The sequence below is a fragment of the Pecten maximus genome, chromosome 6 (genome assembly GCF_902652985.1).
Source record: "Pecten maximus chromosome 6, xPecMax1.1, whole genome shotgun sequence".
NCBI lineage: Eukaryota > Metazoa > Mollusca > Bivalvia > Pectinida > Pectinidae > Pecten > Pecten maximus.
The window spans coordinates 26,232,314-26,344,194 of record NC_047020.1 but is presented as its reverse complement, the minus strand read 5'-3'; the positions used below and the strand labels follow the sequence as shown (position 1 = coordinate 26,344,194).

General features: G+C 35.6%; 5 protein-coding genes and 1 long non-coding RNA gene across 6 annotated transcripts in view; 3 read left to right on the top strand and 3 right to left on the bottom strand.

Moving 5' to 3' along the window:
- The first annotated feature begins 13,047 nt into the window (after positions 1–13,047).
- Positions 13,048–65,693, top strand: LOC117330119 (gamma-aminobutyric acid receptor alpha-like). The gene is made up of 9 exons (XM_033888337.1): positions 13,048–13,274; positions 43,687–43,802; positions 44,116–44,183; positions 46,593–46,813; positions 49,117–49,199; positions 61,818–61,958; positions 62,237–62,389; positions 62,594–62,805; positions 64,965–65,693. Exons 1-9 carry the CDS (start codon positions 13,048–13,050, stop codon positions 65,226–65,228), a joined length of 1,485 nt encoding a protein of 494 aa, XP_033744228.1. The 3' UTR covers positions 65,229–65,693.
- Positions 65,694–74,245: 8,552 nt separating this feature from the next.
- On the top strand, positions 74,246–77,408 carry LOC117329385. Its single transcript, XM_033887313.1, has 3 exons — positions 74,246–74,450; positions 75,927–75,983; positions 76,917–77,408. Exons 1-3 carry the CDS (start codon positions 74,288–74,290, stop codon positions 76,964–76,966), a joined length of 270 nt encoding a protein of 89 aa, XP_033743204.1. The 5' UTR covers positions 74,246–74,287; the 3' UTR covers positions 76,967–77,408.
- A 464-nt stretch (positions 77,409–77,872) lies between these two features.
- Positions 77,873–78,780, top strand: LOC117329386. The gene is made up of 2 exons (XR_004533158.1): positions 77,873–78,076; positions 78,108–78,780. It is a non-coding gene; the product is annotated as an uncharacterized LOC117329386 (long non-coding RNA).
- A 434-nt stretch (positions 78,781–79,214) lies between these two features.
- Positions 79,215–83,398, bottom strand: LOC117329384. Its single transcript, XM_033887312.1, has 5 exons — positions 83,226–83,398; positions 83,099–83,132; positions 82,277–82,360; positions 79,709–79,917; positions 79,215–79,515 (listed from the first exon to the last, which is right to left on the bottom strand). Exons 1-5 carry the CDS (start codon positions 83,229–83,231, stop codon positions 79,438–79,440), a joined length of 411 nt encoding a protein of 136 aa, XP_033743203.1. The 5' UTR covers positions 83,232–83,398; the 3' UTR covers positions 79,215–79,437.
- A 2,154-nt stretch (positions 83,399–85,552) lies between these two features.
- LOC117329383 (laccase-1-like) lies at positions 85,553–95,226 on the bottom strand. The gene is made up of 10 exons (XM_033887311.1): positions 95,068–95,226; positions 92,315–92,401; positions 90,081–90,298; positions 89,606–89,769; positions 88,926–89,176; positions 88,050–88,465; positions 87,288–87,575; positions 86,710–86,898; positions 86,251–86,398; positions 85,553–85,825 (listed from the first exon to the last, which is right to left on the bottom strand). Exons 2-10 carry the CDS (start codon positions 92,388–92,390, stop codon positions 85,677–85,679), a joined length of 1,899 nt encoding a protein of 632 aa, XP_033743202.1. The 5' UTR covers positions 92,391–92,401; positions 95,068–95,226; the 3' UTR covers positions 85,553–85,676.
- Positions 95,227–100,240: 5,014 nt separating this feature from the next.
- Positions 100,241–111,881, bottom strand: part of LOC117329382 (laccase-2-like) — a 13,555-nt gene continuing 1,914 nt past the window's right edge. The window contains exons 2-10 of the mRNA XM_033887310.1: positions 111,621–111,703; positions 109,776–109,993; positions 108,862–109,025; positions 107,306–107,556; positions 105,717–106,132; positions 105,210–105,497; positions 104,447–104,635; positions 103,106–103,253; positions 100,241–101,798 (exon numbers count right to left, since the gene is read on the bottom strand). Coding sequence (XP_033743201.1) covers positions 101,569–101,798; positions 103,106–103,253; positions 104,447–104,635; positions 105,210–105,497; positions 105,717–106,132; positions 107,306–107,556; positions 108,862–109,025; positions 109,776–109,993; positions 111,621–111,699 — 1,983 coding nt within the window. The 5' untranslated portion in view covers positions 111,700–111,703 and the 3' untranslated portion in view covers positions 100,241–101,568. The remainder of the gene's footprint in view (positions 101,799–103,105; positions 103,254–104,446; positions 104,636–105,209; positions 105,498–105,716; positions 106,133–107,305; positions 107,557–108,861; positions 109,026–109,775; positions 109,994–111,620; positions 111,704–111,881) is intronic.

The window sequence follows — 111,881 nt, the reverse complement described above, 5'->3', positions numbered from 1 at the left end:
TTAATAGGACGTTAAACAGAAACAAACATGTATGTATATGAACAAGTATTATTTAAAACAAATAATGGTGACATCATAACAAAACAAAATCTAAACTCAAAATCGACAAACAGAAGGCAAGTAAAAATAAATCAAAAAAATAATAGTGTAAAGATAATTGGAGAAGACGAGTATGGATTTCCAGGCATGCCGCATTGTGTTTTATATTTGTGTATTACTTGTCATATCAGTGGATTATTTTCATTTGGACCATTGTCTATTTTATGGTCTTGACTTTGACCACAGGAAGAATCAATGTACATGCATATCCTAGTGTTGAAGTAGAAATGTGATGTTTATGCTGCCTGGAACCGCTACGTAATTCAAACATTTACCAAACCATGCCTTGTGCTTTTCGCTTCCCAGTGGGCACACAACGTCTGGAGAACGTTGCAGTTACGTCAGGATGCAACGTTGCATTTAGGTTGTAGTAAGGTTGCAAATGAAAGTTTGGGGAACGTTTTCATACAACGTTCCCACAACGTCACTGAGTTACGATGTGGCAACGTTTTATTTACGTTGTATAGACGTTGTCACAACGTTGTATTATTTTATTTTCTACTATTGTTACCTATTATGTACAACAAAAACTCAAGTTTTTTTAAACATTATTTTAATGTCTTTATTTCCATGTGTCCATGTGCTTGCACTCCTCCCATCACTCCTATCTGATGTCTCTGATTACCTCGGTGCATCCAGTTATCACCATTTAATCTGTAAATAGAAAAACAATCAAAACAATTATTATTGATATACCGTAAACTTTTCGGCAATATATCATAACGTGCTCGGTTAACAAATATGCGTGAAACTAAACTTATGCCCGGTGATACCAAAAATGTACATCCGTTGTACGTACGTACATGAAGATAAATCATAACATGCCCGATCTGTTTGTAAATAAACACAAGTCAAAATCAAACGCAGTGTAATAAACAAAATACGAATCATATAGAACTTACCTTGAATTACTGATCTGTATTCGGGAAGAAAGCTGATTCCTTATGTTATTTTGAAAGCAAATACATAATCCAGTATAGCAAGTCAACAGTCCGATTGAAATGTGTGTGTGTACGGCCCACGTGTGTTTGCAGAACAAAGAACCGGAAGTTAAAATTACCGCGCAAATATCAATACTCTTTTTTCTTCTCTCTATCTATTTCTTTTCCCGAAAAAAATTGCAACGATTTCAACCAAAACATGATATTTTCATGCAGTTAAAACTGAAATTAAAGTCGTTTAAAAAAAATGTTTTTGAAATGAATGTGAATGTTTGTATTGCCCCCTGGCGGATATATATTGCAACATAAAGGGAGGTAACACCGAGTTGTTATCGTAACCTTGTAAGTTCGTTTGATCACATTTATTTGGAGGTCTTACAGCAAAATTGGATCAGGAAAGGATCAATGATCGATATTATATCATTAGGGCACATTATAGGCGACGTAGGTTGCTTTTAAACCAATTTAAACATATTCATTATTGACAAATAAAATTTCGAGCAAATTAGATAATTAAATTTATCTTTATCACGAAATTTGATGTTTTCGTTCCGTATGTCTTTGGCATTTGTGTAAACTTGCAAGCCGTTTAAAATTAACAACAAATACACAAAGTTTGCATTAAAACCTTGTGACAACGTTGTTACAACGTCAAAAGCTAACGTTGTACTAACGTTTGACATGAAACGTTCTCACAACGTTGTAGGAAAGTCCCGGACTTTGTGACCTGAATAGGACGTTTTCCGAACGTTCTCCGAACGTTTTGTGTCCACTGGGTTGGGAAATTTGTTTCATATGTAAATGTTAACGACACCCAGATTCATATCAGTTTTGCTAAAAGGAAGTCTTTATTTGCATCAAGTTTCAACTTTTATAGCTTTAGCAGATGTTAGGTTAATCTCTGTGATAATGTGCATTGTACTTATTCCATTGAGATTATTTTTGAGTCTCAATAACATATAATCATGAGATTATAGGAACACCTTTGTGATATCCCTTTCACGCCGTGCTCCGGTTTGCTGATATACAGTTTCCAGTACTCGTTGTTGTAACTCGTGTTAAAAAGCTAATGTACATTGTTCATGTGTTAATGTGTCAAGACACCCCTTAATGCTGTCATGTAATGGTGGATTTACTTTACCGCATACGGATATATTATACCAGCAATTGACATGAAATTAGAACAAATTGGACAAAACACGTTGAACAAAGCATATTCTGACTATATTTTTTTTCGAACGCGTTACCATATATCAGATTAATCAATTAAGAAATTTTGGAATTTGGACTCTCACGTTTGTCAGCGAACACAGAATAATATATATTGTAAGAGTTTCAACAGAACTTAGCGTTGATAGATTTTTACAGTAGAGATTTTGTCTTCACGCCAAACAGGTTCCTAGTAAATGTGGCCTCAGTGTTTGTTTGATACTCGTACAATTATGTTGTCCATTAGTATGACGACATCCTGGATCATTTGCACTCTTTCAGGTTCTGAGTCATCCGATATTGTATAGCCTTATAGTCGGTGACAACCTCCTGAGATTAGTATATACTAGACGCCGTTGTTATAACTTATATAGCTTACCGAGAAGGCAGATGACAACAATAGCAGGTGTGGTGTGTTAAGAACGACCATGCTATTTATTCAAGAGTTCCGACCTCCTGGAGGGTTGTTCGTCACTGTATTATATATCCGATCCAGCTTTGGTTAAGGATTTTAAATGTTTGTGATGGATCGAGTATCACTTATTGTTTAGTTCATTCACATAATCCAAGTTTGCCTTTCGATAAGAACTGTCAAATGTAACCCTTGAGTTGAGTTATATTATACATATAATTTGACATAATGGATACATTAAAGATTGTTTTTACAAATTTTAACATATTATCACTATTGTGTATGCAAGTCATGTTAATATGTAGGGAAGAAGTAAATACTGTTTCTCATTTCCTTTCAAACGCAAGCGAAATGCGAAACGATCATATACGATTAAAAACACCACTACATTCAAATAGATCGACAATTAAGGCAAAACAGAAGGGTGGCGAATACTATTCGAGGGCTTCATTCTCACAGCTCATATTATAATGAGGTCTGCACCAAGGTCTTAGGTCGTATGAAAACATTATTGAAATATTGCCTTTTGTAGGTTAATACGAAGACTTGTCAACCTGAGGAAGGGATAATCATAATTTAGAATTGCGACAAATAGTCGTACATTTTGTATTTACATGCATGGTGTGTATTGAAAAGTCTTTGAACATATATGTAGTATAATGAATAATAAAACAACAATTCACGTCTGGAAATATGAAATTGAACAGACTATTATTGAAACAAACGAGACACTTTGGATGTTAACCTTATCACTTTCTCAGTTATTACCCTAATTACCCAATACGATAACGTGTTCACCTGGCGAAGTGTACAGCAGACTCGACGGGGATCGGGAGGGAGATGATGAGGCTAATGGGTCATTATATCAATACCGGGTCTTTATTATGTCACTCTCGGCCGAGAGAGGTTGGTGATAACAGCTAACTGCCAATGGTCCATTAGGTCGCCAGTAATCATTACGACGGAAGTGTGAGGTTATTTTTACAAATGCCTGTTTATGTCTACTTATGGGTCATTATTTCGTCTGGCTTTCATGATCTTTCTTATGAAAACGGGTCATTATGACGACAATTAACACATACAATACGTTTAACATATATACATCATTGTTCAAGAGAATTGAAAAGTCAAATAGTAGAACTACACAGCATATGTATATCCTAACAAATAAAAAAAAATGTCTTCCTTGGCAAATGGTAATGCAGCACCGGCTTATGATTATCAAATATCAACAAAATTGAACCAAGTCTGTTGAAGTATGGATCACAAGCGAACTGTCTGTACCGTGTAGGTTTTATCCTGGCTTTACCACTGCAAGCACTAGTTTCGATACTCCAGCATAGAAGTGTGAAGTAAAAACGTAATGGCATAAACTAACGTATTTTAGATATAAAATGCATCACGTAGTGTACAACTGAAGAGTTAAACAAATGAAAGTAGGCTTATTTATTTAACAGCATAATGTACAAAACGTTAAACCATTCAATATCGTTAAAGACGTATATCCAGCAGTACACTTTATAGGAGAGCACATCTGGCTTGTTGCACCATCTCTATACCAACTGTTTCCTCTTAGACATTTCCGATCGTTCGTTCTCTAATCAAGCCTAAAGCCGGATAGGATAGCCAGGCAATTTACCCCCCACTCTCTCTGTGCTCCCCTTGTCGACTGGACTTTTTGTCCTTGCCCCATTATGCTCGGCCCAGTGATATTCAGCTTTTCGTTAATCAGGTACGTAACATTTAATTTTAATTTTCCCACGGAGAGTGTTCTATGCTTTAATACATTGGCGCGCGAGCCCGCCACCGATAGTCTGGTATATATCATGGAGCGATCTACGGCTATGTCGTCAGTAACACCGCTTTATGTGTGGACACAGACAAATCTGTAGGATAATGAAATTATTCCATCTTCATATCATTTCTGTTTTAAGGTAAGTGACACTTGATTTTCCTCCTTTTAAAAGTTTATCAGCTTAGTCTGTGGAATGATCTTATCAAATGCATGTTCAGTTATTTTAAAGTTGCATTTTCGGAGTTATAGACAAAATTGGATTTTATTATTATGGTTTGCTACTCAGGTCACCAGATAGGGGTCGAATAAAATCAGTGTATATATATGAGGCTATGCTAGATTAACAATTTGTTGATATTCTAAACAATGTCTGTGTTGTCATATATAAGAATAAAAGGGTTTTTTTCTGTGGTGTTTTGCCGTCCTGTTATATCACATGAAGGACTGGAATGTTTTGATGTCTATATTTTTCAAACTTCAGATGTCATCAATGTGGGATTTCTTTGGACAAATACAAGGGAATGAGTATTTCATATATAAAGCGATAAACTGATAATCACCTCTATAAGCATGTAGATAATAATAGTTTTCGATACCATACCGGCGTGTATATAGAAGCATGCTCTCTTTATTCTGAAAAAGGGGAAAACTAAATCTAATTCGTTATCGCAAAACTGGGCTAATAGTGAGTTGAATAGATTAAGTACATAGTTTATACATAAGAACACTTAACATGATTAATATAGAGTGAAGGAGAAGCATACTGTAACACACATGCAATCTCCATCACGCAAATCCTAAATGTAAACAATACGGAGACACAGATTTAACAATTTCATGTTAAGCAGTAATTGATAATTCACTGCTGATTATGATGATAAAACAGTAACAATAATGATATCTGAATCCTTCAATTTATATATATATACATTTATTAACTAATCAGGTGACATAATGCTATAGCTTGACGATCTCTGAACGCCAAGGTCGGTATATAGATAACAAATAAAGTGATTTTTAATTGTGAACTATCCCTGAATGCTTCAGTCTAAGAGAGAACTGGTCAGATGACATAATCTTACAGCTTGATGATCTCTGAATATCTCGATTCATCGACTACTAGAAAGTTGAAATGATATAACCGCTTGACGATCTCAACTATTCAAGTGACATATTCACGATCCCTGAACTAGGGGTGAATCGACAACAAGTCAGGTGACTTGTATCTGAGCAATCGCTGAATGTCACGGTTCATAGCAACTAATCAGATGGGAGACATCTATTCGATTGGCACGGATCAATTTAAAAAAAAACATATCGTAGCTTGTCCTCAAATGATAAGCATATGGACAACAGATGATCGGTATGACACTACAATTAAGTAAAGGGGGAATTGAACAAGTATTAAGGCATGGATAAGGAATGGAATGGTGGACTGTATGATGGGGATGTTTAATAATTAGTTTTGAACCATTTAAAGTCTTAATTAGTAAAGAGACAACAAATAAGTAATGAAGGAATCGAATAAGTTATGCAAGAATTAAATATGTAATAACGTATGGATAAGGAACAGAATGTTCGAATAGGTAATGGGGACGTTAAAATATAAGTTTTGAACCATTTGAAGTGCTTATTAGTAAACGGGGAACGGATATGTAATGATGAAATCGAATAAGTAATGGAATAAGGAATAAGTAATCAACTTCACTGAGGTCAAATAAGAGTATATCTATGCCAATGACGAATGCAGTCGATACACAATATCTTCGTTGATTGCAAACATACACAAAATGTAAACAGGTGTTGATTTAGAAGCGTGATTTTTTTTTATTTTTATTTTTTTTCGATTTATTTTTTATTTCGTTCAAGAGATAATGACCAAACGTGAATCATAACAGCAACAAATTAAGTACATATATATTAATAGGAACATGTTTAGTGGAGGTGATGACCACAAAGCCTTAATACACGTTTTTGTTACAAAATATTTGTAAACAATACGAAACCATATACGATAAATTTTACTGCTGATGATTGTAAAACAATCTAGCTGATAACTCTCATCAACATGATTAAGAAATAACTAGTCAGGTGGTATACACATAAACGATCTCTGAATGTTAACGTTCGTAGACAACTAGTCAGGTGGCATACACATAAACGATCTCTGAATGTTAACATTCTTCATAGACAACTAGTCAGGTGCCATACACATAAACGATCTCTGAATGTTAACGTTCGTAGACAACTAGTCAGGTTCCATACACATAAACGATCTCTGAATGTTAACGTTCTTCATAGACAACTAGTCAGGTGCCATACACATACACGATCTCTGAATGTTAACGTTCTTCATAGACAACTGGTCAGGTGACATATACATAAACGATCTCTGAATGTTAACGTTCGTAGACAACTAGTCAGGTGCCATACACATAAACGATCTCTGAATGTTAACGTTCGTAGACAACTAGTCAGGTGCCATACACATAAACGATCTCTGAATGTTAACGTTCCTCATAGACAACTAGTCCGGTGCCATACACATACACGATCTCTGAATGTTAACGTTCGTAGACAACTAGTCAGGTGACATACACATAAACGATATCTGAATGTTAACGTTCGTAGACAACTAGTCAGGTGGCATACACATAAACGACTCTGAATGTTAACGTTCGTAGACAACTAGTCAGGTGCCATACACATAAACGATCTATGAATGTTAACGTTCTTCATATACAACTAGTCAGGTGCCATACACATAAACGATCTCTGAATGTTAACGTTCGTAGACAACTAGTCAGGTGGCATACACATAAACGATCTCTGAATGTTAACGTTCTTCATAGACAACTAGTCAGGTGCCATACACATAAACGATCTCTGAATGTTAACGTTCTTCATAGACAACTAGTCAGGTGCCATACACATACACGATATCTGAATGTTAACGTTCGTAGACAACTAGTCATGTGCCATACACATAAACGATCTCTGAATGTTAACGTTCTTCATAGACAACTAGTCAGGTGCCATACACATACACGATATCTGAATGTTAACGTTCGTAGACAACTAGTCATGTGCCATACACATAAACGATCTCTGAATGTTAACGTTCTTCATAGACAACTAGTCAGGTGACATACACATACACGATCTCTGAATGTTAACATTCTTCATAGACAACTAGTCAGGTGCCATACACATAAACGATCTCTGAATGTTAACGTTCGTAGACAACTAGTCAGGTGCCATACACATAAACGATCTCTGAATGTTAACGTTCTTCATAGACAACTAGTCAGGTGCCATACACATACACGATCTCTGAATGTTAACGTTCTTCATAGACAACTAGTCAGGTGCCATACACATAAACGATCTCTGAATGTTAACGTTCGTAGACAACTAGTCAGGTGCCATACACATAAACGATCTCTGAATGTTAACGTTCTTCATAGACAACTAGTCAGGTGACATATACATAAACGATCTCTGAATGTTAACGTCCGTAGACAACTAGTCATGTGGCATACACATAAACGATCTCTGAATGTTAACGTTCGTAGACAACTAGTCAGGTGACATATACATAAAGGATATCTGAATGTTAACGTTCGTAGACAACTAGTCAGGTGACATATACATAAACGATATCTGAATGTTAACGTTCTTCATAGACAACTAGTCAGGTGACATACACATAAACGATCTCTGAATGTTAACGTTCATAGACAACTAGTCAAGTGGCATACATGTAGAATTGCATCTCAGTGATCTCTGAAGTAATGATGAACATACAACTAGTCATGCGATTTTATATTATAATTTGAATATCTCTAAATGTCATAGATCACAGTCAACTAGTCAGGTGATTTTATATCATAACTTGACGATGACTATATATGTTATAACTTGACAATCTCTGAATGTCATAGATCACAGTCAACTAGTCAGGTGATTTATATCATAACTTGAAGATGACTATATATTATAACTTAACTATCTCTGAATGTTAAGGATGACAGTGTACTAGTAAGCTGATTTCATGTCATAATTTGACGATCTCTGAATACCATGGTTCATTGCGAACTAGTCAGGGTATCTTATATTATAACTTGACGATGACTATATAATTTAACATGACGACCTCTGAATGCAATGGATCACAGTGAACAAGTCAGGTGATTTTATATTATAACTTGACGATGATAATATATCATAATTTGGCGATCTCTGAATGTCATGGATAACAGTGAATTAGTCAGGGTATTTTATATTATAACTTATAACGATGACTACATACATTTATATATTATAACTTGATGATCTTTGAATGGCATGCATCACAGTGAACTAGTTAAATGATAATAACTCATAACTTCATTATCTCTGAATGCCATGGATCACAATGTACTACACAGATGATTTTATATAATAACTTGCCGTTGATAATTTATTATAACTTAACGGTCTCTTAATATCATGGTTCATAGTGAACTTGCCAGCTGAAATTATGTCATAACTTGACGATGTCTGAATGTCATGGTTAATAGTGAACTCGCATGGTGATTGTATATTATAACTTGATAATCTCTGGTTATCATGGTTCAACGTGAGCTAGTCAGATGATATTGTATCATATCTTGACGATCTCTCAATGTCACAATTGATATTGAACTAGTCAGGTGACATATTAGTTTAACTTTACTATCTATAAATTAAAGGTTAATAGACAACTAATCAAATTAAATGATAGTATTTCTTGACGACCTCTGGATGTCGCAGTTCATAGCAACTAGTCTATCGATTGGCACGGATTGATATAAAGCAAATGTCCTATTTCGAAATGAAACTAACCAAAGACAACATGTGATATGTATGACATTACTATCAATGAAGTGGTTGTCCATCGATTTTAATCATAGGAATTTAAATGTTGCAGGTAAATGTTTTGTTGTTTTGAAACTATATTGAATAATAAAACCTAGTGTATTGATCTTTTGTTTTAATTTTAAAATATATCATGGCTCATGCTATACATAATCATTTTTCTGATTAAAATAACCATTTGGTATGTAAAATACGGCGACATGCGAGACGAATATATGAATATATATTTAGTTTTTTTGTTTAGTATAAGGTGTAATTCTGATTAAGGAAAGATCTAAAAAGAAGAATATCAATACAAAAATCAGTTTGTTTTCAACTAGGTCTATTGCACATCTTCCATACAATCTATAGATAATCTGTTATTAGAACTGACTTCAAAGGATTCAGCGATTAAATATCATCCAGTTTCACCAATCGGAAGTAGACTCTTAGACAAACTGATCAATATATTCATGTCCTTCGAAGGTTAATGTTTCTTGCTTTTGCGTCTATTGCTAAATACTTTTCATTTGTGAAGTAGTTTTATTTACTGTCGATCAATTAGATTTCGCGAATACTTTATTTTGCGATCTCACCTCTTCAGACATATTCGTGAAAACGTGAATCATGGCTCCCAGAACCTTCTTCAATGGTATACGTATGCATTGCAAGGACTTGCAGGATTTATGAAGTGCAAACGCTTGCTAACAGAACATCAAATACAGGCTAGTGAGTCCTGGTTTGTAAATATAAATGTTATGTCTTACAGACTTGCTTTATGTAAATCAGCAAGTTTTCCATTTCCTTTTTTATTCCACGATTTGTAATGCATTTACGGAGGTCAAGCGTCAATGTTCTGAAGCGGACAACTATCTCGTCACACACTTGTTTACTATTGGCCACATTATTTTTATTATTCTGCCCGACGCTTAATATTCCCAGCGCTAAATGCGCTAAGCATTATGATTACGCATGGAAGGAAAATATTATTTGAATATTGCCGACTGTTTCCCTGGGTTCTGATGGACATATCGTGTTTATATATGTCTTGTTATAGTTTCACCACACCATAAACGTCTAAACGTTATTCAATATTGATTGGAGACTTACGTTATCTTCTTTTGATAACTTTCTTTTTAAGGAAATCTATACTGTGATTCTTACATACAAATGTATACTGCAGTGCTCTATATAGGATTATGTTTTTTAGGAAAGCTTGACAATGATCGTAAGTAGGTGTACCGGGGATGGCAAATGTCTTTGTTGAGTTTGTTCAATACAACAAACTAAGTCCCTTTTTAGACCGATATCAAGAAATGACAGCTCTGATAACTGTGTCGAGCTTTTATACCTCACGACTTTTACAAAATCTACCCAATTATCAAGAGACTTAGGTTGATGACGAGGACGTTTCCACAGAAAAGTCTCTGTATAAAATGATTTTTCCTTGTGTTGTAATGAAGTTAGACGTCATGTCGGTTCGTTGATAGTTTTGTTGTTTCCGTTGTCACTACCACAGTTATCATATTTAGATCATAAGATAACTTTGATTTCTATAGCGAATGTCATCCATGCACAACCTTTCGGAACACCTGGTCTTGGACTAGTGGTTCTGCTAAACCATCGATACTGTCTATTATAAACTATGGTTGTTAGATCGTAGAAATATACGACTTATTCATTTTCGCTTCTGGTCAATTAATTCTATAATAGTTTGTATGAATCTCTATTTATCATTAATCGCCGTTATAATCTGTTAAATTAAACATTTTCTATGGGATATCATTTTGTATAAGAACATATACAGATAGCTGAATACGATAATCGCCGTTTGTGGTACATCATTACGTAACGAATTGCGTATCTGACTGGGCTATGGTACGTTGATGCGAATATATCTTTTTACCTAACACTTTAATTCAATATATTTCAAGGCACATCAGTTCCCTTATTTGCATGGCATACGGCTTGTGTATTTGACATTGTTTTTCAAATTACGTAGTGAATTCGTTTAACGAGTGTGATCCTGTAGGCACTGGGTACATAAGCTATCAGTTCTATATTTGATTTAAAACGATATTTGAGTTTATTTACGTCGTTTATGGCAGTACAATAGTTTATACGACACTAGATTGTAGGCTTGTGAAACCTTCTCTGCTCGACTTGAGAGTGTCTCGCGGTAATTTCACCCTCTATGTAACAGTGACGTGAATTGATAATGGCGGCATGAGCATCCAAAGTACCCTGAACATTAATATTGCCAATCCAATTAAGCGGCATTTAATCAATGATTATGAATGTCATTAGGATGTGTAATCTAATTTACCTTGGAAATGATAGCACTGGATAATACAACATAGCACCAGGACTCTGTATTTTTGCAAACACTGGTTTCACTTTATTTGGCGAGAGAAAAGGTTTTTGTCCCTAGATGAAATGCTCTCAAGTGACGAAGCCTTTCTAATCATCAACTTCAAAAGGAATGTTGATACTGAAGAACGTAAGCGTTCGCTGCTGGAATTCAATGAATTCCATTATTGATTGTAAAGTATTATGAAGTATCGCCGTTAAAATTTGATAAGAGATGATTGTACGTCGTAGGATGAAGTGAAGCGTTGTGATTATATGTTCTCCTTGGACATTTCTTTGGTGGGTGCGTCATGATTATTCCGTGTCTGTAAGTTGTTTACTGGTATTGCTTAGGCGTTTAAGGAAAAATCAAAACGGGAAATAAAGTGTCTCGACATTTCTGACGAAATAAAGGAGATGTACATGTATGTCAATAACAATTAAATATCGAACAAAACAAACAAAAAATAAAATAAAATAAAAAAAGATAGCATCGTATCTCAACACAGATACAGTATAGTCAAACAAGAACTGGACAGAGCGACTGAGGAAATTAAAACTGGATCAAAAAAAAAATAGGTGAAAGATTAAAAACATTTCATGATTTTACACATTTCATAATTTAACACATTTCATAATTAAACACATTTTAAAATTTAACATATTTGATAATTCAATACATTTCATTACTTGATACATTTCAAAATTTAAAACATTTCATATTTTTCAATATTCTATTTCAGAAGAACGCCCACTACATGTGTATGTTCTGAACCATGTCAATATTCAAATTAATGTATAGTTTTATTCGGGCAATATGTTATGTAATCTCTATAATCACAGCTGATATTTTTTAGTCTGTCAAACATTTGACACAGAAGTGAAAAATACATTTCGATAGATGCAGCAGTTTAGTTCTTCTAGGAGAAGTTTCTGATACTACGAGCCTAAAATGTGTGGAAATCTAGACTCAATTTTTTATTTTGAAATTCTGGATATTTGAGATAACTAGCGGAAAAAGAAACGCAAGTAATGTTTTTATAATGTAACACGTCGTCTAAATTCAGTTAAATTTCAAACTGAGCTAACTCCGTGCGCTGTGAAAATGTCCTTAAGTTAGAATTTAGCCGTTCGATGCTTCTTGCATTCAGCTGATTTTTCAAGAAAGCGTGCATCCTGGGTACGCTTGCACCACATGTGCTTGTAAAACATTACAACTCGAACATTGGAATAGTTGAAAGCAGTTACACATTTCTTTTCGAGGTGTTTTCACAGCCAAGGGCCGCGTTTGAGTAAAGTCGATAGGAGTAGGGGTTTTGCTCTGATAATGCAGAGGCATTCACAACGTCAAGTAGCCCAGAAATATGGTGTACATGAGACAACAATATCCCGTTCAGCTGGGCGTCTCAGAACCACAGGGAGATCGGGTGACCGTTCCAGGAGCCGACGCCAGCACATTACGTAGCGACGTCATGATAGAGGCACACGTCTCTCGCAGCTCCGTAACATATTTAAGACGGCGACGGAGACGGCACGTCAAGTTATCGGCACTCATGGTCGGCCAGTGTGCCCAGGGTTATAAATCGGTTGAGTGAGTTACAATTAATGCTACGACGTCCCTATGTTGGTCTGCCACTTCCGCAGAGGCGAGGCCAACGTCGAATGCAGTGGCTGCTTGCACATGTACCTAATCGCTTTCGTTTGGCCCATGTAAGACGCGTGTTGTTCACTGACCAGTCTCGCTTTACAGGTGATATGGACTACAACGTGTCTATCGACGTCGGTTGGAGCGGTATTTTTACACTTGAGTAACGGAAGGCGACAGATTCAGAGGATGATCTTTGATGGTATGGGCAGGGAGATATCAAGGCGTAAAACACCTCTCGTGGTTATTGATGCCAATCTTGCAACAGTAAGATATCGGGATCAGGTCTTGAGCTCATAAGTGCTTCCTCTTATCCATCAACTAAACCTTACGTTGTAACAGGATAACACGAGTCCCCATGTTGCTAGGGTTTGTCGTGACTTTCTGGCTCAAACAACATTCCGTTTTTTGATTGGCCACAATACAATACAGATATATCCTCAATTGAGCATTTGTGGTACGAGCAAGACAGGAGAGTTAGGAAGCGCGTCAACGTCCCATATAACGTCGCTCAACTCACGCAGGGGCAATAAACACCTTGATGGGATCAATGTCACGACGAGTAAGAGCAGCTACGGATGCAAGGGGTGGGCACACACGATACTGATTTGGATCAAGAAACGGCGTATGGTTACCATTGTTTTAACGGTATTCACGCAAACATCGTTTGTGACAGGACAACAAAAATCATCAAAATGAATTAAGTAATGATGGAATAATCGAGAAACCCTTAACATGAACACATCTTCAAAGAATCATGTAAAATAACAACTATCGAAATAAGAATGCGTTTCTTTTTCCGCTAGTATATATAGTTTACTCTAGCCTAGGAAAGAAAATCGCACTGAAAAATAAAATTTACAAAAAAGCGACCCAAAAGTTAACAGGAGTACAATAATTATTGCAAAGCTACATGTATAGCAACTGCATGTACTCCTTTCTAACAGATATAGAACTGTGGTGATAATGTCACAACGACTATCACTTATACTGATAACAGAAGTTCTAAAATATCCGAGATTTATTGACCTCTCTTTGACATAATTATAGCTTTGTGTATAATAAAGATGTCAGGGTGTACCTGGTTCAGTGTACACCCACACATGTATTTAGAGCGGCACAATGGGTTCTCGTGAGTTACAAATGTATTTAACTTCTACTTTTGTTTACTAAAGCTGTACATCATTCACGTTATGGTGACGTATGACCGTAATTATTCAATAAACTGTGTTGCATTTTGGTAGTTTCTGTTTTAAGAAATACCTATATAAATGTTTCAGGGCTTTACATTTTGTATGTCAATCTTAGTGCGCATATACATTCTGTACTCATGTCCTCTCTACCATCATGGTACGCAATGTCAGGGTGAAGACTGCCCATTATGGTGAGTACATGATAGGCTATCATTAAACCCAAGGCCATAATAAAGACAGTCTGACATGTTCAGACAAAGTTTATACCTAGTATAGGGACATCATTACAAAGGTATAAACATTGCTTTCGAAATCCCCTCCAAAATTCTGAAAAATAAAACACACAAAAAAAATGCATATTTCAACACTACAATACCCCATTTTTCTATGGACCTCGATGGTTGGCAACTTGTTGGACGAGAAAACCAAAGTAAAAATCGATAAATCAAAGACAAATGATGAGCACGGAAACCATTGACATGACTTCTGAAAGGTAAGGATTTGTTATTTTGTTTAACGTCATACCACAACAGTAATACAATTTAGGAAGGTTTCCCTTGTGTGCGAGGTGCTTGCTTGTGGTGAGTGTGTGATTTAGGAAGACTGGTTTGTGGTTGGCAATAATTGTTGGTCGTTTTGAAAGCATCACTATCCTTGGGTATGAAAATATCCCCAGAACGTTGTTTTTTTATATCCAGAATCTCATCCCTCCTGTTGAGATTTTGTGTTGATACCCTAAAGATAACAGGAAATATTGTAAAAAAAAAAAAAACCGTATGCATAATTGTTTGACACCTTATAAACTACAATGGAATTAAACCTGTTTGGCCTTTATGGCTTATCAACGGATAGAGCACCTGAAAATAATATTTTGTTCCAGAAAAAGAATATCTTATGAATTAATATTTGCTTATGTTATAGGATTTCTTCTTTACATGAATGGATTAAAATTAACATATCATTTGGTAAAGCGATACAATATCGAATGCTATAACAATTACACTGAATCATCTGATTGATAAAGCTTTTGGTATAATGTTGAAACTAAATAAAATAACGATAAAATTTCATACAAATTTAGTAAAATAAAATGTCGATGAAACTTAATTATTTGACGACAACAGTGTATAATAAAATGAGGTAACATTATCACATAACGATAGCAACTAGTTGAACTACACAATATAACAATAAAATAGAATCATATAATGATAAAATTGAATCATATGATAATGAAAGTATACAATATAATTGGAGAAACAAACAATGGAAACCAAATAATATAATGCTGATTTCAAATGATATACATTATCTATTGTCGAAATGAAATAGAATGATGGTTACATCATATGATACAATGGTAAAATCATATAATGTACTTATATAAATATAGAATCAATAATGATAAGTGTGACAGTTATCGTGCTCCGTATTAATGTATATTTGTCTGGCATATTAATAGCTATTGAAAAAGTGTGAATTATTCTTTGCTGTAATCAAATTCATTCTTGTGGTAGTCTTGTCTGGTATCTGGAATTTTTTTTAATAAAAAAATTTTGAGACGACCTTGCATAGTTTAGTCACATCATAATATTTTTATTGAACTTGCTATTATACCGAGCAGTTTTAATTGTACTATATTTACATGTGTGGTTATACCTTACTGGAGAGCCTTATCCTGTTTCAATCCGGAAAGTTGCGTTTCTGGCTTAAGTGTAAAACTCTATTCGTAGTTGACGTTAAAAGATCAACAAAACCAATAACCATAGCAACGTTAGGAATTGGTCGATCGGAAGACAGCCAACAAGTGGTTTACTGACAAACTCACTTTGACAAATAGGAAAAAATCCATTTAATTGAAAGTTCTCCGGAATTTTAGCCTTGAAATTTATAAGACTTTAGATACATTTATCAAATTAAAAATATCAATGTATAATGCATCTTCCGTAACATCATCGACATAACTTCAAATACAGCTAAGAAAGCTTCTGTTTCTTTTAAACGCCTTAAGTCTGACTGATAGCGAGTTGTTCATAAACAACACATCACTTCCGGCCGATGGACGCTTCCGGTCTGGCTCTTTATGAAGTGCCTACAATTCCGTAGTCATCTGCAGTCGCATGTCGAAGCACATCTGGGGAAAAAATGTATATCGCCAACATAATTAAAGAAGGTTTCCCAAGTTCTGTCCATTTGATCATGCATCCCTGATCCGCAAGCAATCGCCCTACGTCTGATTGGCAAGTTTTTTCTTCACTTCCGAGATATACGTTGACATTGTCGCCTCCTCCTGTCATTGTACGAGGTGGTTAATCATGATTCTATACTGATATTCAGGATATCTGTATACAGGCCATTAGGGCACAATGTATATGCGTCTGACTCGTACGTATCCTGCCACCTACAGTCACCTGATAACACTAAATTTCATACATTGTGTACAACGTGGTAGGTATGTATGTATGACGGTATTCAATATTGTTTAATTGAATTTACATTTCTGATCTGTATCACTTCAGTAGAGAAAAGATTTTCTTTTCATAATCCCTTATTCTTAACTTAAGTCTTCATAATTGTTTCAACGCATTACAAAGTACACCCAACTTTGGTAAAATTGTTGTGGCGAATGAGCACTGATATTGTCTTTCATTGAAATACATTTTGTCAAGTGGTAATTTTGTACCATTTTATGACAAAGTTGATGGGTATTTGTTAATGGGTGGATGATTTTTGAAAAAAACTTAACATCTCAAGTAACCTGCAAACCGTGCAAATTCTTAAATATATAGCTATAAATCTAGATATCGAAATCAGCTGTTTCCATAAAGCCATCGATCAGTGTCAACAAATACCACGGCACAAGTAAGATAGATTGGAATCATATATCAGCAAATATAGTCAAACCAACAAACATGGACTCATCAGTGGTGTCTCTACCCAGACTAATACCACGCCAAATGAAAGTGATACATGGTTTCAACATGTCTATATACTGGAAGATAATGGTGTAGCGTGTCTGCAGGCACTAGTGTTATCGAGTGTCAATTTGTTTTGCCATTGGAATCGCACATGAACTTGTATTCGATTTAATTGGATTGATCATTGTCAACTATTGAGTTCTTATAATAGTAGAATGGTTAAACCATTTTAATTGGTTTTACCGATTCCAGATACATTTCAACGACCTTTTGGGTCATTTTTGAGTTTGTTTATCTCGTGAATGATCTGATATAGACTTTCTCAGTGTTTTAGCCAAATGATTGTGAATAGAGTCTCATTTCTTTAAAGCTTCACCATTGTTAATTTAAATCAGTGTCTTTTACAAATATATTAATTGTTAGCAATGTAGTATAGAAATGTTCATATCATGAGTACAATTGCATAAAGAACCTGATAGAAAATAACAGGAGTATTAACCTGTGTGAAAAATGTCATTGGATACAATACATCTTAGTTTGACAGGCGATTCCAATGACAGGGGTTGTTGACCTCCTGTGGATCGTATTGGCGGGCCAAAGCTAGTTAATCATGTATAACACGTAAGCCTGGAGAATAGTTGTTGACGGTTTTAGAGAAATCTTATTTACGATCAGATGATATGATATAAAACATCGAATACACACATAAAAAACAATCATGTTTAATCCTCAGTTGGCATGTTGATCCATGATTATCTATGTATCATATTTATTGTATTTTCGGTTCAAAAATACTTTAGTGTTCGGAAAGTACACATCTCCATTATATGAATTTATCTCAAACACATTTCTTTACTATTTGCAATCACAGAATAGCTTTGAACGAGTTTTAGCAAAGATAAGTTACGACGCTGATTAAAAAAGCAACAAACAGAGAAGTAACGTTTCAATACATGTCACATTTTGTTTGCGTGATATAACGTTAGGCGTTTGCTGTTCCTAAGACACCACTCGGTATGTATTTAGTTTTGACTGTAATATTACCTAGATTCGACATATATTTGAATTGAGAATATTTTATGAAGCAGAATAGGTTTACCTTTTCGGAACACTTGGTTGTAATCTTCTCGTACTAGTTTGTTCATTTATTAGCCTTTCCAGTCAACTTTCCACGGCATTTTTCTCTTCCCTCTTTCCCCGATCATGCCAAGATCGTGTAGTAAAGCTGTACATCATAGTAAGACGACAGGTAATGGTAAACAGATTTATTCTATGTATTGCGTTATAACAACATATAGATTATGTATCAATCCTTTGTGTTAACATCGCGTGCTGCCTAGTCGTTCAAACACTTCAGTGATATCGTTATTTTTATTAAAACATACATTATGTGGAATAAAGAAAAAAGAAAAACAATTGAACTTTTCAAAATTAAATTTCAATTGATACTTATTTTGTTCGACAGTAATGTATGAAGAAAAATGTATCCACGTCTACAAGATCTTGAGGTTATAACCAGCAGCCATATTAATTCAAATAAAAGTTTAAAAGGAATACATATAATGGTGCCAAGTTTGTTAACCTCCGGGAAATATATTTCTATCAGACATAATTCAATAAGAGCAGTCTATATATAAAATCATTGTTGGCTTAGACATGGACGTCCACCTGACAAAATGATCAAAATTTGAATGTTGAATGCCGTATGTCATGCTTAATATACATTCCTATTTTGAATGTTGAATGTCGTATGTCGAGCTGGCTAAACATTATGATTATTAATGCCGTAGTCGATCTGATTCAGGATGTTGAATGTTGTATGTCGAAATAACTAAACATTCTGATTTTGAATGTTAAATGTCCTATGTCGGGCTGGTTCAATTTCAATATTTTGAAATGCTGAATGTCGTAGTTTGATCTGGCTAAATATTCTTATTCTGAATGCCATTGATTCAATTTTCAAATTTTGCAGACATATGTTGAATGTTAGCTAACTACACACACACATATACGTAATTGTTTGCAAGTATATGTTGAGTACGGCTGTGTAATCCGTGAAATTTGTATTTGGTTTTAAATTTTGATCATATATCACACACATTGAACACACATTCCTAAAAAACCGTTGAAGAAAGCGGGCGATTTTGTTAAATAAAGTTTCATCTTTTTTGTGAAATGTTACACTGACTGAATGCCTTCCTTTTCGTACTAGAATCGTTTCTTTCTCGTTTGAGAGAAGGAAAGCGATGCAAATCTGTGACAAGAGACATATAAACGAAGACTAAGATAATATATTGGAATTCCTGGTTCTAACTGTAGTTTAGATGTCATCTGACCAATAACTGAAATCAATGGTGTAAGCGATAACACTACGCAAAATGACCACCGATTTACTAAGCACCATTATCATATGCTGGTGGTATTCACTAGGGGAAAGTCAAAAGTCAGCTATAGGCGACAAAATGGTAGAATAGGAACGTTAGATAGTAAAGTAACGTCAAATGTCAAAAGAGTGTAACGTTTACTTGTTTGTTTGCCGGATTTACCACCCTTTGAACAGTCAGGGACATTTTAGGGCGATGTCTTCTTGAAGTAGTTGGTGACTACCTCGCGGAACAACATACAGGAGGAACCCGTTGCATGTCATCATGAATAATACGGGTAAGGTATCTTGCCCAAGGAGACAACCACACCAGCACAGACTGGCCAGTTTCGCAGCCTCACGTGAAACACAAACCCAACTATAAGAAAGTCTCTACAATGTATTAGTCATACCAGGCGATAACTTATATGACTGTATATCAAAAAATAATATTTTAAAACCATCCGCGACATTTGCATTAACAGAAACTGCATAAGGCATGTATTCTTCTTGCAATATCTCACAAATATGAGATAATACAATGTATGTCTGCAATAAATAGCGACAGAAAAGATGCAACCGGTCACTATTCCCTTCTTTCTCTTTGTGTGGGTTGGTTCTGTACTGTCTCAGATTAATTATAGTGTGTCACTGTGGTCTTTAATCTTCGACAAATAGAATATTGAGTGATAATTTCTGTCAAAGAAAATGAAAAGTACGTTACGAGGTCATTATCGCCTGATATATTTTGATGCTAATACTGTGTAACAGCAAACGACGTTATGTTCCTGGAGACATATTGCCGCTGGGCTTGATGGAAGAACACAAACAACACCGCTCTTTGAAATTTAAGATTACCATGAGAGTAATGTTCTCGAATTAAGGCAATGATACTCATACAAAGCTTTGAAACCAGTTGGAGTTCGACAGTAAGCAATCTAAAATGTGTAAACAGCAGCGCTAACTTTAAATCCAAAAATAGAAAAATGTCGACGTAATTAAAGTTCATATGTCATTTCGTGCGCAACATCATTCGGGGCTGTACATTATCATAGTAATCACAACCTAAAAAACACCGTCAATATATTTCAACTAAAGATACCACACTCATAACAAACCATCAGTATATCTTAACTTCAGATAACACACCAACAATACACCGTCAGTATACCTTAATTACAGATACCACACTCATAACACACCGTCAGTACACCATAATCATAACTACCACAGTCATACTACACCGTCAGTATACATTGACTACATATACCACACTGATAATACACCGTCGTTACACCATAACCGTGACTACCACACTCTTAATGATACCATACTAATATTACACCGTTAGTACACCATCAAAAGATACAACATTCATAACACACCGGCGGTAAACCTTAGCTACAGTTGTCACACTCATTATACACCGTCAACATACCATAATCACAACAACTCACGCATATTACTTGGTAAGTATAATCACTGTTACAACAGTCATACTAACCCGTCAATACACCACAATCAGATGTGCGGCGCCATCACTATACCCCGTCAGTATATATAGAGAATACATGGTCAGTGTCTTAAAATATAAGCTGTATTTTGGCGAGGGTAAAGAAAGACAAAAGTGGCGAGCCTTGGCGAGCCACTTTTGTCTTTCTGTCCCGAGCCGACATAAAAATAATCATCAGAAATTATCATTTTGAAGTGAAACGGTGTCAAAAATGACAGAAATATGTTCGCCTTTTAAACGTAGTTTCACTTTGAAGTAGGTCAGTCGAACTGACGCACGTGCTATGATTCCAAAATACAGCTGTTTTCCGTCACTGCCGTATACAGCAAAAACATATACGGTGGGTGTATTCCGACAATGCGGTGGCAGTTGCAGGATAAATATTGATATTTCTCGTAATGAAAGCGGATTCCACTAAGAAAAATGTTCTTGTGATTGATAACACAGATGAACCTTACACATATATACTTTACACATATCTTAAACGTGTTATTGCATCCTGTGCCCTTATTGACAACACACATTGTGAATAAATCACACACTGTCAATTATATACGGTACCCTGGTTACAGAGAAAGATGGAGAGAGGACGTTGACCATAAGATATGTCAGTCATACCAATATGATGCGACCTGACATTGCAATGGGAAAACACATTGAAGTATTTCATAAATTGACCCCATAATACTAGGTGTCGTCCATAAATGAGCTACATGTAGATATGGTAATGTTACGATTTACAATTAACAATTAACTGTAACCTCGCGATTATCACTCGTGCGATTCCTTTACAATATAATACATTAGCAGGCATTGTGATCACGGTTTCTTCGGCTCTCTTTTTAAATCGTTAATTTCTTTCTCCCTGCATTTGGCATGAAACGAGTAATGAATGTTGAGGCGTACCAACAGGCAGCAATGCCACTGATACCGACACAGTCACGTGAAAAGCTCTGACATTTTACCCATATTTCTAATCTTGTTATATGCTTTATTGCTATCCCTTTCGGAAAATAAAATGGAAGCAGTATTCTTCATGTATGGCCTTAAATACATATGAAACGGATAATTTCTTGCAGTTAAAGTTCTGGCGACAACAATGTTTGATCTTATAAAATTTCCGCGGGTTGTTATTTAAATCCGGCGTCTTCTGGGACAGGAGCAGTACTCTTCTACCACGCGGTAAAGTTCACAAATCTTACCCTCACCTAAAATATCTATAACTCCACCGAATGGTACATTGAATTGTAAACTGAGGCTTGCCTCGGAAAGCACCTCCATTGGCATCTTCTCCTCGAAATTGGCCTCTTCTATACGGGAAGTATGGAACGTTCCTTGTTAAAATTTTGTTGATCTAGTAGTTACGTATAATATGAAGTTTGGAACTTGTCGTGTCAAATATATAGTGATTTTATTTGCGATGTCGTCATGATTTCACCTAGGAGCTGACAACAATTGAAAACTTTTAAACCGGGGAACCTTCTTTTCTATCAACGCATTAATGCGGCGTTTTCCCCATCAAAAATACCAAAGGCCTTAACACCTTACTTGCAGGTCGCGGTGTCCTTGATAGTTTAAGTGCCAAAATGCTATTGATATTATAATACCTTGTACTTCGAGCATGGTTCATCATTACAGTGGAGATCAATCTTCATCCACATGTTATTGCACATCGGCGATTCCTAGCCATCTTATTCATAATAGTCACAATGGATGTTTCTGTGAAAATTGCATTAAGCACCTTTGGTTTAGATACTTAATCAGATATATCGTAAATACCAAGTGCAGGTACTGAAAATGTTGAGTTCCTCTATATGTCGAAATCTGGCAGTAACACAATATCGATTCCACATGTATTGAACTAGTGTGCAGTAGACAAAGGCACTCTGCCAGAAAAGCCTTTAAAGCAAGGGACACTTTCTTGACATCGAATCATACAAATTTGTATGTCGACAGGCCATACCATGTAAATCAGTGTCGGTGTGAGATCTGTAACGATACCAACTGTTGATGATAAATCTGTAGTACTGAATAGAGTCTAGCCGTCCAATCCATCCTCCGGGTCTGTGTTTGTCACGTCGTGTGACGAGAGTCAGTTTGGGCCAAGGGTGTGACCCTTGCTTTGACCGTTGCATCACTCCACTGATACAAACCCTAATGTTTCTTGACAATTCCTTTATATATATTGATGCTATGGTGGTGATTTGGTTAGATCTATCCCAAATTATGATCGTCTCAGTTTCAACGGCCTCCGTTACTATCAAATGAGAAAGAAAGATAGTAACGATGGCCTCCTTATTGGAAATCATCTGTACATTTTCACCTACATGTAATTCAATACTTTAATCGTGAATATGATAATGTAAACATGACTGTAACTAAAACATGTTGATTGGCACAGTTCAACTTTTAGATCAGTTATGAGTAAATCTTTAACACCCTTCCTTTATTACAAGGTAACACTAATGATTCCTCGATCATGACATGGACATGTTTAATTAAATGTCTATTGCAATGCAGTACCGACATTCAAAAAATAATCGCGTCCTTCAAGTGTGCATATACATATATATTGGATAGGCAACCAATGGAGGGAATACTTACTTTTCCGTATCTATTCAGAATTACTAGGTACAAAGCAAAAACAAAAGAAAATCCGGTATCTATATTTATAGTGAAAGTCTTATATTTCGTTACTAGACTGTCATGCCAAAAGTAAATATTAACCTTATAGCATTATACATCTATAACATGTTACATGAATACATACTGTAATACCATATATACAGAAAGTAACTAGTTATATTTCTGTCATATAGTAGTGCTTTAAACTGGCAATTCCTTCAATTTAACCTTTATATTGACGATGCGTTATTTTGTATCATCATTATTTTGTACAACTTACAAACTAACCAATATTAATAGCTTACAATAAAGTTACATGATAAGTGTAATGGTTTTAATTTCCCAATGCTTAATTCCTTTTTCTAGATGCATTATCCCTTACATACGCTGTTAACATCTGATTCGATATTAAAGGGCGTGGTCCAATGATTAAGAAAGAGGAACTTCTAATGGTCGACATCATTATTTGTTGCATGTTGATATGTCTAGTGGCTCAATTGTTACCACCTTAACTCTCATTTGATATTGTTACTAAACACAGATTTTAGCTAAATTTGTGAAAAGAACATCTTATCTAAAAAGCAGAAGACGCTTACCCTTTTTATGCCAGTAATCTTTCATCATCTAGACAATTGTGGTCATCGAAAATAGTTTTATCACAGGGTGCGTAATCGTAAAAACTAGGAAATGCACGCTGGTAATTATTTCAAATAATATTTTAGAATTATGAAAAAAAACGACATTTCGCATGCATGCGATCAGTTTCTTTATGTTAATTATTATGAATACAGTATTATTAACAAACCTCAGGTATATACTATTTACCATATATTTGGTCTTCAATCCTCATTGCCATTTAAACATAACCAAAATATTCCTGATTGTTATTTTAATTGAAAACCTTGTTTTACATACATGTGTAACCAACCATTGGTTCCACATAGCGGAAAGTAAGCATGCATACAAATGAGGCGCCGTGTACATTGTTGTCCTATTATAAGCCTACTATAAAGATTCTAAAGTGCATCCATTAGATGAGGGAGTTCAGCGTTTACCTAACTTGGTTGGAGCCATGTGATGCAAATTAATGTCAGATTAATGCTGAGAGGGTTATATATGCGTGGCCAATGTCAAGCTTACGGGAGAGTACATTTGACATACGATACCAGGAGGTCATCTTTGGTGTCATTGACGCCTGTTTGACCAATTAAGTGCCGGAATCAGGAGACAACAGATCAATGACTACCGGTAATAGTACATGGAGTGACAGATTTTGTTTCTTACTTGGTCCAATCGATGTAGACAATTGTAAATAAAACGTTAGGGCTAATGGGAGAAGACATTTGACAAACGTATACTATCACCCCTGACGTAACACAGGTACCACTCACAGTGCCAGCAATGTACATGTGATGCCAAATTCGATCCATGGTACTGAAGCGTTGATGTCTTTATTACCTAAATGAAACCCTGAGAGTTCTATTGACCATAAAGATCGATTTTCCTGTTACAGTGAATTATGGGGTCATTGTCGGATGATCGAAAAATCGAAAGAGGGCATTAGACTTTGAGCATCGATAGTTTGTATCGTACAGTGTACGTCGCTCATGTACGTGGTAGTTTGTCCAATTATATACCGGATTTTCTTTTGTTTTTGCTTTGTACCTAGTAATTCTGAATAGATACGGAAAAGTAAGTATGCCCTCCATTGTTTGCCTATCCAATTTCTCTTGTGTATAAATGTATTGTTTTTACTGCTTAAAAACATGCAGTTACATATTCGTTTCAAAGAGGTATACAAACACCATTAATCCGATCATAGGAAAAACCAAATTTAATTGGTTGAGGAAATTCATTAAATTCTGAGTCGTTTAGGTCAGATCTTTACCTACATATGGAATACGTGTCAAGGAAATTATATTATATACAAATCCACACACTCAGTTTTTATCCATAGAGACAGAAGTTTTTCATTAGTTGCAATCAACTAATGTCTGATTGGTGTTTTTATATTGAATAATTACCATTTCTACTCGTGTTAAAGAATATCTTGAACGATTTATTGTTTTATATGCAACTATAATATTTTCTCTATCTGGTTAATTAAGTATATGCATAACCAATATCGAGATTTTGTTCCATTCGTAAACCTTTATTTTAAACATCTGACATGTACTGTAGGAAAGTGTGGGGTTTTTTTTCAAAACAATATGGTACATATGCCATCTGTGCAAATCTGAATCAACAAACACAGAATATTATGCCTGGACCCTCCATAAATCACTGCATATGATTTTGACATTATTTGAGGTCCCGATAAGAGAATGTACCAGGCAACTTAAGCCGCCAATCTGGATTAATCACAAAGACACATGATATGACCTTGTAAAATATTCATGACATTGTTTGACGTTATGGCCTTCGACAGTCATGTCGCTGGATAGATTTGATATACATTCCGTATGGTATTCAACGTCTACGCGAACCACGAGGTTACGGCGACAGTACTCTATAGACATTTAAAGGTTTTATCTGGCGGCCATTTGTTTGTCACGATACTTTTTTATTGCTTGGCTGTGATCCAATTGGGGCCGTCTTATTCATTCTTAGAAGCACGGGTCACGCCGGACCAGTTAATGATGGCTGACGTGGGGACATTACTTGTAGGTTTCACAAACAGTAAATTCAATGTGTACTTTCCCTGTTATTCAATCATTTCCAGATGAATGGACGATGCATATATATTTGAAAAATAAAACATGTTAAGCATACTGTTACTATGGAGATAAAATAGATATTACAGGTAGATGAAAAATGCCCTTATACGGTACATTTCAACAGGTTACCGTCACGGAATTTAAAAGATAGTTTTCCCCTTTATTCGTAAAATCACACAGTTTGTATCGGTAATTGAATTGATTTATATTTTGGGTAACGACTATGTTTCGCTGTGGTTATCACTTGAGCAATGTAAACGGATTGATAACAAACATATAAATTTAACAAAACTCAATCATAAATTTCTTGTACAAGATTATGTATACTCTATACCAGACTCAGCACATGGTAATATGTATATAGTAGTTTTGAAATGTACGACACAGTTCATAATCTAGCTTTGAAATCGTAAAATAGATTAACGCTTTTCTTGTGTTTATCCAGTTAAGTTTTGAAACATTTTAGATGATTAGCACACTACATTTTCAGGCGAGTTATTCCATACATTAAACAGAGACTGTTAAAGATACAACAAAAACATAAAGTGAACATTGTTTGGTTTTTATTTGTTTTCAGATAGTTATATATAGATATTTGCACATGTCGATGTAATTAAGACAAAACTGTTATATGAAGTTGAGTAAGACGGTTAGAGTCAGTAACTTTATCTCATATCGTTCGCTTATGAGCAGTCGGTGTGTCCATTTACTAACATCACAATCATCTATCTAGGTATGATGTTAGGAGACAGAGTTCTAAATAAAGGCTGTTGCTGCCAGACTGTTGCGTGGACGTTAAAGATTCGTTTGACATGATATGTAGTACAGTCATCCTGTTACGACCGAAAATCGCTGCAGTAACGCAAATCCACCTAACCTTATACTTGTATCACACGAACATGCATTCCGAGTTCCTTCATACGACGGTTTCGTGACGAGCCATGGAAAGATTGGGTTTACCGCATATTTCCTATTCTATTCTAAATGAATGTCGGCCGCGGAATACCATGCCCAATTTAGAATCCCCTTTTCAGACGACCTTGTATTGGAAATTGCTAAGATTAAAAGGACCAATTGAATTCTACTCAAAATATAATTTATAAATGTATAAGGCAAATCTAATTTAAAGGGATTATTGATAGAGAGGAAACATTTCGTCGTGCATTTGTTCTCGTAAGATGGTCTCTGTGACATTAATGGTAGTTCGCCGAACGAAATCTTCTTTTGGAAATACAATTTATCTTAAACTCATCAAATTCTAAAATCTCATCGCTGGAATTGTGTTCGGACCGCGAATGTGCCTGTTAAGAGACCGGCACGCCATTAGCATCTCGGTTTCATGATATAATTTCCAAGAGAAAGAAATATCTTTCTGGTATTTTTTTTAAAAGAAGCTGCATTTCCTCATACATACAACTCTTACTGATTGCATTTAAAGCTTTCAAAATCTTTATGTTTAGGCTTTACAGATAAAATGATATAACCATTAAACGTTATGTGCCCACATATTCCGGAATTAAAATTAAAATAAGCATACTGCTTATCAAATGAATGTCCCTAAGCCTCAGCTACTTTATCACCTATAAGGCAATGTTTAAGATGAATCTTTTTAAAATATAAGTCAAGAATAACTATTGCTCTGTCATTCAGTAAAAATGCAATATTATCAATGAACTGTCTCCACCTATAATCTATAACCTAACAGTGTACTGCATATAACAGTTCTTTGTAATACTTATCGTTCTGCTTGACGTGTAACCTACAGTCTTTAGTGTCGCATATTACGTGGAATGGGTGTGTGATTGGAACGTGTATATAATGGAACTGCACTACACCGAACGCTAGTGGCAAGGTAGATCAAATTGCTAGATCATCAGTCTAGTTAAGAGACCCAGATTCGACACCTGTCTGCTTGTTGCATTTCCACCTCTTATTTCATTTGCGAAGAAGGTAGTAGTGTAAAATTGAAAAAATAAATAAAACGTCAACTTACTAGCGCTGGCCAGCGAGAATTATTTTTCGTTATAACTTCATTTTGCCTAGTGGTAAGATGTACCCTCGGTGTGAGATAGGTCCCCAGTTCGAGCCCTCGTGGAATAGGAGATTATTCATTACACCTTCCTATTACAAATTTAGTCCCGTTGAGTGCAATCTATACTGTAGGTACATGTACTTCGGAGGCTTCCTTTGTCGGCGATTACACGGGATATTGTGGAATTATATAATAGCCCTTTAGCCTATAACTTGATGTAGTGTAGAGAATAAAGATGTTGCTCTAGATAAAACGCTGTCTAATATCATATTTACAGAAGTGTAGCTTCCGGCAATTTTAAATTGACAATTAAGACGCCAATAACTTGCCAGATGACTCCTTGAAAGCAGCATGTAAATACGTAGACTTTAGAACCACTTGTTTTCTTGTCTTTTATATAATCTTCGAATCGTTAGACAACGTTTCAAGGACAGGGTACTTGAATGTCTCTACCGTTATTGTGGGCTAGCGAATGCTATTCCTGCCTCCTGAAAACTCCTACGTCTATAAGCTAAAGGTATAGGTCACACAACATGCTACATCGCTACATCTACGTTAATCAGTTGTCATAATGAATACTTATATCTTGTGAGACATAAAAAAGAAGAAAAAAATCCATGCACTGCAAGCTTCTCATAAATGTCAATATAACTCGACGATATCGGTAACATAGCGTCATCGTAATAGAAAAACATAATGCAATTTTGTGTCATGTGTAAGCATAACCGATTTTGAATATCCACTCATTATTTCCTGGTTGATCTTGTGATCTGAATTGGTGAGACATTTTCCATCCTAAAATATACAGCGGTTGATTGTAAATTGAAGTAAAATGGATTATGTAAATTAATAATTACACTTAATTTAGCTGTATCAAATTTAAATGAATTGTGTTACTATAGTTTTTATTATAAAGTATTATATCAATAGCACTAAGATACTCAAATTCCTCTATGGCATATCGATCGTTCATCACTTACGGAGCCTACGAGTATCGTTGATGCTCAATGAGCAGCAATTTATATTTGCTTTTTGTACCCATAGTTAGGTGAGTTTTGATCCGATATTTGATGCGCAAAACATATGTCAAACTAAGATTTTCACCAAACATCAGGCCCCGAATAAAGGAGTCTGCAAAGGCATATGCTGAAAAAACACATGTACATGTTTACTTGCATGTGCTAGATAGTTTTTTATTCGAAAATTTAAAATGAAAAAATTAATATTTCAATTATTTAGACATATTCTATTACCGAACTTGCTAATAGAATATACATGTTTTTGACCGTCAACTTGACAGACGGTGTTTCATGTTTGCAAACATAATGCACATCTATATATCGCAAAGTTGTTTATTTTCGAATCAATTATTAACAACTCACTTGGTCGATTTTAACTCTGGAATTGAGTACTATCGCCTAGCTAGTTCGGTCAGACTGACCGACCCAGTCCGACAATTGCATTCGTATGCGCCGTTACTGTGTCAATGTCTGCCAATTCAGTGCTCTATGGACGTACTGCCTACCTCCGCTATAGACTCTTATCATGTCCTTTTTGGGTCTTGCAACTACTTCAAGTCACCTCCTGTTTATAACTCTGATCATCTCATTCTTTCTATGCGTGTTGCAAATATATCTTAGGTTAAATCAATATTGACTCTATTCTGTAGCCTCAGATCTTAGTATTTCTCCTTGAAAAAAAGACTAGAAAGTTACTTAAATCCACGCCATGTCATAAGATATAAATTTGATGAGAATATTATCTGTGATGAGTATCACGGCGTTTATCCATGCGTTCGTCCCTGTGAGAAATGTTTTGGATCCTGTCTCCTTGCCGTGACATAGTAGAGTATGTAAAAATGGTAGTTGCTAAACGCTCAACATTCTAGGAGTGGGGCGATTGGTTCGCCCGTTATCAGTATATGTGACCGGGTGAGATTTCCTGCTGGGTGTTGTCGGCAGTGTGCTATTACAATCTCAACATCAGTTTCACGCAATTACAAGGAGACACCACAAACACAAGCATACTGCAGCCTCCAAACACACCCATACACACTCACCACTCCCATGTTTTTCAGAGACACAAGGAGGTGGGGCGCCCTTAGATTACACTAGCTGTTGATAGAGCGTTAATTCAACAACAAAATAAAACCATTTAATATGTCTATACTTAATGACAACATAAGAAAAATATTGTTAAAACGTTTCATTTTCAAACAAATATATTTAAAATAAAAAAGTAAAATTAAAAAAAATGGAGTAAAATCCTGTCACTCATACATCTGTCCGATGATCCATCAATTCGTCAGTTGTCTGTCATTTTGTCCTTTTTCGTCTCTTCCAGACATTCAGTTATTCTTCCTCAATAAATCAAATCGTCAGTATTTGTCTACACACTAACTGAACTGTCACCCCGAATGCTATTTCTCAAATACCGGTTCACAGTTCGACAATGACAAATGGTTATTTACCATTAACTAATGCCCTTCACTAAATACGCCCTGCCGCTGAAATACTCTGAAATACATATTAAAACCAGCATTGATCTCAACTATTGTGATGTATCATGTCTCGATGAAACCAGACGACCTTGTTATCAAGGTCAAAATAATATTTTTAACTGCAACACCCACAAGAGATAAACCTCTTAATAATTTAAGGATATATTTATCCGTACATCACACGCAGTTGCGGGTAATTTCTTGCTATGAAACATAGCTTGTTTATTTCGACACACTAGGTATTCCGTAATATGTTTAGGTTGTTACTGACACTTTCGACAAAAACTGTGTTGCTTTACTTGTCACAATCATTTCGATATCCCCGGTGGTAGATGTCAGCCGCAGATATATCGGTGTATGCAGCTGATGTTAAGGAGTCCTGAGAGTTTCATTATTTCAGTTTCTTCAGGCTATATCCGATTGCCATGGTCAGTAAAATTTTGCAATTTAAATCCTATATCTAAAGTTGGCATTAAGGGTTCATGCAAGATATCTGTTACTTGTCATTATAAAATCTTCAGTGTTTCCAACCTGTTGAAACCACAACATATAGTATACCAATAGCCCTTTGAGAGATCTTGTTCCTAAACTCACCAGCGCTGAAGTCAACCAAAGGTTCAATCCTGATCACGATTCCGTTCTCGATGTGCTTCAGCTTGATTTAAGTGATATGTTTTGCCACATTCGCGTCACTATAGTTCAACACTATGCACTCAGTACTCAGACTTTATTGGAACAGAAACACTCACAATTACAGCACCAGTGCGTTTTGAACGGGGGTCGGGTGTGTGAAGGGTATATGTGTTTGAGGGGAGGGGGAAGTTTAAAGGGTTGAAATCAAATGGTTTGCTAGAAAAGATTTTTTAGGTACGGACAAAAACCTCCTCGGAGTTCTACAAAATCCACGGTCCATAAATGTCTTCCCTGAAGTATAGAGTGATGCAATATCACTATAACTTAGGTATTGTTTAACACTTTTTTATGCTTACAGTTAGATTTAGGAATCCAAACTAGATCGGTACAAAATGCACCTCATCGTTGAAAGATGACAACATTGACAATACAAGCGTTATTTTAAGAATACAAATGTTTTTTTGATGACAGGAAATGTAATATTAATTGCAGACTAGAACATTATTAGATGTCTTAACTGCCGGTACAACCACAGCAAAAATGTCCTGTAAGTCGTTGGTTGTGATTTTATCACTAACCCTCCACCTCTGGATTGCGAGTTCGAAACCCACGTGGGGCAGTTGCCAGGTACTGACCGTTGATCGTTGGTTTCTCTCCGAGTACTCCGGCTTTCCAAAATCTAGCACGTCCTTAATTGACCGGCTGTTGATAGGACGGTTAACAAAATAAACCTAAACCTAAGTTTGGATCAGGTTTGTGTTTTAGATTAAGATTTAAAATTATTTAAGGTTTATATACCTTAGAGGAATTGTTCGTAGGTCATCCATATCATAACCATATCCATATCAATAACAGTCTCGGTGTTCCTTGATATTACAACATTTTGAAACATTGGGCTTAGAATAAATGAAAGAAATTACAGGGTTTGGTTTCTTTTCTCGCAAGGTCTATGGTTTGTTAGCTTGGTAGGACTTACAATTGAGAATGATACTGGTCTTAAAAACCTATGTTCGCTTATTGTTAAATACTGTTACGAGTTACTGTAGGATTGTGGACAAACTTCAAAACTCGAATTTGGTCAATATCAATTGTTATCTGAATCACTATATAAATGGATATTAACCAACTTTGACTGTTTTCCCAAAAGATTAATTATAAAACATGCTTCCCATGAACTGTTGCCCGGTCACGTGATTTACCGTGAACACGCGCTGCCCAATCGAACGTGCCTAATTACAAGCGTACAGATGACGGTGACTACACTACTTGTCGTCTGTTTGTAAACATCGGTCGACTGTCAAAATGACTTCTAGGTTTGAAGACATACACGATGACGGGCTTTAAAATATCATAGAGAACTGAGACTCAGCTAATACCAAGAGTATCATCAAGGGTTCTGTGAGTTATTAAATTTTGAATTTCAGACTGGTTTTTTGTTTATTTACCTCAATGGTCAGATAACAAAACTATTCTATGAAATGAAAATGTTAGTTTCCGGGAGTCGCCAGGGACAGTTTCATGCATTTCATTACATTTGAATTGTTTCCAAATTTAGTACTCGTATTTGTCTTCGTGTTCGACTTCGCATACAATGTAATATCGAGTCCTTAAAAACTGCCGTGGTGTTGAATGCTGATTTTAAAAACGTATATATATGAATAGTGTAATTCGATCAAGAGTATTATCAAATGTGTAAATTGGTGAAGGCATCGCAGCTAAAATTAATTAATTACATTTCTCTGCATGGTCCAGTAGCTTTTACATGGTGCATATAAATTACTCGCCAACTTTCGTCGATTGCCAGTATAGGAAAGAAATTGTCAATCTGTTATCAAGGGATTTCCTGACAAATTGGAATGTTCCCGGTTGATTTCTCCAGCAAATTAAGATTGTTTATATTGTAATGAGACGCTTAATTTTGAATGTAAATGACGTAGAAATCGATAGCTTGTTGGGGAATTTCGTGTCTGTTGTGAGGATGACTTGGAACCAGACTCATGGTGCCATCTTGACAACCGAAACGTTGTAGACAATGTCGATAGTCATCTTCTGTCATCGCTTTTCTTGATCGTCTTGTTATCTAAAATGCTCTCAATCGAAGAAAAGTCCTAAATCGCTATAGGTGTACTTTAACATTCGATAAATATTTCCTTCAATTTGAACGGAAACAAGACTTCCATGGCCTTTATTAACATGCCAAGGTAACAAACTGTGTGAAGGCCGACGATAAAGGGAATATCCAAACACCTCCAGGAGTGTGAAACCAAAACATAGGAAATGTTTTATCTTTATGATACACAGAGTTCATACAGTATAGTTTTTAAATTATATTTCGCGGTTGACCAGGTCGGACCTATTTTGCGGGTATTAAATTTCGCACAACTACATCTTGTAAACATTAGGCAGTAATACCTTCTTGCTTGCATATATATATTCACTTGGTATTCATTTTCGCGCTATATTTCACTAAATTTCAAAAATTAAATCCTCCTTGAATATTACAAGCTACACGGTACTACCAATAGTCATTATGATATAAGAGAGAAAATAGGATGATTAGTAAGCTAATGATCAAGAATTGAGTAGCTCTAATTGATCTCGCACTTGAATGATACAGACTATAATGCATATACCTACATATATCATCCGTAGTCTAGCTGCTAATAACACTGCTTAAGAGAAATCCATGTTAGGTCGTATTATTTAAATGAGATCTAGGATGGTGACACTGGAACCACTTTTCATTTCAGCAAGCATCGAACATTATATTGCACAAGGAAATAAGAACATCAGACTATGATGTCGACCATAACTTTTCCTTGGTCTTAATAAAAAAAAAAGTAACAGCCAGGCATGTTTATAGCAAAGACTGTATCGTTTAAACTTAATCTATAAATTTCTCATTGACAAATGAAGCATTAACTTAATTTGTATAGCTGCCGAACCTGACAAAGCGTACAGATATAGTAATACAAAAAGAAATATAGTAGCCGATGGAGATAGTGTTGTTACATGGTAATATCAATACGTCCGTAATACATATACGATAATATGAGAGTTTATTTTGTAACTGTCAAAATCCCGGCAATAAATCACTTTCTTTAACCCTAGCGCTGTCTGCTTGGACTAGGTCAATACGAATGTTGATATCACCAAAAATCACACTCTTGGCATGATAACAAATTGTGTAATGTGAATTTTGACTAGATTAATACAGAGGGTGATAAAACGGGCATTAGCCAGGGGAGATGTTATAAATCATAGCCCCAATCCGAGTCGGTCCGAGTATTGTTGTGTATACATTATTTAGAGGGAAATGATACAGGGGGTCGGTGCAATACATTACTAATTAATACAGGGGGTCAGTGCAATACATTACTAATTAATACAGGGGGTCGGTGCAATACATTACATGTACTAATTAATACAGGGGATCGGTGTAATACATTACTAATTAATACAGGGGGTCGGTGTAATATATTACTAATTAATACAGGGGGTCGGTGTAATATATTACTAATTAATACAGGGGGTCGGTGTAATACATTACTAATTAATACAGGGGTCGGTACAATACATTACTAATTAATACAGGGGGTCGGTGCAATACATTACTAATTAATACAGGGGGTCGATGCAATACATTACTAATTAATACAGGGGTCGGTACAATATATTACTAATTAATACAGGGGGTCGGTGCAATACATTACTAATTAATACAGGGGGTCGGTGCAATATATAACTAATTAATACAGGGGGTCGGTGCAATACATTACTTATTAATACAGGGGGTCGGTGCAATACATTACTAATTAATACAGGGGGTCAGTGCAATACATTACTAATTAATACAGGGGGTCGGTGCAATACATTACTAATTAATACAGGGGGTCGGTGCAATACATTACTAATTAATACAGGGGATCGGTGCAATACATTACTAATTAATACAGGGGGTCGGTGTAATATATTACTAATTAATACAGGGGGTCGGTGCAATATATTAATAATTAATACAGGGGATCGGTGCAATACATTACTAATTAATACAGGGGGTCGGTGCAATATATTATTAATAACTCGTAAAAGAAAGCTTAATTCTGACAAGTCAATTTCACATAAACAGGACACATTTTCTCTTTCGATCCTAAATATATTATGATATCAATACTGAAGTCAATATCATAGAAATACATGCCCCTGTCTGAATATGTGAATAGAATAGGTTGAATGTCGCTGTGTGTATAGCCTAACATGACCCCCGCAGTACTAATGGGGACACGAGAGAGTCATTCTGAATTAAACATGTACCTGGACGAAAAATAATATATTGTTATTATCATAAACATAATACAAAATTTGAAATGAAAGTGTTGATGTGGAATTGACGTAATCACCTCCCTCGTCTTTTACATTTTCTTTTAAAAAAGTCATCTTTAGGTATATACATCTGCATCAAAGAAGTGATTCGTTTTTTAACTGTATTTTACTTCAAATATATAATTCAAAGTACTTCTGCTTTAATACAAGTGTCTGTCACCTATTGCATGTTACAATAACCTAGTAATAAAGTCAACCATATACAGATATATCGGTCTGCGTCGAAAGCGTTTTTCTGAATTTATTTTTGTCCCGAAGAAAGTGGTTGCCAAGCGACCTGAGGGATTTTTTTTAATAAAAATTTTATCCATAATCTTGATGCTATTTGATACATCAGCTGTATTTTTTTTGTTATTGATCCTGTAATATCCCTGAAGCGCCCTAACTATGTCTATGATGCGTCGGCTAAACCAATCGACTGAATCAAGAGTACTCCTGACAAGTAATGACAAGTGGCAGATTGTAACGCTGTATTTGATGGTTTTACATTCAAAATTGTCCTTCAAGTTTCTGTGTTTCGACAATAACGTCACGTTTTAATAGAAACCAATGGATATGCCTCACAAACACAAACATTCCAGTAAATGCAACCCTAATGGCATTCAAATGCATATGGTTGTCAAATATCACGACAAATTTGTTATCTAGATCACTAATAATGAGAATATATGGCAAAGCAGACGACAGCATCACCTCATTTTTACTTCCGATCAAGGCATAAATGTATCCTGCTGAAGGTACATAGCTAAAATAGCGAACTTTACATGTTACTCTATAGCTGCTGAAGGGATCAACCGAACAGGTTGTTACACTACTGACGAAAACAACCAGAGAGGATGTACCTTGTTACCCTACACCAGACAGGATGTAAATTGCAATTGTTACCTTACTGAAGACAACAGCCAGAGAGGATGTAACTTGTAACCTTACAGCCGACAACAACCAGACAGGATGTAACTTGTAACCTTACAGTCGACAACAACCAGACAGGATGTAGCTTGTTACTCTACTAAATACAACAGTCAGAAAAGATGTAACTTGTTACCTTACTGAAGACAACAGCCAGACAGGATGTAACTTGTTACTCTACTGAAGACAACAACCAGACCGGATGTAACTTGTTATTCTACTGAAGACAACAACCAGACAGGATGTAACTTGTTATTCTACTGAAGGCAACAACCAGACCGGATGTAACTTGTTATTCTACTGAAGGCAACAACCAGACCGGATGTAACTTGTTATTCTACTGAAGACAACAGTCAGACAGGATGTAACTTGTTACCCTACTGAAGACAACAACCATACCGGATGTAGCTTGTTACCCTACTGAAGACAACAACCAGACCGGATGTAACTTGTTACACTACTGAAGACAATAGTCCGAGAGGATGTAACTTGTTATTCTACTGAAGACAACAACCAGACCGGATGTACCTTGTTATTCTACTGAAGACAACAGTCAGACAGGATGTAACTTGTTACTCTACTGAAGACAACAGTCAGACAGGATGTAACTTGTTACTCTACTTACATGTAAGACAACAGCCAGAGAGGGTGTAACTTGTTACCTTACTGAAGACAATAACCAGACAGGATGTAACTTGTTACCCTACTGAAGACAACAACCATACAGGATGTCACTTGTTACCCTACTTAAGACAGCAGTCAGAAAGGATGAAACGTGTTACCCTACTGAAGACAACAACCAGAAAGGATGTAACAATGATTTGCGTTTACGTTTAAGACAGTTTCACAGGATAAGTCTTTTACTCACTGAACTTGGATTTACACAGTTAATTTCGTAAGTTTAATTGTAGGACCTTTTTAAGTTATTCTTCAAGATCGAAGGAGGTTTGAATCTTAACTCTTCAATTATTCGAAAAAGTAATTACCAGTATGGTAAAACTGGTATGTATTCAATGCATACTTATGGAATATTTAGCGTTAATATTCCCATCACAGCTACAACGACACTGTCACTGTTCCAGTATTGTTTAGCTAGTATTTTTATACATTGTTTTACAACTGCACCGGAAGTGTTCAGAGGTAACAAATTTCTCCAGAATTCATGTCCGAGTATTTATGAAGATGATGGTAATAACTGGCGTGTGGGTGTATATATATTGTTATACAAATGTGGCTGCCCAACTCGAAATCATTGTTGAGGTTCATTTGAGGAACTCATAAGAGAATACCTCTTTGTTATGTTTTACTGTTGTTCGAAAATGGAGAACTCGGGCAAATATGTAAAATGATAACGTTTATGGCTATACAGATTTTGAACGATGTTGGCGTTATGGTTTTTGGACAAAGGTGTTTTGTCGTGTTATTGAAAGACAACTTCTCTGGAGCTGATGAATGCCAGGGAATGCTCCGACCCTTTCTATTGACGAGACATGTTAGCATCGAGTAGTGCTAAAGTGAGCGCGGCAAGTGATATGTTTCTGGATACCGATGTGTTCGCTTAATAACAACGTTTCTCTGACAATATTACCATGCGAATTAAAAGGAAAGTTTGTCAATGTCAGCCCAACAAATAAAACAAATTTCTATAAATGTCTTGGTGAGTTTTATCGGAATCGATATGGTGATGCTGTGTGTGTAATGTTAGGTTAGGGAGAGAAAACGAAAAGCAAAAGACAGCTCTAAAGTTTGACTTCACACATACACACTCAACATTACAAAAATACGAGAAACAAAAACTCTACAACAAAATCATTAAATGCTTTTCTTCTTTGTCTTCTCTGGGATCACTTTCGTTGACGGAAAATCATTGGAAAACACTGTCGCCTTGAAGCTGTTTTTTTTTTTTTTTTTTTTTTTGTTAAATTGCAGTTCTTGAAATTCTCTTCTCCAAATTGGTTTGGCAAAACGGAACACAAAATCGTTCAGAAATGGGGATTTTTTTCTCCAAATCGGGATCGAATAATACATTCACGTTTTGCTGAAGCATGCAACTCCATTTATTGTAACTTTGGTGTAAATTCCTCTCCAGCAATATGTGGACAATCTATACATCTGTGTTCTGTGAAAGCAGACATAAGGGGCGGGAAGTGATACCAAGTCCTTTGTTTCTAAAGTGCAGGTGCACCGTTCAATAATATATCCTTTAAGCCTCAGTAACCTCCACATTTCAAAAGTGTATATGTATAAACCCACAGCTATATACATACTGTACCTATATAGCAATCATATCAAAAGCATACCTTGTTTCGTTTATTTTATTTAACGTCATATTAATAGACAGGGTAATTTAAGGACGTGCCAGGTTTTTGAGCTGGAAGAAAGCCGGAGTACCCGGAGAAAAACCACCGGCCTACAGTCAGTACAAGGCAAATGCCCAACGTGTGATTCGAACTTGTAAGGTGGAAGGCTAGTAATCTCTCTGGTTGTTGCTTTCAGTAGGTTAATAAAGTGTCGGGACACATTAACCAAGCGGCCCGGAAAAAGCATACTAGCTCGTACTGTTATCTACTCACATTTTGACCACTCGGGTCGGTTTCAAAGGACGCAATAGCGATTATTTTCAAATAAAAGACAAACATCATTTCTATAAAGCGCATATCTTAAGCACTTGCTAACTATTCACAAATTATGTATCAACTTCAATAGCATTACATTTATTAAAGAATGACAGAGTTATTGGGTGTGATTTGATATATAAATAAAATGCTGATTTTAAATGTCGATTCCCAACCTCGAATTTTAGACAAAAACCTTTTCTATATCAAATAACTAGACTCTGAAGATAACGTGATACTTCAATGGTTTTCATCGTTTTATTGTATGCATACACAGTCTTTTTCTCTCAACGACAGTCCAGAGTTAATGAAGACATAGTGGCAGTACAGCTAAAATCTTGCTTAAGGGATCAAAATGTGGCGATACAATAACATACACCGGACCCTCAATACTTGTAGATACAATAACACATACCGAACCCTCAATACTTGTAGATACAATAACACATACCGGACCCTCAATACTTGTAGATACAATAACACATACCGAACAATCAATACTTGTAGATACAATAACACATACCGGTCCCTCAGTACATGTAGATACAATAACACATACCGGACCTCAATACTTGTAGATACAATAACACATACCGGACCCTCAATACTTGTAGATACAATAACACATACCGGACCCTCAATACTTGTAGATACAATAACACATACCGGACCCTCAATACTTGTAGATATAATAACACATACCAGACATCAATACGTGTAGATACAATAACACATACCGGACCCTCAATACTTGTAGATACAATAACACATACCGGACCCTCAATACTTGTAGATACTATAACACATACCGGACCCTCAATACTTGTAGATACAATAACATACACCGGACCCTCAATACTTGTAGATACAATAACACATACCGGACCTCAATACTTGTAGATACAATAACACATACCGGACCCTCAATACTTGTAGATACAATAACACATACCGGACCTCAATACTTGTAGATACAATAACACATACCGGACCCTCAATACTTGTAGATACAATAACACATACCGGACCTCAATACTTGTAGATACAATAACACATATGGGACAATAAATACTTTCCTACAATAACACGAAGTCATATTCTACCAAAATTTAGCAAGTACATGTGATGTTATTTACTTGATTTTTTAGCATTGATTCCTATATATTTGAACTCTTTTACTTTATATATGTTTATAATACTGCACAGCTACAGTTTGAGTAGACCAGCGTCTATCGCCAGAGACTAAGAGTCAATCCTAGCTGAGTGTGTCTCAGTAGCCAGATTAAGTTCGTTTGCTACATATAATGTTATTAAATTTTATAAAAATGCTGCGAATTACTGTACAAGAGACCAGACATCATATTGAATATCTTACATGCCTCCATATTATCGTGTTTTCCAGTACATCTTATTGATGTCTGTGTTTGATTGTAGATTCGAGAAGGACTCTACATACCACATAAATAATTGGCTATATCGTAACCTAAAATAGAATGTTAAGGTTGATAAATTGCCGTGTTATTCCGTAGGCCTTTCATCTCCGGCTGAGGTTACTCCGGTCACGTGGCTCTATACTATTACGTATACAGGTCGTTACCACTCATCGGATATCGTCAATTGATAACGTCTAATGTGTGAGTTTTACGTAATTGTTACGAATCAAGGGTCACGTGGTGTGTATATACCAATGAATTTAGCCGACAGAAGAGCAGTATTCCATTCATTCTATGCGTTTATATTGGCAGTTAACTCTGATGCATTGGCTGGCTTGTGGCTTATATAACCTTCTATTTGGCATGTAATCTAGCTGAAATTGAACGCAGAAAGAGCAAATTTGTTTTGCCAAACAGGACCTGGAAATCCGGATTTAATAGAGATTTGGGAACAAAGATGTTTTTACAGTTCAATGTACCAAATTATACACCTTTAGTTGCTCTTTTTAAACGTGAATGTTTTCTATAGAAATCCTCTAACTATATATGTATATATATATATATATGTGTGTGATTATTGTAGTTGATGTTTTTAACAGTACAAATAACTCATAGTTCCACCATGATTATATATATATATATATCTTCATCTATGGTTGATAGGGGTTGCAAAGGTTGGGGAGATATGGGTTCAGCGCCGAACAATATGTTGTCATCACGCAGGAGGGCTTGCTCACTGCACTGCACAAACAATGTATTATCCCATACTGAACGGCATAATTGCTTTGATAGTTATAAAGTTTAATGTTTGACGAGTTGTTCTGGTGTGTTTACGACTTAGTTAAAGACTAATTTTCATATTAAGGCACTGCAGACAAAAAACTGATTGAGTGTTATGACATGAACCACATATCGTGTGTAATAATGTTGACCACATATCGTCTCGGTGATTGTCGATGATGAAAGGTTCTGCTATTCACTAGTTTACCAAGCATTCCAGTGTCCGTCCATTCATCCGTCTACCACGGAAATCGTTAAATGGGTATTGCACAATTGTATTGTGCTTTGTCTGACTTTTTCAGATGCGTGATGACCACTTTATTGCACGATTACCTGAAATCACTTTTTAATTTTATGTATTTCGATATTTTTTCTTTCCAAATACCGTTGCTGAGTTCCCCTACGTTGTAACAGGTGTCAGTCAAGTTTGATACATATACATACTAACTATAACACAGCCTGTCAAGTAAAAGACATATTCCGATGACGACACAAATCTATGTTTGTCATAAACTCGTTGTCTGAAAGGCTGTGATCTCAAAGTGATAATGTTCCAAGTGTCTCCCAGGTCATATTTCGGATATATTTTACCGTCAACATTTGTGTGAATGCCCTTATGGTTATCACTGTGCTGTTTGTTGGAATTGGTACTGAGAGTGGTTGTCATTCCAATTACGGTTCTAATATTTACCATCTGGTCTAATGCTGTTAATCAAACGAATGGCGTATGCTAGTATCCTTATAAATCTTCTGTCGGCGGTATGGGATGTCCTCTGACGTACTGAGTGTGTTACACAATATCTCTGGACAGTAAATGATGGGTAGTCATTTTGTGTGTGGCGTGTGACACTTAAGATCAATGGAACAAAACCATTGCTATAATGTCCTATAAACTGCATTAAAGTCTTGGGAGAGATGGCAGGGAGATCGATTAAGGTACGTCTATCAAAATAAAACGTGACATGGCAGTATCCTTAAGTGCACAATAAATCCTCAATGCTCACTTGTTGATGTTTTTTCACTGCACCTTAATATTGCTTTCATCCTTAACGCACCAGCATTTCATTGACACACTTAAATAGATACTGATAATAAAGATCAGCATAATCGTTAAACCATTATTTCCCTCAACACTGGAGAATCTCTGGCGTGGATGACAATTTATTGTTTTCTTAAGTATCATGGAATGTCAGATAACGTCACTGCGAACGGAAAGATGAGTTTGGTGATGTGCGAGCAAGTATTGACCTTCCGCGCTGATTCTCGGTTCCAATCCCTTTGTTAACGATTGCAATATATATATTAAATATAATGCTAGAAATTGAAGTTGGAACATTTGGCGTAGCGCTAGTACTTACTTAAAACAGAACAATGAAAACCCTAATTATTTGATCAACATTAAAGAGTAACAATTTATGGTTAAACCATAATAATGATAATGATTTCCCCTTCGAAACAGGTTTGTATCTGCAGAAGAGTTTATGTTTATACATTTATGTATTTATGATTATGAATAATATATTGTTTTCTAGATAAATGTGTGTTTAATACAGATAATTGTTGTTTTTGTTTGGAATGATTAGTATTCGTTCTCTAAACAGGCATAAGTTTCAGATAGAGGTATTGGCTGCCTGTTTCTGGAATGAGTAGTAAAAAATATTTGTTCTCTGAGCATGCATGAGTTTATGATAAAGATGTTTGCTGTTTGTGTCTTGAGTAATAGGTATACATTTGTTCTAAAACAGGTGCGTGTTTATGATTGAGACAGTGGACAACGCTTCCATAGGAACAGATAACATTTCAGCTGTCCTAGACGATCTACTGGTAAATTACGACAAGAAACTCCGACCTGGATTTGGAGGTAGTACTTCGTTTATGAAATAATACACTGCTTATGTTTTCGTTTGAAGATTAAATTATTCAATTTAAAATTAAAAATAAAGAAATAAAAAATATTGCTATACAAGACAGATTGAATTTGATTGGTTTCCTGTTTTAAAGAATACCTCTATCATAAATGTATAATTTTACATATTACTTATTACACATATTACACCAGTCTTATTTTTTCCGAATTTAAAACATTCATTTATTGTTGTGAAATGCCTATATTTGAGTAAATATAGATTTTCTTGTCTAAATGGTACATCACATGACTGATTCTAATTGTATAGGCGATCCTCTTGAAGTCCAGATAGACATTCTTCTGAGGTCTATGGGTCCAATATCTGAGAGAGATATGGTAAGTAAGAAGTCCGCTATTTTGTGGGCAATGGAAACACTAGATAGAGACGAATATGATGTTACTGATATAACATGTGAAAATATACATATACATTAAGTAGTACATAAAGTATATGGAGAGACAAAGATAACATAGATATCACCCAAATGTTCCTTCTAGACCACATCATCGTTTGTAAAAGACACAGGTTTTGATTGAAGGAAAATAAGGGAAATTACCTCAAAAGTGTTATTAGACAATCAAGCTTATTGTAGACATTCAATATATTTAGTAACTATACTTATATGATAGGTGTCTAGAACCTATTTGATGGTGAAAGCATGTAAAATGATAGTTGCTTACTAAAATTTGCTTTTGTTTCTAGTTAAACAAAGATTGTTTCAGTGTTGTTAGAAGATATTTACATAGAATCAATAATGGTTTCAATATTCCTTATGGCCGTTATTAGTGTCAGTTCCTTGTAAAACCATGGCTAAATATATCAATAAAAACAAATAAAATATATAAATATGTAGTGCATGTGCCAGATTTTCGACTCGTACATAAACCATATCGTTACTCGTGAGAAATGTTGACGCTTTCTTAGTGCTACATTTAACACGGGAAAATAATTTATTGAAAATGTAGCCAAGTGCGAAATGATATTGGTTTTACTTCTGAATAGTGGCAGCAGGCAGGAATAGCACAGCATTGGACTTGGATTGAGTGGGAGAAAGCCATCATTCGGCTTGTAATGGCTCCCTCCCGCAAACCTATTTTTTGGAACAAAAGGCGAAGTGAGGAGCTGGCTTTTCAGTTGCGTATTTTCCCTCTGACTGCATATTTCATTTGATTAATTGTGTCTAGGGTGAGGAGAGATATACTAACACTGGGATCTGATAGATCAGTCAATAGGCAGGCCATACATACACACTTACTTCTATTCATGAAGATGACGGCGTAAAATGATTTGTCCTGTATATTGAATGGCGACTTGACTCATGCTTTACTCCTCTTCCCCATGCCATATCGGGTGATAATATTAAGAAATGATGCATAAAGATAAAAATAGTTTCTCTGCTTCCATATAACGGCTCTGTCTAGTTAAGTAGTTGGGAAATCTTATTTATAATTGACAAGTAGCCGGGTGATTTGATCCCCAAGCGTGTCTGATACCAACTCGTGACGTTTCATTTCAAACAAGATGGGTGACGTAATGCGATGACCTTGTAGTCTAGCGGTCATATACACTGGATTTAATCCCTAACGTGTCCGTTTATTACGTAAATGTCTATCGACACCGAATCGTCTGATATTAGCTTTAATCTTTTCGTTGTGTTGGTAATTGACTTAGAGATTTCGAAACTTCGATACAGTTTCAGACTTACAACACAATGCACTATTTAACGGATAATTAAAAAGGTTATCAAACTCATTAAAATAAAATTGTTCCGGAGATTATCTCTAATACGTTATTACCTATCCTATATAGTAAAGCACACACTTGAAACATCAAGATCAAAACTCTATGTTTATTGATTATTTTGCTAGCACTGCATTTGAAGTACTTCCGTGATGTTATTTAGGTGTTGATATTAATTTTAAAAGGCTTAATCAAATTTACATTTGTAGGTTTTTAGAGTACATGTATTTACTGAATAACTTGGAAATCAAGTAATGAAATCCTTGTTGTACAGCCTGACTCTCTCTCTGTAAAATTTTCAATCTATTGCATAATGATATTTTATTAAATGCAGTAAAAAAATAATCGTTTTGTTTTATTATTTTAAACGTTAGCGAATGTATAACCTTCAATTTTACTGTAACATTTATAAATATTTAAACAACTCTCCATCAGTGACTGCGATTAAATTAAATAATATTTTTGACGTCGTAATGAATACATCATCTATAGAACTCTACCCTGGCGTTCGATATTAACTTTTTTGTCAGTACATATTACGAGTTATTCCACTGACTTCCCTCAATAAACTGTAAATTGTTAGTATCTGTCTGTACAAACAGCAGGGACAATGTATCATACAGATGTTTCGTCCTTGTAGGATTCGTCAGTGATGAATCCTTGTCAAAAATGATAGCACATTCTTAACTGCAAAAGGTTCCATTACTAAGATTAAAAGTAAACAAATAATTAAGTAACTTGTGATTCCTCTTCTTACAATGATGAACTATTTTTTCAGGTTAGTAGGTCATTACATATATATGAACAAAGTAGCATTTGATCTATTTGTGATGTTTCGGTAACTACACCCTGTAATCTTCAATAGACAATTGACTCTTGAATCGCATTTAAAAGACGTTGTCATAATAACAATCAGCTGGTCAGGTAGAATCATTTGGCTACACGGAACAACTTGCATTTATACCTTTCTAAACGTCTTCCTTCGCTGTCTTAATGCGTTTAAGGTATACACGATGGATATCTACTTCCGGCAAAGATGGATGGACGAACGCTTAGCAACGAACATGTCCATAGAGAACATATCAGTCAGCATTAAACTACTTGAGAAGATTTGGTACCCCGACACAGTCTTCTTCAACGGCAGAAAATCTTCTCTCCACCTCGTACCAACCCCTAACAGGTTCATAAGGATTGGCAACAACGGGTCGATGTACTTGTCACAAAGGTGAGTAAATACAGGGATAGGCAAGGACGGGTCAATATACCTGTCACAAAGGTGGGTCAATATAGGGATAGGCAACGACAGGTCAATATCCTTGTCACAAAGGCGGGTCAATATAATGACAGGCGACAACGGGTAGATATACCTGTCACAAAGGTGAATCAATATAATGATAGGCGACAACGGGTCGATATAATTGTTACAAAGGTGAGTGGACATAGGGATAGGCAAGGACGGGTCAATATACCTGTCACAAAGGTGGGTCAATATAGGGATAGGCAACGACAGGTCAATATCCCTGTCACAAAGGCGGGTCAATATAATGACAGGCGACAACGGGTAGATATACCTGTCACAAAGGTGAATCAATATAATGATAGGGGACAACAGGTAGATGTATCTGTCACAAAGGTGAGTTTGGCAACGACGGGTCAATATACCTATCGCAAAGGCGGTTCATTATAGGGATAGGCAACGACAGGTTGATATACTGTATATGTCACAAAGGTGGGTCAACATAGGGCTACGTAACGACGGGTCGATATACCTGTCAGCATAGGGTTAAGTAATAACAGGTCGGAGTATACGAGCAGAAAAAAGAAACGCAAGTTTATTTTCGATAGTTTTTATTTTACAGGATTCTTTGATGAAGTGTCCATAGTGTTGGTTTTTCCAATATTTCATCATCACTGAATACATTCTGATGACTTTTGTTGTACTATCACAGTCATGGTTTGCGTGAATACCGTTAAATAATACGCCGTTTCCTACTCCATATCATCAGCGTGTTTGCCTACACCATGGCATTAGTCGCTGCTCCTATTCCCTTAACAGGGACCCCATCAAGGTGTCTATTGCCCCTAGAGGGATATTAATCAACTCCTGAATAACAACTTCTAGTAGTGTTGGGAATCACTATAAAGTCAATCATCGTTCATCATCATTTCTTCAACGATCGATGATCGATTAATGATCGATCTAGAATAGATAGGGAAATATTTGCAAAAAACATCAATATGAATATTGATTCCATAATCACTATATGATAATTTATAATTAATTCAATATCATGACCAGATGAGCTATCCCAGATACAAATTAGGTGAAATAGGCAAATTAGGCAAAAAAAAAAGGGATATCGTCGCCTGAAATGAAACTCCTTCAACCTTCCATGGACACACTGGCCGACCATAAGTGTCGACAACTTGTCATGCCGTCTCAGTCGTCAAATGAAATCGGCTACGGAGGTGCAAGAGACATATGCATCTATCATGACGTCACGACGTAATACGCTGGCGTACACTCCTGGGACGGTCACCCAATCTCCATGTGGCTCTCAGACGCCCAACTGAACGGGAATTGTTGTTTCATGTACACCATATTGCTGAGTTACATGCCGTTGCGAATACCTCGAATACCGGGTCCTATTCCTATCGACTTCACTCAACCGCGGAATTTCGCTGTACAATCGATTCGGAAAAAATTGTAATGATCTTTACTGCTCCAATGTTCTATTTGTAACGATTTACCGGCACATATGGTGCATGAGTACCCTAGATGCACGCTTTCTTGAGAAATCGGTTGAAAACATACAGCGTCAAGTGGGGTCACGGCAGACTGAGTTTAACTGAAGAGCATTTTAGCAGTGCGCAGAGGTAGGTCAGTGCGAAAGAATGAATTTAGACCACTTGTCTAAAAGTTATATTAGAAAAACCTAACTTGCGTTACTAATAGGGATATTAGACACCAAAACACCAATGTATATGGCACAAAGGTGAGTCAACATAGCGATAGGTAGTAAAGGGTCTACCATCACCATCATAGGGATAGGTGGCAAAGGGTCCATTCATCACCAACCAAGGGATAAACGCCAAAACAAAGATGCATATGGCATAGATGTGAGTTAACAAAGGGATAGGTAACAACGAGTCGATGTACATGTAACAAAGGATAGTAACGCCAACATAGGGATAGACAACACCAGACGTACCTATCACAAACTTGAGTCTATATAGCGACATGTAACAACGGGTCCATGCATTACCAACATAGAGACAGACAACGACAGGTCGATGTTTCTGTTTCAAATGTGAGTAACACCATCATAGGGATACGATCTGTGCGATCTTTATATGCAATGGTATTTTCAAACTCCCGAAATGCCACACAAACACAATTTGAGAACGTCATAGAGACAAGATTTCCACAAAGGATTCCATAAGGTAAAAACACAGATCACAAGACGTTTCACTTCCGCATCTTACATAAATCTCTTTCCATTTATAGGGATATCTATGTCATTACAGATTAACAGTACGGGCGATATGTCAGATGAAACTACAGAATTATCCCCTGGATTTCCAGGTCTGTCCTCTACATATAGGAAGTTGTGAGTATTACGTCTACCTATATTCTTATTAATACAGTGAGACAATACAAAACAAATAATGGGTCTTGCAATGCTATAGGACACTAACAGTTGCATCGCAAGTGTTTTGCATTCGATGTAATTGATGTATCGTAATAATAACTGTTAACTACAAATTGTCCTAAAATGATGTGATCCTCAATTTAGTTTCCATAGCCAAAAACAATAGTACAATAAAAATATTACAATACAATATTACAATACAATATTACAACATCAATATTACAATAAAAATATTACAATAACAATAATACAATAAAAATATTACAATAACAATATTACAATAACAATATTACAATGACAATATTACAAGAACAAGAGTACAAGAACAAGAGTACAATAAAAATATTACAATAACAATATTACAGTAACTATATTACAATAACAGTATTACAATAGCAGTATTACAACATCAATATTACAATAACAATATTACAATAACAGTATTACAATAGCAGTATTACAACATCAATATTACAATAACAATATTACAATAACAACATTACAATAAAAATAGTACAATACAATATTACAACATCAATATTACACTAAAAACATTACAATAACAATAATACAATAAAAATATTACAATAACAATATTACAATAACAATATTACAATAACAATATTACAAGAAGAAGAGAACAAGAACAAGAGTACAATAAAAATATTACAATATCAATATTACAGTAACTATATTACAATAACAATATTGCAATAACAGTATTACAATAGCAGTATTAAAACATCAATATTACAATAACAATATTACAATAACAACATTACAATAGCAGTATTACAATAACAATATTACAATAACAATATTACAATAACAACATTACAATTATAAGGCGTTAAGAGAGCAGTGACCGTCGAGAGCTTTAGACATTTTATTTTCCTTTTATATTTTGATTCCAAATAAAATATTCAAAATCACTAAAATAAAACTAAGGATTTCTCTGGAAGAATTTAGCGTGGCTTCGTTTGTAGTTGTGTTCCGTGTGTGGTAATAACTACTACTCTACACCCTTTATGTCAGAGGTTTGACAAGGTCGTAAAGATTGCACCTCTTGGCTGGCTTTAAGTAGAATATTCACACAAGCCTTTGATTTAATGCCAACTATTTGATTTATGATTGGTGTGTATCGTTACACTCTCAGATAGAAATTGTATTTCAAATTTTATGTTTTGGCGGTAATTGCAATTCCAATGTATAATTTTCTACCGTCAAATGGAATTGATTATTGATGCCATTTTGAAAGAACACCAAAATTACATTCCAAGACGCATCGGCAATAAAAGTGTAAACATCAATAACTTTAAAAATGTCACAAATTTCTCCAGTGTCTACGTGAAATACGAAAGACTTATTCTGCTATCTATAGTGTTTCTACTAAACAACCACCTTACGTGTCTATCTCCCGTTTTATGTTAAAACTATCACTCACGTGACACTCTCCAGCGCGTTTGTATTACAAAGTAATCAGATGGCATTATCTACTAAGTTTGTTTAAAAAAAAATCATATATTATTGTCTACCGGGTTTATATAAAAGCGTCAACTGACGTGAAATTGTCTACCGGGCTTATATCATAAAGTCTACTAATGTAGTATTAATAAAAAAAAAATCGTTTATAGCAAAGTGTCTACTGACGGAAATCGTCTATCACGTTTATAGTAGAACGCTTACAGACGGGGAATCGTCTATCACGTTTATATCAAAGCATGTGCTGAAGTGATATTGATTATCGTGTTTATATTTAACCATCTACTTACGGAAATGTGTCTATTGCTTTTGTAATAGAACGTATTTTGACGAGGGAACTGACTATCGTGTTTTTATCAAAACGTGTTCTGACGGGGAATTGTCTATCGAGTTCATGTTAAAACGTCTGCTGACGGGGATTTGTCTATCGCGTTTATATTAGAATGTCTACTGACGAGGAGTTGTATATCGCGTTTATATTAGAATGTCTACTAACGGGGAATTGTCTATCGAGTTTGTATTAGAATGTCTACTGACGCGGGAATTGTCTATCGAGTTTATATTAGAATTTCTACTGACTGGGAATTGTCTATCGCGTTTATATTAGAATGTCTACTGACGGGGAATTGTCTTTCGCGTTTATATTAGAATGTCTACTGACGGGAATTGTCTATTCGCGTTTATATTAGAATGTCTACTGACGGGGAATTGTCTTTCGCGTTTATATTAGAATTTCTTCTGACGGGAATTGTCTATTCGCGTTTATATTAGAATGTCTACTGACGGGGAGTTGTCTATCGAGTTTATATAAGAATGTCTACTGACGGGGAATTGTCTATCGCGTTTGTAAAAACGTCTACTGACGGGGAGTTGTCTTTCACGTTTATATTAGAATGTCTACTAGCGGGGAATAGACTATCGAGTTTATATTAGAATGTCTACTGACTGGGAATTGTCTTTCACGTTTATATTAGAATGTCTACTGACGGGAATTTTCTATCGAGTTTATATTAGAAAGTCTACTGACGGGAATTTTCTATCGCGTTTATATTAGAATGTCTACTGACTGGGAATTGTCTTTCACGTTTATATTAGAATGGTTACTGACGAGGAGTTGTATATCGCGTTTATATTAGAATGTCTACTGACGGGAATTGTCTATCGCGTTTATATTAGAATGTCTACTGACGGGGAATTGTCTATCGTGTTTATATTAGAATGTCTACTGACTGGGAATTGTCCATGTTTATATTAGAATGGTTACTGACGAGGAGTTGTATATCTCGTTTATATTAGAATGTATACCAATGGGGAATTGTCTATCGCCTTTATATTAGAATGTCTACTGACGGGGAATTGTCTATCGCTTTTATGTTAGAAAATCTACTGACAGGAATTGTCTATCGTATATATATTAAAACGTTTACTGAAGTGGCATAGTCTCTCGCGTTGATACAAAAGTGTTTACTGACGTGAAATTGTATATCGCATTAATACCAATAGTGATTACTGACGAGGCTTTGTCTTTCACGTTGATAACAAAGTGTTTACTGACGTGGAATTGCCTATCATGCCTGCAGTAAACAGTGATTATAGCTGATATGATACAACGTGTCACTTTTTTGTTGCACGCCTTTGCGCGGATCTTTTTAAAGTCCAAATGACGACTACAAATCAGGACCAAAGCTGTCATATGGCTAAGATGTTCTCAAAGTTGAGTTTCGCAAAAATGATAAGAACAAACGCAATAAACAAAAAAAAATCAATAAAATACAATTTACCTCATTCTACCAAAAATATAATTTCTGAGATCTCCATCTATTTGTATTTGTATCAATTAATTCATTCATTCTTACATGTATAGTGGAACATACGAGGTCATTTAAGCATTAAACACGACAGCAAATTAGATAGTGTTGTACGAAAATATGTACACAACTATTTCTGGACAATTGCAATAATGTAGGTGCAACGGGATAAACCACACTTTGTTGACCGCAGCAGGGTCTCCTTGCTACATATAAGGCCGACAAGTTTCGGTAATGAAAAGTGCAAAGGTACTGTAAATGTTTTTCTTAACGCAGTGCATTTGATTTCCTCCCAAGACAGCATTTCATTAAGGGATATCTATCAGGACCAAGCTTTCTCGTAACACGTGGAACAATGTGATTTTAAAAGCTTTGTTATCAGCGTGTGATTTGGTCAGGATTGGTGTCTGGGGTACAGACGAAACTTGATACTACTATGTATTAAACAAGCCTCGAGACATATACGTACTGGCTATGGGATATTTGTTCACCTTAGCACGCAATACCAATGCTGGGGAATAACGACTACTACTAATTACTGTTTAGTCCGTATCATTGGCACTCGAAACCAATTAGACTACTGTCTACTTTAGATATGTCACGACCAAGTGTTTGACTATGGAATCGATTGGAACGCTGCCGTCGATGAAGACGATTTTTTTTATTTCTCCTGTTGCCATACGCTAACTTTGAATTATTCGTCTAATATTATCATATAACGAATCTCCTTCATTGTTTTTTTTTATCGGAATAGGAAAATCCGGTTAAACAATTGACACGTTATATCATATAAAAGAGATCGATAAATCTTCTCCATTTACAGAAATACAATATATTATAATATTACTTTAAATTGGGAGATTGGCGAAAACTAAATTTTGTTCTTCATCAGGCAAATCTTGACTCAAATTGCACCTGTCCTACAATCGAGGAAAGCACGTAACGTTAGTTACTTTGATTACTAATTTGAACATATTTTATTGTCCAAATGACAAATGGATGAGAGACAAGTTCTTACACCTTCAGGGCTATTTTCATTGTTTTGATAACGTGTGTCGAATGATATCATTGATACATAAGAGTATTGCAATTCAGATAAGGCAAGTTACATGAACTCTTTATTGAATGCTTTCATACGGCATGGTAGATGTTATTTTTCCAAAGTCCTATAATTAATTTTTCTTTATTTTAATGGTAAATACTCAAATGTGATTGGTCGAAAAATTCTTTTCATTCTTCTATGAAAGAAATTCCGAGAATGGCGCGAAAAATGGACGTCACAATACGACAATTGACGTTGCATATTGATTTGAGAAAAAGAATCCCATTTAAAACCAGTAAAATTGTACATAAAACATGTTTTAAATTAGAAAATCATTTTAAAAAAATTAATTATAAGCGTTGATGTCAATAATTTTTCAGTTTCATCGGGGTATGAAACAAATTTTGTTTACAAACTTCTGTAAGAATCCGCTACGCGGATTCATACAGTTTGCAAACAAAATTTGTTTCATACTCCGATGAAACTAAAAAAAAATGAAATCAATTGCTTAAGTAAAGTGACCATGTGAATTATTAATGTGCAATGAACTATATGTTTATATATCGCATAATAAAATATATATACCAGGACCATGGTGATAATATCATTGAATACATTATGGCAATGCATTACATAACTATAACAAATATTACTCAAACCCTTGATAAAATCCTCACTTCTAATAAGCAACTTGCAATTTTCTTTGGTTGAAATTAGAAGTTGTTCAGCTTCACATCAATTTTTCATTCCAAAATATACAGTCCGGGAGTGTTTCGGAAAGATAGTTCCAGTCAATGTGAAAACCAATCAGGCGACAGGTAAACAATGTAGTCAGTGACAGTTGAACACTTGAAGACTTTTTAATGTCCAAATAGCACCACCTGACGTCACTACTACCTATTATGTAGTATTGTATTATTGTTCAATTTTACGCGGTTGTTTTAGTTGGACCAAACTTGCCATTATTACATTTCGCGAAATCATGACTTGTGAATATTCTTCGGTGCATACATCTACGACATGTGTTTGTATTTATCTTCGTGCTTAATCAAATGACTGGGAATATTTTAGCTACACTGTTCCGATACCTTTTGTGAAATCGAAAACTAGTGGTGAAAAGAGTAGATGTCTGTTTATAGATAGATAAGCCATGTATATAAATGTAAATATTATTGATTTCATAACAATTGCGAATCAAGTTAGAAAAACTCTTGTTGGCCCTTATGGAAGCACTCGAGGTGTCCAAGGGTAGGGGGAAACCGAAGTTCTCGGATAAAACAGACGAGGTCGGGCAGGTGACCCCTAACCTTTTCACATCTGATCGGGGAATCGAGCCCCTTCCGCCTAGGTGGAAGGCAAGTGTTTTACCACTGTGCCATCCGACCATGTATTGTGTAATGAATATATGAAATATGATATTTTGTCATTATTATTCATAAAATAACGTACAAGATATGGATGTTTTTTAGAAAAAGCCCGATCAATGGAGAGTATGATAAAACATCGTATCGGAATTAAATCTAACTTTCTCATTTATTTTATCAGAGGGCTTTTAATGTATTCTGTAATCAATGTTTATTCAAATAAGTAATAAAAAGAAAACAAAGGTCAATATGTTGTGCTTACGTCATGTTTTAATTGTATTTGTTCCTTAATCGCAAACGTTGATACAAGCGATTATAACGGCACGACATCGAGTCAGTGTCTTAAGGCTTCTCGACATACCGAAATATCCAACGACTGATAGACACTAACATAAATTCATGAATTATTCAAGGTCAATATGCAGATAAAAATGACAAGAATGCAAATCACGTTCAGTCCTGAGGGAATCGTGTGCTGTTATCTGCAAATGCGTAATTCGTACCTTGAATTATACAAAAAAACAGGCAATTTTCACAGTTATGAACTTAGCTTATTTCCGCCCGTGAAATTGACGATGGAGGCCACGCCATGTATTGCAAAGCATCACCTTGAGAAACAAGAGAAAATTGTGCTGTCAAGATAGTTCGTAATTTAGATTTATTGACAGAACAAACAAAAAAACAGCACCAATGCATTACGATTCCCACTGATACATCAACGGTATCCCAGTTTGTCAGATTTATATACAGAGAGTGATTTTATCACAGTTTGAGAGATTGTGATTCCCTCTGGTGTCATTCCTATTAGATTTATATTCTTTCAGTGGTATCACTATTATTTTATAGTCTAACAGACATGCTATCAGAATTATATCTATATTCTAACAGGCACGTTACATGATCTTCTTACAAAGAGTTTTATATCAGCCTGACACTGGTCAGAGCCTTTAGCTTGCTTGCTACTGTGATAGAATACACCTAACTGCAATCAAAAGACAACATTGCATAAAACTGTTGTTGGAATGGTTCTTATCAAATGACATAATAATTATAACGTAAAAAAAATGATTTAATTGACATGGAATATATGAATGATTTGAATGCATATACATCTTTATAAAAAATGTGATCACGTTGATAAAACCTAGTACTTCAGAACACTGATGTTATCACAGACCTTTTCGCGAATATTTGATCTCGCGAACGCTGCTGTAGAAATAACTTCGCTAATGATGAGCTATCAGAGTCATGAACTCCACAAGACTCCTATATCGGTACGTGTTAGCGTGGCCGCTATCCAAAGTTGTTATTTTCGTACAAATAATCGCAAATTCCCTCATGTATTAACGCGAAAATAAATCCCACGCGAAATATAATTGAGTTACATCATGTAGCCCCAACAGTCTGTTAGCAGCAGTTTTAGCACCGTCAGAATTACATACCACAATACCAACACGGAAACAAAATCGAATAAGCATCAACACACACACTGAAAACATATCGAAACGTAACGTTAGGACATAGAGAGAATACACCATAGCGTCTAAGCATATACATGTAAGTAACCTATATAATTCCACAGACACACAGGGACTTAAGACACTGTAGTTTTAACACATTTTAAACATATACCAAAATCCAACTTAAGATATCATAATGCAAACATAAATATTCATTGTTCTCAATACCGGCCAATATATACAGTCCAGTGTACTGTTTTTGAGAGAAGTATCTGGATATAGTTTTATAATTAGCTTCATGGTGTAGTATCAGAGGGAGGTCCCGAGTTTGAAACTTACGTTAGGCAGTTGCCGGGTACTGACCGTAGGCCGGTGGTTTTTCTCCGGGTACTCCGGCTTTCCTCCACCTCCAAAACCTAGCATGTCCTTAAATGACCCTGGCTGTTAATAGGAACGGTTAACAAAAACAAACCAAGTACTATCAGAAAATAATCGAAAGTTAATACGTAAACCCAAAGCCAGAGTTAGTACGAGGGCTACTCCTAGATAAAGTAGAGTGAATTGTTTACGTTGTCCTCTATTTCAATTGCAATATAGCCCTTATTGTCATCAATCATCATCTTATAATAGGCCTTGTAGCTCTCTTTGTGTACATGACATTATGTATTGGTGGATTACTAGTGACAACCCACGAACTCTAATCTTAGTTTGTATTTTCTGCTATTATCTGAACATGCTGATAATACTAGTTTACAGATGTTGCTCGATTAGGTCGATCCCTTGTAATCTTATAAATCCTTTCGGTATTGTAGAAATAATAAATGGTTAGAATACAATTAATGTCTGTATTGAATGCCACTATCACAGATGGCATATGACGATTACATGTACTTTGCGGCACGGAATCAACAAGCCTGTGCTATACATCACTGTACTTTTCATTTGATTACATGTTTCTAGTGCTTCGGTATGGACAAAAATGTTAACAAACAGGAAGCAGCATAACCGATGATGCAGGAGAGACATTTTAAATCTCTGTAAATAGCTCTGATTTGGCTGCATGAAATCACTTCAATCACGATGTCTTTCCCCTGACGAACGTTGAGCACGTTGCATTTGAATAAAATTCAAAAATAGATTATATGACTTGTGCATCTTTCAAAGAATATTTCAATTTTTATTCGTACTTTTGTTATATGATTTGCATCAATCTGGATTTACATTAAGTTGAATTTTCAATTTCTTTGATACTTTTGTTTGTTATTAAAAAAAAGTCCTCTCGTGATCTTGATCAGCCTGAAATATGTTTGTGACCTGACAACAGCAGTATCGGGTAGATTAATAACTTCTCTCTAGGGTACACTGTGCACAAGCTTTATGCAGACATTTTATTTCATAGAATGATATAGAAGATTTATTTGAAATATAACACTTATAAAGGGGAAACAATCTAGCATGATACAAGACTGCATGTGCATACATAATACTGACAAAATACTATTAGCTACACACATGGGTACTATGATGCGATAACACCTGCTCGTCCGAACACTATCAAAAGAAAACATACAAAAATAGGTTTACTTACCCTTCAGAGCTGGATTAAAATTACAAATATGGTAAAGATTACTAATATATATACGTACATTGTATGCATAGTTAATATGCTGGGTTAACTGGCTATGTTTACATATCTAGAACTTGTCCCTTATTTTGTTTAGAAATGGACATTTTACTGTTCATTACTACCATATTTTTTTGACATTTTATAAGATATCCTGCTTCGTCGTATCGTCAGCAGAAATTACGGTATTTGTATGTAGACCGATTAATTTCATAATGTTACAAAAGTATTATTAAGCATCATCGTTACCACAGTATTTTACAAAATGTATGTGCAGGGCGATGTGTATTGTGTGCCAGTCTCGTTGTTCAGTTACTACATCTGTGGTTTTTTATTCGTTTCAAAAAGGTGGCTTCTCCTTAATCTAGCTTGGTAAAAGTATTAAAATTTCCAAGCATATTAAGTTTATTTTACACAAGAAGGTATTATATAGCGCCGTATATTTATATATACCTTTGTACAATTCTAGCCAACAAAAGCACGCTTTAGATATAAGGTTACACTGGCCAGTATATCAAGTCATCCTTATCTCATACACAAGACTTGTAATTCTATCATTGTAAATTTTCTGGAGCGGTTTAAAAGAAAACTCAATTACAATGCATTTAGAAACATAGATGCGAACATAAAGATAACTTTACATGCAGAGAGGCAGTAATTAGCTATGATAACTCGGGGAGCGTATATACATATATTTAGACATCTCGGGCGGATATAATTTAAACTTAATTACACACACTGCCGTCATGATGTACGCCCGAATTATTGATCTGGTTTAAAGAAAGATCTAGACGCAAACAGATATATTTAAATCAGTATCGGTTCTCTTGTGAATTAGACGGAATCGTATAACTTGGGAGTTAGGAGTGCGAGACGTCAACTTGGGTATTTAATTATTTCATTTATGTCCTTCTGTGAAACTGCAGTAGAGTAGACCCAGTACCAAATATCGGTAGAGATTTGTATCCTTAATCCTCTGTTTTATTGGTACACAGCTATCTAACACTAACCCTTCAACTGTAGTCTCCCCTGGGCATCGTTAAACAAGGAAATGTAAAGATAAAACAAATACAAACCAAATGTATGCATAATAAAATCTCCGAGAACACGTATTTTGCTACAATTAGATTTGTCTGTGCAGCATTCGTCGATCCCATTTCCGGACTTTTTTTCTACTGATAACAAAACAGGAAATTCGAATGAATAATGAAACTGGAATGTTTTGCTTTACAATATAGTTATTGTGCTTTCTGTGAACCACAAAATGAATTGTCTTTGTCTTCACTATGATACAGAGAGATATCTTGTTGCTCCCGCTGGAAACACATAACGCTTGTTAACATATACCATATCCCATCCTCAATAAAATACTTACTTTATTTTACAATAACACTAAAAAGGTGTTTTATCTCTTCAACAGAAAAGATATAGTATTAACGTGAACATCAGCCGGATAAAAGCAGAAAGAATGGCACACGTGTGTTTTGTACCTAAACAGTAAAGATGCGGACACGAATGTTCTACTGTAACAACAATAACCAACCACGTTATATCAGGAATGTTCTACTCTTGCAACAATAACTAACCACACTTCACATCGAATGTTCTACTATAACAACATTAACCAACTACCCTACGCCACGAATGTTCTTATTTAACCTTACAAACAATGTGTCCCAAGATTTAGAAAAACAAACAATTATATTGATACCTGTATTAGATTCAAATTGTGTATATTTTGAACGATGACATGGAAAATACAAATGGTGTGTCCGGGACTTTACAAACACGATTTATTATAATTAATTGGTATTTTTCTGAACTATAAAGGCAGAAACAACGAATGTGATATAGATAATACTTAACAAATTAAACACATATACATGTATATCGAAAAGAAATAATACTACTCCAATTCTTTTAAAATTGCTAGTCTTTATCGGTTGGTATAAAAAGGTAATATCATCAATGTATTTTGAACACATGCCAACATTTGCTTACATTTAGAGATAGAAAGATATAGCCATATGCATACAGTTATTATAAAACGGAAGGGAATTTTGACTCAATTTGTTAGAAAAAAATATATCGCACTGAGGTATACTACTTAATTACATCACTTTGGAAATATCAACTGAAAAGCAATCACTTGAAATATATACAGGTGTGATGTCATTCATTCTTACATGAGGCCTATAGCTAGGAGAATGCATTAACTGTCCTTTAAAATACATTTGGTATCTGTAACTGTCAAATAAGTTACCTGTAACTGTCCAATAAGTTATCTGTAGCCTTCCAATATGTTACATGTAGCGGTCCAATAAGCTACATGTAACTCTAATACGTTTCCTGTAACTGTCCAATAAGTTACCTGTAGCTGTCCATAAAAATACATTTTTGTATCTGTAGCTGTCCAATAAGTTACTTGTAACTGTTCAATAAGTTACCTGTAACTGTCCAATAGGTTGTCTGTAACTGTCCAATAAGTTATTTGTAGCCTTCCAAAAAGTCTCCTGTACCTGTCCAATAAGCTACATGTAACTGTCTGATAGGTTTCCTGTAACTGTCCAATAATTTACTTAATGTAAATTTTAATGTAAATGTCCTATAAGCTACCTGTAACTGTCCAAAAGGTTACCTGTAACTGTCCAATAAGTTATCTGTAACTGCCTAATAAGTTACCTGTAACCGTCCAATAAGTTACCTGTAATTGTCCAATATGTTACCTGTAACTGTCCAATACGTTATCTGTAACTGTCCAATAAGTTACCTGTTTTGTCCAATACGCTACCTGTAGCTGTCTAATAAGTTTCCTGTAACTGTCCAATACGTTATCTGTAAGTTTCCAGTAACTGTCCAATACGTTATCCGATTTTAAAGATCATCTCATTTTGCTAGACAATGGAAAGAATAGCTATATCAGCCACGTGATGAAATGTATTCGGTATTAATGATCCCATAATTTCCCAAGCACTACTAGTATTTCCTTTAACAGAATTTTTGAATCACGAAACATATACATACATATGTATACACGTTTACATATCCAAACTCTGAGACACATTTCCAGGATTAAGTGTATATCCTTTGAATTCATATTTCTTGCAATAACATTTTGTAGTTTTTCACACAATTCATGTGCACAAAATGTATTTCATTTGATATCCTTTAAGAGATTTGTGTATGCTCACAGAATTATACCTTTGATATATCTCTGATAAAGCCTTTTCGATGTGGTGTTGAATTATTGTGTAATTTGGTTCATTTCGTTGTCTAAGAGATGTAATCCTAGAAGCACTGTAGTCAATTTCTTGGATAAATCAATTACATCATTTGAAATAAAAATATATTTCAATACTGGGTTCTGGTGCTCCAAATGTTCTGTACATGAACTATGTTAGGGAACACGCATTCACTGTCGGAAGACATTATTTAAATGAGACACTTTTACACGAGCATATTCCAGACATAAATAATGCATGATCTTGTAAAAGCGTGCAAATTATTCTACAGGACACAACTGTCCTAAAATGCATTTATAGTCTTCGTGGTCAACACAAATAGGATGTGTTTGAAGTAAGATATAAGCCTCAAACTGCCCATTATGTAAAACATTGAAGAATCTTCGGCGCTACGCTCCTTAGACTGTCCTATATATTATATAATAGAAAGTTTTCTCCCTAACATATCAATTGCATTAATTCTAATATGATATATATTAACTAAATTTGCATTCATCTTCCGCAAATCATGGTAATGGATTGTTAAGAAATACGTGTTTTGTCTGTTTTCTCAGTTGCTTATTCCACAAAGGACGTGGTGTATAATTGGCGGTACGGAGCGGCATCCTCAGTCGAGCTGGCGGCGGATATGACCCTATCTCAGTTTGACCTGACCAACCACTCGGCTTCCTACTCCACAACTTTCAGAAAAGGAAGTATGTTGTTGTGTCGGTATCTTTCACAATAACATCGTAAAATAGCAAATAGGAGAGTAACTTGATAATATCATGTATGCGCTTTTTAAGATTTAATATTTGAATTGATTTTTCTACAACGTTTGGAAAGTTAGCTTACAGTGTTTACGTTTTAGTCATACTTTGATATATTTGTGTATTTTAGTCAACATAAATATCTGTTTTTGTAATTATGAACCATCAACATTTGTTTCTAATGTCATCTGTTTGAAATATGCAATATAAACCCGCTTCTACAGTGGAACTGTCCATGCTGTCCGTCCATTTCGGCCTGAAGCGCCATTCCGGGTACTTCCTTATCCATGTGGTGGTACCGTGTATCCTGTTAGTGATCCTGTCCTGGGTGAGCTTCTGGATCAACAGAGAAGCCACGGCCGATCGTATCGCTTTAGGTAATATGAGTGATGGCGGCTACAATGTACGAATGTAACTGCTGAATTTTAATAACGTAAAAAGTAAATATCCGAGTTTAAGAGTTTTTGAATGGAATTGAATATTAATGATATTTTTAAAATATTAAAAGGGAATGCATATTTCAGCTGAATTATGGTTTGTATATGTATCTATTATATTTATTTGATTTCTCGGTAATCCAGGTACAACAACAGTGCTGACTATGACCTTTCTAGCTTTGGAGAACAGAAATGACCTTCCTCGTGTATCCTACGCTACCGCCTTGGATGTGTATGTCGCTATGTGCTTTCTTTTCGTCCTTTCTACCATCGTCCAGTTTGCTGTCGTTCATCACTTCACAAAACGAGGTCACGGAGATCTAGATCATTCCGGTCAAAAGCAAGAACCAACTAAGGTACTAGTAACTTAAAAGTGACGAATCAATGTGATTTGTTGTAAAGAAACGCTCATTTTTTATGTAAAGTTACCAATTTAAATCATGTTGTTTCATCTTACCCTCATGTAGAGATATTAATAAGTGTCCAATGAACCTACCGGATATGTCCGCATATGGATATTCAATAATGCGTTGAAACAGCTATGAACTAGTTGAATGCTGAACGTATCATTTTAAAATACATCAAAACGATAGACACAATGCTTCTGTTTTTGTAGACAACCAACTAAAAGTGGTATGGGGTGATGCTTATGGTGGCAGCAAATACTTAATGGCCTGTCATCTGGAATTAGTCCAATGTTTGTTTGTAGCCCAATTTAGCCTGATACCGGATAGAGTTTTGTGGGTTTTTTTGCTTTCAAACATCGGGTTATATGGCTATGTACTGACTGATCGATGACAATTTGAAGGTCTTAATCTTAATTAGAATTGTTACTGTAAAAATAGTACGGTGTCGTTGCCAAAGACGATTAGCTTCAATGGGTTAGATTGTCGACAGTTGCCCAGTATGTGATGTATCCAATAAAGGAGAACAATGCTAACTAGTATATTGTTCATGTGTCTTTCCTGTACAAGAGACCATTAAAAAGGTATTTTAGACCGTTCAATTTCCGTATGCTTTGAGCCGTTCCCAAAACTTTCACAGTCATAAATCGAAAAATGTTCCAACCAGACATATTCAAATATAGTTTATGTTATGAAATTGCATATTTCTGGAAATTTATACCACTAGTAACGCTAGTGTAGTTTGCAACTAATATCTAGTAGCTTACCTATCTAGATTTGAACTTATATTAATCAAAATAATATTTGGGATGATTCTACGACAATATTCACAGCCAATGTCGTTTCATTTACATATCACGATTTTTTGTTAGCATTTAAAAAAAAACACAAAAAACATAATATATGCAGTCAAGTTTCGGCACTCTGTGCCACTCTGATATCTTCAAAATCGACTATATGTTTGATTTAAGGGCTAACTAGTGATAAAAGAAGAAAAATTCCAACAGATTTGAGAGCTCACCTTCGAGTTACTGAAAAACCATGGCCATCTTTAAACTGTCCCGACATATTTTTTTTTCGTACTGACTACTACAGAACGGTGATGTGTGAACATCTTGCTTGAACTTATTGCTTGTTCTTTTCAATCAAATGAATCCTGTGTTAAGATAATGTAAGCAATTCTGCAAAAGTTATGGCGTCATTTGCTTTATTGCTCCAAAGTTCCTCTTTCTCTTGTTAACTTTGTCTGCCTACTTGGTTTGTCTTCAGAGAGCCATCACGTCGTAGACAACGTTTCCATACATGCGTTACATTATAAGTAAGATAGCCGAATAGGTTCGGCCGAACGAAAAGAGAATTTCTTTCTTTCTTTTTTTTCAATCTTTTCATGTCATGGGTGTGGTATTAACAACTTTTGCTATACAATGAATATAAGATACGTGTTTTGTCTTGTGGTAACAAATACGAGCGATAGTTAGTGCCAATATAACCCCAAATTGACTGAGGATAAATATGTTTTCGCTTCCATAGTTCAATAATATCGTTGTTGCAAAACCAATAATAACTAAAACAACGCGGTATGTGGGAAGAAAGACAACCCAATTTCACCAATCGATTTCAATCAGTGGTCTCATTTGGCTCTAGAAGCAATCTTTGGACTAAAAAATTCGAACTGAAGGAAAAGCTAATCTAAGAATATAAAACAGGTAAATGCGATATAATACTCTTTAGAAAAATGTTGTACTACACCGTACCAAAACGTGATATCAATGGATCCTTATGAGCTTATATTCAATACCCATGAACACAAATCGCAGAGTATTGTCCATAGTTGCATTCGTCCTTGGCGATGTTGCATTCCTAAATCTGGATGATGAGGGTCAGAAAGACTATTGATTTCAATGAATTTCATTATTCTTAACATTGGATTTCAAAAATAACGTTACTTGAATTTGTATTTTTGATGTACTTACAAGCTCTGGCTTCATTCCAAAAATATATATATATTTATCTATGGCCCTAATTGAATCGCAATACGTTCTTTCTTTATAAATGCTCATAGAAAATAACGACAGGCGGTTATTTGATTCTACAAGAAATCTGTTTTGCAGGTTTTACAGAGAAAGCCAGCCATTGGAAGAGTGCGGTTTCGGAGACAGAACGGCACCTCAACGACGTCCTCAAGAATTTTTGTATCCCGGGCGGGTGACAGTCGGTTTGGGGTGTGGTTATCTAGTCTACGTTTCCGTCGCCATGCCCGGAAGTCCATACCAGAACCAAACAGTGTTAGTCAGGTGGATAAAATTTCACGACTTTTGTTTCCAGTTGTTTTCATTATCTTAAATCTTGCTTATTGGGTGATATTTTTGCAGTAGCAAGAATTCCTTGCTATTGAAAAGTTATTCGATCGCGAAAGTAAACGAATGTCGAGAGTTTCCCTGACCACGTTTGTATTTACAAAAAAAGTGTCCCGGGATCGAAAACGTGTTACTGTCCTTGTGTCTGGACTGTGATGATGTGCAGACGACGTCGTGTTTGGACTAACTAGGCTATGTATTATTGTATAGGTACTATGTGGATTGTGCCCAGCATATGCCAAGTTTGCGAGATATAAAGTTCATGCTGTGTCCGGATTGACAAGGTATAGCGGTAATAATTTCCTGCTTAACGAGATTATACAGTACGTGCGTCCAGATAATAATTAAGGGTTTACGTTCCATGTTGTCTTTGAATTAACGAGACTGTACTGTCCACGTGTGAAGGGATTGTAAAACAGACACACAAGATAGTAGCAACTGTCAAAATATTTTTTTTTTTTTTTTTTTTTTTTTTTTGGTTATATACAGAAGAACCGAAACGGAGTAAAATGCACCATACAGCTTCCTTCTATGACCTATCAGTGACGTTAGGGACATCATACAGCTGTGTCGCCCTTTTGGGACTCGTCACTGATTCTAGGGATATCACAAAGATGTTTCGTCATTCTAGGAACCGTCAATGGGACGATAAAGCATAATGTGTCATACATAGGAGGAAACCAAAATATCAAAATGTGTCGAAAGAAATGTCAAGATTGTGTTTAGGTTTACGACCACATTAACGAATGTTGTTTTAGGATTAACGATATTCAACAGCACATGCTGCGTTGGGATAACGAGGTTATAATATGTTCAAGGATTACTGTACAAATCGTGCCAGATTAAGAGACTACATGTATATGAGCCATGGTACATGTATATGCTATACATGTATATCAACTAACAAGCCTCTCCTGTAAATATTGTGTGTCCTTACCAACGAGTCTGCAGATTTTACAAGTGGATTATCAAGGTTCTTATGCACAGGTTTAACCGGAATGCCGTGGATTTGCAAGGTTCTTGTACGCAGGTTAAACTTAATTAACGTTGATTTGCTATATATGTGTCCACATAATTAAGACCGCTGTATTGTTACGGATTAACATGGATCTGTTGTAGATGATGTGCAGATTTTCGAATCTATGCCGTGTATTTTGTGTGCAATCAAAAAAAGTAAATTAGTTTCAATGGACATAATTTTTGTATGATTATGAATTTAGTGTGTCCGTAGTAACGAGGGTTTGCAGTGTTTATGCTATGAAGAGCAAACCAGTCCAGTACACACTTAGTCCGTATTTAACGATATTTCATAGTGTGCTTGTTGTGTGCGAGTAAACAATGCTACATTGTACATGTACTGTACATCTTTTACGGATTAACGAACCTTTGTTTACATTGAATCCGTTTAACTAAGGTTGGCTAAAATATGGTGTCTGGAATCACGAACCTATGCTAATACAATGATTAAATATTCCTGCTGAGTTCAAATCACAGTGGAGCATCTTACTGAACACGTGTCATCACATAGATTCAATAAGTTGATGATAATTTGTGAAGTTAATTGAGTTCATAATGAGAACAAGACAGAAACACAACATGAATAAGAATGCGCGGTTTTAACGTAAATCGAGTGATACTAATTACCAACAGGTACGAGGAAATACAAAAAAAATCGGCTCGCGCCTTCGGCGCTCGCTTTATCACTAAATTACTGCCCCCCTTTCGATTGCAGATCCACAGGGTGGCTTTCCACCCTGGTACCCGCTTGGCGGCCCCAGACCTCTCGCAAAAAGGGGGAAAAAAATCGGCTCGCGCCTACGGCGCTCGCATGATGACTTAATTACTGGACCCCCCTTTCGAAAACTCCTGGATCCGCGCCTCATCCCGAATTATTGGAAATGTGCTATATTTCATTTTCCGCGGAGGGCTTAGACCCCCTTGAACCCCCTATCAGAGCGCTGCCCTGGACCAGCTGGGCGGCCCCTCAAACCCTTCGTTAAAAAAAAAAATAAAAGCAAAAAAAATCGGCTCGCGCCTACGGCGCACGCATTAGTACTAAATTACTGGACTCCCCGCCCTTTCGAAAATCCTGGCCGTGCCTGGTGATTCATGTTTTGCCATAAATAAAATATCCTGATTTGCGTAAATAACTTATTTTGTACTACATAAATTATCAAAATTATCATGGGATGTTGAAATGATAATTATTGGCTAATTTTGCGGAGATGGCATACGATTTGTTTAGTGCGTAAAATTTAAGGTTAAAAAAAATTTTGCCCCCCCACTTTTTAACGACTTCCTACGCCACTGCGTGTCCGAATCTACTCTGTAACGTGTACTGTTTCAGATGACTGCGTGGAGTTTACAACAAACACGTGTCCGAATCTACTCTAGCTGTAGCATTACTGTTTCATATGACTGCGAGTATGTATTGTTACATATATCTGACCTAGATTTAAACATGGATTTACAAAGCCGCGTTCGGATGTGCAAGGCTCCGTTGTTCATACTGTGTTAACGAGTTTACACTAATACCTTTCTTTTCCAATGACCCAACCTCAGGTGGCAACGACAAACACCAATTGGCTGTTCATAACGTACCGACCTGAACAGAGGGATTAAACAAAATTATTTCTTCATGCATATCAGTACTCAAAACGATGCTATTTTTTAGTCGATGTAAACTGATAACATAATTCATTTGTTTAGAAAAAGAAAAACACCCATGAGTGTCCGTTGTCACATATCTCAGTGTTGACATCACACTACATAAGAAACTACATGTACTTCCCAATGAAACCCTGAAAAGTAAACGTTTATCTCGCGAAACCTGCCTTGTATATCCGGTAAAAAAAATATTTAGACGGAGTATGATAAATTAGTCTGAATAAATGTAACAAAACATTGGGGGAATCAAGTTTTTTTTTTTTTTTTTTTTTGCAAATGAAACTGTATTGAACAGATTTTCGTCCTTCTAGAACAAACTTCAGTGATACAATGCTAAAGAGTGCTTGATTCAAGAAAGTTATAATATACAAGATGAAATCATTGACAACTCAATTAATTTTAATTTTGCGAAACATATTATAAACACGTTTATATTTCCTTCACTGCTGTTATTGTCAATACAACTTTAAATGTGTCAAAGGGCTTTAAAAATTGCATTTCAGCACGCCAGCACCATTGATGTGTGAATTTACTTAAATATACAAAATATATGGGTACTGAACATGTCGCGTCGCATCCTCGATACTCCAAAGGTTGTGTTCACGTTCTATGCACACTGGCATATTTCTTGCGCGATAATACTACAATAATATTAGAGGTTTACACGACAGGAAACTTAATTATGACAGGCTGTCATGTAACCTCTAATCACAATCGCACGTAGAACCTCTTGCTGTGACACCTCTAATTAAAATCGCTTAAAAGTTATATTAACTCACATTTTATACGATGTGGCTTACACAATTCTATCAACAGTTTGTGCATAAATGGATTAATGCTTTATCAACAAGTAAGTGTCCACATAGTTGTTGACATGAATTATCGTTCTAGATGGTGTATAACACTCTTTGTCGCGCCCAAGAATCAGGGCGCTGGCAGCTACAAGAAACATACGCTGAGAGGATATGAGGTCGCAATATCCATCAATGTAATCAGGTGGAATACGACCTCATATACGTATAGGAGTAGTGCGATAATTGAAAGCTGTCAATATCTATCCCAGAGTGCATTGCGTTTACCCTTTACCGCAATGCACTCTGGGAGATTGCGATGGCTCCAACGCTGCCATCCAATGAAAACCACCAAAGGACTAGGCCTAGTTTGATGTGCATCAAAACTGGCTTACATCAGATATAAGTGTTGGTCAGTTGTTTTTCCCTGACACAGATTGAATAGCTGCGTGCATGACATATATCCCAATGGTGCGGATTGAAAGTGAACGTAACTCATGGAGTATCGAGCTAGGATGGCCTGTTTCTTCAGTAAAAAACTGAATATGTCCAGAAAGAAGGTCAGGAAAATCAAACTGTTCCAAAAAATATTGAAACATATTTTACAACAATTAATAAGAACATCAAAATTCAAAATATTTATTTTATGATTTTATAGAAAACGTCAAATGCATGTATTCATGTGAACCTTTTTCTTTATAAACATATTATATTTATTATACGTGACGTGTTAGTAGGCCTAAGGATACGTCGAGTGTTTTAAAGGGACATCACGGTAAACCAATTTTTATTTTGTATTTTTTCATATAATGGGATATATCTTTAAAAGATATAACTTTATGAACAATAACCATTCTAATTTGGTGATATATGTACATAAAAACATCAATTATTAATTATAAAAAGGTTATCACAATTCGTTGATCAACAGTCTGGATATGTAAATTTTGTGACATACATGTACACGATAAAACGCATGCGCGCAACAAACTAAAACACCTGAAAACAAAAATGGCTTCCAACGTAAATCGACTGCGGTTGAAAAAGATAACAGCTTCAGCAATAAAGAGAAAAATGGGCAAATGGGTCAAAGACAATCCTAGAATTACACTGGGAAAGCAGTACAATAGATTGGAACAGTTCAAACATGAAAACAACGACTGCAGTAATACGGACGCTGCTCGTATTCTGCTTGATTGCTGGATAGTAGGCCATAACAAACTCGGTAATATTTATACAGTCTGTACCAGTACATCGCTACTGTCACCATACTACATGTACAGTGTTTACACTTATGTATGCATAAACACTTGCGCCGGAATATGTACAGAACGTGTTATTTAACATTTAAACCATTCTATAATATCGTTATCCAACTAACCCAGATGGAATTTCAAAACAGTCACGTGATGATTTAAAAATAATTTCCGCGCTAAATTTAGAGGGGGATTCCCAACTAAAAACACGTCCATTCAATGAAAATAACAACGTTTTTACCGTGATGTCCCTTTAACCTCCACCAGGTGAGCTACTTTCCAGTTACATCTCAAAAGATTACACGTGAGAATAACATTTGAAATATAATAGTAGTTAAGAATAAATGCCAAAAACTGGACAACACTGCACCGTATGGTTGTTCTGTATTCATAAGAATATTCTGTAATTATTTTACTCAAAGGGGAGGAAACAGAAAAGAAATGCATTTTTTAACAATGTTGCGAAACCTGGAAAACATGAAATAAAAAATGCGTTTTTCTATACTTGTACTTGAGTTATCTTATTTTTTTACGTTCCTTTCACCAATCTTTTTTATGTTTGACTGCAATATTTGTCTATCGTCGTACATAATAATAACAACATCTAAAATAGTACAAATACACATGTAGATTATTTAAGCATCGAACTGCTGCCAGATGTTAGTATACAGTAGATTCATGTCACCCATTGTGGCTTTATCATATATTTTACATGAGTAGCTATCGCAAAATTGGTAACAATTGCATAATTTCTTATAGCATTGATACCGTTTTCATTGAGAAATGATGTGGGATTGAACGGGTATTGCGTCGGATAGACTCGATCGTTTCCCCGTAAAAAAAACTATGCTTATATCAACTGGATTTACGTTATTTAAGGATTAACATCAATTATTTTTTCTGTTATACAGTCATAACAGAAAAAACTGGAGTGTACTCTAAATAAACCGCGAAGCGGTTTATGAAGAGAGTACACTCCAGTTTTTTTCTGTTATGACTGTATAACAGAAAAAATAATTAATGTTAATTCTTATAATTTAATTTCGTCTTATACACACCAAGATATTTCACTTTCTTTGGCGAACTCTTTTCTGTGATAAATTATTACGCAACGTCATCAGCCAATCAAAAATGACGTTACATTTCGCAACGTCAAAATTTTGTTATGGAGGTATAACAAAATTATTTCAGCCAATGAAAATGCGTGTTTCATACAAAATTAAATTATTTCCATCTGAATATCAGCTATACAATTGTAGTCGTCCTCGTAGGTGACAACCACAACGCTAAAAATCCAGTATACACATCAGAAAACCATTTCGATACACCCGATTTTCTATATATATATATGTGTGTGTACTTATATAAATGCCAGATTTTTAGTGTTGTCATGTCTTGCATTTCTTAAAATTCGAAAACGGGCCCCTGTAATGACGTTAATTCATATCTAGAATGGCGCATAGTATTTCCGTGACAACTTTATTTCTATTGTAGCGTTATACTTGTAAACTTATGTCACTATATATAGAGCTAACAAATTAATAATTCCTGCTTAGCGCTCAGCATATTGGTAGTGGGACGACTGGTTCGCCCGTTGTCAGTATAATGTGACAGGGTGGGGTGTGCTGCTGGGTGTCTTCGGCAGTATGCTCCAGTGAGGTAGCACTATAAATCGGCAAAAGTTCCGGCCTATCACAAGGAGACTCAACACGAACATACCGCAGCCTCCCAAAACACAAATACGCACTCACCACACGCATGCATGTCGGACGCACGGGAGGCCGTCCTTAAATGACCTTAGCTGTTAATAGGACGTTAAACAAAATAAACCAAACCAAATACTTGTTGATACCGAAACAGACTGGCAGCCATTTTGATTTTTAACTTGTTTTACCTGGAAAACCTGGAGCTGTTTTCCTACACTGACCGAACAAGGCTCTGTATTACTAACGGCACTTGGGCAAATCAACACAGAATGTAAATATATGAATAAATGCAATAACTCGTGTTTTGCTCAACTCTAATACTATACACGACTGACTGATTACAGCTATACTCCACAAGTGCTAATACCTGCAATGGCGGTGACTGGTCAAATCACAGGGTACTTGCCTCGTCTATCAATATATCCAATATATAGTATTGAGTGTATAGATATCCGCATTATTATGCAAGTGCAAGTGTATAATATTACAGGGACCCGATAATTTGTGACAGTCTACGTGTAGTTGGACCTTCCCTATTGTGTAAAGCACATGTGCAGACGTTTTAGGGAGACTGATTAAAATTCCATGAAAATGACATCCCTAGTGTTCATTATGATTAAAATTCGGTAAAAATGACAACTCCGATGTTCATCATAACAGCGGGGTTGTCATTTTTACCTGATTTCAATCTACAATCACACAGCCATCACGAGGATTTTACAAACGACACACAAGTGATCATGACCTTTAAATATAAATATAAATAATCATACAGATTATATCCTATATGAATAAAACTTCACTATACAAGTGTTTTGTCTTTCCCGTCCTCTTCAGTAATGGTACGTTGTCAAAGTGCCAGTATATCCCGTAAGGGTTATCTACAAAATCATAATCCATCTAAACGGATATTACCATATAGAAAGCACCAAATGCTTATCAACAGTAAGGACAGTGGTAAACTGTCCCTGCTGGTAATGTGTTAGTAAAGACGGGTATGCAGAAGTGTCATTCTCACGAATCCTTCATCTTCAATAATTTATCATTACAGTTGATAAAGAGCATTAATTTTTCATTTTGGTATACATTTAGTTTTTGTTTTTTTTTTTTATTTCACTTGTAAAATCGTTCATGACAAGAGAATGGCGGTTTTCTTTGAGTTAAGCATTTAGTATGGCGGTGCTGAACACTTCCATCAGTAGTCTACGGAATATGATCAAGTTTACTCAGACCGTAACAAATGTTCAGAAATATGAATGTCAGGAGACTTTAGTCCCAGGTTCATGAAGTCAATATGACACGAAAAATGCCAGGCCCTATAGTTTCATCAAAGTCCTTTAACTTTAGGAAATACTTTAACATAAAATTAACATAGGACAGTACGTATTACTGGATTTTAGGGGAGAAAACTAGTATAGGATCCTTCCTTAAATTCTGTAATGCTTTTCTATGAAACATTTTAAGTTAGGGAAATATTTTCAATTAAGAAATATTGATGAAACTGACCCCTTATACGAGTGTTTTTAATAGCTCTAAAGCATATGCAGGAATTACATGTTACTTAGATTCGGTTTTCTTTTTCTGTCAAAACACATTAAAATTAAATGTAGGTTATTATAGACTGGGAGTACGATCCTGTGTTAGCATTCAACAATTAAAATGAGTGGGTTCATTTTAGGGCATTTCTAATTCTGTCACTGCAAGATTTCCATACGAACAGCCAATATAATAGCACAGCGCCTTGGGAAATTGTAATACATTTAATTAGCATTGCAAGCCGACAAGAATTGAGCAAGTTTGACATTGATGAATGGCATGCAGTGAATAATTTTGAATATTAAATTAGAGGGTTGAGAGTCAGGCGGAGTTTGAAATATACATCTATATGAGACTGCTGGCGTCATTTTGGAAACTGATATCAGGCTGGTCATTTAAGAATGGTAAAATTAATATGATGCGGGGCCACGGCGAGGCAGACTAGTTGCTTTAGCACGAAAAATCGCATACTGCGAGGCAGGTCGTTGGATTATTAAGCATGGACGAGTTATCTTTCTTCATGCACTAGCCATAAGTTAGTCCCTGTGCTGAAATCTGCGTTTAGGCTGATACAATAGCGTTAAGGCATTTGGATAATCATCTTGAACCAATGCAAGTTCAGGAACGTCCTTAGATGAAGGTGATGCCAATGAAACTGAGGACTGGTATAACCATAAAAAAAAAAAAAAAAACTCGAAACACGTGGTCACCGTGACCGTCAATTTGTTGTTGCCAATTATAAAGTAATTAGAAGGACATTTATGACGTCAAAGATTATGCTTCTGATTCCCGTACTTTTTGGCACAGAGAGCCTACTGAAGTGAGTAATTTACAAAGCCGGTTGATGAAATCTAGATTGTATTACTCATAGCCGGTTGATGAGAGCCAGGTTCACGGTATTATATTTTAAACTGATTTATTTAATGAGTAAATGGATTATAAATTTAGACCTGGTGTTTCAAATCATCTATTTATGACCAACGGTCTATATGCAGACACAAATACGTGTACACGACGTGTACTATGAAAAAAATAGCTCAACTGTAACTGGTCATGGTAGACTTTATCCGTGTTTTAGTCTGCTCTACTTAAATATTGTTTACTTCCGGTTGTTATTCAACATGGCTGGATCGGGGAAATTGCAGAAGACAAACTACAAAAAACTTAAAAAGCATAAAATGGTGGGATTTAAATTCGCTGCTCTGGTCGGAGGACTTTTCGGAACCATCGGACTTCTTTTGTATCCTGTTGTTATCCAGCCCATGATCGATCCTACCAAATGGCGTAAGTTAATTATCATCTCTTGTCAAGGGCGCTGCTGCGGTCCTGTACATAGTGTATAGCAGGTCAACCAATGCCGCTTGTAACGATAATGATAATTTTGTTATTATCATTATCATTGCAAATCCCTAAGCCAGTAAGGGTCAACCATGCGGCTAGCCCGAGTTTCCTCTGGCCCCGACACTTACACCTGTACACCAGACATGGTGTCGGGGCCTGATCTAGAGGAAACTCTCGGTCCACCTAATGAGTGTCCTGTGGGGAATGAGTGTCCTGTGGGAGTTTTTTCACGCCCCGCAATTCGTTAAGTAATATTTTTAAATAATTTTTTCTGTATCATACAGATGAACGTCGAACCCATTACCATGCCAAATTTGACTTGGCTACCATGCGGCATGCAGAGAGCTACTTTTGTACATCTAGCCCAAGTTTCCTCTGACCCCAACAAGAGACGTTAGACCACAAATGGTTGGGGTTAGATTATATTGTTGACTTGTATTATTGCCTCTTTTACAGTATAAGCTAACTAACTATAATTTTAATTGTATTTATAGAAATAGATATTAATTATAAAGATATATGATTTCTAACCTCAAGCACCTGTTCATCAGATATATAATTTTGATAGACATCAGACATCTGTCCATCAAAATATCTCAGTCTGGTGTTTGGGCTAGCCAATAGCTAGTGCCTCACGTTACTTATCGAAGAAACCAGTCATCTGTCCATCAAAAATATCTCATTCTGGTGTTTGGGCTAGCCTATAGCTAGTACCTCACTTATCGAAAACACCAAACATCTATCCGTCAAAACGACTAACTAAAGGAAACTTGGGCTAGCAGACACTTAACTAAAGGAAACTTGGGCTAGCAGACACTTAACTAAAAACACCCACCTAGCAGACATGTCAGGTGTTAATATAACATGTCAGACTGCTGTTTTCATGATTTTCTTATCTAAGATGCCTTACTAATTTTCATTGTTGTCTAAGTTTGTGACAGAGAATCATAATTCTGTCAGTTATAATGATTGATAATTGTATTTATTCAACTGTGTCGAAACGGTTCAAATCAACCTAATGCATAGATTTGAATTACTAATTGTCGTTTTCTATCAATATAGTTTTAAGAAAGTAAATTGATGTTTTCTTGATTGCTTATAGTGTACATGTTACATCATCAGTATAAAACAACAGTAGATCAGTGGTCCCAGCTGGAAAAAAAACAAATAGCTCATTTTTTTGTGTCCACTCCTAGATTCATGTACATACATTAACTGGTACCACCTGGAAGTCAGCACATGTTCAATACATTGCCAAAGTTCAGTAATTCAAGCTCGCCCTTGTGTATCACTTTGAGTATGTTACCCTTCATTTATCATAGTATAGCCCAGCTGAGAATCTAGTCAATCCATGTGTGTAACATATCAATACAGTTGCAAATATTGTTTTTAATTTATCTGTTAATCATTCTTTTTCAGAAGAAATTCAGAAGGAAGCAAGAGCAGGGTTTGACAGGGAAAAGATCCAGCCAGGAGGTCAGTACTTTTTAATAAGTCTCCAATGGGAACAAGGGTGAACTTATAATAGTTTTACATTGTGTCTGTCTGTAAATGTCCTAATGCAATATATCTTGCCACTCGGGGAATGGATTCACCTAGGTGAGGGGATGCATCATATATCAAACTTGGTCACTCTGACCTACATTTTGACCTTTGACTTACATCAAAGAAACAGATTCATTTGTCCTGCAGAATATCCTACTTGCTACTGGAACTTCATGCTTGATCCGTGGGTTCACCTAAGCTGCAACTTTATACCTGGGCCATGGCCGTGGGTTTGATTCACTCGATCGCTTTGAACTTCTTATATCACCAGTGGTACATGATATCCCTCAATTTATTCATGTTTATTCAACCAAATGCAATTATTGAATTATTGAAAAGAATATCAATACAGTAGGTCTGTCAATCATCCAGTGTACATGTGTTACTAATTAGTATGAATTAATTATCAGTGCATTCTTAGTATATAATTTCACATGCATTTGGGGACTAATTCACTGAATTGTCTTTTTCATGATAATGTCAAGATCTGATGGTCAGAATTATATGTTACTGATCACATTAATTATATAGTTCAAAGTTGCTTGTTTTTATTTAAGGAACAATTGTTTTCCATTAACTCTAAAGCTTAATATATCAATTTGTTTGAATATCATAATACTGCTGAGGAAGTATACATTATAAAATGTACATTGCTTTTAGAACCCTTTTAAAAGTATGTTTTCACATGAGCAGACAACTTGGCACATATGCAATTTTTGTCCAGTATCTGAAATATTTATTTGCGGATTGAATTTAATTTGTAAAAGAAACTTAGATATCACTAAAGCCTTGATGTATTTTATAAACAATTAAGAATTTGTACTTTTGGAAAGTTAATTCCATGAATGATTTATTTCACAACAGAAATGAGAGTATGGACTAACCCTATGGATACATCAAGCAAGAAGGAGTAAGGGAAGAAGACAATTGAAAGAATGAAGGAATGGCCAAGATGGCATGAATATGTACATATACAGTAAATGTGTATGCTAATTATATAGCAGTGAATTAGGACAAAATGATAAGATGTTGATTCTTATACGACTGAAGGTCATCTCACTGTGTTCATCAGAAGTGCTCATGTGAAAAATAATGATTTCTGCAGATTTTGTAATAGACAGATCTATGTAAATTTGATTGAGTGAAATTGAAATTGTTTTGTGAAGATGTGTCTTGAAGAAAATTGGATGTCGTTAAAAAGTGTGTTGTGAGTGTGTAAATATAACGTGTGTACCTTTTTGTCTGAGTGTCAATTTAATGAATGACGCTACTAGATGATGATTTACTTCGAAGTTTTTTGTAATCATGTCTGTATAATTATCTGTTTACGTATATAAAAGTTTCTGTAGCACCAAATAGAAGTTTTTGTTGTGACGTCTACCAGGGCTTTTAGTTGACATTTGGCATTAAACAATTTCAGAATTCAAACATTTTCCATGAAATCTGACGTTCAGAAATTAGAAGATAGATTTATTAGTCTTATCAATTTCAAGAGTCAAAACTCATTTTGAAAGTCAAATGTATACACATAACTTGCAACAGTGTACTGGACACTCAAGTTCACAGAACTCAACAATATATGATTAGTTCCTATGTTTTAAATGACAGATCCAAAGACCTAGTTATGGGAGGCTCAAGTAAAAAAAAATTAGAAAAAAATAAGAAAGTAAGATGGCTGTTTAAAGAAACTCTAATTTAGTATATACGTACAAATGTAATAAAATGGTAAACAAATCTTCCATACAAATTGTGCAGTTCAACATGTAAACATTTCCCCTGATATCAAAGTAAAAGAACTCGAAACTCTCAGAATGGTATGTAGACCATGTCTGTTTGGGAAAAATAAGAAAGTAAAATGCATGCTAAATATAAGTAATATTTATTTGATGAGTTCATATTAAAGCCTATATAGCAAACAATTTATTTTAAAATATAGAAAATATTAATTCATGGTTCTGCTTGGAGCATTGTTGATATAAAAGGGTCTCTTGTTCTACAGCATAATGTATACTATGACTCTCAAAGTTGATAAGGGTGTAAGTGTGAAAACCAAAGTTGATAGGGGTGTTAATGTAGAAACCAAAGTTGATAAGGGCGCTAATGTGGAAACCAAAGTTGATAAGGGTGTTAGTGTGGAAACCAAAGTGATAAGGGTGTTAATGTGGAAACCAAAGTTGATAAGGGCGTTAATGTGGAAACCAAAGTTGATAAGGGCGTTAATGTGGAAACCAGAGTTGATAAGGGTGTTAGTGTGGAAACCAAAGTTGATAAGGGTGTTAATGTGGAAACCAAAGTTGATAAGGGCGTTAATGTGGAAACCAGAGTTGATAAGGGTGTTAGTGTGGAAACCAAAGTTGATAAGGGCGTTAATGTGGAAACCAAAGTTGATAAGGGCGTTAATGTGGAAACCAAAGTTGATAAGGGTGAAAGTGTGGAAACCAGAGTTGATAAGGGTGTTAGTGTGGAAACCAAAGTGATAGGGGTGTTAGTGTGGAAACCTAAGTAAATAAGGGTTTTAGTGTGGAAACTAAATTTGATATAGATTTTAATGTGGAAACCAAAGTTGATAAGGGTGTAGGTTTTGGGAACCAAATTGATACCATTCTTTCTCTTATTCAACTTGTCCTTATGCTTCAAAGAGTAAAGGAGTTATTTGCAATATTTTTTTTTATTTCTAAAGATATTTGACCCCTGTAACCAACTAGAACTTCAAGCAAAATGCTTTAACTACAGGTAATACCCCTGCTACCTATCATTTGCGACCACGAGAAACAGATAATATCTATTGATTTGGGGAATAATACCATTCTTTTTGTTATCTCTCAAATTAAACCTTGCATATCAATTCTCAGCACTTGATCGTACAATATATCAATTTTGACCAATGACCCCATGACCTCTGAACTTTGTAGCTTACATATATCAGAGACCTATATACTACTCTGCATATATATATGCCTACAATATACAATATATACTCCATTGTGCAGATGTCTACAGAATACTCTCTGTTTCCAAACTAACTTGTCATTACCACAAGGACTCCGATAAAAATGATACAACCACATGACATTCAGAGAAACAAGGACTTGTCATGAATAACACGTGTGGAAGTTTCTTTGCAATATGCAGCTGACTCAATAGCATGACCCTGTATACATTATATGTAGATGTCGTAGTTATTCAGAACATGCTATTTATGTTTTAGTACATTTGATACCATTTGTTCGAACAGATTTGCTAGCCCTTCATACCAGTATGTTTGATAGACCGACAACGCATTTTAATAAGACTGCAGGCAATGGATAAAAAATCAAATATTTTATTTTGAAATGTATAATGGAATTTTGAATATTTGAGAGATGCTATCTTAAAAATGACAAAATCAGGATGCTGGTGCGATGTCTGCGCTGAATATAGACACTTCATTCTGTGTCGTGATGTTCCTCTTTTGTGCATTTACCTAAACAAAAAAGGCATCGACATACGTTTTAAAGTTCAAAATTAGTAGATATTGATAAGTCCACTTTGTCTCCATAGAAAAATGAAAGACTCCATACATATATTTGAATGAAAAAAAAAATAATTTATCAGAAAATAGATGGAGTGATAGGTTGTTTAAACCGTTTATGAGTTAATAGTATTATCTATCTTACGTGTATGGCAGGTTCTGGTGACACCCTGTTGATGACTAGAACCGCTCGGGAATTTCCGTCTGTCGGGGTACATCCGGGTATGTAACAGTCTGTGACGTTAAGGAGGCATTCACAACATACTTCGTTGAGGGTGTATAATGACTCCGCTTGTAATTCATTCTGGCAGGTAAGGATGGAGGTAATCTCGTATGCCGATATACAGGGATGTTCTGATAAAATAGTTTACATATCAATTGATTTGTTCTCGACAAGGTTTTATGTAAACATAAGTTACGTAGTTTTTATCAACGAAAGGCAGTCACGTACGTTATCAATAGGTCTACGCTGAAGTTAGATATTGTTTTTCTGGGTAACAGGAGAAAGAAGTTTTAAATCCTACATTAATATCCACTTATCGTCTATATCTGTGAACGCTGTCAGACACAATCAATCAACATGATTGATCGATTGGGGTTTACGACATCCTGAGACGGGCGCATATAAGGAAACACTATCATAAGAAAACAAATCGCATACATCGTGAAAATGTCACCTTCGGTAGCCAACACCTCTTCACCCAGGAAAGGATCTTAACCCTTGGCTAGCGAAGATATAATAGAGTAGACAGGAGGAAAGATGAAAAGAAAAAGAAAATCAAAGTGTTGCGACGGGAGCAATATAGGGAGAAGCAAATCTAGTTTGATCACTTCATTGATAAATAATTAAGTACAGAATATTCAAAAGAGAGACAAATTCTGGTGTTCTCCGCTGATCGACATGCATAGTTCAACTTCATGTCAAGTTTTTTTTAACAAAAATGCGAAAGCTTAATTGCAGTGGAGAGGTTCCGATGTCAAATGAAACTGCAGTAACAGGCATACAGATAAGGAGAAACATGCAGGTAGGAGTTTTTGAAAACTGCGGGGAGACCAAATGACAGCGAATTAAATATGTCGTCAAGATACAAACAATTGCTTAGCAAGAAAACCATTTTAATTTTTTTTTTCTTAAAGCGTTGTACTATCAGAATACAGAAAAACATTTTCATGGAAACCCGGAGTTATAAGATACCCTAACAATACTGAGGTCTCGCGATAATTCTTCATCCACGACCTGCAATATGGCTAAAACTAAAACGCTTCATTGCATTTGTACATATTTTACTAAGTCAATAGGCAATGTTAAACTACCAACAGATTCGGAAATGTCAATATATTGACCCCATTTATCTAGACCGAGAACCAAATGTAAGATCCTATGATAATGAAAAGAAAGACAAACGTCATCACAACTATTGAAAATACAGTTACAGATAGGGAAATCATGTGCCACAGGAATTGTGGCTCATCGATTTGAAATGTCAAATAGTGTAGATGAACGATAGATAACTACAATTGTACTAAGGTTTAATGATTTAAAATCTGGGATTGATTAGCCAATGAAGTAGACATTAAAGTAACTTTGTACATTGTACCACCATGTTATCATATATTTGCCATATGATAACAGAAATAATACTATTGTGGTGAGTTTCTAGAAGCAGAAACTTTAATTATTTACAAAATATAAAGATTAGAGCTTTCTTGTATAATAAATCTTAAATGTCCGTACGAGTCTAACTTTAGTAATACATTTGATAATGCCCCGATCCTACAAAAACAAAGGAATACTTTTGAGTGTTGATTGTTCCATGTTTAATTTTCAATTTTAATGTCATTAATATTAGTGTAAACATATTGGCATGTCCGGAGATATACAAATGTACGTGTATACTCTATGTACGTCACACTCTACTCGGTCGTGAAAGCGATAACCATATAAAATAAACGCTTTAAATCTATCTGCATTTTTATCATCTCGAAACTGATACAGATATCCGTCTACCATGTCTTAGTAATACAACATTGAGTATCAGAAGAATCATACAGAAAAAATATATACAAAGGATACACAGTATATATTAGCATGTTTCGGAAGAAGTTTAGAGCGAAATTACAAGTGATAAGTAATGCCAAAATTTGAACTTGACTATTTAGATTGCATCATACAGCTGTTACATCGCCAGTGAGGTTAATGACCAAGGTATTGATACATAGGAAAGGACTGAGGCAAATAATACCGGCAAAAGAAAATGTCAAAATCTAGACAATAGAAAATGAATCTCCAAAAGGACACGTTCACTTATTTGTTATTTATTTTGACTACTTCTTTGTTATTCCTTTTTTTGCTATGATCCATATTGATAGTATTATTAATACTATTGTGTTATATCAAGACAGTTATTGTTATATCATTAACGTTTACATTGATAATGTATATCAAGGATTCTATTCACATTTATCCTGTTGTGTTAATGTTAAATTGCTGTATGTAAACTACTAAGTATTCAGGGTATATCTTGGTAAGACTTAGTCGTTATTTTCTCTTTGTTGTTTCATTTGTTACGACTTGATTTTTATGCATCAGCTTACAACTGTTATAAATAAATGGTAACTGAAAATGTTCCGCCAGGACCAGATAGCCCAATAACCAAATACATTTCATAATTTTCACATTAGTGATAGCCTCAAACAGAAGCGGCCGACTCACTTGTGATGATTCGATGATCTGATTGGCTAAAGGGGAAGATGACCAACAGGAGCAGCATCAAGGAGGACATTTTTGCTTCATTATCTAAAACAAAAGGTAGATGTCTCTTAAGGTATTAAGACATTTGTATATTTGTTTTGCTTGCTTCATCGCTCCGTGAACAGCCAGTGTCATTTGGAGGCGGAGTTTCTTTGTAGTTGTTGGTGACTACCTCACTGAACAACATACAGGAGGCCTGCCGCCCGTCGCATGCCATCCAGAGCAATTAGGGTAACGTATTTTGCCCAAGGAAACCACCACGACTGCACAGACCGACCCGTATCTCAGCTTCCCTAGAAACATAAACTGACAGGGGTAGGCAGCATCGAACCACGCACCTCAGATCTTCACCTGAGGTTGCGTATACGAGGTCGGCGCTCTAACTGACTAAGATATTGCGAACCCGATTTTTATTTAGAGACTATATCGCCTTCATTGGCTCCTGTTTAAATATTGTAAAGTTGCCAGTGAACGGTTTTAATATAACGTAACAACTGATAGGGAGATATCCTCTCTATGTGTAAATGAGATGGTCATTCAAACGACATGATGACAAGTGTACATATGGCACGTTTATGTACAAACGATATGTTTTCATTTTTTTATTTTTTTTTATTCCTTTAGAATGGTTTGCTATATAATCAATCACTACTTGTCTATCTCACCTTAACATTATGATCCACTTTTATACATCTAAGATAGGAGAAAGATTTATCTTGATTTAAATTAAATGCTGTTACCTACTGTTATCTACAGTTTGAAAACTAACGTCACAGAACCTACCTATGTCCTGAATGTCTTTGGGATCTTCTGAATGCTAAAATAAATGTAAAATGTATTATTAGTATATGATAATATACGTGGATTTTATGTCGATAGATGCGTTAGATTGTAATAATTTTGGTCTTACCGTCATCGTTTGTCATCGAAAAGTTGAAGAATATTCACTAAATGCGTAGTCGCAATATTATTGCAGACGTCCCTGCAACGATTACACACTCGTATGTCTTCAAATTCACCCAGGTAGCGTGACTTAGAGGTGTGACAGTCGACAGAAACCATTGGTTGTTGTGTACGAGTAAAACATCATTTATACCTGAACAACACACACAGAACACACGTAGTCAGTAATGAGAGGGGATTACTCTTTACAGGGGTCTAACATCTATAGCAACGTGTGGACGTTGTGCAGGAATGTGTCATCGCTTTGATGCATGTAAATTTAATTGTAAAGGGAGTGTTCCCTTCATACAACTAGATTGGCTGGTTATCATTTCTTTCTGGCGTTGCAATATGTACATCGAATAATGGAAAAAATAGTTATATATTTTCACAGTTTTACTCTTCTTTTTCTATGAGAACAATTTCCAATTTAAAGCTATTATGCATTCTTTATATATACTTATTATAGTTTGTTCATGTGTACTACATGTAAAGACAAAGATACAAAAGTTTAGATTTTATATAAATAGGATTACTTTTCATTCACACCCGCTCTGTCGCCAAAATACTATGCCTGACTGATTGCTATTACGATCCTTAAACAATGAAAAACCTGCTTACTTATATTATAATTTCCATATATCATCAAGAAGTGAAATTGGAAGACAATTGTATTTGGAGGGTTGTATTCACGTGTACAATCTACCACATGTGTGTAGGTCCAATTTTGTACGAACCAGCCGAGGTTCGATGTAAGCTTGTCAATGGATAAAACCGACGTTCGCTGTAAGCTTGTCAGTGGATAGAGCCGAGGTTCGCTGTAAGCTTGTCAGTGGATTGATCCGAGGTTCGCTGTAAGCTTGTCAATGGAAAAAACCGAGGTTCACTGTAAGCTTGTCAATGGATAGAGCAGAGGTTCGATGTAAGCTTGTCAATGGATAGAGCAGAGATTCGATGTAAGCTTGTCAACTGATAAGGCCGAGGTTCGATGTAAGCTTGTCAATTGATAGACGTTACAGAGACGAGATAAAATAATATTTACATTTAAAATGTATTCAAAATATTGTACAGAAGACATTCACGATATAGTAAGATATAGTAGAGACACAATGACTTCAACAACACTAAATAGGTGTTTCGTCCTTCTGGGTCTCGGCACTGATATGATGCGACCAAAACTCGAAACTTGTTGAAAGAAACATACAAACTGGTGGGTTGGTGGAAAGGTTCAAGAACAGACTGTGTCAACAAACAGCAGGGCATTACAGATTTTCAGACGATTCCCCTCCCTGCAGTGTAATTTGATAACTCATATTTCCCCATGTTGACCTAACATATCTATCCATGCCATTATTGAGCAATAGCATTAGAAATACCCGGTAGTTGATGTATATTTCAATTTACATCTTAGGTTCTTTCATTTTATCATAAGTTGCCATTTTTTCTTGCGGGATTTGCCACAATTAAAATCCTTTCCGCACCCTGTATGATCTATTTCTACCACCTTTTGCAGATTATTCATCGCATTCACCGCAACAGCTTGGGGTATAACATAGATGTTCTACATGGTAATCTACCTTGCCTTGGCAGCGATCCAGCTCTTGAATATCTTCTTTAATGATAGCCGAAGATGACAGATAGTAAAGAATTTTGTGTCGGAACTGCAGCCTTCTAAACTCTAGTTCATTGAAGAAATTTCGAAAGTTCCTGCATCCCTTACTTACGGTGTTTACTTGTCCCATTTGTTATGATATTCAAGGATGTGACTCCTGACGGAGAAAGTAACAACACAAGGTCTCGATGCATATTGATGAAGACCATGGGAAACATTTATTGTAGACATCATGGCCTGATTCGGAAGTATTCCGTTTCCTTATTTGATATGAAGTCAGACATCCTTGATGTCTATTTATATAACCAAGGGTTCCGTTGTCATCACCCTAAATCTTCATTAATATTGTGACTTAACCAGGATTTGATTTAAATATTAGTGCGGTCGATTTGAGGTTGGGTTATGGTTTCGTTATTACGTCAGTATTATTTGTTTCTGATAGTCAAAACAAAAATCGCACAAACCTCTCGCATTGAAATAGAGGGGTTGTTTTAATCAATGGTTCGTGCGATGTTAACCAGCTAGTTAAATACTCAAGACGATTCCGTTGTCATTTTGTTAACTTTTCATGATCCATTTTAACTTTAATTTCAATGTAATCAGATATTCTCCTTTTTGATCATTTTCGTGGAAGGGAATGTGGCCACTTTTAAAACACGACATAAATTTAATTCAATAATATATTTATTAGTATACAACAATAACATATATCATCATTATAATTTTAAGTCCCACAGTCAGGTACTTTGGACATTATGCTGTTCACTCAGTTGATGCTAGAGGTATTGAAATGCCATTAAATAGTAGTTAAGCTTTCGTTGGTGTATTTGACCAGCTTCCACACCGAGGAAAGTTCGCAGGCACTGGAGGCAATTGGTCGAGCTCACCAACTTGAAGCACAAGCCCCATTCCGATGTCTGCGTGGAATTCAACGTGACAATGAAAAAACCAAAATCCTGAAAGATAAATTAAACACAAATAAATTCATAACGGAAAAATAATTAAAATGCATCAGAATTGTTTTCTCCCTATTCGCAAAGCTGTTCTGGTAATGCCGGTAGGCTTGGAATTGGTTCGAAAGGAATGAGAAACAAAATCACAAGGCTGCTAGGATACGACCGACTGTCAGTGAACTGTTTCTTTGGCCTAGATGTACATATACATTGTATATGTATGCATTGTAGACAGGAAAATGTCAAAACCTGCAGGTTTTCTCGGCCTTACAAACATAAAATACGAACGGATACCTCACTTCTTTGGTTTAAACGTTTTTACTTTGACTGATGTTGACTGAACGAGTATTTAATTATGAAATAAGTAAGTTTATGGTGAATTATAATGTTCATTTACGTTTATTTTATGATAAAACTTATGTGACTACCTGGATTGATGGCATGGATACGCAGAATGACGTAACCTCCCTCAGGAACGGTAACTGTGTCCTTATCAACCGCGGACACAAGATTCCTCGTCAATTTACCTTCACTGTCCAGCTTCTTTACTTCCTCAAGTGACGTCGATTTGTTTAGCTGTAAGATATACAAAAATACACGTCATGCATCATATTGGTCAAAACAATACAAACACAGCCCAGATAAATAATTTTGTCGACTTCAAGTCTATAAAAGAAGAAAGAAAAACTCCCTCCCGACAAATGTGTACACTATGATCTAGTGAGGAAATTTCTGTTCATTAATTAATGGCGGTACGAAATAGGATGTTTTCCTATAGTAGATACTTTAAGGTTGGTATTCCCTACATTTACCGTCAGAATGTTTGAAGCTATAGCTGAGATTAAAAACTAAGCAACGCTAATTAATCCGGTCAGACTTAAACTCACCCTGTCCATGCCTACCACCCTGAACTTATGACCGTGGAGATGCATGGGGTGATTGGCATCCATGAACTTTCCTTCATCTATAACGACGAGTTCTACTGTATCATTCAGGTCAACTTTTATAGTGTGAACACATTCGCAGTATTCCTCAGAACAATTCCTTTGTACGGTATCGGCGTTACAAAACATATCCTGTTGAGTAAACATCCCATCATCATAGTAAGCAATATAGATAGAAATTTAAGTCTTGATTTCTATAAATGAAGATTAAAATGAAACCAAATTTTAGAGAAACTCAGAAAAGTTACAATTTAAAGTCAAAATTTGGCCAAAAAAACATAAGAGAACAGCAATTTTGTTCTGCCATTTCAAATTCGCAACGTAAAATTATTATTAGTACGCATCATGACAACACAATCAATTTCTCATAAAAATATGTAACTTCACTTGATGACAGCCGATTATGTTTTTAAAAAATGCATGTCAATTGTGCACTGGTATGAACATACACGTTATCGTCTGAACCGCGTTTTGTTTTAATTCGACTAAAGTCTCTGGCTAAACGTATGCTTTCCTTATACCTGTGGTATATCATGAAACTGCGTCAGAGGAGGGGATGGTGGTAGTGTAGTACTGATGTGGTTGATTTGTGGTGTCAGTAAGATGTGATAGTGTCCTACATCAATCGCAGAAGGAACATATTGAGGTCCCATGTAGAAGTTGAAGTTGTCAATGTTGTTAAAGTTCATGGCGAGGTAGAATGTCTTGTCTGGTACTACTTTAAGTGCCTCGGTAGGAGGATGCAAGTTCTCGAGTTGCGTTACCGGTATAAGCGTATCTGTTCCCTTTTTATTCAATGGATTGAGTTTCTGCGAACAATAAATTAAAATAACACAAATATATAATATGTAGGTCAATATTTTCTTTGTTTTATATAATTTTATGTAGCAATTTTCAAAGATCTGTTTCAATGCTCTTTCCAATGCTATTACAAACACCTTCATTTACAGCGATGATTTGTGCGAAGATGAGTATTTCTTAGTACCTAATCGTTTTATTTTGATTAACTGGGAATAGATGAATGAGGAAAGCACAACATATTCAGCTATTAAAATGAAGGGTTAGTGTTTTGACGCATGTTGCTCAATTTAGAATTGTATGATACTTATAATACATGGTATGTGTTAATTTGAATTCAAAATTCGTTTTCATTGTCGTAGTCAAATTGAAATATTGATACTGCGCGGCGAAGTTATTATTAATCCCCCATATCAATCATTGTTTCCCCAAATGTTTCTTATATTGATGATCAAAATAGTTCGTCTTTTCCTGTAAAATGTTACCTTTCCTTCTCGATCTCCAAATTCGTAGCCTGTCGGACGATGTGGTAGTTCCTCGGCTGATCCAGCGTACCGAAGAATTGCTTGTTGGTAGACATTTTTAGTAACACAGTCGTCCAGTCCCCTCGCCCTTATCCAGAAATTTCCCACATTCTGATCCGCCTGAATGACGATATCATACCTTTCACCGGCGAATATGTTAATACTTTCGACGTCTATTGGTTTAAAAGGGCTTCCATCGCTGCTGATAACGCGAAGTGTATGGTTATCGACAGATAGCTGGATTGGACAGTTCAATATACCATTACTTATAATCCGGAACCTGTAGCGACGTCCGCGCACAACATTAAACACTTCATATGGTGTTGTGATATTTTCATTGAGTACGGTATCGTAGAAAATGTGACGTGCTCCCTTACCTGTATTACAGTAAAGAAAATTGTCAACTTAATATTACTGTATATCAGAACAATACATTTTAAGTACTGAACTGTACCTCACTTTTCCTAAAGCCTCGGTCACAATCGACCGTACATCCACTCCAAAACGAATGTGAGGCATAACCGCTAAAGAACCAATAGGCTTCGCGAAATCATCATGTTAAATTTTGTCGGCTGTTCATTTTTCTTACTCTACTACCTCTACAAATCTCACCTACCGCGATGTGACGGAGGCATACATGATATCAAACTTTATCGTTCGTGGCTGACACAGTGTTTGCCTAACAATACCGTTTACCGTTTGTTTTGCATTATGCAAACGTATACCTGTCAAATCATCAAGAACTTATTTTACGTTTTTGAAAAGATAAATTGTCTTCATCAACAATATTAATCTACTCGCATATTTACTATTCAGTAACTAGATTGGATATGTTACCATTGATGAGCATCGAGGCAGGTTTATTGTCTCCATAAGCCTGATGGTGATTGGCAAAACGTTCCACAGCTAATTCCATTAACCAATCGTTGACGAGCATAGTATGTTCGGGAAGGTCGTGGTCATAGAGACCATGATGAACTTCGTGTTCTGCAGCTTGGCGAACCACAAACGCTCCAAATATTCCATCAGAACGATGGAGACCTAAGTGTCCGTGCCAAAAATGGGTTCCTGGATCGCGGACTGTAAATCTGTTAAGTACGGATTTATCGAATTTGTTAGATTTATAAGGTATCATGTATATATAATGATCCAACACTATTTGATTTGAGGCTATGTTTGGAAAAGTGACCTAAAATTAATAAGAAAGTTAAGATGTAAGCTACTTGTTCAAACCCTGGTTTCTTATATTTCACGAGTAATGAAGTTTTTGGTGTATTTTTATGATTGTCTTGCAGGAGAAAATATTAAATCTATAGATGTCAATATATTGATCACGTGTAGGAGATGAAACCCGATCATTTACCCGACTTAATTGATGTCTTTTAAATGTATGATACAGTTGTTCGCTCCATTTGGTTAATGATTTTTCGTCATTGGCCGTTGACACCGATTTAATAACAGTGTCATATTAGGAAATGCTTTATATAAATATACAACATGCAGTATGATTGTCTCACCGGTATTGAAATGAAGTGAATGCAGGTATAGGGCACTGTGTCAGCATGCCAACCCCGTCCATGTACGGGGTGCCGTGCTGTAAGATACCGTGCCAATGGACAGACATACCCTCACCAGCCATTTTATTGTGAAGGTTAACCACAACAGTATCTCCCTCACATACCTGGAAAATAATAATAGTTTTCTCACTGACTTCATGAGTTTAACATATGATTGAGTAAAAGTACTGTATACTGAGAATTGTTTGCACAATTGTGTTTTTCGTATGAAGTAGTTTATAAATAAATATTACCAAACATGGACATATCATATTTGCACACAATCATAATATTTTCTTTTTTTTTCTATTGCAAAATCAATTTCTCCATTGATGCACACGTTGATTACATAAATTGAATCTTAAAATTTAAAAAGAGACAACATTTACAATGAATAAGGAATGTGTCTATCATACATTTGAAGTGTTTTAATTACATGTATGGCAGGTCCAGGTAGCATCCTGTTGATAACAAGGACCGCTCGAGGATTTCCGTCGGCCGGGATACATCCGGGTCTGTTGCAGTCTGTAACGTTATGGGGACAGTCACGGCAGGCTTTGGTGAGGGTGTAGAAGTATTCGGCATGAAAATCATACTCACAGACCATTGGTGCGTTCACTCTACAAGTCCGTTTACACGGGTGGTCCCGATAATCTGTATTCAATTATTAATGCTGCATATTAATATCCTTATGAATATCCTTTATGGGTGATATTTTAATCTGAACAATGTCGTGAGTTTGACTATAATGAATGCACGTGGAATGTATTTTTTCCATAATGGACCGTCTCATACAGACGTGTAGGTGACAAAAATATATTGACATGAGATGCACGTATAAGTCGTCAGACGCATTGTAGAATTTCTGGTACTATTTAGAAAACATTTGAAATTTGTTAATAAGTATACAAATGTACTATGAATATTTCCTTATAAAATATCAACACGATGGATTGTTATTTCAAGTTGGAGAATAAATAACTAAATCGTAACAATATCCAGCGCTGGCGATGCGTTGTGATTAGGCTAAGGGTTTCATTGCCATCTTGACATGGGGCCATGGGACAATGGAAATAGTATATAATTCCATGGCATTTGTCAAATTTTCATGACATCACCTTTTAACACATAACACAGGGACAACAAGCACGATTGAATATCATATTTTTAAATGTGGGCGTGTGTGTTATGTATATGTTCATTAAGCTAATTGTGCATTGTATGTGAAGTATACTGGTCCCCTGGCTTTTATCGCAGTAAATGTAAGTTGTCAATACTTGTTTGATTTTGTATACTTATTTGATGACTTCGGGTATTCTATAAGGACCCGCGTGTAGGTAGGTTTGAGTTGTTCTGAAACGTATACTATTGGTCATTTAGGTTGTTGATAGCAAATAAGGCAAGTCTTTATTGTATAAATACCACGCATTATTTGCATTCTGTGTTAATACTCTTACGATAACAAGGAATATATGCACGTGCTGTCACCAATCCAGGTATATACGTATATATGAAATGTAGGAATTAGTTTCACAATTTACTTGGTACCTCCTCTATAATTATATCTATCTCATACTTATGTTTTATATCATAGTTATACATAGGTACCTATAAATACTTAATAGATGATTTTAAAAGTACCGATACTCTTCTATCATCGGCCGGCTGAAGCCGGGCGATCTATTTGTAGTTGGTTTCAAGTTTACACATGAGGAAAGGGAGCGGTTTGTTATGTATGTTGATATATGCATTGTTTTCACGAGTTTGATATAAATTTAACCATTTACATTCTTGCTGATGTTTTTTTTAAATATAAAAACCAGTTGTATATTTGAGGTAAAATCGTAGATTTAATAGTCATGGCGAGGTAATAATTTGTTTTTAATCAATGGATAACGATGTGTCCCTGTCTAAACTAACCGATAACAAATACACTGTACCAGAAGCATTACATTCCTTCTTTTTAACGAGGTGTTTCCAGTAAAACATGTTTGCAATAAAAGTTCTTATTGAGTATTTTGCCTTATCTTTTTCATCAAGATTGTCATTATATTACATTTCTGATCATGATATCTCCATATATCCAATACTAGTCATTTATAATATTGGTATATTTGTTTTGAAAGCATTTTATTTTCAAGTTTATTACTTCACATGTTATTTTGTATTGTTTTAGCCATAATATCATGGCCATGTATGATTATCATTGTATTACTGATTACGACATCTCCATATATTCAATACTAGTCATGCATGATATTGGTATATTTGTTTTAAAGTTAATCTTTTTTTTATTACTATTAATCTTTGTCTTTGTCTTTAATTGATTCCAATATAGTCTCCATTCCCTTTTCTTGATAACACAGAATTGTATTTGTTAATTAAACATGCATTCCACTATACGGTATGAATATTTTCGTTCAGGTAGGATAACTTTTCTTTTGTAAAAACATAATTACTATTTCAACGTTTTTCAACTTATCATATCAAGGATATTGTATACCTCTACAAATGATAATGTGCCAAATCTTCTCATGAACAGTATTGATTGATAGTTAAAATGTTGTTACCAGGTTAATAAATGACTTAGTTCTATCAAACAACTACAAAGAATGTACATCAGAAATGATTTGTGTGTCTGGATTGCTACTTAAATATACCACAACTAACCTTTCATCGGGATCATGACTTCAGAGAGAATAGCAGGGAAAACTGCCATCAATAGCAGGATCGCTGAGATAGCCATGATTTTGCAATCTACAAATTATAAAATAATGTGAATATAGAAACTTGAAGGTGTTGTCCTCGCCCAATACGCTTGTTAAATCCTACTGGGATGGATGGCTAGATTATATGAAAGAAATACCATGGGTGGGACAAAAGCCATCATGTCAATATGATGTTAGCGTCATGGACATAAACTGTTGCCTACATGTATATTCCAAAATGGATCGGGATTAAGCAGTTATCTTCAAAGCCCCCGCTACATTTGTCGAAGCTGATCTTAACGACATGAAAGGAAACTCAAAATCGATAATACAAGAACAATAAAGACCCTTAAAAATAAAAGCTTGGGGTTCCAGAAAATTCTCCTGCTTCACCATGAAACTAATGAGACCAAGGGCGGTGACAAGAAACATGCAGGTGATACTTTTAACTTGTTCAACCAATACTGGAATAGCGTTATTCTTATAAACTAATGTGGAAAACGACGTTTATCTTCTTACTGTTAGATCAATAAGATATTGATTTTAATGCTTGCCTCTTTTTTATTGGCTTCACTGGTTAGTGGATGGTTAGCTTGTTGGCTGGTTAGTCAGTCAGTCAGTCAGTCAGCAACCCAGCCAGCCAACCAGCCATTCAGTCAGTCAGTTAAGTTAGTTAGTTACTGTAGTTACTGTAGTTACTCTATTTAGTTAGTTAGTTAGTTAGTTAGTTAGTTAGTTTGTTAGTGCCTTCATTATCTCGAAAGAGAAAAAAGAAAAAAAGGGTTAAGTTTTTATATCAACTACTTTAATAGGTTCCAACAATGCTCTTATTTATCAGGTAATGTTTTGTGGTACATATGAAATATTCATTAGCAGCCAAAAGATAACAGGTAGGGCCTAGTCTCAACAGAGAGATTACATCACATAGATGGTTTATAAGTTCAGATAGGACTGTTTATACACACACAGGCATTGTCAGAAAACAAGGTCACCGTGTCATTTATCTGTCATCAAAGACGAATGCGTTTCAGAATATCAGGGACACGGCACTATTGGCACGCGCGACATGAAAATTCATTTTAAAATATTCTTTATGGCAGGGTCAAGGATGAGATATATAGCAGCAGAAAATTGCATAGAATTTGCATATAAATAGCAGCGACATAAGACACTGCACATACACATGTACCCATACAGTATAACTTGTATTATTAAAACGACTGTAACAGGTAACTTTTTGGGGGATATTTTTTTTCAAATATGAATTGATATATACTAAAGAATTTCCCTTATTTGCGACAATTATAAGTGTACGGATTCCTGTTTTGTGGATGCCTAAATTAGTGCAAAATAATAACATCATAATTCAGTAGGTCCCAAAGCACAGCGCTGCTTACTTGTCATTCGCTCTCATGTGACTTCGTTCGACTTTCTCCATTTAGCATTGTTTATATAAACATGAGCCGATGTAAACTGTGTTTTTTAACCCGTAAACATATATTTAGAGTTTGAAGAACAATTATACGGTATAGACTCATGTATCTTGCACCCATCGGAAATCACTGTTTGAATACGAAATCTACAGTTATTGTCGCTTTAATGAAGATGTTGCTCTTCTGGAAATAGTGGTGCATTTCGTTTGAATTTCGACAATATATCTTCATTTAAGAAATATGAAGCGTTGTGAATTTGCATAGGAGAAATTCATCTCTTAGTTGAACTGGTAGTTTCTAATCGTATTTTCATCCATGTTTTTACATTTAGATGAAAAGGCAGTCTTGTTATGTATTCATTAGCAAAGTTGCCAAGCGTACGATATAACTAGCTTATATCGCAAGACATCTCACTAAGATTCATTGAGGTATCGTAAAGACATGCTTAACCCTATTGCTATGTTTGTTTTATGAATATATGCAGACATAATGACGCAAGAAGACTAAGATATCTTGGAAGCTTCAAAAATACATATCGGCAAATATCATTTGAATATATTTTGCATGTTTTATATGAATTTCATCCGCTTTTATTCCATTCTCATTGGCTGTAACATGACCACGTGGATTGCAGTATTTTGAGATACATGTATTGACCTGATGTTTCTAATTTTAGAAACACCGAGTCCGAATCAATATTGCTTTTATGACGTCACAATGCCCAAATGTAAATTTCTTTTTATGAAGATAACTACATGTATAATGCAATTTCACTCTTTTGCAAAGCAGTTTGGTATATAAAAAGGACCATTGATTCGGTCGATACTGTATGTTGTTATAGGAACCGGGTAGATTATAAAGTATTGACAGAGGACGAAGTCTGCACAACACCAGGTTAACCTTACCGAAAGACCATTTTTGAGAAATATCAAATCTGAAATATAAATAATGCTTTGGGTCGATCTTGGAACAAATCTATTCAAATGAGAGGCAGTATTACCTGTTATTTTTTGTTGATTTTGTTTGTTATTTTAGTATAAATGTATTGATATTCCAGCTAATGCGACGACTTGCAGTTCAAGCTCTGTGGCGGATTAGTAATTATTATGTGAAAAAAAAACTTGTTTTATACAAACATGCAATTTGTAGAATAAAAATGATAAGATTAAAAATATACATGTAATGATAAATTAACTTTGTGTCACAATAATCACACAAAAGACTCCTACCTTTAGTGACGGATACAGTATTTGCCTAACAACCAATAAAAACATTATCTTACCTGAATATCAAAAGCCTTTTCTTCTTCACTAATACTGAATTCAATTTAGACGAAGGTGTCTATGTCCACGTTATATATACTCGTAGCTGTTATAAACAATGATGGGATCCTGACCCTGATCAATGAGGGACACAATCGGTCAACCACACTCGCTATCACGCAGTATGTTCCGGGTATACATACACGTACTACCTGTTTGACGTATAGAATGATAGCAGTTCTTCATACGATGCATGGCTACGGGTCTTCAGATGTATCTGTTTGATAAGGGCTTAACAACTTAACGATTTGAAGACATGTTCAGGTTTCCCCAGGTCAAAATTTTAGTTGTAGAAATTTGATTGTATTCTACATATCGACAACATCGTTAAGTATCATTTTATGCTTTGATGTTACTGCTCATAATTTAGTAGGATTATATAACTGATTATTAAGCTATCATTGGGAAATGATCTTAAAACTTCTTCCGTCTGACATCATTTGGTCGAAATGACCGCTAAAGCTGCTTTACAACATGGCATGTTCTTCCTCAAACAATTAATGTTGCAACAGTGAATATGGTCCGAAAATTTAAACCATTTGTAATGTTTGGTAAAAGTTTGTATACATATGGTAGGTAGTCGTTCGAGTGTCTTGGTAAACTAAACTGAGGCCGCGATAACTCAGTCGGTTAGAGCGCCGTTCAGAGGTGCGTGGTTTGACGCTTCCTCCTACCAGTTCCGGTTTGTATTTCACGGGAAGCGCTCCCTACCCCTGCCGGTTTGTAATTCACGGGAAGCGCTCCCTACCCGTGCCGGTTTGTATTTCACGGGAAGCGCTCCCTACCCGTGGCGGTTTGTATTTCACGGGAAGTGCTCCCTACCCGTGCCGGTTTGTATTTCAAGGAAAGCGCTCCCTACCCGTGGCGGTTTGTATTTCACGGGAAGCGCTCCCTACCCGTGCCGGTTTGTATGTCACGGGAAGCGCTCCCTTCCCGTGCCGGTTTGTATGTTACGGGAAGCGCTCCCTACCCGTGGCGGTTTGTATTTCACGGGAAGCGCTCCCTACCCGTGCCGGTTTGTATTTCACGGGAAGCGCTCCCTTCCCGTGCCGGTTTGTATTTCACGAGAAGCGCTCCCTACCCGTGCCGGTTTGTATTTCAAGGAAAGCGCTCCCTACCCGTGGCGGTTTGTATTTCAAGGGAAGCGCTCACTACCCGTGCCGGTTTGTATTTCACGGGAAGCGCTCCCTTCCCGTGCCGGTTTGTATTTCACGGGAAGCGCTCCCTACCCGTGCCGGTTTGTATTTCAAGGAAGCGCTTACTACCCGTGCCGGTTTGTATTTCAAGGGAAGCGCTCCCTACCCGTTTAGGTTTTCATTTCACGAGAAGCGCTACCTACCCGTGCCGGTTTGTATTTCACGGGAAGCGCTCCCTTCCCGTGCCGGTTTGTATTTCACGGGAAGCGCTACCTACCCGTGCCGGTTTGTATTTCAAGGAAAGCGCTCCCTACCCGTTCAGGTTTTCATTTCACGGGAAGCGCTCCCTTCCCGTGCCGGTTTGTATTTCACGAGAAGCGCTCCCTTCCCGTGCCGTTTTGTATTTCACGAGAAGCGCTCCCTACCCGTGCCGGTTTGTATTTCAAGGGAAGCGCTCCCTACCCGTGCCGGTTTGTATTTCACGGGAAGCGCTCCCTACCCGTTTAGGTTTTCATTTAACGGGAATCGCTCCCTACCCGTGCCGGTTTGTATTTCACCGGAAGCGCTCCCTACCCGTGCCGGTTTGTATTTCACCGGAAGCGCTCCCTACCCGTGCCGGTTTGTATTTCAAGGGAAGCGCTTTTCATTTCACGGGAAGCGCTCCCTACCCGTGCCGGTTTGTATTTCAAGGGAAGCGCTCCCTACCTGTTCAGGTTTTCATTTCACGGGAAGTGCTCCCTACCCGTGCCGGTTTGTATTTCATAAGTAGCTGAGAGACGGGCCGGTCTATGCTGTCATGATTTTGTGCCTAAGTAAGATACTTGACCCTAATTCCCTAAGAGATGGCATACGATTGGTGAAAGACAGTCATCAACTACTACAAAGAGACAAAGCCCTAATCATGCCCCTGGCTGTTCACAGGTCGATCAACCTCGCAAACAAATTAAAAACCAAATTTGTACAATGTGCTTATATCGTGTCATTGGCAGTTTAATGACTAGACGGACGCATGTATCGCATGTATCTGACGAAAACAACGTTTTGAACTCATATGCGTTGATAACATTTTATCCACCGAATATATATATATCAAAAGCAGTAACCAAACTGTGTGGATACATATGGGTGTCTATTAGCAAACTACAAAAATTATGTTTTATTAATTCAAAAAGCGTGGAAAATGGCACGATTGCTTACATAAAGTTTACATTGAATCTAATTTCCAGAATATAACAACGTAAACCAAAAATTTTCATAACTGTCTCACAATACAGAGATGTAAATGTATATTGAACCAAGAAAGGGTTTGCAATTAAAAGATTTCATTGGAGAATAATAAGTTTATTCGTAATAGTTTTTAGTATATCATTTGATCGATGTATTATCGAAGGTAATAATACTTCCTTGTACGTAATTAGTTTGAGTTACTGCGCTCGAAATGAATACCTGAAGAATACTATATTGAGTAAATAGAGCAACATCTTGATATACTGACATATTGATATACTTTCCAAAATCCCTTTTGTATGGACATTCCTCACGTTGCATTATATAAATTGTTCAATTTTTTACCTCTATTAATAGTTAGTTTGGTGATGATCATTTAGTACATTGCAATCATGGTCAGATCTAAAGTTTTCACTGAAAAGTTTGTTTCAATCTAAATGAATTCATGTATGAAAGATAATAAAGTTCTGTCTGGTCATTTGCTACAGTGAATACTATAATATGTCTGACACATTTCGTCCTCCATTCGAATCGAAATATACCAGTCTGCTAAAATTAACCCGTTATATATTTATGACTTTGAACGCCATACCCAGTTACCAATAGCATATCGTTTGAACACTTTTTTTTGTTGATCATTTTGTTTCTATATATCTAGCCTGAGTCATAGAGACGAATTCCTAACCCACGGTTCAAATATATGTGTTTAAGTAACAAGAGTAGTAACTTCACGGAAGATAAGAACAGACAGTGGTTTTTAAAATTATATTTTCTGTATATTACGGGTCATGAATCACACTTTATAATAAATCTTCGTAGATAAAATTGTGTTATCTTTCCAACGTGTATTCACACAGAGAAATTGGCGAATTGACATAGTATTGAGTAAGCAATGACATAATTAATATAGGTAGGTAGATTAGGCTAGGTAATCATCTTCCTCTCTGCTGAAATATCATCCCGGTCGCTAATGGGTAACTAGATATAAAGGGCGAATACACGGATTTCATATTAGTGATGCCATGAATATACAAAACAGAGTTCACCAATGTACCTTACCGATATTGTGCCGAGTGTGCTGCGAAAATCTGGTTGAAATCAACAACTATATCATATATTTGACATTGACCGCCATGTTAGCTTTCTCTTCCAATTACTGTATGTGATCAGACCATTTCGCACAGCACAAAAGGTAGGCAAGAAATATGCCTAGCTTGTTGATTTTTATCCTATTTCCACACCATTAACAATCGGGCTCAAATTCCATCAAACAGATATGTCATATCTAGCTTGCTCAATACCTGGCCAATTTATTTATGAAAGCACTCGTTTTTCTTACAACCCTTGATACTTTGATACACATACATTTATTGTGGCTTGGAAATGCATGCCTACTCCCTATGGTCTAAGTATCCTCTGATCCTCATAATCAGTAGGAAGACATTTTATTTTGACCAAAATGGACATCGGTCTGGTCAAACGGCCAAAATCATTCGAGCTAGCATTGCCTGTATCGATTACGTGTTGGCAACGTTTATCGAAGGGTTTTTATTCTTTCCCTCGAATGTTCCTGTTATCGGAATAGAACAGAAAACTCTTACCTTTTAAGGTGCGCCTAAATTCGCCTTCACGCTGAATAGTCTTACTATGTTGCTTTGCCTTTTCAGTTTCTACTCTTATATCCACCCTGACCTTGAGATTTGATCCGTAAAAAATGCTTATGTCGTACGTTTGCCGGTTACATCGAAGATTACGAATTCAAGGCCGGCACATACCCTTATACGGGGATTCTTTGGATTGTGAAGATATTTTTACTATTTGTCATTTGATTTGCCACGGCCCTATGGCCTACATATTAGAGTAACTGACATATGGAATAGAAGCACCGCAGTGCAAAACTTTGACACCAGAAATGTCAAGGTTGGGGATCAAATTATGCACATTGGCTCACGTGCATGTGTATATCTGATTTAATTAAAGCATTGTATTGAAATGTATTGTTGTTATTCAGTCATACAGCGACAAAAATATACTAGTGTAGCTCATTGACAGTTTCTTGTAAAAATGTACCTATGTACAGTTCTGAACAGTACGTAGGACATACCAGCACTGCGTTTCAAACTATAATGACTGTACATAGCATATAGAACATCCAGTTGGTCGTACAGACAACAACCATATATCTGATCGAAGAATAAAATCATGGGCGTCTAGGTGAAAGTTGAGTGCGTTACCACTGCGCAACAAAACAACTCATAGCAGATACGAGCAGTCTATCTTAGATTTTACCTCTTTGTCAATGCTAACATGATTGTTTTAATGACCAATGTAAGATTTAAAGAATGGACTAAACAGACTTTATGAGAATTTAGTGTCTGAATGTGTTCTTAATAATTATACTCAAATATATGAACACCTCCTCTGTGTACAAACTGGCAACTCCTGTATTCTTATTTGTATTATTCAGATTTAATGTTTCCATATTGCAACTATTGAAATATTATTTGAAATGTATATATTACTTACATATGTTAAATCTGAATTAAAATATAATATTGAATATTGAAATCAAAAGGTATTCAATTAATCTATTTGTCTACTGAGTATCCTTGACCTTGGTATCAGAAATCGAGTAATCCTTGCCCCTAGTATTACCTACTGAAAATCCTTGACCTGTGAATCACCTAATGAGTAACCCTTGACCTTGCTGATCTGTACGGAGGTAAACTTATTCATACGCAAAGTAAAATTGAAAAATCTTCTTTTTTTTTATAAAAACATATTTTATTCATATTACACATAATATATACAATACAATAGGTGTCCTCTCGCAGGAGGGCTTTCACTCATTCATTCATATTTTTCTACTTAGTTTGTTCAGTCTTTCACTCGTCATCTATATATATACTGTACAATTCTTTTTCCTTACAATCAGCATACACTGTATTTTCACTTTTTCTCATGATTTTTTCCAATATTTCGCTAGTCATTCATACATTCTTTCTCATCGTTTTATGGATTTTATAAAATTAATGATATATATAACAATTTATATAGATAACATTAATAATCCGGATTTATTTATTTCCGTAAAGAAAGGAATTGGGTAGATTATTAGTCACTACCTCGGCGTGTGCTCGGAACTCCTTGGATGTGTTGTCATAGAATGACATCCGAGGTGTCCCGATTGCTCAGCGTGATCGTGGCCATGCACATGTGTGTTTCTGGAAAAATCAAATTTCAAATGCTGTCAGCACCAGGCAATTGATCCACGAGGGTTTCGAACTCGCGATCCAGTTTTGGAGGGCTAGAGATGAAGTGTTGGGACACCTTAACCACTCGACCACCGCGGCCCCTTTACCAGAATTTTAAAACATATATTGTACTTAGTATACAACAAAATCGGTATTGCATTTAAAACATCATATAACATTTACAAGTTACAAAACAAAGTACGTCGTCATATCTGACAGATGATATATTGATACTCATTTATATACACAAAATGGGTAATCAGATTAACAGTATCAAATGAATCGTGCTGTAAAACATTGTACAGACATTCTAATTAGCAAAACATACATGTATGGTATATAATTATAAAAAACGTCAAGCAAATTAGCAGTAAACTACATATTACTGATTTATGATATCTATAAAAGTGCAATATATTACATATAATAGACATTATAATATTTCAAAGTTATACAACATCATCATTATGTTGTAAATGTACATAGTATAGTCGGGAGGTTGTTTTAGCGCTGGGATTATTGCTCTTATATATGATGGCGCTTATTGCATTTCTATATACTACTCCTATAGTATATTATGTACGTGCACATGTTCATCATTATGCCAGTCATTGAAAATTTGCTAATGGGCTTAAATTTGTTCGTGTCAACAAACATAAAAGTATGTACACGTTACAGTATACGACAACTGATAAAATACTGCACTATGCTTTCACAAAACAATAGAACATATCACAATAGAATAGGACATCTACTGGTAACAATGGATATAAAACTGATGATCAAATGATATTGCATTTAGAAATGTATAACCTCTTAGTATGTCTCAAACAGGTCATCACATCTACAGAATGTAAGATAAGAGCACCGAAATCAAAGGCAAGAGATGGATGTGTATTGAGGATGCAGCGTCAGTTACAGGTGGTGTTACTGTTTCCGGAGTATAGGGCCAACTCCCACACCGGGGAAAGTTAGCAGGCGCGGCAGGCATCTGATCGAACTCGCCGACCTGAAGCACAACGGCCATTCCGATGTTGGCATGGAATTCAATATGACAATGCATAAACCAGAAACCTGAAATTTAAAAAAAATGAAACAAATAAAGAAACGTGTGGAGCGGATAATTAGGAATACTCAGAAATAATAAGGAAATGAATGAATTTTGAAAAAAAAAAAAACATTATAGTATTTTAGTGTATGTTCTTTGTCCGAGTCATTATTCATATGGATTGAAAAATATGAAGAACATCTTGTATGTGTATTAGTAAACTGTCCATAGGTATTATTCATGCCGAAAATGAATCACTCTACATGACCATGATGTGGCTGGTCTTTCTAGACTAAGAGAGTATCAAAATTGTGTTATAATAACGATTGTATATTATAATTACTATAATATTACATAAGAAAAAGACGCAGATATGTCAGCCGCTCTTTATATATAATAGAAACCTAAGCAAGTTTTTACTGTCGATATTTTGTCTAAAGATAACACAGCTTATTTTATCTATCATGCAAAATGTACGTTCTGACCTTTCTTATAACAATTTGTCGTTCAGTAATCAGGAACTGAGTTGTTAGAAAAACTTAGCATTGATATAGAACTAATTTACCTTAACTAGCATCAGATGTGTATTGTCCTATTGATAACCACCGTTTGAGTTATTTATTACCGGTATAAATCCTTCCACAGAGCGTCATACAATGTATAAACATATCAAGATATATGAAGAGAACTAGACGCTTCATCAAGAATAGACTGAGTTATATCCCTTTGTATAAGTGTTATTCGCATCTGTGGGTTTATCAAGAAAAACAACGGTTAATATAAACTATTTTAACCAAAGTATTATTTTGACAATGTGGTATATCCCTTATGATTCAATATTAGTTATTATTTTTTTGCTTTGAGCTATGTTTTCAATAAATTTGTTTTGAAGCCATATTGTCTTGGATGCATGCAATGTGGCAGTGATATGTTACAACACCAATTAATTACTATTACTATTAATATTAATATAACGATTGTTTTCATCCGTGTTAATGAGCGGACAATACATTTAGAGTATATGTAGCAATGATACCAGTAAAGTATTTGATTATATTTGATAGAAATGTACACGAAAATCGAATTCTTATTAAAGAATCAATTATGAATGTAATTAAACCAGTTTCCATTATTTTGTATTACAGAATTTTAATTCGATGATATCTATACCTTGATTGTTGGCGGGCAAAACATTTAGAAAATATGTTAGTATATGTAGTATTGATACCAGTAAAGTATTTGATTATATTCTTATTAAAGAATCAATTATGAAAGTAATTAAACAAGTTGCCATAATTTTGTTTTACAGAATTTTAATTCCATGGTATCTTACCTGGGTTGTTGGCGTGGATACGAAGAATGACATATCCCCCGTCCGGGACTGTAACTGTATCTTTATCAACCGGGGATGTAAGATTCCTTATCAGTTTGCCTTCATTGTCCAGCCTCTGTACCTCCTCAAGGGTCGTGGACTTGTTTAGCTGTTCAGAATAAAGATAACACATAAGTATTACAACTTAAGAGTAATAACTCAATGACGATGATGGTGACAAATAATACAAAAGGTATATGTTCTTATTGTAGAGAAGATCGATATTTTATTCTGTAATTCTTTATTAAACACCTTGCTCTCTACATGATGTTTGTTTTATAAAGAAGAAAGGTAATGGAGAATATATGTTTGTCAATAAAATAAGTGTTACTGAACGTTGGTTTTCTATACATAAGTCCCCCTTCGTAAGTTATCGCCCTTGATGTGAAACTGTCTTATATCTCCCTATGTGTTTATAATTCGAAACAATTTTAACTATACATATTAATTATACTATGCTTATTCATCACAGTACAACTAATAATACTATATACATTGTACTTATGTATACAATGCGAATGTATGTTTTGATATCGTTTTTAACATTACTATAAATATCCCTTGATAATTAATCACATTAAACGTCAACTGTTTGTTGATGATTACATTTTGATGTTATTGCTTATCCCGAGTTTCCTCTGCCCCTGTTACCATGTGTAGTGTAGTGCTAGACTGTACTACTTAAAGAAAACGTGAAATTCTATGATTTCCAGAGACACTCATTTAGTTTCAAATTCATGATTTATTCCCTCCGTTTAGCCCCTCAATTTCCCCTACTCAAATTTTCACACTGTCGACACGCAATTTTGAAAAAGAAAAAAACATCTATGTCTATATGGATACTGGTTATTATATGTAGAAAATGTATTATTTCTTTAAATATAACAGGTTTTGTGAAATAATAAGCTTGTTGTTGTGTTTTGTTGGGTTTTTTTTAACTATACAAGAAAAAAAACAATGATATATGGTCTTTTCGGTATTTTGCGTTTCGATTCGATGGTTAGATGCTCAAAATGCCAGTGTGAAAATTTGAACAGGGGAAAGTGAAGCGCTAAACGGACTAACTGAATCATCAATATGAGACTTAATGAATGTTTCTGGATAAATATATAATCCATTGATCCGTATATGTAAGGTAGGTATTCTGTCATGCCAAATTTACTCTATCAAAATCTTAGCGACACCAAGCGGTATTGGATAAGTCCACCTTTTTTCATATACATTGTAGTAGTGCGCTGTGGCCCTACACCCGACATGGCGTCAGGGCCAGAGGAAACTCGAACTGGTTATTGCTATACTCACCCTGTCCATACCTATTACCCTGAACTTATGACCGTGAAGATGCATAGGATGATTGGCATCCCAGATCTTTCCTTCATCTATAACGACGATTTCAACTGTGTCATTTAGGTCTACCTTCAGTGTATGTACACACTCACAGAACTCCTCCGAACAGTTTCGTTGTACCGTGTCGGCGTTGCAGAACATCTCCTATTAAGAAAGTAAATTTTGATGATTGTGTTCATACATGGGCTACTTTATTGACGTTTATCGACCAAGAGGTAATCCTAAATTTGTCGTTCACGTTTTATGATAGGTTCATATGGAGGTAGGTTTTCACGCTTTTATAAGCATTGCATCCAGGCGGAGCAGCTAGTCTGTCGATTATGTGGTCGATTATTTGCCCAAGAAAGGTAAAAGTCCTTGATTAATGTGACGGCTTACGATTGATCTCACCAGTTAAAATTACCTGAGAGTGTTTGTATAACGCCTTTATCAATGTCAGTCCTAAATCGACCGAAAAGATCCAAGTTAAAACGAGATTGTAGAATTAATATTTATATATATATATATATATATAATAGAAGATGTCAAAAAAGATTGCAGAATTAAATTGTATATTATAGAAGTATGTTTAAAAACATAACATCAGTTTCCATCCTCATGAGATATTACAGGTACATGACTCAATAAGCATATGCTACTAAAAAGTAAGGTAATTGTATTCTCAGTAAACGATCCAAGTAATACATTTCACTTTGCGAAAGCTTGGCTACACGCTTACCTGTGGTATGTCGTGGAATTGTGAGAGGGGAGGAGAGGGCGGCAGTGTGTTACTGATATAGTTAATTTGCGGCGACAGCAGGTGGTTGTACGCCTCAACAACAACTGAAGGAGACACATATTCAGGTCCTACGTAAAAGTTGAAGTTGTCAATGTTGTTGAAATCCATAGAGAGATAGAACTTCTTGTCTGGTGTTTCCTTGAGTGCTTCGTTTGAGGGACGCAAGTTCTCAAGTAGCGATACTGGTACAAGCATTTCTGTTGCTTTTTTATTCCATGGATTAAGTTTCTGTAAGCAATTAAATGGAAGAGCATAAACAAAAGGTAAAGCACATTTAAATAATGTTATAACAAACGATGAAAAACTGTTTTATCTCAACTTAAATCGGTTTTCAATCGGATATCTTGTTGTGGTAAGCTTTTCCGCTTAACGCTTATATCAATGAAAAACATATTTCCTATTGGTGTAGGTTTATTGTTTTATCTACTGTGATTTATATAGTTTTACCTTTCCGTATCGAGCTCCAAACTGATGTCCTGTTGGAAGAGTTGGAAACTCCGCAGCGGATCCATCATACCGAAGGATTGCTTGCTGGAAGGCGCTTTTTACATCACAATCAGCTTGTCCCCTCGCCCTAACCCAGTAATTTCCCACCTCCTGGTCAGCCAGAATGACTACATCATACCTCTCACCGGCGAATATATTAATACTGTCGACGTCTATTGGTTTAAAAGGGTTTCCATCGCTGCTGATGACGCGAAGTGTATGGTTATCGACAGATAGCTGGATTGGACAGTTCAACATACCATTACTTATAATCCGGAACCTGTAGCGACGTCCGCGCTCAACATTAAACACTTCATATGGTGTTGTGATGTTCTCATTTAGATCACTGTTGTAGAAAACACGATGAGCTCCCCTGCCTTAATGAAAAATGATGGTACAAATTTATCAAATATTCAAAATCAAACCAACGCCGACATTGGTGACATCGGCAGCATAAAGGTAAATATTTACATATAGATAACATACTAGGTTATAGTCACACATAGTTTTAATGTAAATATCCATACAGTATATATATTTGGCCATAGTCACACACAGTATTGATAAATATCTGTATATACTTGGTAATGATCACACTCAGTATTGATAAATATCTATATATACTTTGTAATGGTTAAACTCAGTATTGATAAATATCTATATATACGTGGTAATGGTTAAATTCCGTATTGATAAATATCTATATATACGTGGTAATGGTTAAACTCAGTATTGATAAATATCTATATATACGTGGTAATGGTTAAACTCAGTATTGATAAATATCTATATACGTGGTAATGGTTAAACTCAGTATTGATAAATATCTGTAGATACTTTCTAATGGTTACACTCAGTATTGATAAATAACTAAAAATACTTGGTAATGGTCACACTCAGTATTGATAAATATCTATATATATATACTTTGTAATGGTTCCACGCAGTATTTATATTCATAAATACTAGTTCATTCATTCTGTAGTCAAGCAGTATCAATGTAAATGTCAATTTGGATCAAAGTATGACAATATCTCGTGTGTCTATTTTATAATCATTTGAGATTCCAGATGGTAGACTTGACATTTATTTGAAATGAAATACTGAAAATTAATCAAATGACTTTTTTTCTATTTTAGTCGCCTCCGACAAAGTCAATATGTCAAGCCACGAGTCATATCAGTACAAACAGCTGTGTGATTCACTTTCATTCATCTTTTACCTTTTTATCTGACTCTCAATTTGTATTGAAAGGTGGTTATATGTTACGCTCCGTAACATATGCACTAAAGTTAATCAATATATTCTAATTCATTTAACACAATCATAAAGAAATACGCTTTTATTCATAGACTATTTTTGTCTTAGATATATATGGCAGTCAGCGACTATACAAATGGAGACCACATTTTTTTAAGCCAATCAAAATTATTGTTTCAAGCAAGATCATATCTTTAATGTGAATAAAGTATGGTCCATCTTAATTAAATACATGTTACAGTAAAAATAGAAATAACAATGTTCTGGATAAGAAATAAATTATAACATACCATTGATGAGCATAGAGGCTGGTTTATTGTCTCCGCTAGCTTGATGATGATTGGCAAACCGATCCATAGTTAATTCAATTAGCCAATCGTTGACGAGCATAGTATGTTCGGGGAGGTCGTAGTCATAGAGACCGTGGTGAAGTTCACGCTCTACTGCTTGTCGAACAACAAAGGCGCCGAATATTCCATCAGAGCGAAGATGTCCAGAATGCCCGTGCCAAAAATGAGTCCCAGGATCGCTGACTGTAAATCTATGAAATTATATACAATTGATTCCATAGTAACGTCATTCCTGATAACATATATGTAGATGTCGCCCCTAGATGTTCATATATTTGACCTAGATCCTATCGACTATCAGTTGCTAAATCGTGATTGTCATAAACGAATGTAAACAGACGAAGGAAAGAGATTTCTCTGAACACATGTAATTAAATATTGTCGATCGCAATAATGTTCTTTTAATGAATTAATCAGACAACAAATGCACATACATTTGTATAGGATACCATGACTAAATAATATACATGGTTTAAACTGAAAGTATTAATGATAAATAAATTTGACTGATTCAGCTACACTGCTCGTGGGATTTACAATACATACCGTTTGATAAATTCATTAATATTGTCCATGAATACCTGTCATTTGATCTGTATTGTCCGTGAAATGTACAATACATACCTTTTGACTTATTGAGTTGTATTGTCCTTGAGATGTATAGTGCCTATCTTTTGACATATTCACCTGTGTTGTCCATGATATGTACAGTGCCTATCTTTTGACTTATTCACCTGTGTTGTCCGTGAAATGTGCAGTACCTATCTTTTGACTTATTCTCCTGTGTTGTCCGTGAGATGTACAGTGCCTATCTTTTGACTCATTGAGCTGTGTTGTCCTTGAGATGTATAGTGCCTACTGTATCTTTTGACTTATTGAGCTGTTTGTCCGTGTGATGTACAGTACCTAATTTTTGACTTATTGAGCTGTGTTGTCCGTGAAATGTACAGTACCTATGTTTTGACTTATTCACCTGTGTTTTCTATGAAATTTACAGTACCTATCTTTTTACTTATTCGCCTTGTTGTCCGTGAGTTCAATACCTATCTTTTGACTTATTTACCTGTATTGTCCGTGAATTGTACAATAACTATCTTTTGACTTATTCTCCTGTGTTGTCCGTGAGAGGTACAGTACCTACAGTATATTTTGACTTATTGAGTTGTATTGTCTATGAGATGTACAGTACCATTATTTTGACTTATTCACCTGTGTTGTCCGTGAGATGTAAAGTACCTATCTTTTGACTTAATCACCTTGTTGTCCGTGAGTACAATACCTATCTTTTGACTTATTTACCTGTGTTGTCCATGAGATGTGCATTACCTTACCTATAATATGTCTCTCTCCCCAGTTGTTATTTTCAGTACTGTTAATTGCAAATGTCTATCCAAGTTATGCTTAAATAATTCCATATCCAAAATATGTGGCATGTCTGGTTGACTTATTGGGTTCGGCCGTTAGAGGGATGAAGTTCTTAAGATTGGGTGACTTACCGGTATTGAAATGAAGTGAATTCTGGTATGGGGCATTGTGTCAGCATACCAACCCCGTCCATGTGTGGGGTGCCGTGCTGCAGGATACCATGCCAATGAATTGATATACCTTCGCCATTCAACTTGTTATGAACGTTAACGACAACTGTATCTCCCTCACATACCTACAAAATAATAATAATAGTAGTAACGCCGTGATATATCTGGTAATGTGAAAAGTCAGTCAAAAAGTAAAAGAGAAGACAAATGAAATATTTCTAATCACTAAACAAAGACACAACCAGAGTTCAAAGTTGATATTTCAACACTACAAGACATACACAATAATCAGAAAGTCACAGGGAATAATATTTGATAAGAATTACTACACCACACGTGTATCAAAGGTTGAAGGCATACAGTGAACCCAACACATGTCTGTATATGGAAAAGCTTAAGATGCTGGTTGATGAAGACCATGATGAAAACATGTGGTCGACATCATGATCTCATTTGGAAATATACGATATGAAGACAGACTTGTTCATACTTATTATAGGCCTAGTCGCTCCGTTGTCACCACCCAAGCTCTCATTTTGAGAATGTGATGAACAGTTTCCTAGATTTGAACTAGATTCATTGTGGCGTCAATGATATGGAAGACGTTTACTCTTCCAGACCACCTGGCCTTCTTGTAATGTTTCAACATAATTCGTGACAAACTATATTTGTGTGCATGTCTTGCTCTCAAACCGATTTGAAGTTGAAATTATGGCAATGGTGTTGGTATTCTTTGTTGTTTTTCTTTCTAAGAAAGGTTTAGTATGACTGATTAGTCTTTCGACCGCAGATAGATTTAAGAAATGTAAAGATGAATATTTTAGCATTTATTGCTAGATAACTTATTTATCCTCAATACATGTAGAATATCTTACGTGTATGGCAGGCCCTGGTAGCATCCTGTTGATGACTAGAACCGCTCGGGAATTTCCGTCAGCCGATATGCATCCGGGTCTGTAACAGTCGGTGACGTTATGGGGACAGTCACGACAGGCTTTGGTGAGGGTGTAGAAGGTCTCGGCGCGAAAATCATACTCACAGACCATTGGAGCGTTCACTCTACAAGTCCGTATACACGGGTGGTCCCGATAATCTGTGTTCAAGCATTAATGTTGCATGTTAATATCCATATGAATTCATAACTTTATGACTGATGATTTAATCTGAACAATGCCGTGCAGTGGACCATATTGAATGCGCGTGGAATATATTTCTTCTACAAAAATGTATAATGGATCGCTTAATAGAGTCGTGTAGGTGACAAAATTATATTGACAAGAGATGCACGTGTAACTCGAGAGCTGTAAAGACAGTGATGTAAATGATATAAATGGTAAGATTCGCAAGTGCAGTTGTATTAAAAAGGACCCAGAACCTTTGAATTAATTCAAACGTAATATTTGAAGTCATATGATCTACACGATCCTCACGTGAAAATGTAAGTCCAGTTTTCAAGTAAACGACTCTCAAGTTGAATAAAATAGTTCGAAAAATCCCTCACACTGTTTTGCTTTCATTGTCATAATTGTAATTAAGGGATATTGACGATTTCTTTCCGCCTACTTATTATCCTGCCGAAGATAATTACCTACGTAGTACCGACTTTTAACATTCAAAAAAACATATTTCTCGCGTAATAGTTAAAAAAATTCTTGTTAAAGAATAAATTTTTCGTAAGTCGTTTCGGATACACATTATACATATGTATTTCAAATAAAACAGACAGTGTCTTTTTGTGAGGATATTAAATAGATCCTATGCGTTTAGTCATGTCAAATATTGAATGTATTTCGATTAATGCTAAACTTTAAGCAAAAATTTCATAACTATAATATACATGTATTTAGGCAAGCTTTGGCATGTATTTATATTTCCAAGTATTTATTCTATGTTTGGTACAATGAATGAATTTCTCACATACATTCCAGTGTTGAAAGTCGGCATTTCACATTTTACATGGTACAGAATGAGTTTTAATCATGAAGCATTTCTTTATGACCAGTATAGTAATATATGGTGCATATGTTTACGAAGTGGCCTCAAAATCAGTAAACGTTGACCTGTGTATGAATTTGTATGAACAATTTATATTTGTGTGTTTAAAAAGTTCGATGACATCATCCGCGGCTTTTGCAACTGCCGATCTGAATGGATAGTTGTCATTGGTGGCAACACTGAACCGAAGGCGAAATTACATTAAAACTTCAATACGAGATTTTTTGTCAGCAAACATGCATTGTTGTATACCTGCTTACTAACAGCTTCTCAGCCTTTTTGCAGCAGGTGTAGATAGTCGTCATTAAGAGATAAAACGAGCCGTTAAATAAGCAGCAGATGACGTCATTAAGCATATCCGATGCTGTTTATTACTGAACACACTGGATTTTCACACACAAATGTAAAATATTGAAAACAAATATTATCTTAAATGCAAATTTCTGGTTTTGCACACAACTTAACTTATTGCATGCAAATAAAATAAACTGTTTTGTCGTACAAATCAAAATTATGTAACGTTATGACATAATACACAAAAATTGACATCTATGTACATACATATTTGTTTTTTAGACAGATTTAAATTTATTGAAAAACGTTCGGCTCGCCATAATGATACAAAAGTTTCTATAAATAAGCTGTGCCCTTGTTCATTTTTTGTTAATAAAGAATGTATATATATATCAGAGACTGATATTACAGACAATACTAATTTAACTCACGTTTCGTCGGCATCATGCCATCTACTGCGGCACTAACATGGAGGCCAATGACCAATGATAGGATCATCAAGGAACTCATGCTTCTGTAATCGACAAAAAAAAACCCAGTTATTTCAATTTAATGAAATATCGTGTAGCAATGACATAATGAATGTAATTCAGATGTTTTGGGTGTGTGATATTTTCCATATAGTTGGAAATATGTGCATTCTGAAACGATGCCATTTTTTATCTAACGCCACGATGATAAGAAAGTGTAAA

Bases quoted from the DNA above. Each gene is read 5' to 3' on its own strand.
- LOC117330119 (XM_033888337.1), top strand. From the start codon at position 13,048: ATGGTGTACATGAGACAACAATATCCCGTTCAGCTGGGCGTCTCAGAA. The intron at 43,803-44,115 runs GTAGTACTTCGT...CTAATTGTATAG, and splicing joins ACTCCGACCTGGATTTGGAG to GCGATCCTCTTGAAGTCCAG. The intron at 46,814-49,116 runs GTGAGTAAATAC...ATGTCATTACAG, and splicing joins TCGATGTACTTGTCACAAAG to ATTAACAGTACGGGCGATAT.
- LOC117329385 (XM_033887313.1), top strand. From the start codon at position 74,288: ATGGCTGGATCGGGGAAATTGCAGAAGACAAACTACAAAAAACTTAAA. The intron at 74,451-75,926 runs GTAAGTTAATTA...ATTCTTTTTCAG, and splicing joins GATCGATCCTACCAAATGGC to AAGAAATTCAGAAGGAAGCA. The intron at 75,984-76,916 runs GTCAGTACTTTT...ATTTCACAACAG, and splicing joins GGAAAAGATCCAGCCAGGAG to AAATGAGAGTATGGACTAAC.
- LOC117329384 (XM_033887312.1), bottom strand. The intron at 82,361-83,098 runs GTAGGTTCTGTG...CTTTTGTTTTAG, and splicing joins CAAAGACATTCAGGACATAG to ATAATGAAGCAAAAATGTCC. The intron at 79,516-79,708 runs GTAAGATAGATA...TTTTTTGTTTAG, and splicing joins CACCAGAACCTGCCATACAC to GTAAATGCACAAAAGAGGAA.
- LOC117329383 (XM_033887311.1), bottom strand. From the start codon at position 92,390: ATGGCTATCTCAGCGATCCTGCTATTGATGGCAGTTTTCCCTGCTATT. The intron at 90,299-92,314 runs GTTAGTTGTGGT...AATTGAATACAG, and splicing joins AGTCATGATCCCGATGAAAG to ATTATCGGGACCACCCGTGT. The intron at 89,770-90,080 runs GTAATTAAAACA...ATTATTTTCCAG, and splicing joins TACCTGGACCTGCCATACAT to GTATGTGAGGGAGATACTGT.